At 40.4% G+C, this 144,179-nt stretch overlaps 4 protein-coding genes and 1 long non-coding RNA gene across 8 annotated transcripts in view; 2 read left to right on the top strand and 3 right to left on the bottom strand.

The window, feature by feature from the left end:
• Nucleotides 1-33,195: 33,195 nt before the first annotated feature.
• LOC119745898 (ADAMTS-like protein 5) lies at nt 33,196-80,316 on the bottom strand. 3 transcript variants are annotated; one of them, XM_038222571.1, is made up of 13 exons: nt 79,557-80,316; nt 57,710-57,809; nt 45,903-46,045; nt 45,362-45,437; nt 44,247-44,337; nt 42,784-42,914; nt 41,666-41,789; nt 38,460-38,546; nt 37,605-37,768; nt 37,100-37,214; nt 36,347-36,547; nt 35,823-35,888; nt 33,196-35,368 (listed from the first exon to the last, which is right to left on the bottom strand). In XM_038222571.1, exons 2-13 carry the CDS (start codon nt 57,788-57,790, stop codon nt 35,016-35,018), a joined length of 1,632 nt encoding a protein of 543 aa, XP_038078499.1. In that variant the 5' UTR covers nt 57,791-57,809; nt 79,557-80,316; the 3' UTR covers nt 33,196-35,015. The 3 variants fall into 3 exon arrangements, with proteins under 3 accessions (XP_038078499.1, XP_038078500.1, XP_038078501.1); XM_038222572.1 differs by lacking the exon at nt 79,557-80,316 and adding an exon at nt 58,816-58,831; XM_038222573.1 differs by lacking the exon at nt 79,557-80,316 and having other exon boundaries at nt 36,374-36,547; nt 57,710-58,491.
• A 41,239-nt stretch (nt 80,317-121,555) lies between these two features.
• On the top strand, nt 121,556-123,872 carry LOC119718751 (galanin receptor type 1-like). Its single transcript, XM_038188156.1, has one exon. The coding sequence runs from the start codon at nt 121,803-121,805 to the stop codon at nt 122,973-122,975; it is 1,173 nt and encodes a 390-aa protein (XP_038044084.1). The 5' UTR covers nt 121,556-121,802; the 3' UTR covers nt 122,976-123,872.
• Nucleotides 123,873-133,256: 9,384 nt separating this feature from the next.
• Nucleotides 133,257-137,284, bottom strand: LOC119718918. Its single transcript, XR_005269861.1, has 2 exons — nt 136,925-137,284; nt 133,257-134,924 (listed from the first exon to the last, which is right to left on the bottom strand). It is a non-coding gene; the product is annotated as an uncharacterized LOC119718918 (long non-coding RNA).
• A 737-nt stretch (nt 137,285-138,021) lies between these two features.
• Nucleotides 138,022-141,261, top strand: LOC119718750. The gene is made up of 2 exons (XM_038188154.1): nt 138,022-138,636; nt 139,184-141,261. Exon 2 carries the CDS (start codon nt 139,296-139,298, stop codon nt 141,177-141,179), a length of 1,884 nt encoding a protein of 627 aa, XP_038044082.1. The 5' UTR covers nt 138,022-138,636; nt 139,184-139,295; the 3' UTR covers nt 141,180-141,261.
• Nucleotides 141,262-142,868: 1,607 nt separating this feature from the next.
• The window catches only part of LOC119746008, a 13,628-nt gene continuing 12,317 nt past the window's right edge, over nt 142,869-144,179 (bottom strand). For both annotated transcript variants that reach the window (XM_038222761.1, XM_038222758.1), the window contains one exon: nt 142,869-144,179. This exon is cut by the window's right edge and continues 825 nt beyond it. The gene's annotated coding sequence lies outside the window, so the exon portion shown is untranslated.

The raw sequence follows: 144,179 nt of genomic DNA on the forward strand, positions 1-144,179 counted from the left end.
TCAAACGTCTGCCTTTTTAAACGATACATTACCTCAATTTTATAATAAGCCACTTGTTTGAAATGTGGTAACTTGATCAAAAATAGACAACTTTTTTTTTATACAGGTGATGAAAATGTACTCTTATTAAACTATTTTTTTTATTCAAACAACTTTAACGGTGATTTTTATATTGACATATTAATTTCAGAGAATTAATGAGAAATGAATTTTATGGGTTGTCTGGGTTTCTCTTCGTCTTTTTCTTTTTTGGACTCCCTTCACAGTATTGATACAATCTTGCCTGTTACCTCTTTCATAAGAGACTATTCTCCTTTCTTCATATACATGTATTCACGTCTCTCATTGGCAAGAGAATTTTTTTTCACTGAGAAATGACTGGATACTCACGTAAAAATCCTTCACGAAATTACTTTTATCAATTAAATTGATAAAAGTAATTTCGTGAAGGATTTTTACGTGAGTATCCAGTCATTTCTCAGTGAAAAAAAATTCTCTTGCCAATGAGAGACGTGACTTAAGTCTATTGGCAGCCTGGATATAGATGAAGCAGTGGCGTTTGTTTTCATTGTAGGCCCTGTATCACACAGAGTACAGTAACTTGTACATGTACTTGCTTCTGGATGGGAAGTTGCTGTAGAAATAGTCTTTTAGTTTACAATAGACCATGTGCCTTGTGACGTCATGCCGATAGGCAACTGTTCGGCAACCCAAACATTAATTGACCTATTGCCGTAGAATCGCTTGAGAATCGCGCCAACGCAGCTTGTGAAATATTGTCCAATTACATGATAAACAAATGGACGCGGAACGCGCAAAATCTGAGACAAAACAAAAATCGGTTTACAAAAACTCCATAGGGTTGTCTAAGGGGCGTGGCTGACTCGCAAACGGCGATAGGTCAATTGACCTATCGAGGTAGACTCGCGTCAGTGCAGTTTGTGAAATATTGTCCAATTACATGATATACAAATGGACGCGGACCGCGCAAAATCTGAGACAAACAAAACTTAATGTACAAAATTCCATACAGCGATAGGTCAATTGCAGCACCTTTTGCATGTTATTTGGCCCACATTGAGTACCGGGTTGTTTTTGTCAACACCCTTTAAACCATTTATATGTGATATAAATAATAATAATAATTGTGCTTATATAGCGCTTTCCATCGTATCAACGATATCAAAGAGCTTTACAATTATTACCCCGTTCTTCAGGCCATGGGACCACGCGGCAGCCGATATCAGCACTCAATTGGTCCTCGACCCTCACAGATACCCATTTATACTCCTGGGTGGAGAGAGGCAATTGTAGTTAAGTGTCTTGCCCAAGGGCATAAACACCATGTTCCTGGCCGGGTTCGAACCCACGCACCGTCGTACACGAGTCCAACACCGTAACCACTGGACCATGGCGTTCTATACATGCAGTGCAGAGGAGAACCATTTGCCGAAAGTTGGCATCACGTGACACCTCACATCCAAGTTTGTAAACAAATGTCACATGGTCTAAGACAAGTCAATCCTTGGCACACTGTGTAGCGAGAACTTTCTTCACCACTTCATCTGTTCTGTAAAGGTCTGCCAATTTTCTTTTTCTTCTCATTTTTCTTCACTGCTGATCATCATGCCATTGCCAGTTTAATATTATTCACTATTGATCAGGCCGTAAATGACCTTGATTGATCATTTACAAGGGTGTGAAATCTCAGCTTTAAAGCTGATTTCAGTTTTTTTTGTTTTGGATTTCAGCTTTTTTTCCTCACTTGCTGTATACAAAAGTATAGGAGATTTCCAAAGTTCAGCTTTTTTACACCTTTTCCAGCTATTTTTATCAGTGGTCACTCACACCCCTGCATTTAAGAATTGCATTTGTATTTAATAGGTTGCCTCTTTAAATCGAAGCCTTGTACTTTTACTTAGTTTGTGGACGATGCATAAGGGCCTCTTCCCTTGTATGTTATCGGTGAAGGTGATGATGATCTGAACCAGATCTGATAAATAGTCCAGAGAAGATGGAGACATTATTGTTCGTTGTTCTGTTCAAAAAGTGTAGAGACTTTTCAAGATCTATGTTTTGAGTGGGACGGGCATTGTAGTATAAGCTAACAGTTTGTATTCTACAAAATGGGGGAGAAATCCTTGTACCTTACTGCCTGGGGTATATCCCTAAACAGCATTCTATATTTTGCATCCAAAGAACAACTAAAATCCTGCTTTTTGTTCTTTGAATTTCCTGCTGGACTTACACTGGGATCTTTAGCTCCCCCCTTAATATTGGTATGTAAATACAAGATTAAGTGTACATATGAATGATAATAGTGTGCCTAAGACCTTCAGGGTCATTGTGAAATTTGCGTCTCACACTGACGTTTTCATCCAGTTTTTTTTTCTACTTACAGTCCTGTACCTGGGGAGGGCTTAGGATGGGGTAGGCTCACCGTCATTGCCTCTACTGTGACCTGTTTTTTTTTTTTTGGGGGGGGGGTTGCAATGTATTAAGTGGCAGGTGTCGAAATGTACATGTATGCCCAGATCTGCACACCTTAGACAATTGATCTACAGTAAAAAAAAATAATAATAATTCTTTCAATATTTAATTTTTTATTTCCATTTAGCAAAAAATAGATCCATAGTGTGGGCATATTTTAAATACTTGTTAATTTTTTTTTTTATATTATCGAGACTTTATACCCCACTCCAAGGTTCTTGTTATTCTTCTGTTCACTTTATGTTTTTGTATTTTCTTTTTACAAATGTTTTGTATAAATTCTGTAATTGAATTTTGTAAATGCTAATGATTAGTGTTATAGAGTTGTATTCTATTAATATTGTGTACTCCCTAACTGGGGTCTATGGTACTGGAAAAAACACGTGATTTTATTGAAAATTATTTTGATATGCAAAAGTAAACAAAGTAATCATTTACTTATCATAGCTATCTATTAAAGACTAATCGATTAAACAATGTCTATCAACTCACTTTGTATTTTCAGCATCTATATGTATATTCTGGTTATATTTATTTATGTATTTTGAAGACAAATAAAACATTCATGTTAATTAAAAAAATATATTTTGGACAGTGTGTTGATCGTATGCGTCTACAAAGTTAGAGGTGCCTGATTCGAATTTCTTTTCTGTAGGTGCAGTTTGTGGCGTAGCACGGTCAGTCTTATTTTTTGGGAGGTAACAATTTCGTGAAAAGGGCATTTGCACATCCGTGGTGAAATGTAGACACTTTTTTTTCTCCGGACACTTGGCCTCCGTAGAATAAAAAGGGGAAGGGGGGGGGGGGGGGCGCTGTTCAAAACCGACGATTGTGCACATAACGGGACAATATATGGTGCTTTTTAGGGCGATACATGCGTGAAATTCACTAAAAGGAAACTAGAACGACCAGTGGCACAAAAAAGACCACCACTTCTTTTTTTAAAAAGGGCACTTGTTAAGAAAAAGGGCTCTTGTTAAAAAAGGGCACTCTTTACCAATTATTAGGGCGGAAAGGGGGGGGGGGAGTGCTGATGAAAAAAGGGCACTGAAAATAGGTCAAAACATTCAAACTATGCTCGTTTGAATATTGAATTATGGTTGTCAAGCATCGCAAAGCATTTCTGAGCATTTTAGAGAAAAGTCATTTTTTGGCTAAAATTCATCAAAAATGTAAGGCTAACCCCTTGCATTTTTTTTCAATTTTGGCCGAAAAATGAAATTTCTTGAAACTTGCTGTGAAGACGTATGAGGGTTCCTAGAACATGTTTTAAACTCGACAGATGTGCCTTCAATGGGAAATATTGCGTCAGAAATTTGAGGGAAAACGGGTCAAAAATATTATTTTCCCCAATAATTTTAGCAATTTTAGCCCAAAACATTCAAATTATGCTTGTTTGAATATTGAATTATGGTTGTCATGCACTGCAAATCGTTTCTGAGCATTTTGGAGACAAGTAAATTTTTGGCCGAAATTCACGAAAATGTAAGGCTAACCCCTTGCATTTTTTAAACTTCGGGCTTAAAACTTGAAACTTGTTGTGAAGACGTCTTAGGGTCCCTAGAACACGTTTTATACTTGTATGCTCGACAGGAGTGCCTTGGCCAAAATTCATCAAAAAAGTAAGGCTAACCCCTTGCATTTTTTTCAAATTTGGCCGAAAAATGAAATTTCTTAAAACTTGTTGTGAAGATGTCTAAGGGTCCCTAGAACACGTTTTACACTTGTATGCTCCACAGGTGTGCCTTCAAGGGGAAATATTGCGTCGGAAACTTGATGGAAAATCGGTCAAAAATATTATTTTTCCCCAATAATTTAACAATGTTATCCAAAAACATCAAAATTATGCTTGTTTGAATATTGAATTATGGTTGTCATGCATCGCAAAGCATTTCTGAGCATTTGGGAGAAAAGTAAATTTTTGGCCAAAATTCACCAAAAAAGTAAGGCTAACCCCTTGCATTTTTTTCAACTTTGGCCGAAAAATGAAATTTCTTGAAACTTGCTACGAAGACGTCTGAGGGTCCCTAGAACACGTTTTACACTTGTATGCTCCACAGGTGTGCCTTCAAGGGGAAATATTGCGTCGGAAACTTGATGGAAAATCGGTCAAAAATATTATTTTTCCCCAATAATTTAACAATGTTATCTAAAAACATCAAAATTATGCTTGTTTGAATATTGAATTATGGTTGTCATGCATCGCAAAGCATTTCTGAGCATTTGGGAGAAAAGTAAATTTTTGGCCAAAATTCAACAAAAAAGTAAGGCTAACCCCTTGCATTTTTTTTCAACTTTGGCCGAAAAATGAAATTTCTCAAAAGTTGTTGTGAAGACGTCTGAGGGTCCCTAGAACACGGTTCACGCCTGTATGGTCGACAGATATGTCTTCAAGGGGAAATATTGCGTCGGAAACTTGATGGGAAAATAGGTCAAAAATATTATTTTACCCAATAATTGAACAATTTTAGCCGAAAAAAATCCAAATTATGCTTGTTTGAATATTGAATTATGGTTGTCATGCATCCCAAGTCATTTCTACGCATTTTGGAGAAAAGTGATTTTTTTGGCCAAAATACACCAAAAAAGTAAGGCTAACCCCTTGAATTTTTTTCAACTTTTGCCGAAAAATGAAATTTCTTAAAACTTGTTATGAAGACGTCTGAGTGTCCCCAGAACACGTTTTACACTTGAAATGCTTGACAGATGTGCCTTCAATGGGAAATATTGCGTCAGAAATTTGAGGGAAAACGGGTCAAAAATATTATTTTCCCCAATACTTTAGCAACTTTAGCCCAAAACATTCAAATTATGCTTGTTTGAATATTGAATTATGGTTGTCATGCACTGTAAATCATTGATGAGCATTTTGGAGAAAAGTGAATTTTTGTCCAAAATTCACCAAAAAAGTAAGGCTAACCCCTTGCATTTTTTTCAACTTTGGCCGAAAAATGAAATTTCTTAAAACTTGTTATGAAGACGTCTGAGTGTCCCCAGAACACGTTTTACACTTGAAATGCTTGACAGATGTGCCTTCAATGGGAAATATTGCGTCAGAAATTTGAGGGAAAACGGGTCAAAAATATTATTTTCCCCAATAATTTAACACTTTTAGCCCAAACATCCAAATTATGCTTGTTCGAATATTGAATTATGGTTGTCATGCATCCAAGGCATTTCTGAGCCTTTTGGAGATAAGTCAATTTTTGGCCAAAATTCATCAAAAATGTAAGGCTAACCCCTTGCATTTTTTTTCAATTTTGGCCGAAAAATGAAATTTCTTGAAACTTGCTACGAAGACGTCTGAGGGTCCCTAGAACACGGTTCACACCTGTATGGTCGACAGATATGTCTTCAAGGGGAAATTTTGCGTCGGAAACTTGATGGGAAAATAGGTCAAAAATATTATTTTATCCAATAATTGAACAATTTTAGCCGAAAAAAAATCCAAATTATGCTTGTTTGAATATTGAATTATGGTTGTAATGCATCCCAAGTCATTTCTACGCATTTTGGAGAAAAGTGATTTTTTGGCCAAAATACACCAAAAAAGTAAGGCTAACCCCTTGCATTTTTTTCAACTTTTGCCGAAAAATGAAATTTTTTAAAACTTGTTATGAAGACGTCTGAGTGTCCCCAGAACACGTTTTACACTTGAAATGCTTGACAGCTGTGCCTTCAATGGGAAATATTGCGTCAGAAATTTGAGGGAAAATCGGTCAAAAATATTATTTTCCCCAATACTTTAGCAACTTTAGCCCAAAACATTCAAATTATGCTTGTTTGAATATTGAATTATGGTTGTCATGCACTGCAAATCATTTATGAGCATTTTGGAGAAAAGTGAATTTTTGTCCAAAATTCACCAAAAAAGTAAGGCTAACCCCTTGCATTTTTTTCAACTTTGGCCGAAAAATGAAATTTCTTAAAACTTGTTATGAAGACGTCTGAGTGTCCCCAGAACACGTTTTACACTTGAAATGCTTGACAGATGTGCCTTCAATGGGAAATATTGCGTCAGAAATTTGATGGAAAACGGGTCAAAAATATTATTTTCCCCAATAATTTAACAATTTTAGCCCAAAACATCCAAATTATGCTTGTTTGAATATTGAATTATGGTTGTCATGCATCCCAAGGCATTTCTGAGCCTTTTGGAGATAAGTCAATTTTTGGCCAAAATTCATCAAAAATGTAAGGCTAACCCCTTGCATTTTTTTCAATTTTGGCCGAAAAATGAAATTTCTTGAAACTTGCTACGAAGACGTCTGAGGGTCCCTAGAACACGTTTTACACTTGTATGCTCCACAGGTGTGCCTTCAAGGGGAAATATTGCGTCGGAAACTTGATGGAAAATCGGTCAAAAATATTATTTTTCCCCAATAATTTAACAATGTTATCCAAAAACATCAAAATTATGCTTGTTTGAATATTGAATTATGGTTGTCATGCATCGCAAAGCATTTCTGAGCATTTGGGAGAAAAGTAAATTTTTGGCCAAAATTCACCAAAAAAGTAAGGCTAACCCCTTGCATTTTTTTTTCAAATTTGGTCGAAAAATGAAATTTCTCAAAAGTTGTTGTGAAGACGTCTGAGGGTCTCTAAAACACAGTTCACACCTCTATGCTCGACAGATATGTCTTCAAGGGGAAATATTGCGTCGGAAACGTGATGGGAAAATAGGTCAAAAATATTATGTTACCCAATAATTGAACAATTTTAGCCCAAAAAAATCCAAATTATGCTTGTTTGAATATTGAATTATGGTTGTCATGCATCCCAAGTCATTTCTACCCATTTTGGAGAAAGGTGAATTTTTGGCCAAAATACACCAAAAAAGTAAGGCTAAGGCCAAAAAAAAAAGGCCCCGGTTTCTGGTATGCGCGCGCGTCGCCGTAGCCATGCGCGTCGGCAAAATGAAAAAGTTTTTTTTTCAATGAAAGATGATGTCTCAAAACCGCCAAAGTCACTGGTTTGACTGGAATTCTGCTGCTGCGCAATTTCAACGTGTTTTTAGATGGGGTTATGATCGAGAATAAGCTTTATGTGGCCTCTCTGGACTCCCATATATTTGTACTAAATTTAGTCGGGCACCATTTGCAGTCATCAGCCGACATTTGAAGCAAAAAAGTCGGGTAAAAAAAAAAAAAAAGCCGCGTCGCCGCACCACTTTTTGGACAAGCTCCATACCAGAAACCCCTTGCATTTTTTTCAACTTTTGCCGAAAAATGAAATTTCTTAAAACATGTTATGAAGACGACTGAGGGTCCCTAGAACAAGTTTTACACTTGTATGCTTGACAGATGTGCCTTCAAGGGGAAATATTGCGTCAGAAATTTGAGGGAAAATCGGTCAAAAATATTATTTTCCCGAATACTTTAGCAACTTTAGCCCAAAACATTCAATTATGCTTGTTTGAATATTGAATTATGGTTGTCATCCACTGCAAATCGTTTCTGAGCATTTTGGAGAAAAGTGAATTTTTGTCCAAAATTCACCAAAAAAGTAAAGCTAACCCTTGCATTTTTTTCAACTTTGGCCGACAAATGAATTTTTTAAAAACTTGTTATGAAGACGTTTGAGTGTCCCCAGGACACGTTTTACACTTGAAATGCTTGACAGATTTGCCTTCAATGGGAAATATTGCGTCAGAAATTTGAGGGAAAACGGGTCAAAAATATTATTTTCCCCAATAAATTAGCAATTTTAGCCCAAAACATTCAAATTATGCTTGTTTGAATATTGAATTATGGATGTCATGCACTGCAAATCATTTCTGAGCCTTTTGGAGAAAAGTAAATTTTTGGCCAAAATTCACGAAAAATGTAAGGCTAACCCCTTGCATTTTTCAAATTTGGCCAAAAATGAAATTTCTTAAAACTTGTTGTGAAGATGTCTAAGGGTCCCTAGAACACGTTTAACACTTGTATGCTCGACATGTGTGCCTTTAAAGGGGAAATATTGCGTCGGAAACTTGATGGGAAAATAGGTCTTAAATATTATTTTCCCCAATAATTTAACAATTTTAGCCCAAAACATCGAAATTATGCTGGTTTGAATATTGAATTATGGTTGTCATGCATCCCAAGGCATTTCTGAGCCATTTGGAGATAAGTCAATTTTTGGCCAAAATTCATCAAAAATGTAAGGCTAACCCCTTGCATTTTTTTTCAACTTTGGCCGAAAAATGAAATTTCTCAAAAGTTGTTGTGAAGACGTCTGAGGGTCCCTAGAACACCGTCCACACCTGTATGGTCGACAGATATGTCTTCAAGGGGAAATATTGCGTCGGAAACTTGATGGGAAAATAGGTCAAAAATATTATTTTACCCAATAATTGAACAATTTTAGCCAAAAAAAAATCCAAATTATGCTTGTTTGAATATTGAATTATGGTTGTCATGCATCCCAAGTCATTTCTACGCATTTTGGAGAAAAGTGATTTTTTGGCCAAAATACACCAAAAAAGTAAGGCTAACCCCTTGCATTTTTTTCAACTTTTGCCGAAAAATGAAATTTCTTGAAACTTGTTATGAAGACGACTGAGGGTCCCTAGAACAAGTATTACACTTGTATGCTTGACAGATGTGCCTTCAAGGGGAAATATTGCGTCAGAAATTTGAGGGAAAATCGGTCAAAAATATTATTTTCCCGAATACTTTAGCAACTTCAGCCCAAAACATTCAAATTATGCTTGTTTGAATATTGAATTATGGTTGTCATGCACTGCATATCATTTATGAGCATTTTGGAGAAAAGTGAATTTTTGTCCAAAATTCACCAAAAAAGTAAGGCTAACCCCTTGCATTTTTTTCAACTTTGGCCGAAAAATGAAATTTCTTAAAACTTGTTATGAAGACGTTTGAGTGTCCCCAGAACACGTTTTACACTTGAAATGCTTGACAGATGTGCCTTCAATGGGAAATATTGCGTCAGAAATTTGAGGGAAAACGGGTCAAAAATATTATTTTCCCCAATAATTTAACACTTTTAGCCTAAAACATCCAAATTATGCTTGTTTGAATATTGAATTATGGTTGTCATGCATCCCAAGTCATTTCTACGCATTTTGGAGAAAAGTGATTTTTTGGCCAAAATACACCAAAAAAGTAAGGCTAACCCCTTGCATTTTTTTCAACTTTTGCCGAAAAATGAAATTTCTTGAAACTTGTTATGAAGACGACTGAGGGTCCCTAGAACAAGTATTACACTTGTATGCTTGACAGATGTGCCTTCAAGGGGAAATATTGCGTCAGAAATTTGAGGGAAAATCGGTCAAAAATATTATTTTCCCCAATACTTTAGCAACTTTAGCCCAAAACATTCAAATTATGCTTGTATGAATATTGAATTATGGTTGTCATGCACTGCAAATCATTTTTGAGCATTTTGGAGAAAAGTCAATTTTTGGCCAAAATTCATCAAAAATGTAAGGCTAACCCCTTGCATTTTTTTCAATTTTGGCCGAAAAATGAAATTTCTTGAAACTTGCTACGAAGACGTCTGAGGGTCCCTAGAACACGTTTTACACTTGTATGCTCCACAGGTGTGCCTTCAAGGGGAAATATTGCGTCGGAAACTTGATGGAAAATCGGTCAAAAATATTATTTTTCCCCAATAATTTAACAATGTTATCCAAAAACATCAAAATTATGCTTGTTTGAATATTGAATTATGGTTGTCATGCATCGCAAAGCATTTCTGAGCATTTGGGAGAAAAGTAAATTTTTGGCCAAAATTCACCAAAAAAGTAAGGCTAACCCCTTGCATTTTTTTTTCAAATTTGGTCGAAAAATGAAATTTCTCAAAAGTTGTTGTGAAGACGTCTGAGGGTCTCTAAAACACAGTTCACACCTCTATGCTCGACAGATATGTCTTCAAGGGGAAATATTGCGTCGGAAACGTGATGGGAAAATAGGTCAAAAATATTATGTTACCCAATAATTGAACAATTTTAGCCCAAAAAAAATCCAATTATGCTTGTTTGAATATTGAATTATGGTTGTCATGCATCCCAAGTCATTTCTACCCATTTTGGAGAAAGGTGAATTTTTGGCCAAAATACACCAAAAAAGTAAGGCTAAGGCCAAAAAAAAAAAAGGCCCCGGTTTCTGGTATGCGCGCGCGTCGCCGTAGCCATGCGCGTCGGCAAAATGAAAAAGTTTTTTTTTCAATGAAAGATGATGTCTCAAAACCGCCAAAGTCACTGGTTTGACTGGAATTCTGCTGCTGCGCAATTTCAACGTGTTTTTAGATGGGGTTATGATCGAGAATAAGCTTTATGTGGCCTCTCTGGACTCCCATATATTTGTACTAAGTTTAGTCGGGCACCATTTGCAGTCATCAGCCGACATTTGAAGCAAAAAAGTCGGGTAAAAAAAAAAAAAAAGCCGCGTCGCCGCATCACTTTTTGGACAAGCTCCATACCAGAAACCGGAGACTTTTTTTTGTTGGCCTAACCCCTTGCATTTTTTTCAACTTTTGCCGAAAAATGAAATTTCTTAAAACATGTTATGAAGACGACTGAGGGTCCCTAGAACAAGTTTTACACTTGTATGCTTGACAGATGTGCCTTCAAGGGGAAATATTGCGTCAGAAATTTGAGGGAAAATCGGTCAAAAATATTATTTTCCCGAATACTTTAGCAACTTTAGCCTAAAACATTCAAATTATGCTTGTTTGAATATTGAATTATGGTTGTCATCCACTGCAAATCGTTTCTGAGCATTTTGGAGAAAAGTGAATTTTTGTCCAAAATTCACCAAAAAAGTAAAGCTAACCCTTGCATTTTTTTCAACTTTGGCCGACAAATGAATTTTTTAAAACTTGTTATGAAGACGTTTGAGTGTCCCCAGGACACGTTTTACACTTGAAATGCTTGACAGATTTGCCTTCAATGGGAAATATTGCGTCAGAAATTTGAGGGAAAACGGGTCAAAAATATTATTTTCCCCAATAAATTAGCAATTTTAGCCCAAAACATTCAAATTATGCTTGTTTGAATATTGAATTATGGATGTCATGCACTGCAAATCATTTCTGAGCCTTTTGGAGAAAAGTAAATTTTTGGCCAAAATTCACGAAAAATGTAAGGCTAACCCCTTGCATTTTTCAAATTTGGCCGAAAAATGAAATTTCTTAAAACTTGTTGTGAAGATGTCTAAGGGTCCCTAGAACACGTTTAACACTTGTATGCTCGACATGTGTGCCTTTAAAGGGGAAATATTGCGTCGGAAACTTGATGGGAAAATAGGTCTTAAATATTATTTTCCCCAATAATTTAACAATTTTAGCCCAAAACATCGAAATTATGCTGGTTTGAATATTGAATTATGGTTGTCATGCATCCCAAGGCATTTCTGAGCCATTTGGAGATAAGTCAATTTTTGGCCAAAATTCATCAAAAAAGTAAGGCTAACCCTTGCATTTTTTTTCAACTTTGGCCGAAAAATGAAATTTCTCAAAAGTTGTTGTGAAGACGTCTGAGGGTCCCTAGAACACGGTCCACACCTGTATGGTCGACAGATATGTCCTCAAGGGAAATATTGCGTCGGAAACTTGATGGAAAATAGGTCAAAAATATTATTTTACCCAATAATTGAACAATTTTAGCCAAAAAAAAATCCAAATTATGCTTGTTTGAATATTGAATTATGGTTGTCATGCATCCCAAGTCATTTCTACCCATTTTGGAGAAAAGTGATTTTTTGGCCAAAATACACCAAAAAAGTAAGGCTAACCCCTTGCATTTTTTTCAACTTTTGCCGAAAAATGAAATTTCTTGAAAATTGTTATGAAGACGACTGAGGGTCCCTAGAACAAGTATTACACTTGTATGCTTGACAGATGTGCCTTCAAGGGGAAATATTGCGTCAGAAATTTGAGGAAAATCGGTCAAAAATATTATTTTCCCCAATACTTTAGCAACTTTAGCCCAAAACATTCAAATTATGCTTGTTTGAATATTGAATTATGGTTGTCATGCACTGCATATCATTGATGAGCATTTTGGAGAAAAGTGAATTTTTGTCCAAAATTCACCAAAAAGTAAGGCTAACCCCTTGCATTTTTTTCAACTTTGGCCGAAAAATGAAATTTCTTAAAACTTGTTATGAAGACGTTTGAGTGTCCCCAGAACACGTTTTACACTTGAAATGCTTGACAGATGTGCCTTCAATGGGAAATATTGCGTCAGAAATTTGAGGGAAAACGGGTCAAAAATATTATTTTCCCCAATAATTTAACACTTTTAGCCCAAAACATCCAAATTATGCTTGTTTGAATATTGAATTATGGTTGTCATGCATCCCAAGTCATTTCTACGCATTTTGGAGAAAAGTGATTTTTTGGCCAAAATACACCAAAAAAGTAAGGCTAACCCCTTGCATTTTTTTCAACCTTTGCCGAAAAATGAAATTTCTTGAAACTTGTTATGAAGACGACTGAGGGTCCCTAGAACAAGTATTACACTTGTATGCTTGACAGATGTGCCTTCAAGGGGAAATATTGCGTCAGAAATTTGAGGGAAAATCGGTCAAAAATATTATTTTTCCCAATATTTTAGCAACTTTAGCCCAAAACATTCAAATTATGCTTGTTTGAATATTGAATTATGGTTGTCATGCACTGCAAATCATTTATGAGCATTTTGGAGAAAAGTGAATTTTTGTCCAAAATTCACCAAAAAAGTAAGGCTAACCCCTTGCATTTTTTTCAACTTTGGCCGAAAAATGAAATTTCTTAAAACTTGTTATGAAGACGTCTGAGTGTCCCCAGAACACGTTTTACACTTGAAATGCTTGACAGGTGTGCCTTCAAGGGGAAATATTGCGTCGGAAACTTGATGGAAAATCGGTCAAAAATATTATTTTTCCCCAATAATTTAACAATGTTATCTAAAAACATCAAAATTATGCTTGTTTGAATATTGAATTATGGTTGTCATGCATCGCAAAGCATTTCTGAGCATTTGGGAGAAAAGTAAATTTTTGGCCAAAATTCAACAAAAAAGAAAGGCTAACCCCTTGCATTTGTTTTCAACTTTGGCCGAAAAATGAAATTTCTCAAAAGTTGTTGTGAAGACGTCTGAGGGTCCCTAGAACACGGTTCACACCTGTATGGTCGACAGATATGTCTTCAAGGGAAATATTGCGTCGGAAACTTGATGGGAAAATAGGTCAAAATATTAATTTACCCAATAATTGAACAATTTTAGCCGAAAAAATCCAAATTATGCTTGTTTGAATATTGAATTATGGTTGTCATGCATCCCAGTCATTTCTACGCATTTTGGAGAAAAGTGATTTTTTGGCCAAAATACACCAAAAAAGTAAGGCTAACCCCTTGCATTTTTTTCAACTTTTGCCGAAAAATGAAATTTCTTAAAACTTGTTATGAAGACGTCTGAGTGTCCCCAGAAAACGTTTTACACTTGAAATGCTTGACAGATGTGCCTTCAATGGAAAATATTGCGTCAGAAATTTGAGGGAAAACGGGTCAAAAATATTATTTTCCCCAATAATTTAACAATTTTAGCCCAAAACATCCAAATTATGCTTGTTTGAATATTGAATTATTGTTGTCATGCATCCCAAGGCATTTCTGAGCCTTTTGGAGATAAGTCAATTTTTGGCCAAAATTCAACAAAAAGTAAGGCTAACCCCTTGCATTTTTTAAAATTTGGTCGAAAAATGAAATTTCTCAAAAGTTGTTGTGAAGACGTCTGAGGGTCTCTAAAACACGGTTCACACCTCTATGCTCGACAGATATGTCTTCAAGGGAAATATTGCGTCGGAAACGTGATGGGAAAATAGGTCAAAAATATTATGTTACCCAATAATTGAACAATTTTAGCCCAAAAAAACCCCAAATTATGCTTGTTTGAATATTGAATTATGGTTGTCATGCATCCCAAGTCATTTCTACCCATTTTGGAGAAAGGTGAATTTTTGGCCAAAATACACCAAAAAGTAAGGCTAAGGCCAAAAAAAAAAAGGCCCCGGTTTCTGGTATGCGCGCGCGTCGCCGTAGCCATGCGCGTCGGCAAAATGAAAAAGTTTTTTTTTCAATGAAAGATGATGTCTCAAAACCGCCAAAGTCACTGGTTTGACTGGAATTCTGCTGCTGCGCAATTTCAACGTGTTTTTAGATGGGGTTATGATCGAGAATAAGCTTTATGTGGCCTCTCTGGACTCCCATATATTTGTACTAAGTTTAGTCGGGCACCATTTGCAGTCATCAGCCGACATTTGAAGCAAAAAAGTCGGGTAAAAAAAAAAAAAAGCCGCGTCGCCGCACCACTTTTTGGGCAAGCTCCATACCAGAAACCGGAGACTTTTTTTGGTTGGCCTAACCCCTTGCATTTTTTTCAACTTTTGCCGAAAAATGAAATTTCTTAAAACTTGTTATGAAGACGACTGAGGGTCCCTAGAACAAGTTTTACACTTGTATGCTTGACAGATGTGCCTTCAATGGAAATATTGCGTCAGAAATTTGAGGGAAAATCGGTCAAAATATTATTTTCCCCAATACTTTAGCAACTTTAGCCCAAAACATTCAAATTATGCTTGTTTGAATATTGAATTATGGTTGTCATCCACTGCAAATCGTTTCTGAGCATTTTGGAGAAAAGTGAATTTTGTCCAAAATTCACCAAAAAAGTAAGGCTAACACTTGCATTTTTTTCAACTTTGGCCGACAAATGAATTTTTTTAAAACTTGTTATGAAGACGTCTGAGTGTCCCCAGAAAACGTTTTACACTTGAAATGCTTGACAGATGTGCCTTCAATGGAAAATATTGCGTCAGAAATTTGAGGGAAAACGGGTCAAAAATATTATTTTCCCCAATAATTTAACAATTTTAGCCCAAAACATCCAAATTATGCTTGTTTGAATATTGAATTATTGTTGTCATGCATCCCAAGGCATTTCTGAGCCTTTTGGAGATAAGTCAATTTTTGGCCAAAATTCATCAAAAAAGTAAGGCTAACCCCTTGCATTTTTTTCAACTTTGGCCGAAAAATGAAATTTCTTAAAACTTGTTATGAAGACGTCTGAGTGTCCCCAGAACACGTTTTACACTTGTATGCTCCACAGGTGTGCCTTCAAGAGGAAATATTGCGTCGGAAACTTGATGGAAAATCGGTCAAAATATTATTTTTCCCCAATAATTTAACAATGTTATCCAAAAACATCAAAATTATGCTTGTTTGAATATTGAATCATGGTTGTCATGCATCGCAAAGCATTTCTGAGTATTTGGGAGAAAAGTAAATTTTTGGCCAAAATTCAACAAAAAAGTAAGGCTAACCCCTTGCATTTTTTAAAATTTGGTCGAAAAATGAAATTTCTCAAAAGTTGTTGTGAAGACGTCTGAGGGTCTCTAAAACACGGTTCACACCTCTATGCTCGACAGATATGTCTTCAAGGGGAAATATTGCGTCGGAAACGTGATGGGAAAATAGGTCAAAATATTATGTTACCCAATAATTGAACAATTTTAGCCCAAAAAAAACCCAAATTATGCTTGTTTGAATATTGAATTATGGTTGTCATGCATCCCAAGTCATTTCTACCCATTTTGGAGAAAGGTGAATTTTTGGCCAAAATACACCAAAAAAGTAAGGCTAAGGCCAAAAAAAAAAAGTCCCCGGTTTCTGGTATGCGCGCGCGTCGCCGTAGCCATGCGCGTCGGCAAAATGAAAAAGTTTTTTTTTCAATGAAAGATGATGTCTCAAAACCGCCAAAGTCACTGGTTTGACTGGAATTCTGCTGCTGCGCAATTTCAACGTGTTTTTAGATGGGGTTATGATCGAGAATAAGCTTTATGTGGCCTCTCTGGACTCCCATATATTTGTACTAAGTTTAGTCGGGCACCATTTGCAGTCATCAGCCGACATTTGAAGCAAAAAAGTCGGGTAAAAAAAAAAAAAGCCGCGTCGCCGCACCACTTTTTGGGCAAGCTCCATACCAGAAACCGGAGACTTTTTTTGGTTGGCCTAACCCCTTGCATTTTTTTCAACTTTTGCCGAAAAATGAAATTTCTTAAAACTTGTTATGAAGACGACTGAGGGTCCCTAGAACAAGTTTTACACTTGTATGCTTGACAGATGTGCCTTCAAGGGGAAATATTGCGTCAGAAATTTGAGGGAAAATCGGTCAAAAATATTATTTTCCCCAATACTTTAGCAACTTTAGCCCAAAACATTCAAATTATGCTTGTTTGAATATTGAATTATGGTTGTCATCCACTGCAAATCGTTTCTGAGCATTTTGGAGAAAAGTGAATTTTTGTCCAAAATTCACCAAAAAAGTAAGGCTAACCCTTGCATTTTTTTCAACTTTGGCCGACAAATGAATTTTTTTAAAACTTGTTATGAAGACGTTTGAGTGTCCCCAGGACACGTTTTACACTTGAAATGCTTGACAGATGTGCCTTCAATGGAAAATATTGCGTCAGAAATTTGAGGGAAAACGGGTCAAAAATATTATTTTCCCCAATAAATTAGCAATTTTAGCCCAAAACATTCAAATTATGCTTGTTTGAATATTGAATTATGGATGTCATGCACTGCAAATCATTTCTGAGCCTTTTGGAGAAAAGTAAATTTTTGGCCAAAATTCACGAAAATGTAAGGCTAACCCCTTGCATTTTTCAAATTTGGCCGAAAAATGAAATTTCTTAAAACTTGTTGTGAAGATGTCTAAGGGTCCCTAGAACACGTTTAACACTTGTATGCTCGACATGTGTGCCTTCAAGGGGAAATATTGCGTCGGAAACTTGATGGGAAAATAGGTCTTAAATATTATTTTCCCCAATAATTTAACAATTTTAGCCCAAAACATCGAAATTATGCTTGTTTGAATATTGAATTATGGTTGTCATGCATCCCAAGGCATTTCTGAGCCATTTGGAGATAAGTCAATTTTTGGCCAAAATTCATCAAAAATGTAAGGCTAACCCCTTGCATTTTTCAAATTTGGCCGAAAAATGAAATTTCTTAAAACTTGTTGTGAAGATGTCTAAGGGTCCCTAGAACACGTTTTACACTTGTATGCTCCACAGGTGTGCCTTCAAGGGGAAATATTGCGTCGGAAACTTGATGGAAAATCGGTCAAAAATATTATTTTTCCCCAATAATTTAACAATGTTATCCAAAAACATCAAAATTATGCTTGTTTGAATATTGAATTATGGCTGTCATGCATCGCAAAGCATTTCTGAGCATTTGGGAGAAAAGTAAATTTTTGGCCAAAATTCACCAAAAAAGTAAGGCTAACCCCTTGCATTTTTTCAACTTTGGCCGAAAAATGAAATTTCTTAAAACTTGTTATGAAGACGTCTGAGTGTCCCCAGAAAACGTTTTACACTTGAAATGCTTGACAGATGTGCCTTCAATGGAAAATATTGCGTCAGAAATTTGAGGGAAAACGGGTCAAAAATATTATTTTCCCCAATAATTTAACAATTTTAGCCCAAAACATCCAAATTATGCTTGTTTGAATATTGAATTATTGTTGTCATGCATCCCAAGGCATTTCTGAGCCTTTTGGAGATAAGTCAATTTTTGGCCAAAATTCATCAAAAAAGTAAGGCTAACCCCTTGCATTTTTTTCAACTTTGGCCGAAAAATGAAATTTCTTAAAACTTGTTATGAAGACGTCTGAGTGTCCCCAGAACACGTTTTACACTTGTATGCTCCACAGGTGTGCCTTCAAGAGGAAATATTGCGTCGGAAACTTGATGGAAAATCGGTCAAAAATATTATTTTTCCCCAATAATTTAACAATGTTATCCAAAAACATCAAAATTATGCTTGTTTGAATATTGAATCATGGTTGTCATGCATCGCAAAGCATTTCTGAGTATTTGGGAGAAAAGTAAATTTTTGGCCAAAATTCAACAAAAAAGTAAGGCTAACCCCTTGCATTTTTTAAAATTTGGTCGAAAAATGAAATTTCTCAAAAGTTGTTGTGAAGACGTCTGAGGGTCTCTAAAACACGGTTCACACCTCTATGCTCGACAGATATGTCTTCAAGGGGAAATATTGCGTCGGAAACGTGATGGGAAAATAGGTCAAAAATATTATGTTACCCAATAATTGAACAATTTTAGCCCAAAAAAAACCCAAATTATGCTTGTTTGAATATTGAATTATGGTTGTCATGCATCCCAAGTCATTTCTACCCATTTTGGAGAAAGGTGAATTTTTGGCCAAAATACACCAAAAAAGTAAGGCTAAGGCCAAAAAAAAAAAGGCCCCGGTTTCTGGTATGCGCGCGCGTCGCCGTAGCCATGCGCGTCGGCAAAATGAAAAAGTTTTTTTTTCAATGAAAGATGATGTCTCAAAACCGCCAAAGTCACTGGTTTGACTGGAATTCTGCTGCTGCGCAATTTCAACGTGTTTTTAGATGGGGTTATGATCGAGAATAAGCTTTATGTGGCCTCTCTGGACTCCCATATATTTGTACTAAGTTTAGTCGGGCACCATTTGCAGTCATCAGCCGACATTTGAAGCAAAAAAGTCGGGTAAAAAAAAAAAAAGCCGCGTCGCCGCACCACTTTTTGGGCAAGCTCCATACCAGAAACCGGAGACTTTTTTTGGTTGGCCTAACCCCTTGCATTTTTTTCAACTTTTGCCGAAAAATGAAATTTCTTAAAACTTGTTATGAAGACGAGGGGTCCCTAGAACAAGTTTTACACTTGTATGCTTGACAGATGTGCCTTCAAGGGGAAATATTGCGTCAGAAATTTGAGGGAAAATCGGTCAAAAATATTATTTTCCCCAATACTTTAGCAACTTTAGCCCAAAACATTCAAATTATGCTTGTTTGAATATTGAATTATGGTTGTCATCCACTGCAAATCGTTTCTGAGCATTTTGGAGAAAAGTGAATTTTTGTCCAAAATTCACCAAAAAAGTAAGGCTAACCCTTGCATTTTTTTCAACTTTGGCCGACAAATGAATTTTTTTAAAACTTGTTATGAAGACGTTTGAGTGTCCCCAGGACACGTTTTACACTTGAAATGCTTGACAGATGTGCCTTCAATGGAAAATATTGCGTCAGAAATTTGAGGGAAAACGGGTCAAAAATATTATTTTCCCCAATAAATTAGCAATTTTAGCCCAAAACATTCAAATTATGCTTGTTTGAATATTGAATTATGGATGTCATGCACTGCAAATCATTTCTGAGCCTTTTGGAGAAAAGTAAATTTTTGGCCAAAATTCACGAAAAATGTAAGGCTAACCCCTTGCATTTTTCAAATTTGGCCGAAAAATGAAATTTCTTAAAACTTGTTGTGAAGATGTCTAAGGGTCCCTAGAACACGTTTAACACTTGTATGCTCGACATGTGTGCCTTCAAGGGAAATATTGCGTCGGAAACTTGATGGGAAAATAGGTCTTAAATATTATTTTCCCCATAATTTAACAATTTTAGCCCAAAACATCGAAATTATGCTTGTTTGAATATTGAATTATGGTTGTCATGCATCCCAAGGCATTTCTGAGCCATTTGGAGATAAGTCAATTTTTGGCCAAAATTCATCAAAAATGTAAGGCTAACCCCTTGCATTTTTCAAATTTGGCCGAAAAATGAAATTTCTTAAAACTTGTTGTGAAGATGTCTAAGGGTCCCTAGAACACGTTTTACACTTGTATGCTCCACAGGTGTGCCTTCAAGGGGAATATTGCGTCGGAAACTTGATGGAAAATCGGTCAAAAATATTATTTTTCCCCAATAATTTAACAATGTTATCCAAAAACATCAAAATTATGCTTGTTTGAATATTGAATTATGGCTGTCATGCATCGCAAAGCATTTCTGAGCATTTGGGAGAAAAGTAAATTTTTGGCCAAAATTCACCAAAAAAGTAAGGCTAACCCCTTGCATTTTTTTCAACTTTGGCCGAAAAATGAAATTTCTTAAAACTTGTTATGAAGACGTCTGAGTGTCCCCAGAAAACGTTTTACACTTGAAATGCTTGACAGATGTGCCTTCAATGGAAAATATTGCGTCAGAAATTTGAGGGAAAACGGGTCAAAAATATTATTTTCCCCAATAATTTAACAATTTTAGCCCAAAACATCCAAATTATGCTTGTTTGAATATTGAATTATTGTTGTCATGCATCCCAAGGCATTTCTGAGCCTTTTGGAGATAAGTCAATTTTTGGCCAAAATTCATCAAAAATGTAAGGCTAACCCCTTGCATTTTTTTTCAATTTTGGCCGAAAAATGAAATTTCTTGAAACTTGCTACGAAGACGTCTGAGGGTCCCTAGAACACGTTTTACACTTGTATGCTCCACAGGTGTGCCTTCAAGAGGAAATATTGCGTCGGAAACTTGATGGAAAATCGGTCAAAAATATTATTTTTCCCCAATAATTTAACAATGTTATCCAAAAACATCAAAATTATGCTTGTTTGAATATTGAATCATGGTTGTCATGCATCGCAAAGCATTTCTGAGTATTTGGGAGAAAAGTAAATTTTTGGCCAAAATTCAACAAAAAAGTAAGGCTAACCCCTTGCATTTTTTAAAATTTGGTCGAAAAATGAAATTTCTCAAAAGTTGTTGTGAAGACGTCTGAGGGTCTCTAAAACACGGTTCACACCTCTATGCTCGACAGATATGTCTTCAAGGGGAAATATTGCGTCGGAAACGTGATGGGAAAATAGGTCAAAAATATTATGTTACCCAATAATTGAACAATTTTAGCCCAAAAAAAACCCAAATTATGCTTGTTTGAATATTGAATTATGGTTGTCATGCATCCCAAGTCATTTCTACCCATTTTGGAGAAAGGTGAATTTTTGGGCCAAAATACACCAAAAAAGTAAGGCTAAGGCCAAAAAAAAAAAGTCCCCGGTTTCTGGTATGCGCGCGCGTCGCCGTAGCCATGCGCGTCGGCAAAATGAAAAAGTTTTTTTTTCAATGAAAGATGATGTCTCAAAACCGCCAAAGTCACTGGTTTGACTGGAATTCTGCTGCTGCGCAATTTCAACGTGTTTTTAGATGGGGTTATGATCGAGAATAAGCTTTATGTGGCCTCTCTGGACTCCCATATATTTGTACTAAGTTTAGTCGGGCACCATTTGCAGTCATCAGCCGACATTTGAAGCAAAAAAGTCGGGTAAAAAAAAAAAAAAGCCGCGTCGCCGCACCACTTTTTGGGCAAGCTCCATACCAGAAACCGGAGACTTTTTTTGGTTGGCCTAACCCCTTGCATTTTTTTCAACTTTTGCCGAAAAATGAAATTTCTTAAAACTTGTTATGAAGACGACTGAGGGTCCCTAGAACAAGTTTTACACTTGTATGCTTGACAGATGTGCCTTCAAGGGGAAATATTGCGTCAGAAATTTGAGGGAAAATCGGTCAAAAATATTATTTTCCCCAATACTTTAGCAACTTTAGCCCAAAACATTCAAATTATGCTTGTTTGAATATTGAATTATGGTTGTCATCCACTGCAAATCGTTTCTGAGCATTTTGGAGAAAAGTGAATTTTTGTCCAAAATTCACCAAAAAAGTAAGGCTAACCCTTGCATTTTTTTCAACTTTGGCCGACAAATGAATTTTTTAAAACTTGTTATGAAGACGTTTGAGTGTCCCCAGGACACGTTTTACACTTGAAATGCTTGACAGATGTGCCTTCAATGGAAAATATTGCGTCAGAAATTTGAGGGAAAACGGGTCAAAAATATTATTTTCCCCAATAAATTAGCAATTTTAGCCCAAAACATTCAAATTATGCTTGTTTGAATATTGAATTATGGATGTCATGCACTGCAAATCATTTCTGAGCCTTTTGGAGAAAAGTAAATTTTTGGCCAAAATTCACGAAAAATGTAAGGCTAACCCCTTGCATTTTTCAAATTTGGCCGAAAAATGAAATTTCTTAAAACTTGTTGTGAAGATGTCTAAGGGTCCCTAGAACACGTTTAACACTTGTATGCTCGACATGTGTGCCTTCAAGGGGAAATATTGCGTCGGAAACTTGATGGGAAAATAGGTCTTAAATATTATTTTCCCAATAATTTAACAATTTTAGCCCAAAACATCGAAATTATGCTTGTTTGAATATTGAATTATGGTTGTCATGCATCCCAAGGCATTTCTGAGCCATTTGGAGATAAGTCAATTTTTGGCCAAAATTCATCAAAAATGTAAGGCTAACCCCTTGCATTTTTCAAATTTGGCCGAAAAATGAAATTTCTTAAAACTTGTTGTGAAGATGTCTAAGGGTCCCTAGAACACGTTTTACACTTGTATGCTCCACAGGTGTGCCTTCAAGGGGAAATATTGCGTCGGAAACTTGATGGAAAATCGGTCAAAAATATTATTTTTTCCCCAATAATTTAACAATGTTATCCAAAAACATCAAAATTATGCTTGTTTGAATATTGAATTATGGCTGTCATGCATCGCAAAGCATTTCTGAGCATTTGGGAGAAAAGTAAATTTTTGGCCAAAATTCACCAAAAAAGTAAGGCTAACCCCTTGCATTTTTTTCAACTTTGGCCGAAAAATGAAATTTCTCAAAAGTTGTTGTGAAGACGTCTGAGGGTCCCTAGAACACGGTCCACACCTGTATGGTCGACAGATATGTCTTCAAGGGGAAATATTGCGTCGGAAACTTGATGGGAAAATAGGTCAAAAATATTATTTTACCCAATAATTGAACAATTTTAGCCAAAAAAAATCCAAATTATGCTTATTTGAATATTGAATTATGGTTGTCATGCATCCCAAGTCATTTCTACGCATTTTGGAGAAAAGTGATTTTTTGGCCAAAATACACCAAAAAAGTAAGGCTAACCCCTTGCATTTTTTTCAACTTTTGCCGAAAAATGAAATTTCTTGAAACTTGTTATGAAGACGACTGAGGGTCCCTAGAACAAGTATTACACTTGTATGCTTGACAGATGTGCCTTCAAGGGAAATATTGCGTCAGAAATTTGAGGGAAAATCGGTCAAAAATATTATTTTCCCCAATACTTTAGCAACTTTAGCCCAAAACATTCAAATTATGCTTGTTTGAATATTGAATTATGGTTGTCATCCACTGCAAATCGTTTCTGAGCATTTTGGAGAAAAGTGAATTTTTGTCCAAAATTCACCAAAAAAGTAAGGCTAACCCTTGCATTTTTTTCAACTTTGGCCGACAAATGAATTTTTTTAAAACTTGTTATGAAGACGTTTGAGTGTCCCCAGGACACGTTTTACACTTGAAATGCTTGACAGATGTGCCTTCAATGGGAAATATTGCGTCAGAAATTTGAGGGAAAACGGGTCAAAAATATTATTTTCCCCAATAAATTAGCAATTTTAGCCCAAAACATTCAAATTATGCTTGTTTGAATATTGAATTATGGAAGTCATGCACTGCAAATCATTTCTGAGCCTTTTGGAGAAAAGTAAATTTTTGGCCAAAATTCACGAAAAATGTAAGGCCTTGCATTTTTCAAATTTGGCCGAAAATGAAATTTCTTAAAACTTGTTGTGAAGATGTCTAAGGGTCCCTAGAACACGTTTAACACTTGTATGCTCGACATGTGTGCCTTCAAGGGGAAATATTGCGTCGGAAACTTGATGGGAAAATAGGTCTTAAATATTATTTTCCCCAATAATTTAACAATTTTAGCCCAAAACATCGAAATTATGCTTGTTTGAATATTGAATTATGGTTGTCATGCATCCCAAGGCATTTCTGAGCCATTTGGAGATAAGTCAATTTTTGGCCAAAATTCATCAAAAATGTAAGGCTAACCCCTTGCATTTTTCAAATTTGGCCGAAAAATGAAATTTCTTAAAACTTGTTGTGAAGATGTCTAAGGGTCCCTAGAACACGTTTTACACTTGTATGCTCCACAGGTGTGCCTTCAAGGGGAAATATTGCGTCGGAAACTTGATGGAAAATCGGTCAAAAATATTATTTTTCCCCAATAATTTAACAATGTTATCCAAAAACATCAAAATTATGCTTGTTTGAATATTGAATTATGGCTGTCATGCATCGCAAAGCATTTCTGAGCATTTGGGAGAAAAGTAAATTTTTGGCCAAAATTCACCAAAAAAGTAAGGCTAACCCCTTGCATTTTTTTCAACTTTGGCCGAAAAATGAAATTTCTCAAAAGTTGTTGTGAAGACGTCTGAGGGTCCCTAGAACACGGTCCACACCTGTATGGTCGACAGATATGTCTTCAAGGGGAAATATTGCGTTGGAAACTTGATGGGAAAATAGGTCAAAAATATTATTTTACCCAATAATTGAACAATTTTAGCCAAAAAAAAATCCAAATTATGCTTGTTTGAATATTGAATTATGGTTGTCATGCATCCCAAGTCATTTCTACGCATTTTGGAGAAAAGTGATTTTTTGGCCAAAATACACCAAAAAAGTAAGGCTAACCCCTTGCATTTTTTTCAACTTTTGCCGAAAAATGAAATTTCTTGAAAATTGTTATGAAGACGACTGAGGGTCCCTAGAACAAGTATTACACTTGTATGCTTGAGAGATGTGCCTTCAAGGGGAAATATTGCGTCAGAAATTTGAGGGAAAATCGGTCAAAAATATTATTTTCCCCAAAACATTAGCAACTTTAGCCCAAAACATTCAAATTATGCTTGTTTGAATATTGAATGATGGTTGTCATGCACTGCAAATCATTTATGAGCATTTTGGAGAAAAGTAAATTTTTGTCCAAAATTCACCAAAAAAGTAAGGCTAACCCCTTGCATTTTTTTCAACTTTGGCCGAAAAATGAAATTTCTTAAAACTTGTTATGAAGACGTTTGAGTGTCCCCAGAACACGTTTTACACTTGAAATGCTTGACAGATGTGCCTTCAATGGGAAATATTGCGTCAGAAATTTGAGGGAAAACGGGTCAAAAATATTATTTTCCCCAATAATTTAACAATTTTAGCCTAAAACATCCAAATTATGCTTGTTTGAATATTGAATTATGGTTGTCATGCATCCCAAGGCATTTCTGAGCCTTTTGGAGATAAGTCAATTTTTGGCCAAAATTCATCAAAAATGTAAGGCTAACCCCTTGCATTTTTTTTAAATTTTGGCCGAAAAATGAAATTTCTTGAAACTTGCTACGAAGACGTCTGAGGGTCCCTAGAACACGTTTTACACTTGTATGCTCCACAGGTGTGCCTTCAAGGGGAAATATTGCGTCGGAAACTTGATGGAAAATCGGTCAAAAATATTATTTTTCCCCAATAATTTAACAATGTTATCTAAAAACATCAAAATTATGCTTGTTTGAATATTGAATTATGGTTGTCATGCATCGCAAAGCATTTCTGAGCATTTGGGAGAAAAGTAAATTTTTGGCCAAAATTCAACAAAAAAGAAAGGCGTTACCCTTGCATTTTTTTTCAACTTTGGCCGAAAAATGAAATTTCTCAAAAGTTGTTGTGAAGACGTCTGAGGGTCCCTAGAACAAGGTTCACACCTGTATGGTCGACAGATATGTCTTCAAGGGGAAATATTGCGTCGGAAACTTGATGGGAAAATAGGTCAAAATATTAATTTACCCAATAATTGAACAATTTTAGCCGAAAAAAAAATCCAAATTATGCTTGTTTGAATATTGAATTATGGTTGTCATGCATCCCACGTCATTTCTACGCATTTTGGAGAAAAGTGATTTTTTGGCCAAAATACACCAAAAAAGTAAGGCTAACCCCTTGCATTTTTTTTCAATTTTGGCCGAAAATTGAAATTTCTTGAAACTTGCTACGAAGACGTCTGAGGGTCCCTAGAACACGTTTTACACTTGTATGCTCCACAGGTGTGCCTTCAAGGGGAAATATTGCGTCGGAAACTTGATGGAAAATCGGTCAAAAATATTATATTTCCCCAATAATTTAACAATGTTATCCAAAAACATCAAAATTATGCTTGTTTGAATATTGAATTATGGTTGTCATGCATCGCAAAGCATTCCTGAGCATTTGGGAGAAAAGTAAATTTTTGGCCAAAATTCACCAAAAAAGTAAGGCTAACCCCTTGCATTTTTTTTCAAATTTGGCCGAAAAATGAAATTTCTCAAAAGTTGTTGTGAAGACGTCTGAGGGTCTCTAAAACACGGTTCACACCTCTATGCTCGACAGATATGTCTTCAAGGGGAAATATTGCGTCGGAAACGTGATGGGAAAATAGGTCAAAAATATTATGTTACCCAATAATTTAACAATTTTAGCCCCCAAAAAATCCAAATTATGCTTGTTTGAATATTGAATTATGGTTGTCATGCATCCCAAGTCACTTCTACCCATTTTGGAGAAAGGTGAATTTTTGGCCAAAATACACCAAAAAAGTAAGGCTAAGGCCAAAAAAAAAAAGTCCCCGGTTTCTGGTATGCGCGCGCGTCGCCGTAGCCATGCGCGTCGGCAAAATGAAAAAGTTTTTTTTTCAATGAAATATGATGTCTCAAAACCGCCAAAGTCACTGGTTTGACTGGAATTCTGCTGCTGCGCAATTTCAACGTGTTTTTAGATGGGGTTATGATCGAGAATAAGCTTTATGTGGCCTCTCTGGACTCCCATATATTTGTACTAAGTTTAGTCGGGCACCATTTGCAGTCATCAGCCGGCATTTGAAGCAAAAAAGTCGGGTAAAAAAAAAAAAAAGCCGCATCGCCGCACCACTTTTTGGACAAGCTCCATACCAGAAACCGGAGACTTTGTTTTGTTGGCCTAACCCCTTGCATTTTTTTCAACTTTTGCCGAAAAATGAAATTTCTTAAAACTTGTTATGAAGACGACTGAGGGTCCCTAGAACAAGTTTTACACTTGTATGCTTGACAGATGTGCCTTCAAGGGGAAATATTGCGTCAGAAATTTGAGGGAAAATCGGTCAAAAATATTATTTTCCCCAATACTTTAGCAACTTTAGCCCAAAACATTCAAATTATGCTTGTTTGAATATTGAATTATGGTTGTCATCCACTGCAAATCGTTTCTGAGCATTTTGGAGAAAAGTGAATTTTTGTCCAAAATTCACCGAAAAAGTAAGGCTAACCCTTGCATTTTTCAACTTTGTGCCGAAAAATGAAATTTCTTAAAACTTGTTGTGAAGACGTCTAAGGGTCCCTAGAACACGTTTTACACTTGTATGCTCGACAGGTGTGCCTTCAAGGGGAAATATTGCGTCGGGAAAATAGGTCAAAAATATTATTTTCCCCAATAATTTAACAATTTTAGCCCAAAACATCCAAATTATGCTTGTTTAAATATTGAGTTATGGTTGTCATGCATCCCAAGGCATTTCTGAGCCTTTTGGAGATAAGTCAGTTTTTGGCCAAAATTCATCAAAAATGTAAGGCTAATATTTCCCCTTGCACTTTTTTTCAATTTTGGCCGAAAAATGAAATTTCTTGAAAGTTGCTACGAAGACGTCTGAGTGTCCCTATAACACGGTTTACACTTGTATGCTCCACAGGTGTGCCTTCAAGGGGAAATATTGCGTCGGAAACTTGATGGAAAATCGGTCAAAAATATTATTTTTCCCCAATAATTTAACAATGTTATCCAAAAACATCAAAATTATGCTTGTTCGAATATTGAATTATGGTTGTCATGCATCGCAAAGCATTTCTGAGCATTTGGGAGAAAAGTAAATTTTTGGCCAAAATTCACGAAAAATGTAAGGCTAACCCCTTGCATTTTTCAACTTTGGGCCGAAAAATGAAATTTCTTAAAACTTGTTGTGAAGACGTCTAAGGGTCCCTAGAACACGTTTTACACTTGTATGCTCGACAGGTGTGCCTTCAAGGGGAAATATTGCGTCGGGAAAATAGGTCAAAAATATTATTTTCCCCAATAATTTAACAATTTTAGCCCAAAATATCCAAATTATGCTTGTTTAAATATTGAATTATGGTTGTCATGCATCCCAAGGCATTTCTGAGCCTTTTGGAGATAAGTCAGTTTTTGGCCAAAATTCATCAAAAATGTAAGGCTAATATTTCCCCTTGCACTTTTTTTCAATTTTGGCCGAAAAATGAAATTTCTTGAAACTTGCTACGAAGACGTCTGAGTGTCCCTAGAACACGGTTTACACCTGCATGCCCAACAGGTGTGCCTTCAAGGGGAAATATTGCGTCGGAAACTTGATGGAAAATCGGTCAAAAATATTATTTTTCCCCAATAATTTAACAATGTTATCCAAAAACATCAAAATTATGCTTGTTCGAATATTGAATTATGGTTGTCATGCATCGCAAAGCATTTCTGAGCATTTGGGAGAAAAGTAAATTTTTGGCCAAAATTCACGAAAAATGTAAGGCTAACCCCTTGCATTTTTCAACTTTGGGCCGAAAAATGAAATTTCTTAAAACTTGTTGTGAAGACGTCTAAGGGTCCCTAGAACACGTTTTACACTTGTATGCTCGACAGGTATGCCTTCAAGGGGAAATATTGCGTCGGAAACTTGATGGGAAAATAGGTCAAAAATATTATTTTACCCAATAGTTGAACAATTTTAGCCAAAAAAAAATCCAAATTATGCTTGTTTGAATATTGAATTATGGTTGTCATTTCTATGCATTTTGGAGATTTGTTTTGCAATTTTGGCCGAAAAGGGAAATTCCTTAAAATTCGTTATGAAGACGTCTGAGGGTCCCTGGAGCACGTTTTACACCTGTATGCTCGACAGATGTGCCTTCAAGGGGAAATATTGCGTAGGAAACCTGATGAAAAATACGTCAATAATATTATTTTCCGCAATAATTTAACATTTTTAGCCCAAAACTCCAAATTATGCTTGTTTTAGTGTTGAATCATGGTTGTCATGCATCCCAAGGCATTTCTAAGCATTTTGGAGAATAGTCAATTTTGGGCCAAAATTCATCAAAAATGTAAGGCTAACCACTTGCATTTATTTTACAATTTTGGCCGAAAAATGAAATTTCTTGAAACTTGCTGTGAAGACGTCTGAAGGTTCCTAGAACATGTTTTAAACTTGTACTACGCTCGACAGATGTGCCTTCAATGGAAAATATTGCGTCAGAAATTTGAGGGAAAACTGGTCAAAAATAATATTTTCCCCAATAATTTAGCAACTTTAACCCAAAACATTCAAATTATGCTTGTTTGAATATTGAATTATGGTTGTCATCCGCTGCAAGTCATTTCTGAGCATTTTGGAGAACAGTAAATTTTTGTCCAAAATTCACGTTCCATTAAAAGTGACTCGAATTCGAATTTAATTTTTCGCGATTAGTACACTGTATTTCCTTAAATCATATTAAATTTATTCTTTAATGTTTCCCGTCGATTTTCAAACCATTTGTGGCCTTTATTCCGAACAATTTATGAATGAAATTTCAATTCAGTGCACTGTGTTGTTCTTGAGTTATCGTCACCACAAAGTGTGTTTTATTTGTGTTTACTTAATGCCGACTTCGTTTGGGCACGTCGTGATCCACGACAGAAGTCTTTACGGTGGTGACCAGTTAATGTGTAGCGCGCCCTCTGTTGGAAGAAATTGATGTTGGTAAAATGTACGTGTGTGCTCTTAAAAATGTCGACTTTGTTTTTGTTGTATTAATTTTTTTCTCCATCGGTTTCTGTCGAATTTCAAATTTATTGTCTTGTATATCACAGTCAATTATGTGACGCAATATCAAATCAGTGCAATGTGTTTTTCTGCAGTTATCGTCACTACAAAAAGTGCCTTTTTTTGTTCCATTAAAAGCGACTCTAATTCGAATTGAAATTTTCGCGATTAGTACACTTTATTTCCTTAAATCAAATTAAATTTATTCTTTAATGGTTCCTGTCGATTTTCAAACCATTTTTGTCTTATTTCCCAAGCAATTATTAACCGAAATTTCATTTTAGTGCACTGTGTTGTTTTTGAGTTATCGTCTCCACAAAGAGGGCTTTGTTTTTGTTCCATTAAAAGTGACTCGAATTCGAATTGAATTTTTCGCGATAAGTACACTGTATTTCCTTATATCATATTAAATTTATTCTTTAATGTCTCCCGTCGATTTTCAAACCATTTGTGGCCTTTATTCCGAACAATTGTTGAATGAAATTTCAATTGAGTGCACTGTGTTGTTCTTGAGTTATCGTCTCCACAAAGAGTGCTTTATTTTTGTTCCATTAAAAGTGACTCGGATTCGAATTGAATTTTTCGCGATTAGTACACTGTATTTCCTTATATCATATTAAATATATTCTTCAATGGTTCCCGTCGATTTTCAAACCATGGGTGTCCTATATCCCAGACAATTATTGAACGAAATTTCAATTCAGTGCACTGTGTTGTTCTTGAGTTATCATCTCCACAAAGTGTGTTTTATTTTTGTTCTTCGTTTGGGCAGATCCTGATCCACGTTGAAAGAAGTCTTTACGGTGGTGACCAGTACTTGTGTAGCGCGCCCTCTTTTGGAAGAAATTTATGTTGGTGCACAGTGTAGTTTTTGTTTTTGTTGTATCAATTTTTTCAACGGTTTCTGCCGAATTTGAAATTTATTGTGTTGTATATCATAGTCCATTATGGGACGCAATTTCAAATCAGTGCAATGTGTTGTGAGTTGCACCAATGTCATGAATAATTCAATAGTTTCGATTGGTCTAGAATGTTTATTCATGAAGCAGAACAATGATATCAAGAGCGTTGTTGTTATTTATTCAACCATTACCTAAAACAAGCATTTTAAAATACAAATGTCGTCGAGCTACCACGCAGTAGCCTAGTGGATAGCGACATGAGCTATGGACACAAAGATCCTGCTTCGAATCCACGTCGTCGCTGTTCATCTTCGTAGACCATTTTTCTTCTCTGAATTTATCGTTGAGATTTTTATTTTTTATTTTAAGGGAAACAAGGAAGTCTTGCATGAAATTATACAATTACTCACTTGGTAGTGATTGTCAACTGAAATAAGAATTTCCTGTTTTGTTGAAAGTCACAATGCAAAATATCAGTGACGTTCATAATGCAACTGTATCCTCACTCGCACGCCCTGAGACTCGTAAAAATGACACAGGGCCAGAGGCAGGGGTCATCGTCGCCGCGTCGTTCGTATAACTCGTTCCTGGCGGTATCACACCGGAACGTCAGGTCTCAACCACTCACATGTGGTGTGGTCAAGGTCGATCAGGCCAGCAGGTCCGTTGGGAGGGCCGAATATAGACCATTATCATGTGGCGGTCATTTTTATTTTTCTCCATTCAAATCAACGTAACCAAAGCGAGACTGGAAGGAAAATTGTCTGGTTGTGTTTTGCACAAAACACATTATCATTCAGTACCGATATTGGATACAGGGAACATGACTGAAATGGCAGCACCAAAAGGTCTATTGGACACTCATATGATGTGCGGCAGGTGTCATCGGCTCTGGCGCCAACTAGGTGGAGGAGAGAGTTCGTTTTTCCGCACCCCGTCCGTAGTCGGTTGAGCCTAACCACGGACCATTGGCTTGCGCTCGAGGTTGTGCTCTGCGTAGCATGGCCGAAGTATAGTCACAGGTATATGGAAACCCTCTTACTTCCTAAGTTCGTGGCGCAAAAAAAAAAAAACACCACCACGTGACGACACATTATCACATGATTATCTTGCCTCTTTTCAAAACAAGTTCAATGTCACGAATTGTTACACCCAATATTTTGTCAATTATTGTGTTTGCTATTTTTGACAGTTACAATTTGGTACTTACAGTTTTATGGGTGAGTTGGGGGGTTCGTTTTAGGTCATTGTTTTTTTTTTGGAGGGGGGGGGAGAGGGAGACCGAACGACACCAAAGTGATTAAGAGAAATTGTCAAACAATTGTCAAACAATAAAAGTAACCAGAACAATCCAGTGTGTTCACCGAGAAAATACAATCCGAATGAAAGTCAAGTTTTATAGGGAGAAAAACAATACACTCGTTTTCCGCATGATAACTCGAGAAAATGTTGATGTAGTGAGTTAAAATTCGGTCTGGTTATTTGTTTATGATGTATAACACAAGTCTGTTGATTGTTCGAGTTTGAAGGTATGTTAATTATGCATCCTAAAATGTTTCTGAGTTGTTCCCAGAGAAGTCCATTTCTGACCCAAATTTGCTCAAAAAAGGAAAGGCCTTTGCAATTTTTTCAATTTCTATTCAATTTTGGCCAAGGAGTGAAATTGCTTGACAAATGCATGGAAGATGTCTTAGGGCCCTTAGAACACATTCCCAAAATTTCTTGCGCATATACAACTCAACGATCCAGTGTGTTTACTGCGAAACATACAATCCGAATGAAAGTCAACTTGTATGGAAACAAAACCCAACATACTCGGTTTCCGCACGATAACTTGAAAAAAAATTGATGTGTTGAGTTGAATTTTGATCTGGTTATTTGTTTGTGATATATTACACAAGTCTGTTGATTGTTGAGAGAAATTGTCAAACAATAAGAGTATTATAACCCGAACAATCCAGTGTGTTTACCGCGAAAAATACAATCAGTGAAACTAAGGAACTTATAATTCAGTATAAAAAAGCCTTTTCTTCGGTTCTCTTCCTTTGCAAGATTAAGAGTCATTTCGTGTAAATGCCTCATAATAAGTGTCCCCGCTCAAACATTTTGGGCCAATTTTGAGGATGCAAAAAATAATTTCTTCGCAGTTTGGCTTGATGACCATTGCAAAATAACTGCAACTCTAAAGAAATAGTCAATGAATGAAAACAAGGACACACAATTGGTCTTCTTTTTTTACTAAGACCTTTAATGAGGTATAAGCACTGTAGTCTGTTCAACTGTACAGCTGGTAGTGATTATATGAAACAAAATGGGCGTTCCTTATGAAAGGATAAAACGCTTCACATGACTTGTACTATAGTCAGAAAACGGACTTTATACACCATCGTCTACAAACGTCCATTCAAAACCAGTTTTTATGTGAGATCGCCCTTCGATTACAAACGCAAATGATGTAGAATGAAGATTAAACAATTGTGAGATAATGAACAAAGCATTTCAAGTTGATAGAAAGAAGAATCGGAATCAATATAGGAAATCGATGTCTTACAATTTTTGTACCAAAACGCAGTGCCTCCAACCAACAAGGGAAGTCAATTTTTACCCTTGTAATTTAGCGCAGGCCCCGTGCATATCTGTTCCATTTATCCTGTTGAGGCGTGACCCCTCGGAAGCCTTACAAATGTTATGCAATGACCAACTGAAGATAAAATTTGTAGCCTCCCTTTAGCCGTTAACTAAGTCTTGTATTCCCAATGCATCCTTCACAGTAAATCGATACAAGTATTAGTTGACATATTAAATCTATGTGACATGAAAGAAGACTAGTTATTGCTTTAATAACGAAATGATAATTATAGACTATTCAGAATATTATAGACTATTCAGAATATTATGCTTACCTCAATTAAACTCAACGTGAAACAAGTTCTAATCACATTGTGAATACTCCGTGGATTCCATTTGGCTATGCTTTCACCACCTCTTAAATAATATCGACAATGGTTAAATATCAGAATTTTCCAGCAAAGCAAACTAATCTAATCCTTGCTTACTATAAACAAACCGTTTTCAACGCTGAACATTTTTACATGCAATGTTATGTACACATCGGCTATTGAGCCCGCCATTATAGCGTGTATAGAATAAAAACAAAACAAGGTATTATAGTCAAAGCTCAAGTGAGTATTTAAACGCCTATTTACACAGCTTGAAGGTATAGAGAATGTTTCTAACCCGAAAGCACATTCTTTTAGTTTACAGAATAAAAATACTTTAGTATTAAAATAGCAAAACCTCACCAGAGTACACCATCATACATTATTATTTCCAACAGTATCGCAAACAATATTACATAAAAACTTGTTTTGCCTTCCATTTTGAAAAATATCGACTGATCTCACAGTTTGTTCGGCAAGTGCACAATGTCAACAAGGCCCCAGTTTCCGTTAATACAATTCAAATACCTGTACAAGTTAAGCAAAGCCATGCGTCAGATAATTCATCTCACTATAGCAAGCAACAGTTTGTTATATCTCGTACAAAAATATCTCCATGTCTCATTCAAAATACCGACGCGTGAAAGTCTTACGCGCCTAATACTGTACAGAATATAAATAAGTTGCGTTGTGTATTGGTTCTGTAATTTTGAAATAAATATGTCAAAAACTTGATTTATTAGCTACGCGTGGAGACCGATCGACAGAGGCAGCTTTGGAAGTGAAACGGTTTGCGAGATTGAAAAATGGCGCGACTTGAGTGTCGATAGTGTCATTCTTCAATGAAATGAGTAAAGACATCTCACCGTTGTGTTTCAGTGTAAATGTCGAGTCTTGTTTTGATGTTTGTTGTGTTTGGTTTTTCCTTCACATTTATGAATGTCACTTGTGAACTCTGAGAAGCGCGGAGAAAGTCACTATTGTACCCCTTGAGCGGTAACTGGTCAGTAAAAGATGCCCTCTCATGTCTTCTTAAGTTAAACCCATCCAGTCATTTCATCTTGAATTGGAACCGTTGCACGTCGGCCGTTACGAACACCCCCTAAAATCTTCCCGTTGGCCCCTCTGTTTCCTCCTCTTCCCCTTGGGAGCAGACCAGCGACTCCCTCGCCTGGATCTTATCCCATTTCTTGTGGTAGCCATCCTTCCAGGCCGACACCAGGTTGTCCCGGTCAACCACCAGCCGCGTCTCGCCGGTCTCCGTGTCGAACCTCCGGTTGCCCGTCACCAGGTACTGGCCGCCCGTCTTCAGCCGGGGACACTTGCAGACGTTGGGCACCCAGATGTACTCGCGGCGCCCCAGGTGCACCGTGTTCTTGTACGTCTGCAGGATGGTGGTGTCGAAGCGGGTCTGTCCGTTCTCGATGGCCTTGCTGAGAATTTCCACGTGGAGAACTAAGATGGAAAAAGCACGGTTGAAATCAGTGAACGAAGTAAGGTTTCTGCAAATTCGATCCGATTTTGAAAAGCAGCAAGAGTCATTGCCATTATGTTCTTTTGTCAACAAGTCCGATTTATTAAGTCGGCATAAAAAAAGACTTATTTAAGTTGATGAAGTAACTGAAAGCAGTTTCTCCTCATCCAAAAATTACCTTTCACTGCGAAAAGACTTTGAAGGAGGTCTACTTCCAAGAGAGAAAGCATGTCTACATTACGATCGAATAATCAAAGACTAGTTTTTCAAGAGATACCTGATATTTTTTTTCAAATTAAACCAGGCTCTTGGCATTTTTTAAATCAGTTTTAAATTTCACAATAATAAAAAGTACCCATGAAAATCTCGTCATTTTTAGTGACCTGGTTAGTATGGACGCCATCGTACCAATAATTACAAAGCGCTGGAACTCACCGAAATCATTCTCACAGAAGTGGCTAGTCCGTGAACCGCGCACCTTCCTACACTTGGGGCATTTTTCTGAAGCGATAAAAAGACAGAAGGAAAGAATCGAAGTCAATTTCCGTATATAATTAAAGTTTGTAAATGAATTCTACAAGATCTGTTGTTCCTTTTCGACTGCGCCATAAAAGGACGCATGGTTTAAATTTGATCATTATTCCCCCCCCCCAAAAAAAGTTATTACACAATCCTTGTTCTAGTCGAATGCGGCCACAAGTCCACCGCATTAGAAAATCACAAGCCCCTGCAGTCCAGTCACAAGTTACAAGGGGTGAACAATAATAACGAAATGCCTTTGTTACAATTTAGTTTGCATAGCTTGTGACTTGAATTAAGACTAGATAGAGGACTTTGTGACAGACTTGTGAGGGCTTGTGATGGACTCCACATAGTACAATCATAGAGCTATATTAAATTACTATAGCTCTATGAGTACAACACTGCTATTGCATTTACTGATGTATATTAAAACGTACTCGTGGTCTCTTTTCCTCTTCCCTTGCCTTTCTTCTTTCCCTTGTCCTTCTTTCCTCTCCTCCTGGATCCGCGTCCCGCCTCCACCTCTGCTTCAGTCTCCTCTCCCTCCTCCTCCTCGTCAGCCTGGGTGACGTTTGAGGAGGAACTGGATTCGGGTTTGGTCTCCGACTCGCTCAGCTCCGAGGGTTGGGCTTCTCCATCTATTTTGAAAGTGAAAGGAAACAGATGCTACTTTTACGGACTCATTCGCGAACAAGTGCAATTAATCTTGACTGGTTTTGAAAACCTTTCAGTCTCGGCATCCGATTATCGAGGACATTTAAAAAGTACGCACTGGGAAAAGACCGTCAGAGACCTCTTGTGGAAACTACCTGTCAATATTGGAGCACAAACAAGTTTCAAAGCACCAAAGTCTATTTACATGTATTCTGCATTTTCTTGTCACGTTGTATGAAATAAACCTACAACTTTTCAACTTCATTGATACATTTCGGAGGATTATTGGTTAAACTACCCACCTGGCTTCATTTTAATTGCCAGAACAGGGGCAGCCCTTAAGATCTTTTTCTAGTGGATAAAAGTGAATTTTCTTTGTGCAGATCTTGAACTTTGAACAGTTTTTAAATTTGAAAAAGGGAGGGCCGGAGGAGTACAATTTGTGTCCCTCCCTTTAATAAGGCTATAGCGAACAGAAAACAAAATATTTTCTTGAGTGTATTTTTTTTTCATGAGACAAACCAAGTCCTGCATACCAGCTATGATATCATCTGACAGTAACTGATCCTGAACTTCGGGTGGTCCAGCGGCCTTCCTGGGAGGCATCCAGTATTCGTACTCTACTCCTGGATTCCGCTCCCGGAAGATGATCTGCGAGGGAGAAAGAAAGGGGACGAAGTAGAAGATAACAAGAGACAGGGCCAAGTAATCATCTGGAAGAGACATGATCGCACGGAGGGCTATTGCGTGGTATGCTTGGGCGTTACCATCCGCTCACTGTTGGTTTTAAAAGTGCATTAACGAAACCAAACCCTTAACTGGAGAAAGGCACAGAATACCAAAATATTTGTCAGATGATATTTTAAACCTTTTCAGTGTTCACCGTTACGGTATATTTTTGCGAGAACTCTGATGTGAAAACTGCAGTCACGAAATGCATAAACATCTGTAATTATTTTAGTTTAATCTTTTTTAACTTATTGAACATAGCCTGTTCATAACTGGTATAGCTTTTCCTCACACGAAGTTCTTTGTCCATACCATGACTTCCAGGATTTTATCCGTTGGTCCCGTGAGCCTGACTTCCTCCGATCCATTGCGATGCCGCTGGTACACGATTTTGGTACCCACGCCTTTGTACTCCCCCGGCCAGTCGATCGTCCAGTCCCCATTCAGCAGGAACTGACCGGTTTCGTCTTTCAGAGCTGGTTGAAGACACAGAAAGTAAATAACAACTTGACTAACATAACATCCAATGGCGAAGCATATAGGCATTCATCTCAAGGCATGAGTTTGGTGGTTGCAATCAATGTGGAGACTGCTCCCATTAAAACGACATCTATTATTGATACTTTGTATTGCAGCAACTTTGGCTCCACAATGATTCGCATATTTTAAGTAAACATTTTTGTGCCTTGCATTCATTGTTTACTGGGTTAAAAATGTGTTATTTTTAAATAGCTCCTCAAGATGGCTTCTGAATTCTATATGATGGAGTACAAATCGTAATTTTTGACATTCTTTTAAAATTTCAATCCTCAACGAATTTCAACTAGGTCGAATCAGGCCTATCCGATATCCCACACCATCTCGTTTGAGCTTGATTCCCGCATTCGGTGAAGGGCAAAAAATAAAAATTGCCATCAATAGCTTTTTCCTGGGGCTGCATCTCTTTGGAATTCCTTGCCTAGTGCTTGTTTCCTCTAACCAATGATCTGTCTTGTTTCAAAGAGAATGTCAACCACCTTCAGTTTTCCTGAGTGAACGTACTCTTCTTTTTATTCTCTTGTAGCCCTGTACCTTGAGTGGCTTGAAGCTTTGTTAAAGGCAAAAATTACACCAACACAAAAGATTCCATCAAAAAAGGTCACGAATAAACTAAATTGATGTTCTTACCAACGAAGTTCAAAGTGCTCTTGTCTTTGATTTTGATGTTGGTCGCTCCGGCTGGGATCATGATGATGCGATTGTATGTGTAGAATCCTGTAAAGACGATAGACAATTGCAAATTAAGTTAAAATTTATTTTTACGATAATATCGCCAAAACGGTGAACTCCACATGCTCTTCAACACGTTCGATTTTTTTGTTTGAACTGTCAACTTGTTTGTTTTATTTTAATGAAAAATTTCAATTTTTCTAGTTTTTCAACCTTTGAAAGAGGCTTTTAGTTTCGTTTGATTTTACTTTTACTTTTCGCAATTTCGGGTAAAACTCGAAAAATCTTTAACTTTTAGCTATTAATATAATGTTCCTACGGCCTCAAATGGCCCCTGATATGTCTGAGTAAAGACGAGACATCAAATTTCCGAGCAGACACACCCTTGGTCGGCAGGTGCAAGAACAACAGAAATTCCAAAGATGTCAACCGCGCATGGAATCATGTACAGACACGGGCCTTCACAATGCAACCGTTACGTACGGGCGCCACTTTCTTCACTACAGACTATAGGCCATTGTAGTCCAGACTCCAACAAAGTCAAGGAAATCGGGGAAATTAAGTTTACTAACTGTATTTGGGAGGTCTCGTCCTGCCTTTTCCCCATGGACATTAAGGAGCACGGGTATAGTGAACTCGGGCTAAATGAGTACGGCTATTACAACCTCTTTAGTGTAATTTTCTGTCGCAATGGAACGGAATAAGTCATTAATTGTGAACGATAATGGGGTGGCTACCGGAAACAGGTACGCGCACCGATATCGATAAGAATATGCCACGTGACTTTCGTGTGTGTAGCAATGTCATCCTACATTTCCAATGAACTCTTGACGAGGATGAAATGTGACAACTGTAAGTGAAATGTTTAAAGAGATGTAAGTGCACATGAGTTTGTTTCTGCATTCAATAGGGGACGTTGAACAATGGAGGACAATAGGGTCCCCAATTCCCGAGAGATCCCCAATTTGGATTCGTGCACAAAGCATATGGGAGGTCTTCCTAAAAAGTCATAGTACAAACAAAAGAGGGACAATAGGGGGCTTCCCGATTGCAGGCAAATACACACTTACATGGGTTTGGTTTGTGTATTTTTATTGTACTGCAACCATGCTCAGACTGACGTTGCCATAATTATTTTCACGGTTTGGGCCTAATGAGCATTGGGAAAACATATAATTACTATAGTTCAAACAAAACTTTCGGTCCAACAGAAGGGTGCATACCTATGTTCTCCAATACCTATGTTCCCCAATACCCATGTTCCCCTACCCTAACCCTAATCCTAACCATCTAACCCTTACCCTCACCCTAACCCTAAGCCTAAGGATTTTTGGGAACATAGGTATTGGGGAACATATAGGTATTGGAGAACGTATAGGTATTGGAGAACATAGGTATTGGGGAACATCGGGTAGACCCCCAACAGAAGCTAACTTCCTTCTAAGTTCCCTCCTCAAAGTGCACAGCTTTTTGTTTGCCTGCCTATGAAAGCACTACATGACTGTGTCCTAACTCTGGTCAGGGCCGCTAAGGTCAAGTTTGTCCTATACTTGCGTGTATATCACCAATGATTGGTTGATTTTGCTTTCTTAGTTTGCCCTCTTGAAATATGAAGGCTGTTGTGACCTCGTGTTTGTAATCAATTTGGAGGAGGGAAATTGTACACCCGTGTAGAGTCATTCTTCCTTTGGCTGCTTACCCCTGGTAGTCCCGGTTCGATTCCTGTCTCGACTGGAATTTAAGGATAATTACTTCCTGTGTACGTGTATGTTTTTTTTTATCAAAATGTGTGTGTTAAATTTTCTTTTGCTTTCCCCTTAGGGCCTATGCCTTAAAACAAAACTTTTAACAGCTTGGTCGTAAGTGATAACAAAATGCCGACTCCACTATGTGCAGGGTTGACATCACAACTGATGTTTCCAAAGTAATTAAGCCGCTAAAGCGATGAAATTATGTTCATCAACAAATTTTCCCTAAACAATCAACAGAAAATCTCCTAGACTATTTTTTGCGCAAAAGCTATAGTCTAAGGATTGATTGAACGCCTCCCGGCTCTGATCGTCAGGGCGTGTACTAGTGCATGAAAACACGGACTGTTTCTGGTCCGGCAAAATGCAAGTGGGATTTCACGGGAACTGGTTTTTCACGGCAGCATTGTATTCATACCATGATGCAGATACCTAGGGATAACGCTTTTAGATCGGTAGGGCAATCGAGGTTCCTCTAACAAACCTGTCCTCTGACACCTTCTACACCGTCCTAGCCTGCGAACCGTCAGATCTTTACAGATCCGCCCAGGATAATGTCACAGCATGACATGTACGAGCAACGCCTTCCATCAACCCCCTGAGTAAAGCCCCGCACCAGGCGGGAAAAGACCGCAATGGTATAATAATTTTCGGATGGTTTTTACTTTGAGAGGAGCCGAGTTTAGTTTTGATCCACGTCAAAGTGGGCTGGCCGAGTAATTTCACGTCAAGGTGTAAACATGTTGCCGGTTACCGGGTTGCTGGTTGTTAATGGGTAATTTGTTTGCTGGGTGGGGCGCTGGACTGCAGTGTCAGAGCTAAAGCTTGAACGTCTTTTCTGAGTCGTGATTTTTGTCAACCGTTGGCTAAAAATGTGGTTACATTTTTTTGAGAAAACAAATGGCTGTCTATCTTCGATCGGCTGGCTGTCTGACGGACTTGTCCATTGCTTCCTGTTTCGTAATTCGTCTCGTGGTTCTGATTGCAAAGTTATCTTTTCTCCAGCTGAAGAAGATAAAATATGAGGGGGGCTGATGGTTGTCGAGGAAGAAGCTTTCCCTCGAAACCCGTCTGTACCGCGTAGTGATCTTAATTAGGAATGTCATGTCAATTTCACTTCATAAAGTAAAGGCAAGAGCCAAATAAAGTTGCAGCCTTGTAAGTCCAAATCAAACTTGTACTTTGAGTAAGCTTCTACATGAGTATAGACTGGTTTCACTGTGGCATTGGCTGAATGAAGACACCGAAATTCAGACGCTAGCCTCCTGATTGGATTTTTTGACACCCTGACTGGCAAACTGCAAACACTGATCGATATCACGTCAACACAATTAACAGTTGGTGCTTCGGACGATTTGTCTTTGGCCCTTTTGGGCGATTTGCCAGGGAAATAAAACAAGAACAAAGAATGCTAACCGGTTGATGGATATTCTTCCGAGTAGGTCTTGTGCACCTGACCACAGGTCTGGTTTCCGCCGCCGCAGACCCCGCACACATCGTAGCCCGATGTCGAGTTTAAAACTCCGTCACAACCGACAGTCTGCAGAAACGTAAAAGAAAAAAAACCACCAAAATATGGCTGTCAGATGTATTTACAATGAGAACGACAAAAACAGGAGACGTCTTAAGGTCAACTTTGTCTTTGGCAGACCCAGCTGCAGAGTTACTCATCTCCTTTGCCAAACAGCTCCGGGCAATGTTTGATCCAGGCTAGCCTAGAAAAGTGCTGCTGGGACTTTGGTAACCGCTGATGCATCTCACACTTGAAATGCAGTTGTAGCTTTGGTGAAATAACAGAAACCTATAACTTTAAAATGCTGCTTGTTAGACCATAAAGCAAGGTTCCTTGCTCTATATGGATAGACTTGGTATACCTATAACATATTGTTGGATGTGGAGGGATCATTAAACAATGACGATAATGTAAATCAGTCATCTCCCAACGACGTCCCGTTTAGGGTAGGTCGGCGGAAATTGTGACAGCATTGTGTAAGCTCCGGTTATCCTCTGGGTCAAGATTGATACTACACCTTTGATCGACATGGTTTCTGTCCCTTAGAATCAAGCATCTAGGCATCGACAAGACAAAGGACGTGACGAGTCTGCCTGGACTACCTGCACCAGTTTTAGAGATGTTAATAAAAGCACGATGCTTTTGTGCTACCCTGGGAGCCGAGGCACGTGTGATTCATGTGTCCGCAACGTCAAACTTAATCGCCTGTCAAATTTGAAGGTGAGTACTCAAGAATGGTGAAGGGTCTCATCGCTTTAATCCAATAAGTATGATCTTAACTTTAATCGATGAATTTCGAAATTCGCTCTTGAAATCGAGAAAACCTGCCTAGCATTTGAGCCATTTTCGAAATCTTTTGGGAAAAATCTCCCGTACCATTGGGATTATAATTATCTGGACAAAGAGAGCCAAATCTGACCACCTTTTGACACAGCGATAAAGTGATATGCGTTGACAGTCTTTTCCAGTGTATTTGGCACCTTATCTCAAGTACCAAGAGTTTTAAAGTGCTAGATCTCACCTGGCACTTGCCGTTGATGCACATGTCCATTGAATGTCGGCGGCATCGGGTGCCATCCACGACGTGGCGGAAGTTCAATTCGTACGCTCCGTTAGTTGTCTTGCACACCAGATCGCACTCGTTTCTATTATCTGAAGTAAGAGGAGACATAATACAAAAATAATTCATGTCTCCAGAACACTCGTACTATAAAAACTTTGGAATACATTCAGATTAGAATTAAATTACGCGATGAGCAAAACAACTTCATTATACACTTAATCTACCGGGTAGCAATGGTCTACGATTGTGTTTGAGCATTTTCTGTGCTAAAAATTAGCCGAGCGCTGCCAATGAGTGCTATTGTAATTTCCCCAATGCATACAAAACTGCATTACGACGACTCAAAAAGTTTCTGACCTAAGATTCTGACGAAAGTTTCTGACAATAGGCTTTATTGACGAGTCGGCCATATTAAATTGAAAGCGAGGTAAAATCTTCTTTCTTGGAACTTGCGAATAGAAATGAAAGGAGTCTGCTCTGATGTGATTAAACATACCATAATGTTTTAAGACACATTTTAAACGAAAAATGAAAGTGAGGCTTGGAACGCATAAATAGTCTGGCACAATCCCATTCAACAGTTTACAATGTATAAAATGCAGTCAGGGAACACGATCAAAAATGGCTCCCTCATGAATAAGGTACTTATTGTTCAGTAAACTGAAGTCGCACATAACAGACAGGGAGCTTAAGCATATCGCTTCCCCTTTGAGCTATAGTGATGACTTCGCGCATTTTGTTTGATTTAAGATATCTGTCAAATATCCCTCGATTTCATAATGCTCCGTCCACGACAGAATGCAGTAATTTGGTTATGTTTAGTTGGAACGTTGGAACTTTGCTTAAACCATTTGACGAGTACGCTCAGATTTCTTCATTTCGTATTTTAACTATTTCCCCCCCCCTTCTATAGTTGCCCTATATTAGGCCAAAAAAATAAATAAGTCGGTCTCTGGTCAGCGCGCGCGTCGATTTTAAGCATGCGCGTCGATCTTTTTTTTTTCCAAAATGTTCCGCGGTAGCTCCAACAGCGCCCTCTATTTCCGCACCTCCCCATTTTTTTTTTACCAAAGAGCACCAAGGAATGGGAACTGCACCAAGGCAAATGATCAAAAGCACCAAGGCAAATTATGGAGGCCACCAATGTACATGAGGACACCAAAAAAGCAAAATAGTACCCACCTTGTCTGTACAATCCAAGCTGAAGAAAAAAAAAAAAAAAGGAAAAAAAAAAAAAAAAAGCCGCGTGGCCGCGTCAATTCCGGAACTTTGGTCTGACCAGAGACCGAATATTTTTTTTTTTTGGCCTTAGTTGCCAAAGGTAATCGATCTTCCCTGCCCCACCCTGCCGATAATTCCCTGATCGCTACTCTGTCTGACATTGCTCAAAGAAGTACATTTGGCACGGGTCCAAAACTTACCTTCTTCGACTGGTACCCACTCCACCAGCGGTTTCTCGTTGTAGATGGCACACTGCATGGCTCTGTAGTCTTGCGAACCAGGTGGGCAGGGCTGCGACCGGCGGCATTAGGGGCAATAATAAAAAGGGGAAACTGAATCACTGCCCAACGTAATATCACTAATTGCCTTCAACATTCTACGCATTGATCCACTCCGTTACCAATAGCTCCGCCATACCTGGCCAAGGTAAGGACAGACGTCTTTGACAGATGTCACAGTTAATTACAAGTCACCAATGCTCGCGAAGGAAGCATCAGTCAAAAAGCGAAATTATTGGTTTAATTGCAGGGAAATTGCCTCTGTGTATCTACACAAGGAAATATCTGATTGACATCATACCAGAGACCGGGCTTTTTAACATTTTGATCGAATTTGAACCGACCGCGTAGTCTCGAGGGTCAGTTGGCGTTGGGCACTGACCATCGATTTGCGATCGCCTACGATTCCACTGGGTATAGGCCTGAATAAGGTTTGTCGCCGAAGATTATACAAACACTCGACATAAATTAGCTGGCATACACATAGACATGCACCTATCGATCATGAGGCATCCCTTCTCTGTCATCATTACGTTAGGTTGGAGTCTTGACAAATATCTTCCCAGACTTAGACATAACATTGACAGCTTGAGGATGCCAACGAAACCAAAAGAGATTTGGTTCGTACTGTGACTAGTTCTAAATTGGGCGCATTCAAAGGGCGGTAACCGGGGGGGGGGGGGGGGGCAGGTCGGGGGGGGGGGGAAGACCCGCCCCTTAATTGACATGGGTCAACTTTTCATTTGCACTCAAGAATATAAGTTCAATTGTACTGTAACTTTCTGGACTAAATTTGAAATTTTAGCATTTCATTTTACAGAATCCACTCTTTCGGTGGGAACCCAGATATTCGTAGCCTCTTGATGTCTTAGTCGACGATTAGCTGCAATTTTACAAAATGAGAACACGTGCCTCTCTGGTATACTTGGATCAGTCGCGGTGCAAATGTCACACATTGCAATCATTAGCCCATGGTTTCCACTTTCCCTCGTGAACAGTTTTTTGGCGCCAAACCTTTTTTGGTCTGCAAATCTCACCTTGGTGTTACAGGAGCGATACTGTTTGCTCTCCTCCTCGCACACCTGGAGACCTGCCCTGTCATTTGCTGGTTTTCTGTAAAAAAAATAAATAAATAAAAATAAACAAACGAACCCCCAAAATGTAAAGCTTTCTTTTACGCATTTTCTTAGCTTTTATGCATTCCCTCCCCCCTCGGCCTTAGGACTATCATTTTGGTTTTACCCTCCCATAAGAGGCTGGGGTCGCATCCACGTATAAAGATGCGTGTGTCATCCGGGCTGAGCCTCTAGACTACTCGGTTTACTTCATGCAGGTATTAGATACTTTTGAAGATTTGAACTTGTTTCTCAGTTATTTTGGAACAACCCACAGTTGATATCATCACTTAAAGAAGTGTCCCTCGGATGTCGATCAGTGGAACAACTATGTTGCACTTATCGTTGACATTTTGGGATGGGCTAAACCTTGTTTCATTCCCATTTGAACTTGTTGACATTTCCTTTTCATTAAGAAAAGGCATGTCATTGTGACATGCAGTTTTGACAGGTGATTGAGTACCTGCTCATGCAGTGTCTTGTCCTGTACTTGGCACCACCGCCGCACGTCCGCGAACACTCTGACCAATCGCTCCACCGGGACCAGACGATGGAGTTCTTATCCCTGTCACTTCCCTTGAAGCCTCGTCGCCCGCGCCGCGCATCCTGGTAAACACAGAGGGAAAAGATTACATCTCGTTCATGTCAAATCCAAAGCACATTGATCTCAAATTAAGAGTACCGAGCTGTATTCACTGGAGTGGAGATTTCTTGTTCCGCGAATGTGGTTCCTTCCCGTGCGAGCGTTCTCCCACCGGGTACCAGAAATTTGCCACCCTTCCTCATTAGAATTAAAGCAAGCCATCTCGTTTGGAATTACATCCTGAATAATTGCTCCTTATATACAAACCTATCCTCCTGAGAAATGAGAATCAATTTCTCCTTAGATATCTAATAACCGCGCCCTTAATGGCGAGGGTTCAGTACACAGGCGTGACCTTTCCATCAATTTAAGATTGATTGACAAACTGTCTATAATTGAGCACATCAGTAACACAACGTCAGGCTCAAAGTTGGTAAAGGCTCATGTGGTTTTGAACAAGTATTTCAGACCCTATGGGGTAAAGCCTATTATGAAACTTGAATCGTCAGTAGACTATAAATACAATTACAGAATGAGTCGACGGGCGGATGCTTCCGTCCCTCGTGATCACGTGACTTAAGTTTGGGCAACCCTGGACGTTTTGCCAGCAATTCGTTACAATGATACAACTTTTCCCACCATGCATGGCTAAAACCAATATTTTCACACACAAAACACAGCTCTAAGTCCATTCGTTTCAAGCGGTTCTATTTTCAAACCTCCCAACACGGGTTTCGACCAATGAAAACTGAGAAACATAAATCAAAAGCTTAATTCCGCTGAAGAAAACGCGCTATATTTTGTTGCCATATTTTGATGAACTTCCAACTTCCAAAACTACCGCCGTTGTAAGAGTTACAGTGTTAACTGTCTCTGTTTGCGACAGTCGCGTTTTCGATTTACCCACCACGACTGTTTTGTTAGACACGTAATGCACTGAATTCATGAATGTTGTTCTCATTTTCCTTTGCGTTTGCGCGAAGTTCAGTGCAGTGAGCGACAACTCTAGTTTATGCACCGACCTGTTGCTTCTATATCCAGGAGGAAAAATAGGATAGCTGAATTTGCTGAGTTCCGAACAAATGTCAAGTGACATCTCTGATTTGACTCATCCCCTCATTCCACAGGGTCTGGGCCAAACGTCAATTTTCGACTTATCATTCGTTTGTTCAATCCATCATAATCAAAGCTTTGTACCGCTGAGCATATCAGCTTAATTTCCCCCACGTGTCACACTGCCTCGCCCAGTCAATTACAGGTCAGCCGCCCCCTTTTTTTTACCACAATCTGCCCAACTTCATAAATATTTACAAAAATATGTATTTATTTATTCTTTTGTAATCGTAGCCCAAAGGACGCGTACAGCCGCGTTATATGATAGATTAAGATATCGAAAGGCAATGGAAGGGACGTTTGTTTATGTTGGTTATTGGACCGCTGAATATTTTTTCTTTAGCCCACCCGGAGCATAAATATTTGGATATGAGGACTTTGTAAGCCTACGTTTCACCCCTAACCACAAACGCACAATGCGTGAGTGGCCGACAGTTATTCCAGACGTTCAAACCAAATGTATTGCTAAATAGAGTGGCCAACTCTTTCTTAATTAATAACAACTATGAAGGGCTTAACTTAAAAAAAAAATCGGTATACTAGAACATCGCATACAGCCTAGTTGTCGTAAGTACATGTACATATCCAACGAGAAAGTGTGTGCATTTCGTTATTTCTTTGTTACTCCGAGTTCCTTTTCCTGACAGGGAACCCTACCGCTAAGCTTTGCCAGGGGGCAACCCCCAGCCCCCCTCGTTCCTCGATGAAAACCCTTGGATCAAAGGTCCAGGAACCTGTCTCAGTAAGGGACAAGAGTTGACAGGCCTCCTCCTCTGGTTCTACAAGGTGGTCAGGACAAGAACACTATTTCGTCACACCATTTTGAAATCGCTTCTGGCAGCGGAGATTTAATAGCTAATTACATTCTTGGGAGTTGCGGCTGATCCCTAGCCCATTTACAAGATATAAGGAGAAATCTACTTTATTATATCAAGCTGAACTCTTTACGAGCCACTCAACAGTTCTTTTTTTTCTAACACGGGTGCAAAAACCCGGCAGCGACGATTTGGTGCGGCGCGGCAATTCACTAATAATATGGCCCCTTGATTATCCCCCGTAAATTGGAATGGGAATAAAAGTGCAGCTACACAAGCCCGGTAGTTGACCCCAAGCCCTCAAGGGGTGATCTTGAATTGAACCTCCCCCCCCCCCCTCCTCAAAATGATATATTGGTTTATATGAAACCCCTAAATAGGCTGCGAATCATATAGTCGTGTGAGAAGTAAATAAGACCAAAGAAATTTTACTGTTGACTGATGGTATCATTCAGCGGTTGAGGGCGTCCCATATACCGCCGGCTAGACGACTACACCGTGACCGATATGCAAAGTGGAAGTAGGTCTGTACGCTTTAGATTTCAACCCAGATCCTGTTACCTTTCTCGTCTTGCAGAAGTCCACTCAAGACTTCCAAACTTCAAACACATGCAGAACATTGCACAAGGATTGGAGTCATACATGGGTACTACAAAACTGTCACTCATTGGCTACACGTCTCACTTACACGACCATTCAGAGAGCTTTCTTGTTTCCCACTTAATACAGATGTTTAGGAAAGGTATAGGCAGGGTTTCCAGCACTTAATGAAAACAAACTACCCTGAGTTTCCGTGATATTTCCCTGAAAACAAATGTCTAAAAATCCATGAGAAATATTTTCACTTGAAAGAGGTTGCTGGGAAGTCAAGAGGTTGTATAGCACAGCCAATTGTTAGTGTCTGGAGAGGTGTGTAATATTCACACTGCATAAACACACACAAACCGCCATAACCAGTCAGTCCATGGACACAACTTGGACACGTGGCACAAAACGCACATACGCCAAACTGGCGAAAACCTTTCCCTTTGGGTCATGTTCAATTCCCTGAGTTTTCCCTGATTTGTGATTTATTTTTCCAAATTCCTTTTATAGTTTTCATTACTGAAAAAAAAACCCCGGAAATTCGTTTTCAAGGTTTTCCCTGATTTCCAGCGTGGCTGGGAACCCTGGATGTGAACTGTCTTTGTAGGGTTTAGTATTTTACATGCAATGACGACTATACCCTGAATAACCAGTACAGTAGCATTCTTCTCATTTGTTCCATTTGCTTTTCAAAATTTAAAAGTAATGGCCAGATAGTGTGGATCTGACATGTAAGCTGTCTTGCTGGTATTTCTCGGTGCTTACTCGCATTGTCCAAACTGTGTTGTGACTGACTGACTTGCGGTTTTCTATGATCACAAAGCAAACCTTGGTATGCAGAGCGCCTAACTGCGTCTATAAAACCTAAAAATCACATTTGTCATTGCCTTTTATGTAGATTCTTTACCAAATTCAAAGCTTATATATACTTGATTTATATGGTATGTTTGAGAATCTATTGTACGAGACAGAGCATGGATTCATTTTTTCATTCCATGCCAAATCTTTTAATAACATCCCAAAACTGACGAAAACTATAACGAAAGGTTTTTTCTGTATGAGTAATTGCAAATATCACCGAATTTGAAGGCAAAGTTGCCATTTCATTGTCTGTGTGGCAGAAAACTGTTCTCAACAAAAACTATCCCATCAGCGGACACGGACTTTGCTTTTATAGTCGTTTGGCCTGTTGCGCTTTACACGTCCTGCGTAGATATATACTGTAGTCTTGATAATAGACAGTGGCATTCTTGTGAAAGGTTGCGAGATTTGATTGAACAGAAGTGTTGACGGGCTGCATTGTCGCACTCTCCATTTTTGGCATTGATTTTTCTTTTGATGCCAATTCTTTGGAAAAACTTCAAAGCTGGAAGCCGACACAGCGAAACCCTTTCACATTGGTTCCGACTGGTTTGTTGTATAGCTTCGCAGCAGGTGACGCGGTCGGTCTAGACGCAGCATACAGTCTAGCGTGGACGAGTAGTGCTCTATCGTCAGGCCAATTATCCCAACATCCCTGTTAACACCGTGCTAACAATGAGCATAAAAAGTCGGGATATGCTGAAAACGAGGACAAACTTTTTGTATGACCATCAAAGAAACTTAAATTATCCCAAGTGGTTGTCCCTCTTGATAAAATATGTCGAGGATCTGTACAGCCATGTCGAGTATTGTCCAACTGTTGCCCTCAAGCCCTCTATCGAAAATATGGAACATTATTCTCATCACTAATTTAGCATTCTTGTGCTGTGATGTGTTGGATAAAGATAATCTAAACCCGGTGTTAACAAAGTGGGAGAAATTAAGGGCAAACTCTGGGATAATTGGGCAAAAAGGATTGGTGATATAGCCTCCAGAATCAAGCAGATCTCTCAATAGACCCCGTCACCTTTTGACGTCGTGCCTGATGGTTGCCGACAGGCGAAATGGCCTCCAAACGTTTCTGAACTCATGTCCCAATGATTGTTCAGTAAACGTCAATACATTTAAGCCACCCATACTGGAAATGTTAAACATGCCGTGGAGAAAAGAACAAAATTGGAAAGTCGGTATCACAATGACTACAACATCCAATTTTGAAAACAAGTGTGGCATGTCGTCACATAGTTTGACTGAATCTAGATACATGTAGTCAAACTATAGTCTTGAGTAATACATGGTACACTGTAGAAGGTACTAAAGTCGACCTGCGTGAGACGATGACCTTATACATAATAGATAATATTTTGCTAAATAAGTGATGATACCCCTGGCGAAGGAAATCTGAGATAAAGGATACTTTCCGAATTAGGAGGTTATTAATAGCAATAGGTCAATAAGATGTTACTATTTATATAAGGAATCCTGATTAGTGTAAGACTAGCTAGTCGCAATACTTTTGGCAGTCAACACAATGTCCTTGCTTTCAGAACCGTGCATGACATTTTTCTTTTTTAGTGAGTGCCGAATAATGTGGTTTTTTTCACATTATTCGCAATCTTAGGAAGTTGTCAAGTCTGTTGTTGTGAAGTTTATGCTACTTTCTTGAATTTTCGATTACCCTAAAATTTGAAAATTTAGCCTCTATCTTAAAACGTCTTAAACAAATAAGTCGATTTATTTCATTTTGTTTATGTATGCGTCACTTGTTCATTAGTACAAAAGTGCACTGATAATTCAGGTCAATGGGAGACATACACATGTTTTGGTGAGTCTTTGAACTTGATTTCATTTTATAGTGAACACACTTTCAAATGAAATATCTTGTATACCTTTAAAGTTCAAGTAAGTGGATGTAGATTTGGGAATGGTTGACCCAATTAAGAACTCCCTTCAAGTGATCTGGTATAGCTACCAGTAACAGTGCCGAGTTATCTGCATGACCTATAAAGTGTCTAGTGGGACAGCGTGCGATGGTGGGAGATCACATCCGCTGACGGATGGGTTCGTGGTACTAACTACCTCTACGGGATTGATTCTAACCTTGTTATCGAATGTTTCTTTCTCGATGTACGATGATAGAGTGTAGAGAAGACTAAACCAGACAGTTTGCATGAAAGAGGACCAACGGCAAGGACAACATCTTTTCCTCAGGAGGAAGTGAGTTTGTCCGTCCAATCTGTCGTTTCGAACTGCCGAGGCTTAAGGATATTATGAGGATGGAAGGAACCATTTGATTATGGATTCTTGCAAATACGACCTATTGAATATGTTGATTTCACTTCAAGTTAATTGATTATGTGTCAGGTACACAGTGGCGGATCTACGGGGGTGGGGCGGGGGTGGCGGGTAGGGTAGGGGTCACCCCCGGGCCGCAAAAATATGAAAATCATGCAGAAAATACAGCAACCGCCCGCAGGTACACGTCAAACACCTCTTTACTAAGTTTTACTTTTTGAGGCGTATTGTTTAATAGATGGGACTTGCACTTTAAAAGTTTGGTCTTTTCTAAGCATTAAGTGAAAGGATGATACTTGGACGTGCACTTCTTAAGAACTTCTTTGCGCCTAAAAATCGAGATTATTGGGGGGCACAATTGGAATTAGTAAACCCAACAGGATATTTTCAATTACAATTCTCTCACGCCAGAATGGCTCCTGAGAGTTCATCTTCACCTTAGAGAGAAGAATCAGGTCAGTCACTGCCCTCTTCTTTTCTCTCTTAGGACACTAGCCTGTGAAAAGTATCCTTGGGAAGAATAAGAAATACTCTTGCTTTCTTAAACTTATTCTACTTTCATGGGAAATCAAATTATATTCCTTAATAATCGTCTTAATTATAATGACGAATCAGTCGCATCGGAAAGGGAAACGGGGAATTTACTTATGCGCCTGGGGAAACAGGGGCAAATTAATTAAAGAATTAACACTAATTTCCTCCGGACACATTCGTGCTTGCATATCATAGCATCCATTTCTTTCCTGATTTGCGATATTTCAAGGGGGGAAAACCTCTCTTTTTCAGATTGAGGGCAACTTTGATAGTATGCATGTCGAACCCGTTAAGCTTACAAAGAATCAGGAGAGCGACCCTATCCGTACAGAAATGAACCATCTGATCATAGAGCTATATAGGTCCTAGCTCTGTGATCTGATGACAAACTTCCGTTTAGATACACGCGTCAACACTCGCACTTTGGTAAAAAAAAATGTATTGATATATAAACATGTAACGGTCACAGCAATCTCTCCTGAGATGTAGGAAGTCATCAAACACCAACTGATTCCTGAATTGGCAGAAACAAGCCCGCTTTGAACTATTTTGTAAACAACGTGGCATGAATGCAGTCGACAGCAACGCTGGTCCGACTTGCGCGCCTTGGTTGCTTGCATAGCGCCCTCCGTTGAATTTCGCCACAGCACCAGTCGGGAACTAGGTCTTGACATGAGTTTGTAGGATCGACAGATTTCCCCTTCCGTGGGTTTCCTCTCAGTGAAATGCACTTTGTCCCAAGAAACCCACATCAAAGACTGTTACTTCATACCATGCGATTTCACGCCCTCATTGTGGTGTGTTGCCGCTTTGCACAGTGTTAGGGGGGAAAAAACCCAAGCTCTTTAACATTGGCTGAACCTTGTAAAATCACACCTCGAACGCCCCAGGCAAACTTCAATCGCGTTCTACGAGGCTGGGCAAACATAGACAATAATAGAAAACACTTCTTTGACAGATCAGAGAGTGTTGCACAACCTCTGAGTAGGTCAAAATATCAAATCTTAACAAGGGACGCGTGCTTCTAGGTTTTTTCCCCCTCTAAAACCTGACGAGGTTTCACCCTCTTCCGAGTTCTCCACTTTCAACCTGCCCCGAGCGGGTCCTAGTAGAGGTATGTCTCTGTCAACGGGTGATCGATGCAATTGTAACTGTTAGAAGGAAGCAGCATCAAAAGGCCACACGCTTGGAAAAATAAAAGTTATCAGTTTTTTTTCGTGTGGGTGGCAAGAATAAAAGCTGTTCGTAAAAGCACTTGTGGAGTTTTGAACATAATGGGATGATCAAGCAGGCATGCGTAATCGTGGTGTGTGAACACCGCGGTTGGTTAGAGGTGTGGGCAGAGGGGTAAATAGTCAGGAGCGGATCCTGAATGCATCAAGTGTTTTTGTTGAGAATTTCCCAGCCCCCGAAGTTGCGAGTGGGGAAGGTGGCAAGGCAGAACCCTTGGCAGAGAAGGGAAAAAATGATATGTGTTGGTTGGGGAAGGCGATCTACACTGATTTTGTTGTTCAAGGTGTCATGGAGATATAAAGGTGTACTAACAGGACAGGTTTGAGATAGTTGGTACACCCCGCGCAGCTCGCCGACTCCCCGTGGTGAAACAACAATAACCATCGCCGTTATCAAAACTTCTTCTTGTCCTCATATTTTTCCAAAAAACGAGTAGACCTTGTCAAGTTGTTTTGTTACACCATGCGAGAGGTGAAAGGTTTTGTGTACAATTTTCAGTCATTCAGCAATGATCCTCTGTTGCCGCAAAGTCGCATCGCCTCCGAAAAAATAAGCTGGGGGAAAAAAGTGCTGCAGAAAAGAATTTAATGATCACCTTGTCATTGTCAAAGAGAAGGGATGGTGTGATGGGAATGGATTGGAGGTGGACTCGGGGCGTGAGCGGGGGACAGGTACAATTGTTGTAATTATCCCTATGTTTGCCAGCCAGCCTATAGCTCCGGCTTCTGTCTTCTTTTCACAGCCGGAATTGTCGGCTTCTTCCCAGGATTGTCCCCCCCCCCCCACGCATCCCTTCATTGTCTGTTCGAGTGTTGGGAAGCATCTTCCAGGCTGTGAATGTCCTCACCCTAATACCACCCGACGGCAGAAAATATTATCGCGGTGAGTGGCGGTGTCATCACGTCATCAAAATGCCCACTCTTCCTGAAAAAAAATCCCTGCCAGTTTTCCCCCAGTCCCGTTCAATGCCGATTTCGGAGCGCTTCTTCCTTAGGTCGCACAAAAGTTAGTGATGCTGAAAAGTACTGTCTACTGAAACCTTGACGCAAGGAAGACGTATCAACATCTTTTAATAAGTCATCTGTTGGCAATCAGCCCCTGGAATGTCTTACAGTAGACAGCTATCAACATTTTAATGAAATAGGAAAAGGACGGCAAGCTGATTGTGTACAACGGAAGCGAGAAGTCACAAGGAGGGTCCAAAATGTTTCAGAAGAGTCTATAACTGATAAGATTGTGGCTTTAAAACCGCGTTGTTTGGCTAGATAGTGGTTTAATATCATTTGGGAAAAAGGTCAGAGTTTTTTTTCCGAAATGTAAAGTTGGCCAAGAGCCACTCTTGATGTCTCAGACTAATCAAAATTTGTCTTGATTTCCAACACGGTCCATTTTTTTTGTATATGAATAATTATAAATAAAGAAGTAACATCTGTTTTCCGTAAGTTGTAAAATGTAACTTAAAGTTAACAGAAAGACGGTTCCAGTGCGCTTTGCTTTTGTAAAATGTAAATTAAAAGTTACAGCGAGACAGTTTCAGGACGTTTACTTTTCGGCAGGCTGATATTTGTTAAACTCTTTGTGTATGCAGAGTCAACATGTAGTTCGCAACCAATTGGTAGGTAAATGGGCTATTTGTGAGTACGTGGTGGGTGGTTTGGACTGATTATTCAAACTAGTCTCAATTCCTTTTTTTTCAGACCAATTCTTCTTCCACTGAACCTATATACCCAAGTCATCGCCTACCAAATGCTTACACAGTTATCATGATAGAGAAGGTAATTAATAAACGGAAAATGATGCAAACAATTATTTCGTTGTAGTTAAAAACAATGTGTTCAATAAAGCAAAATTACAAAATGTTAAAAAAAGAAAGAAAACGATTTTTTGGCCAAAAAAAGTTCCCTAAGGCCAAAAAAAAAAAGTCTCCGGTTTCTGGTATGGAGCTTGCCCCAAAAGTGGTGCGGCGACGCGGCTTTTTTTTTTTTTTTTACATGTTTTTTTTTTTTTTTGGCTTCAAATGTCGGCTGATGACTGCAAATGGTGCCCGACTAAACTTAGTGCAAATATATGGGAGTCCAGAGAGGCCACATAAAGCTTATTCTCGATCATAACCCCATCTAAAAACACGTTAAAATTGTGCAGCAGCAGGATTCCAGTCAAACCAGTGAGTTTGGCGGTTTTGAGACATCATCTTGTATTGAATAAAAAAACTGTTTCATTTTGCCGACGCGCATGGCTACGGCGACGCGCGCGCATACCAGAAACCGGAGACTTTTTTTTTTTGACCTAAGAACGTTTAAGGTAACAAATTGTATTCATCAAATAAGTCCTTACTTAAAGTCAAACAAACGTCTGGAATATACAAACTCACAAGTTTTTTAAAAATGCAAAAATAATTCACATGAAGGATTTTAAGCGGAGAAACAAATTTCCAAGAAATTAATATTTTTTATAAGTACATGATGCAGACGCATACACCTGTCACAAGCAGAGTAATTAACTTGGCTAATCGAATTATCAAAAGGAAGTCATTTCCCCACCGCTTGTTTTCCTCAAGGTGCCACATTATTTGGGTAACCTCTCGGAAACATGTCAAATGTCTAGCAGCGGATACCGCACCATTTCGACCAATTTGCAGCGGTATCATCCCTGCGCCATGGTTTGCGCGCCAATTGATTGTACGTGCCGCCGGGTAAAGGGCTATTTTACCTTGAAGGGGCGGGCAAGTGCCCCAAGCTTGCATATAAGGCCTATACACCCCACCCCGGTTAATGAATGCACAAGGATATAAGCTATTACAAGTCTCTGACGTTTCGTTATACACTCAAACTATAAGTAATTTCTATTCTCGTTTGAGCACTATATTAGTTGTTTTGAATTTTTTTTTTTTGAGCAGCAAGTTTACTGCACTTTCTTATTGAGAAAAATCTTCAAATGACCCACAAAGGCAAAAATCAGTACGGAAGGTCTTGAACATAATTCCCCGGATCATTTTTATTCAACTAGTAAAAATGACATGGTATTTTTTTTTCAATCGTGTCAGTGACAATGTTTTACTCTCATAACGGCTGGACACTCATTGGACACAGCTTTGACTTGAGACCCACAGCTTTATCAAGACTTCGCATCTACCTAACTATATCTAACTGACCCAACCAGTGAGGTGTTTGATACGTCATAGTGATCATATGTATAGTGACTGTATCTTAAAATTAATACGAGAGCCACAAGTGTTAACGACGTTTCAGTCACTACCAGCTCTGACCGTCATCTGGAGAATTGTCTAGGTGAACAGCTAACAAAACCAGTTCAAGTTTTAGGCAGTTCCTTCGAAGTGTGTATCCACACACACAAACCTTCCTACACTCTCAACCATACAAAGCCCCCAGTCCCATTTATCTTAACTCATCCGAACTTTACCGATAACCCTTTAAAGTGTAATGTCACCCCCTAAAAGCATCATTTGACCGGGTGAATGCCAGCAGCAGTCCTTCGCCTCAACTCTGCGTATTGTTGCAGTGGTTCACGGAACTGCCACGAAAAGTTCAACTTGTTGAACCTACAGACGTGCCTGGCTTAAGGTTCCCTCCATCTGTCATTTCTCGTTTTGTCCCAGTCCTCTTTGTTCGGGACAAAACATCAAAAAGACAGGAAAGTACGCTTGGCATTTAGTGACAGGTACGCGCCGACTGAAATGGAGCAATAAATCTACAAGCCCAGCGAAAATATTGATATGGTCTTGCAACTAAAAATATGTCCAGAAATCCCATGTGGCAAATAATTCATATTGAGTGTTGACACATCTGAGTTCCGTAATCATGTGTGTACTATTGGTGCCAGAAAATATATGGCTTCAACCGAGCTGAAGTGCAAGTGGAATTAAAACATATCTTTGTGAGGGAAGGCGCGGTGTGAAGACAAATATAGGATATAGGCCTACACTGGTTGATGCCTCAATTCAGATTTCAGTATTTTTTGTTTACCTTTCCCAATGAATCACTTCTATGAAATAATGAACAGTACACATAGGACACGTTAAATAATTAGGGCTTTCGAAATACCAAGTTTCGTTGTGACTAACCAAACTTAACCTAATGTAACCTCAGGAACAATAAACTGCTAATGGTATAAATTGAGTCAATTGTGTATAGATAAATATACATGTATAATGACAATATGTACACAAACGTACTTCTGAGGATGACAATATTCTATCAAAAACAACTGTAACAGAAACTAAGTTCGACGTACCTTTTTGGCTGATGCTGCAGCAGAAAAGACCAAACAGGCAGCTATGACAAGCAGCACGACGCGAAAACTCCCCTGCCTCATTGTGCAATGTTACTCCGCTCTGCAATGTGCGAAGGGATAAAAACAGACTTGCTGTCAAGTCAAAAAATCAAGTTCTCCCTCAACACCAATCTTGAGGGGTTTGGTGTGCTTCCTAAAGCTGCCGCTATCTGCCTGGCCAGTTGTATGATTTCATTAATTAGGCCCTACTCCACTGAGACCAAGGACGTATGCTCGTCTTCACTTGACGGGCAAAAAATGATGTACAGATTTAGCCACACGCAAGTTTACGCGCCACAAGATAGGCCTACTAGTTTTACTTCGGACGCGAAGTTCTCCCACACAAATGAAGCTCCTGTTCACAATTATTTCACACAAAGAAGTTAAGACTGTAGGTCCAGGTTGGTATTCGCTATAACATTGTCTCCATCAAGAAATGTTAAGCTTCAGTGTAGAGTATCTAAAGTTCCACCAGCGCACGATAGTAGTTACGAGATGGACGATTACTGGCGAGTCACAGATGCCTGTTACAAGTTCGCTGTCAAAACGTGTGCGTGCTCCAGCTGCAAATTTACATCTGTGTTAGAAGGGGCGGCACAGAGCAGTCATATACTAAGAGCAGTGCGCCGTCAGTCAGTGCAGTGTGCACACATGTGATTAGTCAGCCGGTTGGTGCCCAGTGATTTCTGTCCTCCTATCCTGTCTGGCATTGCAGTGGGCTATGCTTGCTTGTGTGCCTTATACAAGTTGAACACTGTTGCCGCTATATCACTCGATCTACTCATCCGTGACTCACAACAAAACGCCCCGCGCAGCGTGACAAAAGTTCGGCCCAGCTACTCACGGACGGACACACCGTAATAAGTAATCATGAGCGGTTCAGGCCAAAGCAAGAGGGTTATTTTTTTTCAGGAAAAGGGGAAAAAAGAAATATGGATATCTTTTGTGGGTTTTCCCCCCATAGATCTTTGGAGTATTAATACTACTTCTTTGTTGAAAGTCGTCAGTGAGTCTTGGTGGGTATTGTTGTTGATTTTATGTGCCGTGAAAATTGTAACAAAGCTTACATTTGAATGTTTGCTCTGTACACAGTGGTTGACGCATTCGAACATTCACCAAAAATGACGGGGATTTTAAACGTGACAATGGATGCATTGAGTGAGCGATGTTCACGTAAAGGCATAAAAAAGTGCTGTCCCGTAAATAGTCCATACACATCCGCCGAAGTAGTGTCGCCACTGAAACCGGATTACCATGAAATTTTAATGAGTCTCATTAATAGTAATTTTGTCATTACTAATGAGAGTCGATAGTAAATCGCCAGGAATGATTCTTTGCCTATCGATTGACTTAATCCTTATTGGATGCTTCTTTCGAGTACCCGTGACATAACGATCCATTCGGGGCTAATGATTGGTCGATGGCCATCAATGGCGGGTAGAATAAACACTTGTCAATATTTAATGTTCGCGTGAAGGTGCTGCATTCCTTCGGCTGTCAATAAGTCGATAGTAGACTAATCCCTTATGGCTCTACCACATCATTCATCATATTATCATTGGCTTGACGGGATGGATATTGGTGAAGTTTTGGTAGGTCAACATTGGTAATCAAGACAATATTCTGCACATTATGCGACCTGCCTTGGGCCCTCCGTCCTTGTCCCCAGATCGGCAAATTCACACGTTCACTTGGAAAGGAAATTAACGTATACACTCTATCAAATTAATTGAATTAATTGAATTAATTCGATTGATACATTCTGAGGCCAAGGCCAAGGAAATTTGTTGTTATCACATGGGGAATATGCTACAAATTAAGTCCCGTGATACAAAATTGTAGCAGCCACTTCCAGAAATATGTGCTGGTGAATAAATGTAAAATTTAGTCTGCATGTTAGCATTGACGAGTGTTCCGTTGTATAGGCCTAAATGTTCAGAAATTGATGTTACATTTTTTTTTAAAAGACGTCCAAAGGTTCGTGTGCTGACAAGAACCGCAAGCATAAGCTACGGCCCAAACCTTGCTCACAAATTTCAAAAGCCGGGACGAATTTGTGTTGTTTCACCTTTCGCTCAGTATATAACATTATACGTTATATTGATACAGCCGACTGTATGGCCCCTTAATCCCAAGCTTATCGATTACCAGCAATCCGGATATCCTCTGATCACTGACTGAGCCTTGCAAATACATCATACCAAACAATCCCATCCACCACGAACGGTTACGCATGTGCGTTCCCTAATTGGGTACTTCTCTGGATTAGCTACACTGTCATCTTGTTGCTCATTTTTTGTAAGACTGCTAAGTCCTTTATTGTGGAGATGACATTGGGTTAAAGGCTTACTCCTAATTACTGGCCTATCAAGAGTTTCTTAGCTAATTAATTTGACATGGTCGGCATTTTGTTGTCGCTTTGAGTGACGGGAGTGCGATGGACGTTGAAGATCACAGGTGGATCAGCTCGTCCTCAGATGGAACTAAGCAATTACTGAGCTTTAAATTGGGTATTAGTAGAAATGTCATGCTCACCTTGGACCTTAGGAATCTATCGTGAAATTAATTCGAAAACAAAGGTAAAGTGTTGGAATGCTGCATTGTTTTTCGGCTTTGAAGTATTTGTCCAAGTAGTTTTCCTCTAGGGCAAAAACTAAGGACCTTCCGTTTCAACAACCAATTATGAGGCTTCCAGAATAGCTTTATGCGGGAAAACTGATTTTATTGCAGGACGGTGGAATAAATGCGGGGAAATTTTCATTGTCCGTTTTCGAAGGTCTGCGGTTCGTCATTTGTCACAAATACGTTTGTCGCTCGAGGGTAGGAGAGGCCTTCGCACGCTGGAAGCAACGCCCCAAGATCCAGGGAAAGATAATGCCGCAACTCAAAATTAGTCATGTTATATTACCGGAAATAATTGAAGTTTGTTACGGACTCCCAACGATCTGCGCTAGATCGCTGCACTGTGGAGAAGAGGGCACTCGCACATCTCGCACAAGATTCACGAGGGGGTCAAATAATTAGCAAATAGATTTCGGAAGTTTGTTTATCTGAGATAACCGAGTATTGGTCCTCGGAGGACTGAATCGGTCACGGAAGGGTATGGGCTCCAGTGCCATCAAAGTACCGAAGCCTTTATGTTTTGATGCAGTTGGGATTTCTGGGAAATCTGAAACCTTCGACAAATTCGTGCATGAACAACTTAATTGCGATCTGTTGTATTTGCATAAGTTTCTATACACTCGTTTGTACGGTCATTTGGGACAGGCCGTATAGTAGTTGATATTGAGATACCGTTTGAAGAAACTGCAATTTTCAGCATTAATTTTCCCACCAAGAATTCGTGTGGCTTTAATTTAGGCATTGTTTTTTGGGGGGAAAGTTATTGAAAGAAAGAATGAAAAAATATATGAATTTGAAGAAATCACTGTGTCGTGTTAATCAAAACGAAAGTAGATCTAGATAACGCAAAGAAAAAAACCTTAGAAACGCTGTAAGGTGGTCATTTTTTCCATATCTTGAAATGGATTTCCCACACAGGATATTTTGAATTATTATCTTGTCACGCAAAACAGCTCTTGGGAGTGACTTCTTTGGCAGCTGTCAGCCTTTGTGGTTAACCGCTGGTGGCCCGAGACTAATCCAGAGCAACACAATCACCGATTAAGTGATTATCATCGTTAATATTAGATTACCCGGAATCTTTACGGACAAACTAGATGTTGGAGTTAAATGTATAAATGAACCCGAGACATACGATATTGGTTCATTTATTCTCTTTATTCGTGCTATTCCTGAGTTTGCAGATCAGATCTTCTTGTATAATGGATTGGTAGAAAAACCCGAAAGAACAAAGGAGGAACGTCTGTTAACGTTCATCATAAACGCACCTTACTAAAAATATCGTTTTGATTCTCACAAAACAGCAGAGGTATGTATGAACTGGAGCTTTTGATTATACTTCGCAAGAATGATGTTTTGCATCAGGAACAAGTTACTGTTCCACAACGATCGTGAAATTTGAAGTTGGTAGTAGATTTCCAAAGGATTATCGTTGGATTTGGTATAAGAAGGGAACATTAATCTCTATTTTGGTTATTTCGTTCTCTCATCATCAACTTAGAATCAGTTAGTCTTGATTGTGAGTATAATTTGAATCCCGATTGATTTATGTGAAGAGGTGATGTCAATTGACATGCCAACGAGTTGTTAATGGGCTACCTTGAATGCATGGCAACAAGAGAGAAAAAAATGGGCCACAAAACCCTCATGAAATTCACAATGCAAAGTGGAGCGGCTGTCGACTTTTGATCCATTTTTTCTGCTGTTCCCAGCTGCAAAGAAGGAAAAAAGGACATCGTGCCTTGGGACAAGAAAGACTGCAGCTGCAACACTAACGCTCCCATTTTCACAAAACGTGTTACATGTAATAAGATTTGCAACATTCACGAAGCCGACTCTTATCCGACAAAGAACTGTTATTCTTGCGGAGCTCATTAGTCATATTTTCTCACTGCCAATCAAACCCCCCAAAAACCCTTCCCTCAATCGTTTTTTTTAATAGGTACTGGCTTTCTGCTACAGCTAATTAGAGACCCAGTTTCAAGGCCTTATACTTATAGTTGGACAAGGGCGTGGCTTCAGGGGGTTGGTTAAGGCGGTCGTGGTAAACCCTCCAAAGTATTGAAAATCGATGGACAGGTTTGTTGGTGGTACAAGATGAAATGAGCATTCGCGACTACACTAGCCTGGGAAACAAATTCAAGAAAAATAGCTATGGGTTATCACTTTTAGAATAATAATGCAACTTTTGTGGGGTTTAGTCCGTACTAGAGAGCATCAACCTCCTTTGATTGTTCGCTTGAAAAAAAGTAGTACGTGCTTTGGGAGTAAAGTTAGGGATTTGGTTTGTATATTTTTGCCGGTAAGGGTGGTTGTGGAGCTCTGTTCAGGTTGAACTATATCCTTGGAGTGTGGCACCAGTCCCGAAATGGCGCCTTGGGGAAACATTTGTTCAGCGTTTTCTCTGCGGATTTAGTTGTCATTAAGGCCGGGGAGGATGAACGGTAAGCCGTCGGGTGTAAATGCTCATTGTGCTTTGCCAATTTACTGTAAAGTCTGGCTTTCCTGCAAGGTGACAATCATCTGGAATGCGTGTGAAGAGGTGTTTCTTCTTGTCATCTTTTTAGAATATAAACTGTACACGCTGACTAGTGCACATCTCAAATGTGCGTAGATATCGTACATTTAGGCCTCTTCCTTCTACAAAATAAAAAAAAACTTTACTTTAATCGTTCCAGAGAAAGTAAGCACATTATGACTGTACTTTCTATCATGCTGTATATATAGCATTTAGAATTGGAATGCTGGTTGATTTGAATGAACAACCCGAAAAAGTTGTATCTGCCGGGCAATGTCATTTGCCTCACAATATAACACAATTGCCTCAACTGTTTGTTAGTTTCGTAAAAATTGACCACATTATAGCGTAGAGGCTAGGCAGTTCGTATCGTCTTCATCACCTTCCTATACTACTGCAGTATACTCCAACATGGGCATGTTTTATTGGGCAAAAGATCAACTCATTGCCTCATATTTTTTGAGCGCAACATGCAGTCTAAATCTCGATCGTCTCAGTGGAAGAGAAATATTTCATTTTCACGAAAAGACCATCCAAAAGGCAACCGACATGTTTTGCCAACAAACAACTAATTCGTTTCCAGCGGTGCATCGATCAAACTTCGCAGAAGGGTTTTGCATGACAGTGTAAAGAACAAGACCCCACGTGTGTCGCAATCGATAGCAAAGTCGCGAGCACCTGCACAGCTCTTGTGCAAAAAACTTTCCTGAAGACATGTTTAGCCGGGCCGGGCACCGCACCTTTCATCCGTTATCACCACAGTTTGGATTTGCGCGCGACTCTTCCCAAATATTGTGACCCTCTTTATCTTTTCACAAATTAGCAATACTTCCGAACCGAAATACATTTTTTACCGCACGTGTTAAAAAGTCATGGCTCCATCCAGACTGACTAGTGTAATTTGTTGGTGAAATCTTTCCCCCGTTTTACAGCGAACAGGTCCACTGACTCAGTGGTCCCCTGAGAGCAATTAAATGCTTGGTATAACTTTGAGTTCAACTTAAGGTGGAGCCACTGAGTGACCGTGAAATTTCGAACTTGTTCTCTGGAGAGATCTTTTTAAAATTTATATCACTTTTAGTGATAGCATCTCGTGTGCGCGTGTGAATCTCACTTGTACCTATAGATTTAGAAAGCCTACAACATTATAAGGTTTGAGGCTTTGCATGGTGGAGTATCGGTATCGTTTCGGTTTGCGGTAACACCATGTGGTAATAACTACTGCTTAGATGATATTTAGTTCTGAAAAGAACTTAATTGTCCTGCTTATTATCAACTTTCGCAACATTGTTGCGAAATATACACTCTACTAGTCGCGCCGTCATGAATTTAATAACTGACTGTGTTTTATACTTTATTCAAACTGCATTGCGAAATTAGGCCTATACAGAAACAAAAACTTAAGAAAAAAGGAGATTTACCCCCTTAAAATAAAGCTGTATAAGCGCCTATTAATGGTGAATTTTCAGCGTAATTAAAACTGGCTGCTGTCTGGTATTTGCAAATTTTGCATAATATTAAACCCATCGTGCCTCTGGTCCGTTGAGCAGCCACATGATTCACGGAACAAGTCTCCCTACCAATAATTACTCAATTAACTCTCCGGGCTAAAGATGGGAGCTCTTTCAAATATCGGTAACCCGAGCAATGGTCAGTGGTTTTACATAATTCGTAATCATGAGAGCCTACTGGTCTTCTCGTGTTAATGATCACGGTGATCAGTGCTGCTCTTCGTATCCTTGACCTAAAACCGGAGACCTCGTCACCAATTATCTCTCTCTTCATCAGACTAACGCCTTTTGCCTAGCAGCTCTTCAAATTGATAAGTTCCTCCGTCAGAGCTCCGCGAGAAGGGGTGGCAGTGCAGAGGAGAGAGTGCAGTTTGATTGACAAGTTTCCTGAGACTAATCCGTTGGAATTATTGGGGATTAACCCAATAAAGCCAGTCGGAATCAAAGGAGGGTTAAGTTGGTGTTCACATGCAGGAAAAAAAATGAAGACCTTGCATGACCGGTGTAGTTGTTGGGAGATAGGGGAAACATGGGCACATCCATGTGTGTTGATGAGACAAGCAGGGCGCATGGCCAAAGAAACTAAGCCTCATAACCAAGTGCCATACGGCGATGAGCAGTTCACCTTCAAACATCACACGATCTGTCACTTTCTGTGATCAGTGCACGCGACAGAGTGATGTTGGAGGCGTTGACATGGTAGGCCTACTGATTTAGATCGGGCGGGGCATGTTTCTGAGTTGATGAGAAGAGTCAAGGATTGCGGTTAATGTCACTGCAGTGACAACTAAGGATGCCTCTTATCTGATCTTCCGTCAAGCATTACACTCTTGGTAAAGAAGAGGCGATTGCAGTGACGAGGTATTAGAGATCGGGCACAGGGGCAGGGGCGAAACGCATCTGTGACGGTCGTGCAATCGCACTCGTTGCTTAACACATTAAAATAAACTTCAGGTCGATTGAAAGTAGAGCTGCTGAAATGCATACTTTCAGAAGCATCTTATAACGCAATTTATTTTTAATAACGATTTAACAAATAAACACAGCTCACGCATAATGCACCTAATACTTAACGTTTGCGGCAGGTAAGGCAAAGTTTTCTTGTAATATAGACTGTAATACATGATGATGCAGGTGAACCGAATTAGTTTTCGTTTTGATATTTATTATGTTGAAATAAAAGAAATGAAATGAAATGAAATTCATTACATTTTAAACATTTGAAAAGAAAAAAATCCAGTGTGGTTGAATAGCCGTAGAAACAACCAAAAATACCGCTTGGTTCAGCAGAGAACAATTTAAGTAAACTTACAACGTGTACTTGAAACCAAACTGTAGTCGGGCTTCAAAAAATCAAGTAAAACGGAGTAGAATTAACTCAGACGTTGGCGAATGCAATTCCCTTGCCGTTGCGTGTATGACCGGTATTGCTACATGAGGGATCCTTCTATTACCGTTTCCGAATTTCATTAACTGATCCTTGTCAGAATTTGAGGGCAAGGCCCCCTCTCCTAACCCTATGCCTATCGCGGTGACCATCTCGTTTCCAATTTGTTAAACGATTTTTTGTGCAAAGAGAAAGCACCCGTTTTCTGGGTTAGATTTTTCGAGGTTTCCCAAACTTCGCCTTCGTTGCCAGTTCGGCTTTTGGAGAATTTAAATTACCCTGATTTGAAGGATTCTGGCGAGATATAAGTGGATGTTATGACTCTTGAACATCGAATGTCATACAACGATTACAGTTATTCTAATAAACGTTGCCATAGAAGGTTTTAAAACGACACTAGCCATAAATGAGCCACAGCCAGAGAAAAGCCGACGTTTTGAAATAAAATACTTGATGTGCCACTGTGTGGGCTTAGCTTATGCCATCAAAACAGCGTAGTACCAACTTGTCACCCAAACGTAGATGGAATGGATTATACAGAGAAGTTGAGTATTAATTATGTTAGATTTGCCAAGAGGGATTCGTAAAGGAATTACTGTGATTTGTTACTTCGAAATCTTCACTCTAATGATATATTGATGTTAAAATTCAATATTGGTTGTTTGCCCTTCACCGAAGTACTCAAAATTGTAGGTCTATAAGCAAGGAAACTTTAAACTTCCAATACTGAGAAGGTTTTACAAAGCTCAAGTAGGCCTGTTACTCATTTGGATGTAATGTGGCTTATTAACGCAATGGCAGTTGGCGATAAGACACATATGCTAAATTAAGAGTGGGAGTCAGAAAAGTGAAAGTTATCACTCCCAAATTAGAATAATTATCTAAGGAGCATTCCGATGGAATGATTTGCATAACTCGCGTACAAATATTTGCCAGCGGGCAGCAGCTTTATCAAAATCAAATCACCAAACACACATCAATTAAGGTATGATGCAACGCCCGAAGCAGTGCTGTGCGCTCACATGCCTGATGGGATAGATTCGTGGGTGAAATGGACTTAAGAATGAATGAACTGCGGTATGGTTACATGCACTATGAGGTGATTCATAATTTTTCACTCTTTTGTGTAAAATGAGGTCACCAAGATGAATACTACCACACACGGTGTAACAAAGAGTCTCCCCTTTAAGGTAGTTGTCAAAAGATCGACGCATACACTTTATTGAGTGAAAGGATATATGGGGAGAATACGAAACGTTGCGAGACTTTTATTTCACCATTCTGTGTCAATTAGGCCTATGTTATAAATTCAATGCCTTTCAAGCACGTTATAGGAACTAAGGCAAACAACGTTTCATGATAGGCGGAGATATTTTGGTCACATTTTCTAGCACGTAACGGTAACGTATATTTAAGTAAGTCTACAAGGTTAGGGTTTAAAACAGGTATGGTGGATGGATTTCTTAAAAGCGTACACGGTTGCAACAGGTGAATTATGATTGTCGCCTCCTTTTTTTATGAGCAAGCTGTTGTAAATAGTTTATATAAAGAGAGCACATGACCCGTTGCTTGGCTGGCTGACATGTTGGGGCTTTGAGTAGGCTATATACCAAGAAATGCTATCAAAGATGAAAGTAAATATCTTGAGTTCCGCGTGAACTCTCGTTAACCCCGTGGATGGACTGTCATTTTCTCGTTGGCACTATAAGCCGGCCATTTCTTGTCAAAACAAACTGTATCAAATTCAGTGTCAAGCGTACTATGTTTTTAAGAAAGCGGGATGTCAACTAAAATAGCGCATCTCAACTTCCCGAGAGCATCTTGAGTTTCCTCCCAGAGCTTTGTTTCTCGTATTCCTCGGGCCCGTCCGTATAAGAATCCTGGCTCCCTACCAATGCAGAGTCTGACATTATTGTCCGCGGCAATCGATCCCCGTTGGCCATTTCTTTGCCTATATTCTTTGCCTTTCAGGTCTCTCTCCTCGAGCCTCAGGTCAGTCACGATATGCAACCCAATTCTCTATTTGAAGCCAGCCCGAGAAAGAAAAAAGAAAAAAGAAAACAGGTTGCAAGGGTGTAGAAAAAGCGAACTAAATACACCGCAAATAACGGGCGATCACTTCACTATTATTCTTTTAAACACGGATTTCCAGAAGAAAAAAAAAGTATAAGGACACCGCGAGACCTTTGGGGGACTTTTGAAATTGTACTCTCCCTCGAGCTTTCTACCTGGATATGGGAAAAATTGAAGCCTGCACTAGGTGCGTGTTGAATGAAGAGTCCGGGGTCTTCCAGTCCATTTGGAACCGTGGATCTATCAGAATCGGAAATTACAATAAAAGAGCTGGATCGTCGAGAGAGTTCAGTCACCAGTCCATGAAGTGTCCCGGCCCCGCAATGATCTACTTAAATGTTCACCTACTTCCATATCTTATGAATCTAGACATTAATGTGATGCGGCTTTTGCACTTTTTGACAGTTTTTAAAATTGACAGATTTTATTAAGATTAATGGGCAGGCTCAGGCTCATACGTTTTTCAAGTGATAAAGTTTGACAGTCAATTTGGGACTTTATTTTTTAAACATGTGCGAAGTCTCAGCTATACTGTTGTTCTATCATTAAAACAAGTTTGAGCACGTCCTTATCGCACGGTGCTTGATTCAAATAGATTCCAATTTATTTTGCAGTGAATTGCTTTTTTCCTTTATTACAAGTCCTCTGCGTATATAACAGTATCTTTTTGTATGTTTGTTGTCCTCTTTGGAAAAAAACAATTTGAGCAGACCCTACATTCTCTCGTCCCAGATAAACTCCAAACTAACAAGCAAACTCCAAAGTTAACTAACAAGCTCCTGTACAATTCCCCCTGGGCACCTTGAAAAAGAAAAAAAAGGAAGAATGCACGACAACAGGGAACACATATAGAAAATCTCGTATTTGGTTGTTTAATAGAACCCCCTTTCTCCCTTTCACACGCAAACGCCAAGTCGAAAGTAAATAAGGCAAAGTGTGCGCACTACATCACAGTGGGTATCCCTGAGGCACTACAAGACTGACTTTGAACGGACGGCATACTTGTAATAATAAACCCACCACAGCAAAATCTGTTTACCAACTCCTCCCTGGTTCTTGTCCACCCTATATAGCTTCCATCCTTCTGGTACACGAATTTGTTCCCGCCAAATACTAATGCCCACCCATGACTGGGGATCAGTTAGAACTTACGGGGCTGTGCTTGTTATGCCCTACAGCCGTAGGGGGGATCAATGCATGAAAGCAGTTTGGCCACAACCCCAGTCGAAATGGCAACACAGCAAAAATATCCCAAGGAGTCATCGCATTGCGTATATGTTATCATTCCACAGCCGATTTATGCGTATTTTGTTCCTTAATATATGAAGCTCACTCTAAGTCTAACAGGCATATATGGTTTTGTTAAATTGCTTAATATATATAATTCACTATAATTGCTTATCATGGAAGATTACTGTAAAAGTCACTGGTATATTTTTTCATGAGTCATTCTTTTATCTATACCCTTGAATGTCGGCCTAAATTCTCAACCATCTGAAAAATGCAGTACCTTTACAAAAGTGTGCCAATTAATTTAATCAAATAAACCATCCTATAATAACCCAATATTATAGAATAAGCGACGGCCCAATATATTCAGGAATGCCCATTGGTAATTAAGGAACACTCACGGTCATTAACCATGCAAGCATGTCTATGAAGCACATAGGCCTAATGTTGTCAATGAATGTTGTTATCTTGTTACTCTGAAAACATTATTTCCTCAAGAATGTCCAACCATTCCGGCAATCTCTGGCGGATATCAGCGTGAATTCTTTTAATAACGGCATTCATCATCGCGGAGGTCATTGCGTTTGCGGTCATCGACATTGTTCAGATTAATTGAGCAGAACATCTTCAGCGCCAGTTGCAAACATTCCAAACGAAAGGAACATGTTGGGGTCCAGACTTAAAACCAAACCCTAGTTTTAGCGTTTGCGCCTCCTAACCACATGCACGAATTTCCTAACAAACGACCAGGATATTGCGATTTTGTAACAATGTCAAGTTTAAGACATTGGATATACAGAAAAAAACACCTTCTTTGACATAAGATAACAAAATTAAAGTTTTATAGAATGTCTGAGGGTGACTCAACTGTATTAAGAAATATGTCGTCACATGATAACGCAGTAAGAACAGGAACTGTGAAGATGATCCGAAGCCAGAATCTGTAATGGAAAATGTAACCCCCTAACTTTATGTTTTACAGCTACTTTAAACCCAGACGGTATATAACACCTTTTTTAAGTGCTTCAAGGAGTCAATGTTCGCTCCCTGCCACAATCGTGTCTTAAATCACCGTTACAAATGATATTTGGAAGTACTGAGGTATATACGGACTCCTTCTTCCGACAGAGGACTTCTTGACTGACTGCTGACCCACAACAACTACAACAATCTTTCAATAGTCCAACGAGTACAGGCACTTCTATATCTTGTTTTATTTGGAGGGCGCGGGTACCGCAAGATGCTGCCCCTATTTCATCCCTTTAATTTCAGACGCAAGGGGAGGTCATAGGTCGCCAATCAGTTCATCAAGGGAGCATTTTTCAAGTGGTGGACCCTTGCACGACATCCAGGGAGACACGTTGGTGCCAAAATATAAACCGTGCTCTCCATTTGTTTGATCACTGGAGAAATACAGATGAATTCGAAAAGTTCAACCTGGTGAAAAATAGACTTGTTGTTTACAAGCCAGGATCAGTCTGGCTAAAAATTGTGAAGGCTGTTGATATATTGATTGGAGACCATAAGATAAAAAAAAAAATGACTTGTTGATTTTTCTTGTGATTTATTCATTTTGACAAAATGCTTTATCGGCCTTACCATATAAGAAACATGTTTGATTTAAGATGCAGGACTCAGTTGGACTCATTACTGCTTTCTGAAAGACGTTTTGAAGATGCCGCAATGAAAATATTTTAGCGGTGTAGACGAAAAAGAAGCGATGAATTCCGTTTTGAGTTTATAAGTAGGATATCATGTACTCCATTTATTACGCACACAAATAACCAAGAATCATGTCTGCCATAATATTTCTGTCTGATCTGACCACGATAATATAAAACCGGGATTATATAACCTATTTTATGTTCGAAATTATTTATTTTCAGTCTAATTGCCCTTCACCTGAAAAGAAATTTAAAAACATCAAAGCTATCTATTTCTTAAAAAATGTCTTTTGTCATTTTCCTGAGTCTCAGTTCAATTGTTATAGGAAAGTTGACAAAAAGTTCCGTAATTTCCAAAGCAAGTTTGTTTATGCCTTAAATGATTTGATATCAGTCTATGTGCCTTTCACCTGAAAAGAAATTTAATAATCATCAAAACACATTACTTTTTAAAATTGTATTTTGTCATTTTCCCGAGGCTCGGCTAAGTTATTTAAGTATACAACTTCGCCATAGTTTCCTTACTTCTGAAACAAAACCCTTAATATTCCTTTGAAAATCAGGTATTCTAATAAGGATGGCTTTGCTGACAATTCGATCTAGAAGCGATCAAATCTTTAAAACAAACCTTATAATGGCTATTTTGATCAGCAACTCAACAGAAATGCCTCAAAGTGCAGCTAAACCACCCACAGAGAAATTATAGTTGAGAAAATAATTTGATACCAACACTCTTAAGGGTGAGATGGCGGCACATCGTACAGTCATTTTCGGTGTTTGTCCGTTTCTTGTGATTTATACGTAACAATACGACACCTTGGCGGTTTGGCAACTTCACTTTCCCAGGATTCAATAATTCATTTGAGTTTACATCCCTCCGCCATTGGTAATGATGATTTGTTGCGAGCTCGTTTACAGAAATGTATCGTAATGGACCCTGCCTTTTTTCCTCAAACCATGGTCTATTTATTTGCTCGGTAAATGCTTACCGACACACGTATAAAAATTGATAAAAAATATTAGGCTTGTATAAATACAATTATATTTTTTCCGGTGAGTTTTGGCAAGAAAAGAGATGTCTGTGTTGACAGCAGTCGCGATATATTTCACCAAACCGAAATGTCAGGCAGAACTAGTTCTATTAAATTAGAAGCACAGGCATTCAGAAGTACATGGCATCCAGGCCAGATGTGACTGCATTGGTAAAGTGACGTAGGTCTGCACTCCCTCGTGTATCTATATTCCTTAACCTCCTCTTCTATTTCACACACGCATTTCAGGCGCAGGTGGTACAACTTAGAACATAACACATTCCACATATTTGGATTACAAATATCGGCTGAACCCGATCACTGTGATTGAACATTTTCAACACTTGTCCAGATCAGTCCCAGCAGTGAATCATGCCATTAGACGTTTTGTGTGATGAACACCCCCCATGTTCGAGCAATCGGAATTCGGCAATCACCCTCCCCTTCCCCCAGACTTCCCTCAACTCACACCTTTGCTTTCAGTACCTGATTCAAAGGAGAAAGCTAACAACCCGTTGATTCACATGGTTAAATAGTTCGGTGAGCAAGAGAGAGAGAGAAAAAAAAACATCGTGGGATTTGGAAAGGTTTCCTTTCCTTATATCCATGAATCATTTTAATGTACTTTAAAATTTCGCCGATTTTAATAATCGGTGAATGACAAACGTCGAATAATTTTCAGGTATGAATTCTTTTTAAAACAAGACACAGTAAGCATATAGTTAAGCTCATCCCAGTGCGCCAAAACTACATTCAATTGGTTCAGGATGGCTATTGACGTGTCCAGGTAATGTGCCGGATTAAGCCCATCACTCATTGTCATTACGAGGTAACCCTATAAGATAGTACTGCCCGGTTCACAAGTGACATCAGTGAGTCATGGGTTAGGTATACAGAGAACACTAGGTTGGCCCTCTGTGACCTGGAAAAAAGGTAAAGGGAAATTTCGTTTTGTCTGACATATAAACCGCGCTTGCTATAGTGTTGCCTGCACAAATCTCCCAACTGACAAAAAGTCTATGGACAGTTGCAGTACATCAATTTAGATATTTCCGGTGTTTGGGCGGCGGGGGAGCCGTGACAGCTCGACAGCATTTGTCAGCTATTCTTGGTCAGAGAGAGAGAGACAGAGTTCCCCTCAAGATCAGAACTTGTGATCGTATAACTATAAACAGTATCAAAAGAAATACACGCAGCAGTGACTGTATAATAAGAATCGTGATGTCAAGTCATGACCAAACGGTGAAAAGGCACCCCCTTGTTACCCTCGCATCTATTTTATGAATACCGAAGTAAACAAGACATTAATAATTGGCGATTGATTAACGGTCTTACAAACAACCAAAGATTCGCACCTGGGTTGGAAAAAAAGACCACGGCCTCCCCTGTCGTCGACGATCTTTTCTGACCCTGAATTTACGCGCTTCCATGTCCTATTTTGTTTATTGCGACAGCAGTGGGAAACTGTACAGGCTACGGTGTGAACAAAGTCGTAAATTTAACCAATTTAGGTAAAAAGACAAGTGCTCTTTCACCGACTGCCTATATGAGATTATTGATGCCTTAAGGAGGAAATAGGCCTTTTCTATCACACAAATATATGTGTTCATAAAAAAAGACGACTACTTCTACAAAATGCGTTTTCAATCGGTGGGCATGGGTTTAAATTGAAGTTTTCTTGGTATGCAAGAACGTGTGATTTGAAGTTCAATGGCCACTAATACAAAAACTCTATGAGATTGCATATAGTTGTTGGCCCATCACGAAAGCGTTGAGTCGCTTACGGAGACAGCTTTCTCATTGGTCTGGATATTGCGAAAGCTCGAATGCACTTTTCTTCTGATGTGGTTGATCGAACCATATTCGTTTTATCTCTTCCAATATTTCACCCTTCGCGTCTTATTCCCTAACAATCGCACCTCAAGTTTTCGTCAACGCAATCAGCATTACATTTTGTTTGCTTTAAGTTTCCAGACAATCTACTTCCAAATCAACAAATCTTGAGAAATCAGCGTGTAAACTCATAATACAAAAGTGGTGAGAGAGAATCCACCGGCATCCTCATTTTTGCTAGAAGAAGAACAAACAAGAACGTTTGCCCTGCAAGAGGAATCTTCGAAAGGACAAGGGCAGTCAGACCGCCCACGATGTACGTTGCTCTTTGCAACTGTGAACCGAAAAGAAACTTCTGAAAGTTCAACATGCAGGCCAGAGGTACATGTATATCAGACTTAGGTATAAAGTGAACTGTCTGGTTTCACCCTCGCACATAAAATTGACATGAATGATCGGTGATAAACTGTCTGAGAATAAAACCGTTTATTTTCCCTTTGTTGGGACTTTGCTTGGCCACACGTATAAGCATTTGGTGTTGGTGTAGCACGAATGGCTATCCAATGGGTTATTGGCTAAAAGTTGTGTCGGATGCCAAATTGCGTCAGGTTGAGCCAATGGAAATGCCCGATACACTCGGGAAAGGAGTTGGGTAGAGGTCTCTGAACTCGGTCATGTTATGTTATATATTGACAACTGGGGATTGGTTTGGAGGCTTTCTAGTTTTCTGAGAAAGCTATTTGTTTTTCCACAAAGAGTTGTTGCCATTTGATTTCACAAGTTCATTCATTTTGATTGATCCAATCTGTTGCATGAAAAGAAACCGCACACTCGTGTAACATTCACGGAATATTTCGAACACAAAATACATGTAACAGGCTGACTCAAGAATTGTACTCTTAAAACCAGACGTTTCACATTATCCTCTCTTATCTTCTTTACTTTCTGTGGAGCATTTTAATAATCGCTGTTCACAGTTTCCGTCTTGCTAATACTCCACTATTCTTCAACGCTTAGCAATGCTCCGTCTCAATTACAATGTGCCTGAGCGTTGAACTCGACTAGTTTCCGGACAGATGCGCCATTTACCGTAGAGAAAAGAACTTTTCAGACACGATGTAGTGATATCTGTATTATCTTGACAATCAATCCATGTAAAGAGTCTCACAAAGTGAGAGCCTGTAGTGTTTGAGATAGTTGCGGAGAGACACCTGTGGGTACGGTATATAGGCGTGAACTTGTTCTTCTCTCAACCCTCAAGTCTTTCTCCACACACAACTGGACTCTCTCCCTAGACCGAGTGCCCCAGGCTTTCCGGTTCGAATCAAGATCTCTTTCCTCTCAACGCTGCCAACTGACACCCTTGGGGGTTCCCCCTCACTCGTCGACAGAATCACCCCCCTCACCAAGCCCTTTTCCTCTCGTTAAGGTGTCTCAGACGAATCAAGGGAGCATCTTAAGGTGTTTCGTTTTGGAGAAAAGAGAGAATGACTAATTGGCCTCTCCCGGCCCGGGGAATTTGCAAATGGTGCCAGGAAACACGGCGCATGTTTCTGACGACGACTATCTTCAGTTTTGTACAAAATTATGACATTTTCTTATCGACTAACACGCAAGTTTATACAGTCATCAGCGCCTTGGGATTTAGCCACTTTCCTTAAGATGTAAACAAGTAAAGATCCCATCTAAAAAAATAAAATAAATAAAATAAAACTAGGCGAAGTACTTTTTTCGGAAACATCCATCATTCAAAAAAAGCGAAGGAAAGTTGATGAAAGAGACCTGAGTCCGTACACAGATAATGCAGTAAAATACACCGTGTCAAGATCCCATAATGATAAAGTAATTAAGAAGATGCCACTCATGCCAGGGGAAAATCCTTGAACCTGATTTTGGAGGTGAGACTGAATTTTCCACTTCCACATGGATGCAGTTTTCTCTTGAACTGTCGCCATACCTACTTTAGTCATCGCATCTTGCTTTACACGTTTCTTCTCCTATGCATCTGCATCTTCTTTATGCAAGTCTTCTTTTAGTTCCTCACGGGGGAAAACGCCGACAAAAATAAAAGGGAGCACATTGATAAATTAAAGTCAAGTTACTCAAGAGGTAAGGATTATTTTAAAGTGATTTAAAGTTTAATCATTGCTACTTAAAATACACGATTCAAGTCTTAACTGTTTGTGCGACTGCGAAACTTCTTCAGGTACGCTAACCACACTTGTTTGGTTGTCGAAGTGATGCTCCGTGAGGAAACCTCACAACATCGCACCTAGCTAAGCCATTTAAGTACCCCTCCACACCAGCCTGAGAGCTGCTGGCCTAATCGTGTCATTGTATTACCTAAGGTGTGAGGAACTAAACGGATTTGGATTCGGTAAGTGTTAAATAAGGAACATGATTCATCTAATGGGAACTACTTTACTCCAGGCAATCCCGCAGTGCACACACCACGTGTGCTTGCTCTGTGAATCTGTGATACAATATTGAGCAAGGCTTTCGCTCTTGGCTCCTGTAATGTGCTCGCCAAATGTGCAGTGCATCACAACCTTGGATGACCGTGCAGATCTTCGGAAGAGCCTGCTGCATTCCCGAATTCCCCCATCCAAGGTGATGAGGAACTAGATTCGTGTTCAAGACAATCTGGCACTCTAAAGTGAAGACACAGCTGTGATCGCCCGGTTACTACTTGTTCAAGTTAATATCGTTGATGCTTTCATTAGCTAAATGTGGAATGTGGCGTGGAATGTGAGATGGTGATAAGGTGCCTTCTGAGGCCTCTAAATAATAGAGGAGCTGTTTTTACACAGCACTTCCTATGTAGCCTTTTATCTCTACAGCTTTTCTTTCGTCATCTGATTACTCATTTTTTCCCTTTCATTTCTGTATCCGGATGAATCACATACACACACCCTGAAAGTGAGAATTGGCCAGATATTTCAATTTTGTTTCTGCTCCGCGTGCAACTGAGTACGATTTCATTCCCACCTCTTAAACAAATTGATAAATCCCCTTTCCTGTGTAACTTGAGCAATCGAAGAAAGTTCTGCTCACTCTCTGACACATTTCGTCACGGCGGAGATATCAGGTCAGAAAATCGCAAAACTCCGAGGAGTGACAGTTCTCTATACAAGACTTAGCAGGTTGGTTTTCATCGTCTTCAAGAGAGCGAACCCTAGCCTTCTCGCCGATGATTGACAATCATCGTGAACTCCCGTTGTTGTTCGCTCTCATTATTGCATATCATCCCACTAAAAAATTCAAGTTGATTCATCACGTCAAACGAACCGGCAAATCGAAAAAGCCCGCTGAGTCATCTGACTTGTCAGAACATCACGGGCAGTATGAGGCCAGTGCAGTTATGAAATGGTATGAAACATGACATTATGATGGAAGCAGGTGTCTATCCAATCAAGAAAAAGAAAACAAACCCAAAAAGGAACCAACTATCTTACTAGTCTGAGTGTCAACTGATGTTCAACGAACCCCGCACGCTTCACAACAACGTCTGATATTTTGTGTGTGCATGCAAGTTTTGTGCGACCGTCCAGCCAATCGGAGTCGACTTCAGAAAATATGACGTCATTTTGAGCAGACGTTCGGCCTAAGCTGTTGATTGGTCAATTTGCTGCCATGTTTTTTGTAACACAACAACAGGTTATCGAAGACCCGATAGAAGGCTCCCGTTGAATGGTCAGAATCTGAAGGTCAACACGCAGTGTTGTTTGGAAGATTCTGCACGCATTATCATAGACGTTTGCTGTGCCAGCGGCTATTCTTTTCCATAGACTACTATCTTACACCGATCACTTGGAAAACAAGTGTCCACGTCTACCACTTGCTGTCCAATCAACAACGAGCTATCCAACCAATCAAACACTAGCAAAACAACCAACTCTTGAACTTGCAAAGTGACACACCACCTACCTAGCAATCGACGAATACGAAATGCCTTAGAAGCCTTCCAAGTAGCGATGCACAGAAAGCGTACAGTTTTTGCCCTCCAAGAGTTACAATTGCTATCAAGCTAGCACGTGCATTAACGAACCAACAAATCAACAAACCAACAAACCAACCATCCAACAAACAAATTATCACTGACGTATAAGCTGTTTGTACTAATCTTCCAACCAATTGAATGCGGACATAATAGTGGTAATGGTAACTTGATTTTATAGCATTCATCAGCACGACTATCTGGTTATCTCAACAAACGACCCCGATACAATTCACTGGCAAATTGGAATAATTACTTTCAGTATTTTCATACGTCATTAATTAAACTAAGGAGAAAGTAGATCTTAACCTGTACAGGATACTTACTATTTTGCCCACCCATGTGTAAGAAGGCCTTTTTGTTACATTTACCATGAGATACTTCAACCTTGTTTTTGTTTTCCCCGAGACTTTGGAGTATATGCATTGCGGCAAACGTGTAAAGTTGGGGGATTCCGCTGAGTATCCTTTGTCAACATTAAGGGATGAAGTCGCACTTAAGGAAGATCTCAACCCGGAGGCATTGTGGACCGACATTACGTCTTTGAAACGACAGCTGTAAAAATCTGTTTAAAAATCTGTAGTGTTGTGAGTGCAGCCCATGGGTCAATGTAACGACCTACGCCATAATAAAACGAGTTTTAAATTTAGACTTGCGGGAGATCTTTTGGTATCGTCGGAGTCTTCAATAAAAGAAAGTACAAGTAAACCAAATCTTCTTTTCCCCAGATCCCGCCGTTGATTGTATCAATTCTAATTACTGCCATGGAAATGAAACTTTCAAAAAAATGCTTGTCTCTCAACGCCCATTCCGTTTTGGCTCTATTCAGTTTGATTGATAAAGAAAAGATCATTCCCACGAGGCGTGTGCATTAGTGGAGTCTACGTGCAATCTAGAGCATTGGGATGAAAGATGATTTTGCAAGTCTAGTTCTGAAGCATGTCCGCGCCGTGCCGTCAATCCAAACAGTACCGCCTCTGTTTCGGCCGTGATCTACTTCTCAGAGCGAAGTCGGATTCAATTTGTATCAACAGCAAATTGTATTTCATTTATTGGTCTCCATAAATTAAATCATAAAACAACACCGAGGTTCCGAATCGGAGACAGTCTTGAGCAAATAAAGGCATTAATTTAGAATTTATGGCTATCCGTGAATTGAAATCAAATCAAATAAACCTTGGACATTTAGTAGCCACGGAGTAGTTTCTGCTTTTGTCAAGGCGCAACGCCTGGGGCAATTTGTTTTTTTCTGATGAGTAAATTCGACAAGTGCATGGGTTTCCGCCAGGTATTTAAATCATGATGTTTTGTTTTAAAGTAAAACTAAAACGGGGTTAATATCCGTCCCTGTGATTTGTTTTGGTATGGAAATAATCCACATTTAAGCTCAGTGCAGCCATTCAGTACAACCAGCGATTAAAAACGATGCCAAAGATAGGGAAAACACAAGCCAAGAATACTACACATACTTATATCTCTTATATACCTCTCTATACCATACCATTTAAGCTTGCAGCCATTCAGTACAACCAACGATTAAAAAAGATGCCAAAGATAAGGAAAACACAAGCCAAGAATACTACACATACTTATATCTCTTCTATACCATTCTCTAATTGTAAGAGGTGCACTATACGTATTTCTTTTTTCATTATTTTGCTGCAATCCAGTTAAACTTTTCGAGCGTCGGGATGTTATATTTAATAAGCATTTTAGTATTTTGTGTGCGATAAAATGAAAGCCAAATGCGTGTTTCGCTTGAGAGAAACATCTGCATTCAAACGATATAGTTGTCAAGACCGTAGGGTTTCCCGTGATATGGAACACCTTTCGGATCAGCTTACCTCCCATCGAATTTATAGCTTTCTGACCCTCATAATAAATGACTTCCCGACTTCTGGGTGGGTTTGTGTATAGAAATAAATTAATGTTCAAGTCCTACCGCTCTCTTCTCAAAGCTGACGTGGTGATGTTCCTGGATTCACGGATTCCCAAGAGTTCTTCCGGCTTCTCCTGTCAATGATCAAATCTATCTTGATCACGTCGGCCGCAGCTGTTGTCAACTTTCTTCGATCGGTGGGGACCCCGGGAAAATTGCACTTCACACCTTTTGCAGCGGGCCTTTCTTTGCAAGATCGATATCTGATTGTTCGCTAAATGGCGAGAAGAGAGCCGCCCTTTTCTTTTTCGGAACTTAATCCGACGAAGAGAGAAGATCTGGTGCGCTCGGCACTCCGACGAGATGATGTTTACCGGAGGTTAAGTCTATTATCTGCGACAAGGAGATAACCTCAAGTCGGTGTTGACACTGGTAAAAAGCCGTGGATATACCTTCAGGACCTATCAGTTAACGCACCAACTGCCTTGAGGGGCTGTCATCTTCCTGGAGACAAAATATAGCCTCACCTTTGCTCCTTGACGGGAAGCGTGCATCCAGGTCATGTGGAGATACAATGGCCTCTCTGACATTCGACACCGAGAGAATTAAAGACAATCTTATCCTCTTGAAAAGTAGCAGCATGATAAATCCTCTTGATGCAACACTCCTCTTGTCATATTCGATTCTGACATGAACGCACAAGATGGTGCATTATGGATCGTTTCCTGGGTTCTGTTACTGAAGAGGAAGGACAGATTGTTGACTGACCATTATTAATAGTTGACCCCCTTCCCTGAGGGTTTGCGGCGGTATCACTTGACTTTTGGTGCGATCAGCCCCACCCTTTGAGTCATGAATTTGAAAACAAAAAAAAGTATTATTCTTTTGAATTACTATCTTAAACAGATACTTCAATTGAAATCTGTTTTGCAGAGCATCTGAAATCGTCTCACGACATAGTCAAGCCTTCATGGTTCCAACGTGTCCATTCCTTAAAAGAGGCAGATTCGGGCTTGCCACTGAATTGAAAGGAAAAGTAAAAGTTTTGATGCTACTGTATTTAAACAGATGTGTTAATGTTGGGTTTTAGGCCTGGTGTCTGGATAATGTCAGATGCTTGGTTTTTAAGAGCCCTCTCCCCTTTCACACAGTGTATTTAGTCTACGACAATGGGCCTTTTGAAAGGCTTCCGGTGACATGTTGTCGTGGTGTGAAAATCCGCGGTGCTGAAGAGACATCACTCGCAGCCATCAATTTCTTTCCGCTATAGTTCACGACATCGCGGGGGAAAAAATCGTAGACAGAATAACTTTATATTCAAGATATAGACCATGTGACATTGGTTTACAAAATGGATGTTCTGGTCACGTGATGTCAACTTTCAGTAAAACGGGTCTCTTCTACACTGCTGCACAGGCGCGGTTCTAGAACCAATATTTTTTTTTTGGGGGGGGGGGCTAGCAGGGTGGATCCAGAATTTTTTTTCAGGGAGGCGTGCTGAAATGTAGACTGGTTATTTTCTCCAGACACTTAGGCCTCCGAAAATCAATGGGGGGGGGGGGGGGGGGGGGCATGCCATTTTTTCAATGGGGAGCGCCAATAAAATCCTAAAATCATTCACACTATATTAACTAATGCACCCTTGTCACGGCTATTTCTTTAGGGGGAGACCGTTCGCATGTACTTCACAATCCTTCTTTTTGCTAATGCAATTTCTTTTTACGGAATTTATTTTGGGGGGCTAGACAAAATTTGGGGGGGGGCTAAAGCCCCCTCTAGCCCCCCCCCCCGTAGAACCGCGCCTGCTGCTGCATATCTCTTGAAATATGAATGGTTGACATAATTGTTAATGTGGGCCAACTATAATGTGTACAATGATTTGGTTGTGCGATGGTTGCCCGTAGGCATGACGTCACGGGTAACACGGTAAAGCCCTCGCGACTATACGATATGAGAAACTCGCGTAATAGAAATTCGCAACACCGAAAGAATTCCACTGTTGTCTTGTCCTTTCAGGACCCTTCAGAACCCAGGACAACAAATTCACATCAAGGGGTTATCCTGTCTAAGAATCTGGATGGATGGAGCAATTGGCCTGTGGTCTAACAAAAGAGTATTCTCCATTGAGCCTATAGTAGATGTTGACAATAATACCGCCTAAGAAAAACCATCCTATGTTGCCTCGTCAAAGACGGAAGTAATTGATCTTAATTTGTTGTCGGTTCAGAAAATTAGCTCAATTACCGGAGAATGTCTCTGTGGCTAATGGACCTCTTGACTGTGCGTTTGTGTGTACGCACAAATCATTTGGCAGTCCATTGAGTATAGCCACACAAAAAATGGATGATCGTCTTATTTCAAACTGACTGTCCGCCCACTATCATCCTGTTACTCCGGAATTCAGAGCAACAGTCACCATGATTCCAGATCAACTTGAACAGCCACTGACTGCTTGCTTCCATTGGAGCCACGAATAGAAAATGTATCCGAAGATGTTGCTGTTATCCGAATTACTTAATCTTGGAACTGAAGATACCACCAATTTCAGCTGGATAACTACACAAATCTAAATTCTTGTGCAGTGATGAAACGTGATTCATATAAAATTCTTTCTTAACATCGGTGAAATGCAAAAAAAAAATCATCCTGAGAAAATATTGTTCATATCGCCACGTTGATGTATTCAACGCAGAGTAGGCCTATACGATTATCTGACAAGCATTTGAAATGTCCAAGTGATGTTATTATTAAACCTGAAAGCGATCTCCCTGGTTTGAACAATAAAACAAAATGCGTAAAATTATGAATACATGTACATGTACATGCTTTCAGACATCATCAGCCGTTGCTTCAGTCTTTGCTTCAGTCTTTGCTTCAGTCTTCAGAGAGATTCATCTGCGAGGGCGTGACGTTCATGCCGCTCCATCCGGTACAAGGGGAGCGGGACGTCCCGCCAAAAATAAGTCTGCGATGTAATGAAGACCACTTGCTTTAGTGAAAACACTGACAAATCCGCGGTATCCGGGATACAATCACCACGGATACGATGAAAGCTGTCGAGCCAGTATCTAAGGAATCATCGGATGATCTTATGTACTCTTCTATTTTTGAGGTTGCGTACAAGAAGTGAACGCTTGTCACCTTTGTAGCTATTGTCTTTGGAGGGACTTTGCAGGTTCGTTGCCTGCTCACCTGACGAAACACTTTTTGTCCGGTTTTGAGAGTATTTGGCCATTTACTTTTCTTTATAGACAAATTAGAAGTTTCTTCTTGAAATGTTTTGTAATTGTGCATCGTGATGATCATCTTCAGTCTGGGCTAAACTGTACAATACGTTTGACAATTAATGATCGTGAATCTAACGAGATCAAGAAGACCAAACCCTCTCAAAAAATGCACAAAACAGTTGCCCATACCAGCGGCCTATATATAGGAAAGATAAAAGATTTGTTTAAAAATACCGTGCTTTACTCTCAGCTGACAATGTTGGAAGATCCTATTCAACAAAGTGTTCAGAACCAACACAATACCTTGCGACTTATTTTTTTTCTTCAGTACCGGTTTGTTAAAACCATTTTAACTCAGCCCAGCTTTTTGATAACCCTTTCCGATGCATGTAACTGCTTTCCAAAACTTAACCCAGAAATGTTAAAAACGTATTCAAAACCGCTTCAGCAAGCCAACTCCACGCGGTATGCTAAAATCTTCACAGCTTTCCATAATAAACCAATATGTCAAAAATCTCCCGTAATTTAGATCGAAACTTTTAGGTAATAAGTGGTACACTAACGGCCAGTGACCCACTGCACTAACTATCTGTCGCCACCCGGCACTTCTGCTTCTTAAGGCCGCGGTTCTGGCTCCCTTGAGACCTTTCATCACTTATCTTCAGCTGACGTGAATATGATTACGCCGAACAAAACGCTCACTTGGCACAATCGTGCTTATGGAAACCTCTGTTGTCAAGGAGTCAACTGGTTTTCCGACCGGACGATGGGGTTCATGCCTCCGTAAGCGTGGACTCTGTCATACCAAGCACGAAGAATGGCACCCCAGGCGGATGACAGGTTAGGTATTATCTTCTGCTGAGTACCATAAGTGCATTTTCAAGAGGTTTCTCCAGAAAGCGGCTCTAACTCTGGACCCGGTAACTGGTTTCTAATTGATTCGGTTGGCTATGCGAAGAGGAAGTAAACTTTAAAGTAGTCTGTGCGGAGCCATTTCGATAACCTGGTCCTTTGGTACTGATATAGGCCTGTATTCTTTTGAAACAAAATCGTTATTTTCATCTTAAAACATTAGCTTTGTAAAACACAACTCAGAATTTCGCATTTGTGTTACGTGCATGCTCAACACCGAATATTTCATGATAAACAGGCAATTATTAAGACCGTATAAAGACGTTACAACACGAAAACAGTGCAATTGGCGTGAAGAAATTCGGCAACTTAAAAAGCTTTAAAAACACACATAAGGTAGCAACCATAATGCATAATGGCAAATCGGCATACTCTCTACTTGAAATGCAGGAATGCTCGGAAAGTGTTCGCCGATCCGCCTTGCACATTTCCCGAGAGTATAGCCTACTTGTTCATAATTGCAACAGAATGTAACAAAGAATAAATCATTGCAAATGCGCTGCTAGCTACACCGCAAGGCGGTAAACAGATCGTCTGCGTATTTGGAGATGTTGATATCATTTGGCGGGAATCCGAACCACGCGGTTCGCATTCGCGTCTCTTGCGCTTCCTGGTTTTGAAAGTATTTTAACTACGGGAATTCCTCGCTTTCCTAAAAGGAATGTTCACGACCCTGGGGCCGATCTATCTCTTGCCCTGATATTTATGCAGTTCCCTCGTTAACAAGTTGTCATCGTTCCAATACGATCCCATAACCGACAAACACATTATTATCTGTATTTGGCACACGGCATTTTAATGGTTGGTGTAAATAGTAACCTGAAGAAGCTTAGCCACGGGGACGATATGAGCAATATGTGTGAATGGATCGAAAGCCATTTTACTTTTCATCGATAAATGCGAATTAGGCAAATCTTTAATCTAAAATTACCATTTTTTCAAGTTCCCTGTGATGTGGCTAAAAATTGCATACGCTAAATTAAGGCTGGCACTCGGTTTAGGGAACTAACGTCGTTTGTTTTGTTCCCCAACTTGAAATACCAATTGATTAGGAAACAATTTAGGGAGTTTCTAAGGGGCATGGTACTATACCATAACGGCTAATAGAACTTGCGATTTCAAGCTGGAAGTATGGGTTGCGTGCGCTAATGAAAAACTGACGTCCAACCTCCAACAGGATAAAAGATGACCTTTTCTATTACAAACATGTGTTCTGGGTGGAAACTACAAATTCTCGGATTAAGAAGCGACGACCCTCCCCCTTGTATCTGCCAAAGATCCGAAGGGATCCGCAATTAGAAATAATTGGGACTATTATTAGATAGTCATATCAGAATCCCAATTACTTCCTGGACCGCAGCGATCCCGACAGCTGAGTGGCAACTTTATACTCGGTCCACAAGTCTGCCACCCAGGGGGAGGACAGGTATTAACGTGCCCCCCTGTGGAATTTGAGGAGGTAACTGGGAGATTAACCTTGTCTGGTTCTCAAGCTGTTTATAACGAGGGAAAACCAGTGGTCGTCATCTAGTTCACTGAGTTAATATGAAAATGGATCGTCGATATATTCTGGTCGAAGACACAGCGCTGTGCCATTTTCTACGACCAGGTATACATGTAGTTGAAACACCACTATAAAACTGTAGGGAGGGGTGTAGAAGATCCACAGATACGACTAGTGTATTGACTACGTCTTTATTCTCAGTCGAACTCCTTTATAAGTTCATGAATATGACAAATAGGAGTGGAGAGAATATAATGTTTTAAACAGATGAACAAATAAATATTATTTTGTTTCTTTTTATCTTTTCAACTTTAATGTTATTATTCATAGTCTGTACAAGTCCCCGCACAGAATGGACAAATTTCAACTGTGTTGACTGAGGACAGGAAGACAAGGAGAGGTCACGATCTCGTTCACCATCTTTCCTTTTCCTTCGGCCTGATAGTGAGGTTATGACTTAATTTATTAAGGAAACCACATCATAGTAACGAAATTCCTCATGGGTCAAGTTCACAAATTCTCTGCTACTTGTCGGTGATATATTTTTCTAACCACGGCCATCCGTCCTGGACCGTGAAGTACAAACAGCAAGCCTCGTTACCTCCAAAAAAAAAGAGATGTCCCCACCTCTGTTCTTTGTTTCTCTCTCCGTTGGGGGTTCCTCTATTCTCACCTCCAAAGGTTCGATAACTCTGTGGATTTATTTTCTCAGGTAAGAAAACCAACAAAATGTGCAGTGATTTATGTGATTCGCAAGCCTTTCGACACAACGGGCGTCCGGGCCATTTTTGTAACACTTAACTCACGCAAGCATTGTGTTCTGCCTTGAAAAGCTAACAATATTCCTCGCGGATTTAATATGCTTATCGAACCGAACGAAATTCCGCTGCGATTCTGATTAAGCGTTCAGGCGAAAAACTGCTGCAAAGAGAGGAAAAAAATCAACATGCCCTTGAAACGCTTCACGAGTGACAAAGAAACTGCAAAAAAACAAGAACCTTGTTGAAAAAGGTTTCGCACATCGTGCTGTGAGAATTCTTGCTCGAAAGTGGACGCTCCCGCACTCAAAATGGTGTCAATCATCGGGAGCAAAAACGCCCTCATGCGGTGAGGTGAGAAATCAAAATTAATTCCTGACCCTGGATCTCGAGCCCTCCAGCTGGTCTTTTCACACCTGTTGTTACAAGCCCAATTGTTCCGAGTGTTGTCCCTTTCAATTTCCTTCGACAGCACACTCACTGCATGTCCCCTTGAACGTGAGGGCATGGCCGTGATGTTATCAGCGTACATCATGGATGGGCTTCAAAGGGAGAAACTTGGTGTGGCCGCGCAGTGCACGTACACCATGAGTTTATGGGAAGTATAAAAAAGGCAAATTGTCTAAACAAACTACATGTATATGTATACTATTACCAATGATACCGAGATCCTAAATTGACGAGGCTTGACAACAGCGGCATTCAAATACACTTAATGTTTCGCAGTCAATCGTTTAACTAACAGGAACTGCATTTAAAAGTGAGATTCAGATTGTGATGTATACAAAGTAACGTAAAGTAGGAAATAGATCATCAAAATTCTATTTGTATGCATGTTTTTAACCTTCACCGTGGAGGTGCTTGACGTTTGGATAAAACTGCAAAACGTTTAGATTGGATCAAATGAGGAAATGAAGTATTCGTATATTAAGATTTAAGATGTCATTAAAATAATTATCTCGTTTTCTTAGATTTTTTTTTAAAATAAAAGTAAATCCCGTGTCTCATTTAAATTGGCACAATGCCAAGCTGTAATACAATAGTGCGCCAACCGTCTCAAGACGTGGTTCTTTAAGGATTATGATATTTTTTTTGTGAACGGCATCAAAAGACCTCTTGGGTTATTTTGCTTGTCGACCAGTTATGATAAATTTGACCCTAACTTAAGAATCAAAAGATTTACGATGAAATATTATCGTATCTGCTTTCTAGCTTGATAACTTAAGGGGGTAAAATAAGGGGAAAATATTTATCAGATTATCCCCAGCTCTTTAACATAAGAAACCTCAATCTATCGCCATATAATGAGACCGAAGTAGGATAGTCCACGTGTTCACGTACACACATCTATCACAGCCTTTCACCTGCTCTGATATTCTTGAGCGATTTACTTTGTTAACCTTTTGGTGAATCAACCTCAATCAACAAAGCCGTACGTCAGTTACTGTTGTCTCCATTTTACACAATGTCCGGCATTTCTCCGACCAAGGGCTTGGCTCCAGCCCACCTCCTAAATTACGAATTTCGTCCGGGTTACCCAGTCCGAGCAATTTTAATAACCCGGCCTTACAGCAACTGGCAGCTGAGGTAGGATATTGTCCACGCCAGCCTCCTTTCCTCTCCCGTGTTTTGCCCGGACGATCTCGTCATCATTTCAAGCCCCTTAGCGACAAGGTTAATAAGCCCCACCGGAGGTCACGTGGCCACTCGGTAAAATTTACTACTTTTCAGGGGTTCAGAAAGTGGTCCTGACGGGTCTGGGGGATGTTTATGGGCCTAGGGGAGCACTAAGTTCACTGTTATTGTTTCAGATTTCAGCGGATGCCTGTTTTGTAATATTTTGGGTTAAGACAACCCAGTGAGTCTTAATCTAGGGAAACAAGCTTAAATTCGGTTCCACAGCACAATCCCACATATAATGCAAACAGCTACAAAAACCACTGAAAGCTTAGTCTACTCTTAAACAAGCAAAATGTATTCAACACAATTTCGCTCTTAACAATAATTCCCACATTTTATAGTAGCAAAAAAAAATGTAAATTATTGATGTAATTGGCTTTTGCATGTAATCGGCTTTTTTTGTTCACATGAAGCCCTCCCCGTTAAGTAATTAACACGATTCATTTACCCACTTTATAGCGAAGCATCAGAAAAATACCGATTAACGTCTATTTTAGTATACTCGTTAATTTTTTTCCAAATTCCTGTTTCTCCCTCTTTTACCGCCGCTTTGCTTCTTTCCAATGCCTTCATTAAAAAAGGGCAGTTCAGACAAAATACGAACAATTATAGGCCTAATGTAAACAATAAATATAACCGAAATACCATCGAACTTAAAACGCTTCATACCTTTTTTTAACAGATATTATCACCATCTCTGCAGCCAAGTACAGAGTTCGGCGTTAAGGTCCTAAGATCCCGAGCTGCTGTCATTGTGGCACCTTTGTTCAACCTCTCGAAATAATTCTAAAATAAATCGGCCTAAACTGCGGTGAGAAAGACCAGTTGCTTGCCGCGAGCAATGTTTGTGTTTTTCTATCTTGGATGTAATTCGTGTAATTATACAGTAATTATTTTTCAAATGCCGTAAGGGAGCAAACACCTTGTCGCCTGAAGTTCAAGGCTTTTTTGTCAGTGAGAACAGTTGCAAGTTGACCCAAGCTATTGTTTGGGCGGTGCTACAGAACGCCCCCGGGTGGTCAGAATAACCGCCCAATATTTTAACTTTATTGGCAGAGAGGGGTGAGTGACCAATCAAGATGTGAACTCCCACAACTTGCCCAACCTTTGGTAGTATTTTGAGTTATTTTTCTTTAAACTTATGTACGATGCGGACTTATGGGAACAACAAGACCAATTCTAGGGTTCCCAGAGGCGGTGTTGCACTTGACGTGAAGCCAATTAGTTCATTGTCGCATGAATTATGGCGCAAGTGAAAAAAATGAATTGAAAATTGAAGACAGTAATCTTATTAATACTGAGACAAAACATAAGCGTATGCCAACATGGTGCTCTCAAAATAGAAACAGTACACAGGAACACACAATGAATCGATAAAATGCCTCAATGAAACTAGTTCCTGAATTTATGTACACTTCAGTGGCCTTTATTGTATACTAGGGAATCGGTTGGCTAAGCGGTACTTCCCCCGCCTTCCATCTGTGTGACCCTGGCCCGAATCCCGCCCCGGACAACATGTGGATTGTGTTTACAGTAACTATCTGATTCAGTTGGTTGTCTCCAGAAATTGTTCTCTAGAGGTTTTCCTCCAGAATCGTCAATTGTAATTTCCTTCCTCATCTTGCACCTAAAGGAACCCACTGGTGAATAAGTCGACAAAACACCCAAAGCCTGTTCTCGGCCGAATGCCAAATAAATTAATAATTAAACGAGAGTATTTTGTTAATCTTACCTGTTATTCAGCTCCCTGAAAATTTTCTGCTTTATTTGTGAACAGACACTCCTCTGTTGTCGCACAAAATAGGCTGCAGTCACCTATAGTTAAGAGATGAAATCCAATTATTCCAAAGTAAGGTGTTATTGTATTCATTCGTGCCCTGTGCTCTTCCGGCAATTTTCGAGATTAAAAAGGAAGGCAGTGTTTCTGTGTACGTAGTGGGCAAAGTTTACCTATATACATGTACATGTACCATCAATAGCCGAGTGCTCTAAACGCAAAACAGCTTGGTTGTTCCAACATCAAACCATCCAGCACACTTGACATTAGCCTTCAACTGCAACAAGTGCATGGAATTCGACGGCTTGCACCATGTTGTGACTCCTTGACTTTCCAGGGACATCGTAACATGCCTTGTCTTGTACAAGCACTCAGGTACTATAAACTGAGTTGGAATAGCTACGGGCAGGTGTCACAGATATTTGTATTAAATACGATATGAGGGAATCTTGACTGCTCCGGGTTGGGTTATGTTTGGAATCTGGTAAGTAAAGTTGTAGCCCTGACGTAAGGAATGCTCTTGTTTATGTATATTGTCTGATGTCGTATTCTATTTCTTACCGATTGGAACAAACGCAAACGACCATGGGCGTCGCGAGGGGGAAGGGCAAGGGGACACTTGTCCACGAAAAGCCTCCAAAAAAGAGGAATAGTCGGAAAGAAGAAAAAAGGGGTGGAAGGGGCGAAGTTACTAATATATTATTAATTTAATCAGCACCTCACAACTTCTATACTAGTTACCCGCCCCTAGATTTTAATCAATATTATACGAAGCAAACGAAATTGAGAAGTGTGCGGTTTGAAGAGCGCCCATTAGTCAGATGCTATCCACCCACTTTTTGATATTTCGGCGGCCGCGAGACTCTGGCTAGCTTCCAGCAAGGAGTGGCCTGCTGGCATATTTTGCCCGACCGTGATTTTGCCCCCTCTGGAACAAAATCCTAGCGACGCCTATGCACGACCCTGATCGAGAGATTATACAAGTCAATTAAAAGATGAGATTGCGTGAGAGAAGGTGACAAGTTTGTGATTAATGAGCATGAACTCGTGAGACAGGCCATGATTGATATACCAGATCAGAATATTACGTAGTTTTTACCGACGTCAGGTTCAACTTCTTACACAGTGTGCAAAGAATCATACAGTGTTATACTCTGATATCGTTATGCGTGTATAGTTGACATTGAACCCTTGATACGACACCGTATACTTAGTGCTTTCATATACAGTTTGCCTGAAGTAACAATGCAAGTCAAAAATGTGCTCGAGTTGGACTCGAATCTATGCCTCCCGCAACACTAGGCAGACGTCTGGTGCGGCACTTGGCTTTAATACTGACAGGCGGTTGGCCGGCTGGTTTGAATCAGATTCGGACTTTGATATGGGAGAAATGCTATTCTATTTATATAAAAGATTTTATTTTAGAATAACATTAATTTAGATGGTTTTTCATGAAAATCCCCCCCCCGCCTCCCAAGCGTAATGGCATGAACCACCCGTCATTTCCATCCAGAGACGAGAATTTTCCGTAAAGGATTGAATCAAGAATGGTTTGATTTTTAGGCGTGTAGGCCCAAGTCTGATTCACCCTCTTTTTCTAAGCACATACAAGGAAGGCACGTCCGCATCACCAAATCCCTCGTCGATCTGGGAATACTGGGCTGAACCACTCTGTATATTGAATTTGTCCAACCGTAATTGAAGAATTTGAAACATAATCATGATTCATATACAAACGACTCTAGGGAGGCATTCAAGGACACGACGACGCATCTTCTCGTTATATCAACATTGTGGATCATTACTATACTAGCCACAAACGCAAACGTCTGTGGCATTGCCCTTGGAATTATGTTTCTATGACTAAAGTGGAACCGGGTCAAATTTGTCCTATAATTTTCCTGTTTTTATGTTGATAGCACCCCAATGGCCATATGATTCGTCATATGAGACTTGTAGGTTTGCATGGTGGACATGAACAAAGAATGTAAGGTTTGCGGTGGCACCATGTGAATTTATCTTTTGAATTGTGTGGTTCTGAGAAGAACCAGTTGTTTTAACCCGACGTTTCGAACAGTGCGCTCTGCTCGTCATCATGATTCGTCATGTTGTGGGCTGAAATAGAAGGTTAAAATGAAGAAGAATTATAAGGAGACAAGACATCTCGACGATAGCAAGGAGGATTTATCGGTGACTGCTCTATGTTCCGACACCCCTATGTTCCGACAACCTAGATTGTGTTACTCCCGGTTAGGGTTAGGGTTAGGGTTAGGGTTAGGAATAGGAATATGTGCAGTCGGAACATAGGGGTGTCGGAACATAGAGGTGTAACCGATTTATCATACACTTAGAAAGTAGATGAATACATTGCACTGCTGCCCCTTACAAGAAGTGTGGAGAGACGTTCCTAACCCTTAACTTGATGTTATGTTTTCAGAAAGAGAAAGCAGGAACAACATCATCATTTAACAAAGTTTCTTGTTAAAAGATGTTGAAAAAAAAAGCTCTTCAAACCACTTGCCGGTAAATTTTATTGTAAAGTTTGGGCCACAGGCAGACAAGCATCTCTGCTCACCAACACGGGAAAGTATACACATGTTATTGTTAGAAACATCGAAAGCCCTGGTCCGCGTTGAGGCCCGCCTAGTTTGTTGATCAAGTAACACAAAGTGAAACAGGTTCACTTTCAATCAATATATGAGCTTGAAAATAGAAGTGAGCACTGGCACAGTGCTCCGGGGTCGCTGGTCCAAATTCAACCAAATTCAATGTCTTAGTTCCACCATTTGTTAAATGTATGTCCGTACATGAGAGAAACCCGTGGAGGTAACTCTTACTATACTGTAATATCTCGGATTCGATTTTCTGAAGAAGAAACCATAATTCAACACAGGTTTCCTGTGGGGTTCCCTGTCCTTTTCCCCCAGTTTGGGAGGATTACATGTGCTCAGCAGACTGGTTTGATGAAAAACCTTGACTCACTGATACATTTCAGTGACGAGCACAGATCAGCAATGACTGTACGGCCGTCTAGTGCCTGAATTAGTTTGCCAATTGCCGTCCAGAATGCTACCTTGTTCCACCTCCGGAGCGGCAGGGACCAAAGAGATCCCGGAAAAACTGGGCCAGGCCTCGGCGCCGGTTCTCTTAATACAAGACAATCTCGGGGTTTAATTCACTCAGAGAGTTCAGCTGATTGAAAACATAACTCCTGCTTCATAAGGAACATCTCTGTGATAGATGGGGTGCATGGCGGAGTAAAACCCACAGCAGATAGCTGCGATGCCGATGTCGCGCCGGATGATATTTTCAATTCGTCAAGATGTTGTGCGATGACCTTATAAGTTGCCCAATACAAGGTCTTGGACCTGGCTGTATAAAACAACCAATGCATGAATCATAGGCTACCCACCCGTTTGTTAAGGCTGGTACAGTTGCACTGGACATTCTTACGAAGGATGACTAGATCGTAATCTTAATGAAATAAAAAACACTGGCATTTCAAAGCGTCATATATCATTACAGTTAAATAGGCCTATTTAAAATATCTTGTAGCTGTTGAGTTAGTTCTCCTCCACCTGCTTCCGTATCAACGTGTCGAACAAAATGACTCTGGCACATTTCAAAACAAATTCTCCTGCAAACAAAATGTCTTGGTGATTGAAGTATTGAGTTCTCGATCAGTCGAAGGGCCGATGATATTCTGTGAGTCATTGCATTTAATGGCCGATTCCTTGAAGACATAATTACTTACTCATGCAACAGAGTGCATCCTGTAATTGCGAATTGCTTCAATTTGCTTGTGGGATAAATCGAGAGGCTAATAAAAATTGCAATAGTTCGCTCTTTGCGCGGTATTGCGAAACAAAATCGAGGCTTAAATTTGCAAAACAAAAGTTCCGTCACGTCGATTGCCAGTATCTATGAAGATAATATTTGGCTTGCTTTATGATATCATTTTGGTACTCGTACGTTCATTTCCTTCGGTCGTTTGACATTAATCATTCATGCACTGGTATTTGGTATTCGGCAATAATGCATATTCATTGACTAATTTGCATATTGACTTGCCTTTGAGAAAAATCCTGACAGGGTCGAAGCGTCAGGCCGTCTAACTTTTGTCGATTTGTATATTCTAGGTCAATCCAGTCAGTAAGCAGTTTGCAGCAGTTTCAGTCATTTTGCATAACTTTTATTTCGCTTATTTCCCTAAATCTATTACCCCAACTAAAATGCCATACTACCCCAATCTGTAAATCGAGAACGTCAAACAACATTTCTATCTAGTCGACAAATGCAGTCACTACTTTTTGCTCACCCCCTTTACCAACTGCATACCATTAAACATATCAAGTTTGCCTTAGCGATCTAACATACTTTAATCAGAACAATCTTTAAAACGCCCAACGCAAATGTATATCGGTTCGAGCGATGTTCCCTTAAATTCAATGAGACTTCTGCCAACCGCAATTGTAGCTTCCCATCGAACGCGCCCTCACGATCCCACTTGTAAACATGTGGATTTCCTCGGGAAAGTGTGGATTTCCTCTGACTTATTGAGGGTATTATACGTGTACATATTGGTGATGTACAGGCTAACCCTGAGTTATGGTACGCAGTCCCCCCCCCCCCCCCCCGAGATTTAAGATTGCGGTGTTTAGAGTTGGGAGGTGTTTTGGCTTCTAGGTGCTGATTAATGCAGCTAGAGTCGTGTGAACTCATAAATAAATGACTAGAACTAAACTGGAACTCGTGTATGTCGTGCAACTCGCAGTAGTTCTCGCCGAGAAACAACAAAAAGAACTCAAAGAGGTCACGAGACTTTGCAAGGATGAAAGAAAACTAATACCTCATCTCTCCCTTGAAGCTATTAAAAGGTTATAGCTTTGATTTGAACTCCAGATTAGTACTTGAGAACATTTCCTTTTTCCTTTGTGAAAATTCGACGGACTTTCCGTTTTATCAATCATCACGTTTAGTTCACTGACGATAACTCAGTATTGGGCAGATGGAGGGGTGGAGCATATTTATTTGTTACTCCTCCCCAATTAACGACCAGCTGCATGCAACTTATTCCGAAGTTCTTATCTCATTTTTGTCTTTAAAACCGTGTGCTTCCTCTCATTTCCTAACACGGCTGCACAGCTTCAGCTCTACATGTAGTTCTATTTCAGAGTTAGCAACTACGACCTTGTGTTTAAAAGGTTCAGAGTGGGGGGGGGGGGGGGGGTTGTAGGCGTGTCGGTGCATATATACAAGCAATTAATGTGGTTTTTTTTTCATCTGTTTCAAATTGTCCCGAGTCGTGTCCTATATAGATCCACCAAATCTCTAGAGTACACAGCATGGTGCTCGTTCGAAAGTTGTAATATACATAGCGCACTTTGGTCGGGAAGTGCCAAATTGTTATTAACAAGCTACGCCGTACGATTTGGGATTATGGTGTCTCGTTTGATTAGGTTCTTGACAAAAACTGAAATTGGATCATATAATGGGAAAAGCTATTTTAGGGGGAAAAAGGACGTGACCTTGGATAATTTTATAGAACGGCCCCTTGAAGACCTTAGGGAGAAAATACTTTCTTCGATATTTTTTAATTATTAAAAATATTGACATCAGCGGAAGGGTGATTGATGAAGGGTGTTTGACAGAAGGTGTGCTGTCCAGGGCTGCCAATGGTTCGTTTGTTGTGGTTTGCAAGAATAACATTTAGTTGGACATCGAGGTTTTGTCGAAATCGGTGAGCTCTTAAATTTTGGTAAAGTCCGTAAAATATGCGATGGCAGTTGACCTGCTGGGCGGATTATGAAAACTGGAACGCACGGTAGAGGGACCACGTTCAAAGAAGTTAAATAAGCAGACTAAAACACTTTGAGGATTTATTGGCTTAGCAAAAAAAAATGAGCAATATTTATCACATAACATACCTGTTTTGCTGGACTTGAAGACCGACTGACTGACTGACTGACAGACTGATTGACTGATTGACTGATTGACTGATTGACTGATTGACTGATTGACTGATTGATTTACTTCCCACAGTGAGCCATTCTGGGCGTATTCGAAACCCTGTTCTCGAGTGACACGCGAACAGAGTTTTCGAGCCCAAACAAGTGCACGTGGTGTGCAGCTGGGCGAAAATTCAAGATGACATCCTCCATATTAACGCCGAATGAAAAGATGGGAAAACTAATGATGTTACAAATACAATTTAAATCACAAAACAGCTATCAAGTGGCAAAGACAAGCCAACTCTAGGATCAAGTACAATCATATTTCTTTATTATTTCATAGTATATATACTGCTAGCGCTCCAGCATTAAATGAGTGCTTTCAATTTTAACGCAAGTTGCGGTATAGGGGTGCTAAGTCGGCCATCGTTGTTCTTGACGCTCTTCATCTACTACCCACTTATGAAAATCCTGTTCGCGAACACTGTTCGCATGTTTGTTCTGATCATTCGAAACCCCGTTCTCGTGATCGTGTTCACTCAACATGAGAACGGGGTTTCGAATACGCCCTCTCGTGCATACTTCGTCTAGCCTTTTTGCTCAGCAAATTTGTTCCTGTGCTAAGCACTTTTGTGTGTGTAAAGCAGCTCCTCCTGATACAAATGACTGCTGTGTGCTTAACAGAAATTCACTTGGAGGTATACATGATGGATTAGCCTGCTGGATAATGACAAAGGCACCCTCTCTCATGCCAAGAATATTTAGAGACATTCCCGTCCCCCGGACTCTGAGATGACTGTAAAAAGACAAGATGGGCACTCTTGATGCCCTACGCGCCGCGACTGGCAAGGTCCTATCGCCAACATTATCACGGCTAACGCGATCTGACGCGCATTGAATGAAGACAGAGCGCGTTAATTTGATTTCCCAGGGAGGAAAGGGCGGGCTCAATGCCCTTACCACCCTCGCCATCGGCCCGTACGAATCGTGCATCCATGCCTGTTGCGTGTGTATCTTGCTTTCCCACCCACAATTCACAGGGGACACGCGTGAGAAACTTGACCCTGAGCCGAGGCACCCACACCCGTCTGAACGTCGAGGTATCTTTCAACCAAACTCCGCGAACGAAGTTCAAGCGCCCTGGCTTCGGTACTATAAAAGGGACGTTCCACACGATTTGATGAGTTAGTACTCCAGCTTTTAAGGCGGATCCAGACCCAGCTTCAAGCAAGGTACATTTTCATGGTTTCTTTGCTGGTAAACTTCTTTTAACAGAGCCAACAAGAAACTCTGTTTTGAGCAAATCTGTGCACTTAACAGAGTCACCTGAACGGCCTCAGGTTAGTAATTGTAGCTAAGGATTAACTTCAAGTTTTAATTGTACAAATGAATAAGCCTTCGCGTGCTATTATGATTGATCAAATAATTTTTAAAAGGTCTACATTCTTTCGGATGCCGGTTATACTAGAGGCAAATATAAATGTTGATGAACGAGGGAGTATTGATCAGATACAAGACCAACTCTTTCACTTCCCTATCCTGCTACTCCCAGTAGGTTGGGCTGTTAGACTTACGTAAACATGAGGCAGGCTCTGTCACTTATGGTTTGCGTCAAGATAGCAAAGCTGTCCCATTGGTCCCTCCGATCAGCTTGAAACATGACGTCATCCATAATTGAGGAAAAGTGCAACCTCGTCCACCCCTTCCCTTGCAAAATTGAAGTCAGATATTAGGTGACCTTCAAAATAAATGCTTTTAAAAAGAGTAACTAGGCCTATATCATACGTGCAACACCTGAAATTTATACCTACGAATTTGACGAAGGGACTAAAAGACAGAATAAGGAACTATTAAATGTAAAAATTACTAACAATGGCTTACAAGTATTCAAGAGTAATGAATGTAATGCAATATAATACGACCGTCAGGGAATATACATGTAAATGTAGGGGATGCCACTGTGTTAATTTAATCTGTGGTGTTTCTCTCGTTAAATACAAACGTAATATCTTTGAGCGCGACCGATGTGCCGGTCTTTGACGGTACAGGTTCGAGGCGCACCTGGACCGACTCTGCTCCTGAAGGTTTCAGGCCGCATTTTCGGGCTCCCTCCCTTTTTTGTTACTGGAAACTTTGCCTTCGGGTTTATATTTCAGGAAAGAGAATGGGATGTGCTGCGGCCGGAAGAGTCCAATATCCTTCATCAACGCGATATTACTTTTTTTCAGGGTACATTATTTAACACCCAGCGAAGCGTTCTCTGACCGTTAATTTATTTGATGAACGTTTTCCTTCCGTTTGCCTTTAAAGAGTAGTAAATGTACCAAGAAATGAAAAAGTAAACCGAATGTTAATATTCCTTCTATGTTTCTCCAGAAGTACCAAATCACTTAGAGGTATTTACGTCTAACAACATTCTACATTTTTGGAATTTCTCACTGGCTTCAACAAGACGTTATTGCAGACAGCAGCAACGACCGAGGACATTGGTTTGTTTCTGCCCCAGGGGGTCACTGGCCTGCGCCGTACTCCCACATGTCACTACTGATTGGCCATGAAATCAATCAATTTTATGTCATATCGAGGAAACGTGGCGGATCCGTTACAGACAACTTTACATTTGTTCTCTAAAAGTACAAATGTACATGTGCACGTGCAGCTCTGACGTATGACTACCACTATGCTAGCCCCATGCAAGATACTGATAGATCCAATATCGATCATGATTACGGAGGAAATTGGTTCAAACATCGTCCACTCCTTATCATGTCATCTCATCATTATTAGATTTGTTGAATAAATTCACTTTACCAGCAGAAACTGTTCGAGTGAAACGATGAAAGTTTCATATATTCTGGATGACTTATTTATTGCGTTGGTTGAGTATTTGCAAAGAATCCACGACAACAGCTCAGACAGCAACATTATCGAAACGAGAACTTCTCCGAAGCCGGTGCCTGTGAGTGCTTCGACTTTTCCCAAACTGCTGATCATTTTGAATACATGCAATCGATTATTTTCCCCGAGAGTTTAAATTTAACCTCCTCTACCGTGTCAATAAATAGCAATACCCACAGCGCTCCAAAGGGGCGAAGTACTTGTGTATATGTTCCTATGGGAGGACATGCCCCACCCTCCCCTCCCCACCTGACACAGAGTGTGCACGGGAAATGGGTCGGATTCAGATATTAGGTGTATACCGTGCCTGGCTCCTCCCTAGGTTGTGGTTTAGTGCGAGCAAGGTCAAGAACTCTATAATTGATTAGACATTTGTGGATTTAAACTTAAAGCCCTAGTGATCCAACAGGGTTTGGAACAAGCTGGTGAAAATGGAGCTCAAAATCGCTTGAAATTCTCCAGATGTATACGTCAAAGTCAACATGGAGATGGATGTGTATACAGCACACGCCTGGGGTGGAGTGGGCTGGAGGGTGACATATGCTGCCTTCTCCCGCTGAAGTATGCTCTCTCCGCCCTTGATAACGGACAATGACTCATGGAATCCCTCAAGATTGCCCAATAATTTCCCCCTTCTCGCCGAGCTCGTTACTCCTCCGTGATTTACACAAACTCCCATCAGCTGTGATTGGGAGAGACCCCCGAAAAAGTAGACCAACCCTGAGGTCCGACGACGGACGAATGTCAGTGGCAGTGCAAAACAATGTCGGCGGCCGGATAGGGGGGCAAGGTCATTATTGTACTGCTGTATCCCTCGGGAGGTGTTCCGTAGATGACTGGACAAAGTTCGCGCAAGACAAGGGATTTTTCCTTGTTTCCTTGTCGATAATTCCAATTTCCTGTATTTTCTTACACTGATGGGGAGACATAGTCTATGAAATACATGTAAACGCTTGCACGGTACGGTTTGTAGTGTGGCTCTGCACACATGAACGTCTGATGCTTAGACTAGGGGAGACGCTTGTCGTATGAGGAAAATGCTTCCAAGGACAAGACGAGAACTTTATTCCATTCACAATGCAGTGTGTTAAGATGTAGTGCTTGCAGCCCCAAAACACGGTGAAGTATTTTTGCAAATTGATGCGAGTTAAGCAGCAACCTGTATAACATCATTCCTGTAAATTTTGAAAATAGGATGCGTGACGGCGATTTTATCTGTTATCCTACGTGTCTCGATAAATTTTGCGGTGCATGCCAAGTAAATTAAGACAGCCCCTGAAGACGAGGGCAATTAGGAGGCAATCCATTTTTGATGACAAAACGGTCATTTCCAAAGATTTGGTAAAGACGTAATTTGCTGAAACTATTTTCGAAATACAAGTAGGCCTACTATTTCGTTGAGTGTAGTTTGCACTTTCCACCACGCCCCGTTTTTTCATTTTATATTTTACACTGGCGTGTTTCTACTCTTCGCAAGAACCACCATTTGCTTTTGTAACAATCCGCTTCGAACCAAAACCTGCATGCCTGGCCTCAAAACTTGCGAACTTCACACACAATAAAACATCGCCGACTAATGCACAGTTCACACGGTTGGCATACCACGCCGTGGCGAGCTAAGTGTAAATCCATGTCCATATCCGCAGTCTCCACACTATTAAATGCTCTGACGATGGACAAGAAACGGCAATACGTCCGTGCCGCTCTCAGATATATGACAACAGACAACAATACCACACGGTGCCTCTTTGGGCGCATGCCAACTTGCACTTGAAATACCAATTTTTACACCCAAAGAGAAAAATGTGGGGTGACAGAAAACCAGAGTGGCGATATTCCCAAATTTATCTCATAAACAAGACAACCGCGGGACCAGGTCCCTGATTTTTGTGTTTATACCGCTCGGCACTGATCGGTATGGTTGAAGCATGTTATGAACCTTCTGCTGACGGACACTGACCAGAGTCGGCCTTCGGGTGCTTCCGGAGAAAGCCAAGGAGGAAAGCAGAACGACCCTTATGAGGGAAGATAACAGCCGCAGAAAGCCTCCAAATCAGCAAGCTAAACATTTTCCCAACTTACAGCTTCTCCCCCATCGAAGATCCACGTTACCCTTTCTTTGTTTTATCCTGCCCCTCTCAATATTCTCATCACCATAGCAACACTACCAAATATATAGGTCAGGGTGCTAAAATAAAAGTGGGAGACACCAATCACAGTAGGCATACACTGCACTTTAGATTATTTATTATAACAATTAAAAAAGTTTATTTTAAGACGCTATGGAGCAAATAGACGAATATCTGGGGGAGGGAACCACCAATTTTATTATTAATTCGGCACTTCAATGGTTTCAGTGTAGTTGCGAAAGACTTCAGAGTCACAAGACCCTCTCCACCCCCTGCAGGATACCCGTGTCCCCTGCCCACCTCAAGCCTAAACGCACTTCTTGTGAAGTCCTAACTTCTAACTATACCTCCTAATTCATCAAGAAAAGAGTTCTTTCCAAAGTGATCGAGGGTTGACTGAAACAGGGTGAGAGAGCCAACTCGCAAGAACATGCCTGAGATCTGAGGAGACTCCAACCCTCAGGCAGTCAAGCCCCAAAACGGATCGATATCCAGGACTAACAGCCATTGAAACATACCAAGAAGCCAAAACTCAGTTTTAGGGTAAAATTGGAGCTGTTTTTGTACAAGAATTTACCAACTTTTCACCATTGTATAAATTAGCCTATATCCAAAATTCAAGACTGAAATGGACACCCGAACAACACAATGTGGCCAATTACCTTGATGTCTTCCAGAGATTCCGTTCTGGAAGTATATATAAGGCACCCATTCTACATGACTCACGATCGCTCTTACGTTTTATTGCGCTCGCGGGGGTATTCAACGAATTATTGCATTTAGGCAGAACTTGAGAGAACACAATAATGAAACAACTAGCAAAGAACGTTGATATTTAAAATGCTAAGAAACATATTTTTGCCATTATTGGGAAGCATAGAGAATTTTGAGGTGGGGAAACAGACTTGAATATTTTCGAACTTTAATGTGCCATAACCCTAATCATTATTATCTTTTGGTTAAAGAAGGCTTTCCTTTGTACTATACCCCCCTCTCTTTCCGTGTGAACATTTTACGAGATATGTTTTATTTTTACGGAGGACACATTGTTTGTGCTTACCATAACTTGGGATACACCACTGCGAGTGTGCGTCTATGTTATTTCACGTTATTGACATCCAACAACAAATTTTCTTTTTATCTCTTGAAATAAAAACAAACACATGGTTCTTGTTCTCGCCCACGCACAATTCTGATTCATGTCATAAACGCTTTGCGGCGCTCCTTGCCTGTGTAAAACGGACATTACCGTTTGCGGCTAGACTTCGTGGTCCCAGACCGAACGTTCAAACACATGTGAAAGTCAAATCTTAACGATCAAGGGAAGCCACATGAATTGTTGCCATTTCACCGGAGTCATGCTAATGAATAACCTGGTGGGGGCACAATGCCACACAGGGCACCTTTGCCCCTCCCCCTTCCTGCCAGAAAACAGATGGGAACAAAAATGGAAACGGACAACTGTTGAAGAAAACACTCTCGGCAAACGATGCTGGTCTGTCATCGCGTTAGCCACACCACGTCACATTAAACATTCCACCGTTTACCATAAAAACAGAGTCATGATCTTTGAAAATCTAAACACAAGTTATACGTATGAAATAGTGGCAGATCTACGGCGGGCGGCTTTTAACTTTTAAGGGGGTTTACCCCGCCCCCCGGTCACAAAAACAATCATGCAGAAATAGATAGCACATGCCTTCTAATCCTGTCCCCCCCCCCCTCCCGCCATCTTCCCTCATAGCCAAAACTGGGTCAGCCCCTGCGAAGTTGAAAAGAAAGAAACTGGGATGTTTAATTCACGCGTAAGTCTACTGAACACGTACATATTTGGAGATTGGGTTTTGACATTCACCGACGTAAAGAAGTAGCGGAAGGGTATAACCTAATTCCATCATTCAAGACACGTGAAGATGTATTCTCTTATCATGATGTACTGGGATGAGTGCAATGTGCATTAACTGGTGATGATCGATTGGAGTATAGAAATATAGTTCCTTAATGATTCAGTTAAAGCATTGGCATGGAACGATACTGAAATGCTAACAAAGATCGAGGAGCAAGGAGGGATACAAGCAATAGGAAGACCCACTCTATACCCTACAAATTTCTGATCCTCCTTGATCCTTCCCCAAAAAATTGAGGGCAGAACTGGGAAGGTTAAGGCACTTGGGGCCGATTAATGGTGTGTATTTATGTGCTATACTTGGCAAAGCACGGTGACATAGCGTTACCTTGTCCAGGGTATATGCCTCGGGGGCATAGAAGGGTCACAAGGCGGTACACCTTGATCATGAACTCACGGTGTATGTAGAGCACCTGTGTGAGTTGTGGAGTCTTAAGAGGTATAATGTCTACTGGGGCGGAGTCTCTCGACTTGTCTACCCCATGGGTTTGAATCTCAGGGGTCCTGTTGCGAGATTCCTGTATTAGTTAACCACCCACTTTCCCTTTGATTGCAAAGAGGTATATTAGGGTCACTGTGATCCGGTGACTTGGTTCAATTCAAACTCACCGCTAGCAAGGTGTGGTCGGAGGATGGCAGACATAACCCGGCGCCGCTCAGTGGCGACACGGGTCCCTCCGAGGCCCAATACTCAATGAACCGGAGCTTATCATTAATCACGAAGAGTAAGAACAAAATTCAGCTTGTCTGTTGGTATTATACGCAGCATCGTCAGACGGGTCTAGGCAGAACGGGAAACAATTCGGTCAACTTGATGTCAAGTGCATTAGCAAGCACCCTTAACCTTTATAATTACACCGTTCCTCAATTATAGCTTTATTAATTACTGGTTGTACATGATTTTCCAAGCAGGCCGATGACCTAAAAACCAGTTACACCAGACGTCAAGCTACAGACGTCATTCAAACGCGAAATCGACCACAATGTTTTATAGAAAACTTTACCCCCTCCCTGTATTACCTCAAAAGCCTATCTACACTGACTGAAGTAATAAAGGCGTAACTCGGAGGGGGCGGGCGGGGCATGGGTGGGCACGTAAGACAAAATGAGCTTTTTATTGATAAGTCCATGGGGTAATCTTGTAAAAAGAGGCCCTCAAGTGTAGTTTAAGCCCCGCAAGTATATCCATGAGCAGTTTGCACAGTTGGGTTGAAACACAGACTACAAACTGCAACCTTCAGATCAGTCACTTCAATGGATTTTCATGTAACAGCTGCCCAACTATACATACAACGATGAGGTAGATTCTTTGTATTTGCAGGTGTTGCGCTGCCTCGTTTTGGATCGAATATTCCATTTCACTATGGCGATTCTGCTGTTTCCGCACACAGATGCCTTTCGCTCGATATGTGGAAAGTGTACTTTGATAACCCCCTTTTACTTTTAAATATGTCAATTCAAAGGTAGCAAAACATGAGGACCAAGTGGTTGAAGCCTGCGAAAGACAAAGAGCACATGCCCCTTTTAGCATGACCCCCTTCTCTATTTTGATATAAATCGATGTTGAACAGACAAAAATAATTGGTGCTTGTTAAAATGCGACCCCCAAAAAAGGTATTCCAATGTGCTCCCTCTCTGATCTTTTTGGACTCCCTCTGAAATTCTTTCTGAGTGTCATCACAGGCAGATTGTAATGTCAACACTCAACATCATTTGGATGATGAGGTGTACTATAGTTCTATAATTCCATCATAATACACACCCACTCGAAATCAAGCCGAATCGCTTCAATCATCGAACCTCCAAATAACCGAGACTCGGTGAGAAATTGTGCGAGTAATTGTGGTCGTCCGTGCACCGAAGACAACCAAATACAGCGAATCTCTTTGAAAGAAAAGCATATTACAAAACAAAACAAAACGCATCCATTTGTCATTCCAAATAACTGTGTCTGTGACAGTTTTCGGTCCCGTTTGTTTATTGTCATCCCCCGCCTTTTCTCGTACTTACAAGGAGGACATTTGTGACATTTATAGACGACTTCATCATTCATTATCACAGGAATAGATGAGACGAAAATACCGTTGGGGGCTGCCTTCATGTTTCAGTGTATAAAACATGAAGACAGCCCCCCCTCCCTTTGGATTTTCCAAATGAAGGGGTTGTGGTGGCCGAGTGTCGTATTTGTAATTTGGATTCGAAGCTTGATTATAATAGCCCTATATGAAACGATTCTTTTCACTGACTTGGGGCACTGTGCCGATAATTCCAAAACGCATAGGAAATCATTTTTTTAAAGCCTTGTCCGTTAGTGCTTGACTTATTATATGGATTCTCAAACTAATTTCTCCACATATTTCTCATCGAATAGTTTACCAGTATTTACTGCACCTGGGCATTGCATAAACCAGGACAACCTTTTATAATTTGCTTCCTGGCTCGAAAGGAAACTCAACTTATCACTTATTTTCAAATCTGTTACCACCATCGAAAATAGAAATGCTTTGATAGTTGGTGCGTTGAAATGCCAAAAGTCGTATTCTGTATATCAAGTTACTGGTTCTGGGCGATTGGCAAACGCTGAATGCAGGCAGCTGAACCGAACGAGCTTTCCGGATGATGTTTCCCGTAATGAGAAACATTGCCGGTCCGCCATGCATAAGCCAGTTTATACAATTGAACACAAACCTTCGGGGTGCATAACCTTGTTCGATACCAGAGCTCCAGGGTAGCTGGCATTCACTCGACTTCAATTTGATTTCTCATTATTCGACCCGCATATTATGTACTTGCTTGCATACAATGTCCGCAAGACTTTACAGTGTTTGGGGTCTTTCTTGCACTGAAGTTGCAGCTGTTGAAATGCAGCTTTGCAATTTTGTAGTGGCGTCAATGGACGCAGATTTAATCTTTCTGCTGGGTAACTTAAGGACAGATTTGCAAGTCTTTGCCACTCTGTTCTGTCGTTTTAAAGAATGCGACAGCCTACAGTGCATTTGGAATATGGTAGAAGGATTTTTGACATCTACCATTTTTAGTACAGATGAACTGGGTAATGTCACTTTAAATTAATTTTTTTATATAATATAACCTCCCCAAACCCAGGCCATATTCGAGTCGTTCGTGGTGTTGGTGCTCATTTCGCTTTACTCCTTAAAAACTTTATTCAGCCTTGAATGCTTAGGCCTAATGTCAAACATTCTTTCCAATAGCAATACAGTGTATACCCGATGTCCTTGGAACCTCATAATGATCTTTATAAATAAAACAGCCCATTTTGATATCGTCAGAGAGCCCGATATTGTTACAACATGGTAATAATTCGAAGCACATAAAAAGCCAATGAAAAGCCATTGAACTTGGCTCGGATTGTCGACAGATGTTTCCAAGTAACTCTTTTCTTCCCGGTCCATCTGAGCTGCTCTTGCCCTGGAAATGATGATCATAACAGGCCAACTCGCACTCGCCTCAAAAGAAAGAGGTCATCCAGGAGCCACACTTGGACTTGGAATCATCCATCAGGTAAAGACATCGTGCTAATAGATGCTTTGACAGACGAGCAAGTTGGGTTTCCTTTTCCAGGTTTGTTTTTTTCTTGACAGCGGTTTTCCCAAGTCTGTCTGCACCCGGCAGTTGCGGTGTCTCTCGTTAGCGGGCGTCGCAGACTAAACGATCGGGAGGCAGCCCGTCGCCGTGCCCCAGCGCTCAGGCTCGATCGTCGGCGTTGGTTTCAGTTCTTCTGTCTTCATTCATTCTTCGGTCTTTACTGATTGCGGAATTGGGTCAACAATGCGGACAACTTGACCCGGTCCAATGGGCTACGATACTTTATCTCATTGCTTATCCAGAAGGATCTAGGAACAACTCGGTGCAATTTGAGATGATCTAAAGTTTATTGGGTGGAATTTGAAGCGCCGATGGACTATTAATGAACTTCCAAAATACTGACTAAGCCACACCTACCGATCTTTCAAACTTCTCTCTGCTGACTTCTTCTTTTGTTTGCTTGATTTCAATATCAGTTCTTTAGAGCCAAGAATTTCTCATTCTAAAACAGAGGGTCGTAAAACAGCTCCAGTTGGACTCTGTGTGTCAAAGCACGGTCAAAGAAATGACAAACGCACAAGGAACACCACCCAATATATAAATTAATTTTAATGGGCTCTAATCTGACTTTTTGTTGTGACAAATTTTCTAGTACCTCTCTCCAAACCACAATAAATCTGCAAACTGATATGGAAGCAGCCAAGGTGTGAGATTAAAGATGGTCTCCATGTGTGACCTTTGACCGCACTTAATCCCGATCACCTCCACTGCGCATGAGCAGAAGAACAGCGCCTTGCCGGTAAGAAATTTGGGTTAAACGCCATATTTTACGATCACACCGTGACGGCAGAAAATAAACAATGGTAATGAAGAGGAGTTGGGCCCGGGGCATATCAGTTTCACATCATCTGCACTTTGTGTTACCCCGAGGTCCTATTAGACTCTTTATGGTGTCATACTATCCACCTATACCCTCAGATCACCCGCGAAGAGCACAGTGCTTGACTCACAGGGCATACACCATACACTTGACAGCAATTTTTCAAAACTGTTTTTCGCGCATCTCATGCTGCAACTATCTCAGATAAGTACTAAGTTAAGCGTTCTTTAAGTAGCCTATACTGTGGGGCATCATTTCCAGAGGGACTAATGTAAAGTTCAATTTTACCTTAGGCCTATATCCGAATTCTGAGTTGGTGGGGGAGGGGGATGGGGGCAGGGGAGAGGCATGGTGGGGGGGGGGGGCAGGGGAGGGGCATGGTAGGGGGCAGGAGAGGGGGAGGGGGTGGCTCCAAGCTGGTGGAGCCCCCAATGCCCTTACGCCATTGCACCACAAAAAGGTAATCCAAAAACAATAACTTAATATATAAAAGTTATGAGTCTATACACTGTCAAAGTGGCTCAAGTTTAAAGGGTAGTTCAGCAGCTTTCCAGTACATTTATCACCTTAATTTTGCATCTGAACATTGCAAAGTTCACGATTTTCCTTACTCCTGTAATGTTTACAAAATATTGACATCTTGTGCCCATGTACTGTACTCATCTACATACTTAATATTTGCATTTAAAATACTTCTAATGACACTACATGGATGCCACATGTCTATTTATCTAAGAAATAATACCTGCAAAGCTCCGATTTATGTATTTGTTTTACAATTTTCTTTAAGCTTCCGAGGGAAATCACATAATAGTACATTATCAATCCTTTACACTGCATCATTGCTACAATTCGTAACTTTTTATACACGGTAGACGATAGCTAAACCTGCATCGGTACAGTGGTTTTTTTTTTAAATCACTGCTTGACTTTGCAATTGCATGTTTTGGCAATACATTATTAATCTTCTTACTTGTCACTCTCACAAACGGGCAATGAGCTTTAGCAAAACAGTGTTTTTTTTCTCTCGAAAACTCACTGTTTTATTTTGCAATTGCATATTTTAACAATATCACTCCATGTACGTACGATATACTTCATGTACGTGTAAAAGGGAAAGGTTTCATGTTAATAACATTATGGGTTCAACAAGGTTGACTTTTTAACCGCGACTTCCGATCGAGACAACAGATGTTTTGAAAAAAACTCAGCTATATTTATGTAAAGGTATGAGGTATTTTTAGTGGAATTTTTCCAGTCGGTGAAGAGTTGCAAATAATGAGAGAGCATTTATCCAGATGTGAAATGGTTATTTTCAGCACATGCAAGGGCGGATCCAAGGGGGTAGTTGGGGTGGCTAGCCAGTAGCCACACCCACCACACCCCACCCCCAACCAGCCAATGTTAATCACTTACGAAATGGAAACAAAAAATCCCCCTCCACCAAGAAATTCCAAAGTCTGACCCTGAATAACGTTGATTGATTCCTTCAATTTATAACCACTTGTCTTTTGAATAATCTTGGACTTCAACAAACAACATCCCTGCCCCCTACCCCTTTTGAAAATCCTGATCCCCCAAAGAGTAACCCATAAGGAGAGAGTACTTAATATGGCGATTTTGTCACATGGTTAAAAAAAAAACCCCAAAAATATTGAAGTGGGTTGTGTGGGTTTCAACCATTTCGAATTCTGGCAGTCAGTGGTGACACCCACTTCTTCAACCTAAGCCAGAGTTGATTCTGACTGTTATTCAAAGAGATCGCCTATTTGTTTCGTCTCACCCAGCCAGACAAAGTGACTAAATTCCTCAGTTCAAAAGGCCTAGCATGAAAAATGGAGCTTCGTACGTAGGAGTCAATGTTTATAAAAAGAAAAAAAATGTGTTGAATGAGTTTTTGAAGATGCCTTATTTCCCCCCTTTCTTTCCAAATTCTAAATAATTTCGTGAGCGATCACTCACCCACTGTATCTACGGAGGTTGCACTGTGTCACCCCAAGTGCTATACATGAACAGGGTCAGACACCGCATTTAATAGCATTATGTTCCTTAAGTTAGAATGTCAAAGAAGCCTGAAATGATTTATCCTTTCAGACATACTTTACACGATCGTTGGGGGTGGTAGAGTACATCAACTGCACGCGGTAACATGAAAGACAGGTAAATAATCTGATCTACGAAAGGTGTAGTTGAAACTAGTGTTTTATGATACGTATATGAAGAGCTTTAGGATCACTCCTTAAAAATAGTCATAAATAAAATGTTTGGTGAATTGATAGTTGATAAGGACCTTATTCCACAGCTCATTTATCAAAGTCCATGTTTCCCGACCGGTAACATCACAAGAGTAATTTGTGTTTTCTTTGGCAGACTGAAAAAACAAATGATTTCACATGTTAGCTGAGCAGTTCATGTTGGAGTCTATAACAGGTACTAGACCCTTAGACACAATTTATGACAAAATTAGCACATTTGAAATGTGTACGCATTATCTTTTCTTAGCAACAACTAGTTCTGCTTCATCAGATACCATCACGTATCACAGAAAAAAAGACCACATTTAGTTTATTCCAAGTGCCAATGTGCAGTCCTGGTTTCTTTGCTGCATATTTTCTTCTTCTTCTGTGTTGAGGGTAATTTAGAGCTTAAAACAGCAATAAGTGTCGGGTGTCAAAAAGCCATGGGCTGTTTATCAACCACAGTCGGTAGCTCCATAGATTCTGAATGGAGGGAGAATTCGAAACCACTGTCATGCCTTGATCTTTTGTGGGTCCAAAAACGCGGGTTCTCCTGTCTAGCTGTTTACCCTCTGTCCCTTCGGTCCTTCCCGTGTTTTGGCCAGTTCTCCCGGCACTTGGACAAAAAGAAAGGAGGGCCAGGGGAGGGCTAAATAACAGCGTGAATGGTGATGTGATATGGGGGTAACGCCTGGCTCCAGGCCTGTTCAGAATGAAGGGGAAAAGATCCCTAGTGGATGGAAAGGTTTCTTTGAAACATCGGGCGAAACGGTTGCCTTCTTTGTTTCGGTCCGTTGTATATTCGGGGTGTATATATTCAAGTTGCTCCGATCAATATTGGGTATCGATTTCAGTCTTTTATGTTGTGTATTTGACTCTAAATACCATTCCGGGCTGAAAATAAATTAAAAAGCCACGGGAATATCGCTACATTTCAATGATAGCTTTCAAAAAGCCGCGAATCCAATGACTTGCCGTTTAAGGGCCCTGGGATAAGACATTGTGTATGTTAATGTTAGTCCTGACTGTAAACTGAAATAGCTTTGTGAATTGGGAGGACTAAAAATCATCATGTACCATAATAGTTCTTGAAAAGATCAGCCAGCTGTGCAGTGTAAAAATGTATCCGTTGGCACGTGTACTTGTATTCAAATGGAATGAATTTTGTATGATGTCATGTTTACAAGGATATTTAGCATCCCCCTTCTTTATAGCTTTCTCTCGACTTTTGCACCTATAAACCGGAAGTCGTGGGTTCGAATCCAATCCGAGTTGTCCCGTTAACTTTTTTTCTGACAGACTGTCGAGAGATCTGAGCCCACAAGCAAGGAATGTCTGAATTTCTAAGAGGTTTTATTTGTGTCGAATCCCCACCTAATAAATTCATTGCGATTCCCATTTTCAGTTCGATTGAATTTCTCCAGATCGCCATTTGTCAGCCTTGGATTAGTGGGGGAAAAGAAAATCTACAAGACTGTAATCCTTAATCTGTGGATTTGGTATCATTAATGGATTGGGAACTAGGTTCTTTTGGTCAACTTGTGATAATTACAGCTTAACTGGAGGTCATAAGTGATTGAAGCACAGTCCATTACACTCCTGACAATGGGACGAGGAGGAGCGTTGGCTCCATCATAGCTTTCGTGGCGGTTAGGCCTAAGCTGCGTTGAGTGCTAGGGATTGTCTTGCTATTATTGGAGTAACTGGAAATCGTTTCAGAACTGGCCAGGAAAAGGGTAACACCGATCAGTGAAATACCAATATTTGAGCTCGAACCGAATTATGGGCTGGGGATTGGTTCAAAGAGAGGGATCTAAGAAAATAAAAGTGAGAGCGTAAAACACATAGTTCAATAAGAGGGATATACCACTTAAGTTGTGTCTACGCCTATTTTTTTCTTGGTGTGTATGATTCATGGTTCTAGGATGTCATTTAGATATATTTTCTGATTTCTTTTAAGATAATCGATTCTTGGCAATAAGTCGGACCACTGGAAACAACCTGTGCCAAATATATTAAGAATCTACGGAGAAATACCCCTCTCTTAGAAAAGGGCAGGGGCCGTGGGGCGTGGAATAGACCAAGCCCCGCCCCCCCCCCCCCCCCCTCGCTCATACATTCAAATTTCCACTTTGCAAATTAATTTTGTCTGGTTCACTATTGCAAACATTGCACAAAAAGCCGGTGCCATGTAAAAATTTGGACTCCTCTTAAATATTTACCTTATAGGATTCTGCCCTAGCACGTGCCCTGTCATTGCCCTAATTAACTTCAATTAAGCATGCGCAATACAACCAAGTAGTCCGTATTTCACAAAATCCAAATTTCACACTAGGAACAAACAGAAAATGTACAAAGCAGTTAGGGGATGTAAGTACAAAGTACTCGATGTTGCTATGGCAGCACGGCCGAGATGTCACGTGATGAGTTCCTTGGCGCCATCCCATTGCTAAAGAACCACGCGTAGGGTCTTCTTCAGCGAGAAGTCGAACCGACTGCGCATAGCGCGCTACACGCAACGTTAATCCAGTTGTCATTTTACATTTGGAAAAGAATGTACAATAGATTGGAAGTAATCAATTCGAATTAAACATAATTGGGATTAGCCAGACTTTCTATTCAGTTTCAAATTCATAACATGCGGTATTTAATGAGACACAGTAGGGGTGAATGTAACGGACTACTTTCCCATTAATCTTGCTTTATGCCAATACGATTTGTAGACAAAGATCACAGATGTCATCCAATCATGGACTTCAATGGCATGCCACCCCCCCCCCCCCACCCAAGTTTCTCTTAAGGTCGTGTTCATGTTTTCAATGCATTACCAGTTCGGACATTCCGAAAATTATACCATTTCGAAAGGACATGCATTTTCAAGTATTTGTTGATATCACATGTTGTAAACCTCCGATGCATCTTCGTTGAAAACGTGTTAAGTGGCCACCTTGTCACCCCTTTTGCCGTAAATTTCGTCGAAGGATCATTTATAATATTGTGGAACAAAATAAACACGCGTGTCACTCATCTGAACCGTCGCAACAACTCAGTCGTTTAGGACATGATGGCACGCAGGCACGTTTCTTCAACCATTTTGCCAATTCAGAAAATTGTGTATTGTTCCCTTCATTCAGCACAACAATGCAGTCATCTTTGTTTGTAATCTGCGAAAGTAGGACGTAAATAATGTTTGTACATACAATTCATAAGCACAATGACCTATCAACCAAACATTGCCGACACCTGGAACGAAAGACGTGAAAATCTGTCTTGTTTCAAAATGTAGTTTTCTACCTTCTTTCACCACAACATGTAGTTATAAGACGTAAACAATGTTGGACATGCAATTCACAAGCACATGTCATTAGCCTATCAACCAAACATTGCCAATACGAGAAATGAAAGACGTGAAAACCTGTCGTTTGTTTTAAAATGAAAGTAGTTTCTTACCTTATTTTTTTCTTCTTCTGGGGGAATCAAAATTAGGTTACAACAGATCTGTCAGCCTTGGTATTTTTTGTGGGTCGTTGTACTGGGGTCTCGTCCTCAGACAGTCTGCCGCTGCTCCCTGTTTGTTTGTTGCGGCCGCTCAACCGCGGAAAAAAGTTCACGAACTTCGGTCCCTCGGCTTCGTCTCTTTCTGCCCGAAGAGCACCGATCGACTCGAAGTGCTGTCAGTGCAGGCCCAAGCTGTCCCGAATTTGACCAACCGTGAGCCGTCCGTCAAGCAGTTTGACAACTTCAAACGGTGATTCATAGATTCAAGACAAGCTACTGGTTGCGACAAGTCACTGCCCCCTGAGTTAGCTTCACAATCTGCCGAGCGCCGCGGCCGACTTGTACTGCGTCAATCCAGCGCTAGTGTTTGGTTTAGCCGAAGAGGTCCGACAAATCCACCTCCAAGCCGCTCTCAATCCACCTATCGGTACACCCCGGGCAGTTGGTGAGGATCAGTGCCTTGATTCAGGTACCTTTCTGCCGGCTTAAGTGCTAGTCTGGCTGAGAGCTGACTTTACACCGACACATATGGGTTCCCGTTATGAATAGTTTTGGCTGGGATCACTTATCCTGACTTGGTGTGTTGTATGTGCCCTCATTCATGCCAGTCCATGGTGTATAGGAGGCCCGTTAGGGTTTGACTGACTCGGAAGTTGAGCAGACTGGGGTCCCACTAATCATGTGAATTAAAGATACATAGGATACGGTTCCACCATATACCGCTTACTTTCAAATTGTATAACCCATAACCAAGGGGGTGGGGGCCCAAAACAGGGGAGGTAAAATTTTGACGCGCGTGCGCACATCCCACTTGTCTATTCATCGATTTTTTTTGGGACAGAACTACGGCTGTCGAAGGTTTAGAAAATATTGCACCTTGATTTTGTTTTAAATTTACGGACCTGATAGCCTATGGATAGTACCAGGTCTAGGGATTGTAAATAATTGTCAGTGTTATAGGAGTGTCAGCATATGCCCGCGAATCAATCGTCGTAAAACAGTAAATCAATCATTGATCACCAAATCATTGAGAACCATGTTCATTTCGTGTTATTTCACTGCACGGGTAGGCTTCTTTCTTTTCTAGGCTTACGATAGGCTTCTCTCGGTTTCTGTAAATCCGATTAGTTTTCGTTGTAAAGGGGAAAGACAAACATATACCCCTCTACTCCCTACTGAACTGCATTTGGGTCACTCATCTTGACAGTGAGGTGAACCCGCACTTGGCCCTGCCCCCAGAAGCGCCCCCAACGACCTACAACGTGTCACTCTCTTACGAATGTGTTCCCTTGGGGCGAACTGCATGATTCACTCAGGTGTTTCGAGAGTAAAAATTGCTTCTTTATGCCTTTTACATGTGGGGGAAACTAGCACAAGATGTATCATAATCATCAATTTTAATTATAGGAATTCAGATCAGTCCGATTTCTGCATGAAGGTTAGTCCAGCGCCCTCTTGCGACTACGATTATCGTTTTATGGATCTGAGTGTGACAGGTGGATTTACCCGTGCACTCCGCCTATCCGATCCGAGGGCGCTAGTAACCTCTGATTTCTTTGAGCTCTCATTGGGCAGATTTGTCTTTTAATTTAGTGGCCGGGTCATAATTCTTAATGTGCACAACATCCTTTGTGATGTCTGAATTTCCTTTAAATATTTCGTGAGAGCGATGCGCAGTAACCAGCACCCTTGGAAAGGGCGGTAGGCAAACATGGTGACAGCATGTCCCGTCAAGCTATTTATATTTTTTTGTCATTCCTTAAATGTAACTGGTGTCCTTGAACTTAAAGCATCAAAATTAGCAAGCTTCAGCAGAAATTCTTCCCTTGCTACATTTGTCTTAGTCCTGCAAGAATGTGATGGTGCACGGGGTGGAGGATTCCACTGGGGAGATGCAACCTCGACATCCACACTGGCGCCATTTTGCACTGGGCTTGTTGAGAGACCATAAGTTATTGATTCCGGTTTTTGGATAAAAACAGTCCACAAGGAGACATAGCGGAAACATTATGAACTTCCCTTTGAACGAGGCACAAGTTGTAACTACGGTTAAAATAATAACAATATGATCGAGGATTCTTCAAAGTTTGCGTGTTATGTTTTCCTCTCTCCTGTTTACGCGAAATTTTATTCCATCCTTTTTGTCCCCGACAAAATTTGTCTAACTCGGTTTTTGACCCAATTGCAGCCTTTCGTGGGCTGGGTTACATGAAGTTTATTTCCTCACTATGAAAAAATATATATATACTATGCCGAATCAGGGTGACCGTAAGGTCATGGCAAAATTCTGCTAATAGAAAATCTGTCAGATTTATCAAAAAATCTGCCAAGTTCCCCAGTATTACTTGAAAAACTCTATAAACACTTAAAATCACATGCAGGTGTTGTAGTATTGCCTTAATTAAGGTTCAAATTACATTAATAAACAATCTATAGTCACATAAAGATGTTATGAAATTGCGCAAATTTCAGGCAAAACGCGTTGCGTCACGACGAAGTCCGTTTCCCAGTGAACCTCAGCACCTAGACGTGGCAACCTGTCCCATTATGCAAGGGTTTGTTTGAAAAGATTGAAGCTTTTTTTAAACAAATGTACCCTTTTTTCAAATTTGCTATGTTTTTCTGTCAAATAACCATTTTTGCAGAATTTTGCCTGAAATCTGCCCCCCAAAAAATAAATTCTGTCAAATTTTCTGTCAAACTCGGGTTTTTTTTACAAAAATCTGTCAAATTTAGCCGGAAATCGGCTAAAACGGTCACAATGTGCCGAATGATAAATTTGTAATACCTACCTTTGTACTTTTGTAGTTTCCTATTATGGATTTAGATGTGCATGTATCCCATAAAAAAATATTCTGCAAGTTGACCTAGGCATGTAAGTGGTGTTAGATGACTTGCGGTTGAGCGTTTATTCTTCTCTGTTTAGCAAAATACAACAACCTCCGGGCAGTTCTTTCTAACTGTGGGTTCAGATCTTGGTGGTTTCTACTTTTGATTTTAATTAAAAATCTGCTATATAGTGTTTCCTGACCAAACCTCCACTCCGAGTAAATATTTGTACAAACACTTGCGTTGTGTTTCCGCAGTGGCCGCTTGCGGGTTTAGAACTCCGTTACTAAGTCAGGTTTCTGGTAAGCATTCTTCAAATTTCTCAATCTCGCTTATTAGTTGCGGTTTACACCGTACAAATTCAAGTAGAAGTCACTTGAAATAAACAAAATCAAGCTGGACAAGGTCACTCAGACAATGGTTAAGTTTCTTTTTTTATTGAAATGGCTTGGGTTTACAAAATTGTAAAGGGTTGTATTACATCGACTGACTTAACTTGTTCGGTTAGTTCATTACATGTAGTGCCCAATATTAGTCCTTTTTTGGAATGATTCTATAACTGCTGAAAATTTACATAGACTTTTTGTCTTATGCGTAGTTTAAAAGTTTATACCGGTAACACTAACAAAAATTAACCACAAAGCCTTGGTAATGCGACACGATCGGGTTCCGATGTCGTTGGCAATAAAAAACCAAATGGATAAAATAAACACCAATTTCCTGATTTTGTTGTATGTTGTTTATCTGGAGGAAATTGAAAGTGATTATTTTTTTTGCCGTGTGCTATTAGCTTTTCCGGTGAATGTAACTTTTGATTCTTTTTTCTCTTTTTCACTTTAATCCCATAGGTCAAGAATTTGTACAAAATTTACTTCGTTTGTTCTTTCTTTTTCCCCTTTTTATCAGCCACGCACTTACCCCCCAAAAATTCAGAAACGATCTTGGCCGGTCTCCAGAAAGATCATTGACCCCGAAGTCTTGGGAGTTACAGAATTCCCCAACCAAGTTAGTGGCAAGCTGGGTTTGCCGCGCACTGCATGAGTCACGCCTTGGCTAATTCCAGAAAGAAACATTCCCCCGACGGTCCCGGGCTAAAACAAAAGCGTCTCGAGATGAGGGCGAGATAATGAGGAGAAAATAATGAGGAACAAAAGAGTGTGGTCTGCAGCCGCCCCGGATGCTATGCGTCTGGTTCCCCGCCCGCTGTCAATCGCCGCCCAGTGAAAAAAAAGAAAACATACTGAGCCTTAAAATAGTTTGAGCAAAACCCATGAAGATAATCGTCACACGCCGCTGAAAATCATTGTCAATGATTCTATATATATATATATAAAAAGTTTGCATACCCCAAATGTTAAACCAGAAACATGTTTCACCGCCTCAGGGCTTAGAGCGTTGCTTGGTCTTATTAACTTTGGCAGCGACAACAGAGGTGGATTAAACTCAAACTAACTTTGTTCGCATTGTTCGTCGGGCAGGAAATTTTCCCCCCGCGATTAGATCGAAAAAACCTAGGTTGTTTAAGTCATAATACTCTCGAATCTCCGATAAGAAACAAAAATTAATTCTTCCGAGATTATTGAATATCGACAGTGGCATAATCTGCTACACCAGGGTAGTTCTCTTTGTATTGCAAATACCACCGCCATGGAAATCCATTAGTGCTTGTCGGAAAAATTTCAGCGTGCAAAATTTTGGGAAGGCATTTTGCTGGAAAGAATTTTTAAACACGAGTCAGTTTCGATTATCCTTCAAGTGAATTTCTGATTTTGATTTCTCTCTGGTTCCAAAAAAAAAAAAATACCCGCATAGAAATCTGTTTTTACTCCAAAATACAGTCTTCTGGCATATTCCGGTGCGATATGCCCATTATTATATATCACTGATAAGCGGAATGCCCCATTGCGTTGGTGGTCCCACGCGTTACTTTGCATATAGTTTCTCCATTGGTGCTGGTATACTCCGAGAAGAAATAATAAATTTCCATCCTAAAAACATTTTGTTTGTTACGTGCTTGGACAAGAATGATTTGCACAGACGGTATAATCATATAGCATACAACAAGTTACTTAAGCTGCTGAATGTGAAAATCAAAAACAGATGTAAATCACAGTGTACCCTGGACGAAAACATGACAGTCAAATGGAATATGACAGTTTCTGGGCTACCGGCCAGATAGGCTCGGAGAGGTTTGAAGAAGGAGTGGCAGTGGTGGATCAACCGTTGGGAATGGGAGAGGAGGTTAGGGGGTCTAAAACCCCACCCATTGCACCGAACAAAATAGGAGAGCCATGCAGAAAAGAGCAACTGCCTGTTGACACCCCCTCCCTCCCCGACATAGAAAGCCCCATCTCATGCATCTCGAGCTTAGCCCGCATCCGCCAAGGGGTACTCCAGGGCAAGAGGCTTACAAGTCTCAAGGGCGCGAATGAGTTGAAGAAAGAAGACAGCTTTCCCGCGGTACCCTTACGCAACTGGAAAGCGGAACAAACCTGTTACGAACGAGTCGTCGCGTCTAATGGCGTAAGTTGACGGTTCCTCGTCTCCTCCATGCCTCATATCGCGCAGGTATCTCGGTTCCAAGTTTCACTTATGATTTTTGTCAAGTAGGTGGAAATTACCCAACTCTACAATCACTAAAACTGATTTAGGCAATACAGGACAAACTGCACAGGTGCTCTCAATAGTGACGTGAACCCCCCCCCCGTCCCGAGACCTCTAAAACTCCCCCCCCCCCCCCCACTTCTTGTGCCTGTTCCCCACTCAGAATTTCGAGCCCCGCCCAAGTGCCCCTGCAAATTTGGACCCTAGTTACGCCACTTGCTCTCAACTATATTAAAAGAAGAAAATGCTTTATGTACTTCCAGTTCAGTTAGTCTCCCACAGTAGATGTCATGCATGAAACAGTCGTCCTGGTTCATTTTCAAATGTTACCTTCAAATGGGCTTGTGAACATGCTCTGTAAATAACTCACGATTATGCTTGTTGATCTTAATTAGTGACTGGGACTGGAATATCGATTTGATGTTGAATGATTCCGTCTGGACTTTCAATGTTAAAAATGATTAATTTTGATTGCCATAACATTGAATCCAAAATAGCCCGAGGACCTTCGTTCCGCTTGTCTCGTGCCGTATCGTTGAACCAGCTGCACGGCGAGTTTCCAGAAACAAATGCAAGACCATTTTCTTTTTCCGCCGTGTAGTTTTGGATTTTTATACTTCATTCCCAAGGATACCTTGTTGTTTCTGATCGAAGGAACAGAATATTTGAAACGAAGGAACAATCGACCCAACTTGAGACCTGGGTTCACTTGTGGTTTTTCAACATCACTTCCTGCCAAAAAATAAAGCTCCGGTGACGTCGCAGGAGACCCATTCATTTAATTCTTTCTCCACCAATGATTCCCCCAAGAGAGTACATTACGACACTATATAGGCCCTACAGTTCGCAAGCTCGCTGAAGCCTGTGGAGGGAAATTCTGCAAAGGAGGCCTGAATTGGGGATTAGATTGGGGGTAACCTGGGAATAGGAAAGTCGAAGGCGAGGCCTGAAGAGCAGCCAACGTAAATTCCAGCCTCAGGCGGGATTTGAACCTTGCCCACACATCAGGTGTCAGGCAAGGAAAGTATAGGCTATACCACTGTGCCATATTAACTCTCTCATAGGAGGTGCTCAATTATATATAGCGTGTCAAGAACCGACTACGAAAATCAGAACTTTTGTCTTAGTTTGTAGTGTCACAGCAGTTATCGGATGAATGTTGTTATTTTGGAAATTCCTGAGAAAACCACATGCACTTTGTCTGAAAGACTTGTGACCAGCGCATTGCATTGTGTATCTGTATGAATCGAGAGAGAGGGCGCTAATGAGAATTTGTGTCGCGAGTCTGTGGTGCAATTTACGTCAGTGCTGGAGATTTTTAAGCCCGCCAAATTTGTCCTCATTTCCCGAGTGTCTTACTCCTCCCAAAAACTCGATCTGTTTCCTCAGTATCTGTTGGGCGCATCTTGGTCTGCGTTAAATGTTACTTTTAGTATTCAGTGTCAGTAAATGACTCATTTTCCCTGAATGATGACTCCGGAAATGAACTTAAAGCAAACTGATCACAGAACTGCGACAGTTTTCAAATTGGCGGCAAGTGTATACAGGGGGTGTATGTGATTTGGTGCGTTGGTATCCAGATAATTATCTGAGAAACATACGCAATACGTCACATTACGACAAGTCGTAATAATTCATTCGCACTTTGGGCGTTGAAAAGTCAACAGGATACAGTTAATTATAGTTTACTGATAGGTTTGCCAGGATGTATTTCTTATCCCAAACTATTTTGGCACTTATTCACAGAAAACAAGAAATCGGTCGTTGCACTCTAGACTGGATTCGGATTTTGCTCCCCTTACGCGGCTGGTCCCAGTGCCCGACATGCGCGTTGGTAGAGGGCGCTATCAACAAAATGCTGTTCACATTCCACGGAAATTCATCTTCAAAATTACATATAAAAACACCACCACCCCCTGAATCATTTCCCTCTCCGCTACTGATCTCAACATTTAATTGGCCCGGATTTAGGGCAAGACTAAAGCTTTAATACAGATAAAATACCAAACTGCAAAACCTGTGTTTAGCAATTAAACACTTTCCTAAACACTTTTTTTGTAAACATGTTTAAGGATGGAGTGAGAATGGATAGTGTTTAGTGTGTGAACACTGACGTTTAGGAATTGAACTATGTTGTTTAGCTTCTAAAAATGTTTACAAACTGATAGCAAGATTGTGTTTAATTGCTAAACACAGTTTTTACAGTGTAGCTTATGGTGTGCGTTAAACCTGGCGTGTCATTAACAAGATCACAGGAGTCTCGTATGAATTATGCACGAGTTAATGTTGCTGTAGTTTCTCGAACGGTATATATCAAACGAGCTGAGATTAGTAGATATTCGTTTTCAATGCATTCTTCAATAAATTTCCAGTGTGTTAAGCTTTAATTTAGATCCAAAAAGGCAAATGGTCAAATGGCCTTCAAACTATTAAAAATGAACCTCGACACGTGTCTTACTTTGACTTTGACAAGATGTAATGTAATGGGGGAAAAAAGGATACGACCTAAACAATTTCAAGCCAGATTTTGGGAACATTTGAAATAGTGAGACATATTTCAAATACTGCCAACTAAAGTACTGCATGACTTTTACAAATATTGAATTGATCTAGGTAACAACAAGTCACATTCATGTAATAATTACTATTCAGTTGTCACTTTTCAATCTAAGTGTATTTCGCTTTAAAAGTTGAAAGTATTTCATTAATTTAAGTTATTCTGCTACAAATATTTACGGAGACAGGTGTGATGCCCGTTTCGTGTGATTAATTAGTTCAATGGCGCTCTGCCAATGTGTGGACTCAGCGGAATCGATGACTTTCATCGATTAGCGGCTGTGATAACAAGTCAAAATGGAGGCGGATGTTATTGCAGGATCGATAGCACTAATTATTCAGCTTAAGACTTGAGGGACCTCTGTGAAATGAATTTCGCACTAAAATATTCTCCTGGCAAGTGCTGTAATTCTGCAGGTTGTGGGTTCGAGTCCAGCCTGGGGTCATGTGTGCCCTTGGGCAAGGCACTTTGTCATTCATTGCTTCTCTCCACCCAGGAGTAAATGGGTACCTGTGAGGGCAGAGATGGTTATTGTGGTTGATTTAGCTTCCTTGCACCTAACAGGCAGCATTGAGCTGTATACTCCCCAGGGAGCTGAGATGGTTTCAGGAGTGTTTGCCCGTTGAAACAGGGAAAATAATAACTGTAAAGCGCTTAGATACCCCGTTGCGGCGCAAAAGCGCTACATAAATGCCTACTATTATTATTAATATTAATACCTCCGAACTGTAAAAAACAAAAAAACAAAAACTAAAAAATCGACACATGGGACACATAGTCTTGGGTGTTTATTAAGTAAACGCGCATGCAGTTTCTTTAACTTTGGGGGCGCTGTTGGTGTTGTTGCAGTAATGTCTTGCTGTAAGCGCTTGCTTCACAGTCCAGGGATTTTCTGTGCAACATTCCATGACTCCATGCGATGCAAAAAATATTTCCTCAACTCTATTATGCTCTTGTTTACTGTACTCCTGCAAATAAATACTATATGTCTAATGCAGGCGACCTCCTGTCTCTTAGGGCAGATTATGTGGATTAAATCATTAAGGTAAAAGAAACCTGGTTGGAATATCAGATCAATGCTGACATTTGCATATAGATTTTGTGGTAGGATAAAATAATTGATTGGTTTGGGAGTGGTAGTGTTGCCATTTGACTCATAGGATAATAACAGTTACCACTGGTATGTAGAGTAGTCTACGCTAGGTGTGCAACATATTTGATGTAACACTTGCACATGTGGCATGTTTTCATTCTGACTGAAAAAGAAAGTGTCAACAGATTTATCAACTCGACAAAAGGTTTTTTTATGAAAGGCTCCGCTAAAATGTTATACCCTTCAGAGGGTTGATAAGAAGGCAATTTTGTATCCTGACAATTATTTTGTATTCGTCCAGGAGTTATACGATCCAAAGTGCCATGGAGGAAAATGTTACAAACGACGGGGCAGCATTTCCGACGCCATCACCGACGCTTCCCGTGTTGTACCTCCGGGAGCAACCGCTCCGATACGCGGCACCCAGCGTCATGAGTCTGACGCTGCTCATCGGAGTCTTCGGGAACATGTGCCTCCTCTATGTCAATCTCAGAGGACTATCAAAAAGGGACAAGTCTCGTGTCGTTTTGGATGTCTTCCTTGCGAGCATGGCAGTGATAGATCTACTCCTTCTGATTACTACGGGTCCTTTCTTTGCTATCGAGTTCGTTCTGGAAAATTGGCCGTTCGGGGGTCCGGCTTGCCGGTTCCTGCTCCCCTTTAATCACCTAACGGAGACGGTCGGCGCGTACACGGTCGGCGCCTTGGCCCTGGACGAGTGCCTTGTCATCGGACTGCCCAATTCCTATGCCCCACGACGAGACCTCCGAAAATCCTTCCTTGCCAACCTGACCATCTGGCTTACTGCCATCGTCCTTACGATACCCGTCACCGCTTACACCAAGAGCGCAGAGACTACCTACCAGGAGTTCTTCTGCACAGTGCACATGCCTGGCTCTACCCACGGCGTCCAGCTGTACACGTTCCTCGTCAGTTTCTGCATCCCAGTCGTGCTCACCTTGGGATGCCTCCTTTGGATCTTGTACAAATCCAACGGTAACTTCTGGAGACCTGCCAAGGATGAGAGTCAGCCGCGCAGCAAGCAGACGCGAACCACGGTCCTACTGATCGCCTCCCTCATCGGTGCCCAAGCCCTACTCTGGCTCCCCCATCACATAACCTCGTTTGTCCATCCGGGCATCTACAGTGACGAGACCACTCGCAGTGATTTCTTGTCCTACACCGCCGTCGCTTGTTACGCCTACGCCAACTCCGCCATCAAACCGATACTATACGTCTTTCTCTACGAAGACATTCGGGATCGCTTCGTTGAGGCCATCCCTTACGGGAAGGGTAATGACATCCAAGGGATCGGCCGTGGACGCCGCTTGCCAACCACCCCCGTAAGATACAAGCACGAGAGAGGTAGTAGGGTCGGTAAAGTGCCATCAGTGACTGCCTCAATGCACACTATCCATGGATATCCGTATGTCATTGAGGTGAATGGGGAGGATGAAGTTGGGATAAATGGAATGGACAGAAGATGGAGTATGTAGGACAACTAGCCATTAATGTTTCAAAACATTTCCCTGAACAATTGTTGGTTTGCTGGTAATGTTTCACCTCTGAACATCCATATTCATTCATATTAAACTGTTAGATGAAACATTGTGTTAACACCGGTGTTTAAATTAAGACTCTTTAAATTACATCAGTACATAATGCATAATAATTTTTTGACAGCTTTTGTTTGTTACAATATACTTTTAATGTTTTTCTTATGCCTAGATTGAAACATGAATCGGAAAGGAATTCATTGTAGTGATCTATCAATTATTCATGATCAGAACTTGCAAAATATACGCAAACTTAAAGTGAACTGTCAATCTTTCAAAATTTCTTAGGCTTGTTAAAACTGCATATGTTTATCTCAATGTTTGTAGAGTAATACAATTTTAATCCATTATTAATTATACAGTCAATTATTGCCAGTTTTGTCTTAAAGAGCGACATTACGTTAATATGTGCATAGACCCCTTACGTTTTGCGTCATGGCAGTGGGCAGGTATATGTTTCTGTGTGATACACTTTATTAGGTACTTCGTGCTTTCACTGTAACTGAATTTAAATAACAAAACCTACCCACTGCCATGGCGCACAATGCAAAGGGTCCATATAGAGAAATCTGACGTGCTGTGCTGAAATCTTTCATATGAATAAAAAGCGTCTATACGCGATTGATTTTAAGATTCATGTGACAACGCTTGTCAAAAAAAATGTAACTTAGAACCAGATTTACAGATCTTACAAAACTATTAAACCGTAACGTTTTCGTTTTCATTTCTCGCAAGATTTCGAACAACAACCGCAAACTGGTTAGTCGTTGAAATAAATAAATTGATACGATAAAAACAAAGAAAGTCCTTAGTTTTTAGTTAGGATAAATAGATGCCTACATTTTTTTAAGCTGAATTTGAATGGTAAATCATACAAACTAGGCGGATTCTTTGGCGGTTTGTAGGACACATAAAGTTGCTTGATGTAGCGATTGCTTACCATGAGAAGTTGTACCTCTACTGCGATCCTTTTGCGCCCGAAACCGCCCCCAAATCGGTGCTCACAAGTGAACCCATATGAACAGCGACCTCTATAGTCATATTATTGGCTACGTGTATGCTTGAGTTTGCTTCTGCATTCAATAGGGGACGTTGAACAATAGAGGGCAATAGGGTCCCCAATTCCCGAGCGGTCCCCCATTTGGATTTCGTGTACAAAACATCTGGGAGGTCTTCCTTAAAAGTTGAAGTACAAACAATTAAAAGAGGGACAATTGGGGGTCCCCGACTGCAGGAAAATACTTACTCGTATGTACGTGCGTGAATGTGTGCACGTACACGCACACGTTTGTTTTACAAACGCTATGTGGACATTCATTTGTTATCGTGTAGTAAAGAAAACTAGGTACAAAAAATAACTTTACTTAGACTGTGAAAACTCTTTCAACCCCAAATTTGTTTTTTGATTTCCTTGAATGTTTCTCTTCATTCTGCGATGTGGCATAACGTCAACACAACCTGCATTATGCGGACATATTTTGTTCACATGTGTCCACATAGTGACTGTAAGACGAACTCAGTCGTCTTCACACCGTCGATTGTGGACGTCCTATTGTCCCCCTTTTGTTTGCACTATATACTAACTTTTTAGGAAGACTCCAATATGTTTTGCCCCCGACCCCAATCGCGGACGTATGCTGGGAATCGTGGACGATATTGTTCTCTTTTGTTCTCAGGTATTTTTCGTCCACGGTTTGAATAGATGAACACGCCCACACTGAGCCTACGTACGTACGTACGTATTAGAGAGAGAAACCCGGGGAGGTGCCCAGGGGTCGTAATCGCTTAACTGCTACTTCCGAGAATAAGTCCGGACAAACAAACATCCAAACAACCCAACATACAAACATCGTGACACAGACTTGGGTATTATTATATAGCTAGATGTACATGTAGTTATAATACAAATGCTATTTTATATCATTAACTGGCACAAAAAGTATTTTGTGATACATTAATTTTTTTTTTAAATGTTCGATTTCACCACTTGTTCAGTTTTTGGGGAGAAATGCATATGAAAAACGCGATTTGAAAAATCGACCAACTTCACACGCGATTTTCGCAAAACTCGGATTTGCAGCTATGTATCAAAACAGTGATGATTATGTATAGGCCGTAGTTATATCTGGAATCGTCTGGCGGGATTAACTCCGACCACGTTAATACTGAAGAGCTCTGCCTTTACGCATGCACAATTGAACGAGGTATAGCTTAAATGGGTCAGAAAATGACTTATCAACTAATGTCGACTATACGCAAGTACTATTTTTGTTATTTCTTTGTCATTTAATGACAATGGCGAGTTCGATATCAGAGTAAAAAGCATTAACGATATAAGTCTTGGTTATTTTGATCGATGCAAAGAGTAGAATTTAGAACATGCGTAACGAAAAAATACACTGATCTCTCTGGTTTAGGCCCGGTATGGATCCCGATCAAAATTAAACAAATTACGCCGCAAACAAATCGGATGGAGGTGAGGATTTGTATGGGGGGCCTAAATACAAAAAGTACAAATCTGCTCAGCATCCAGGCCATGGGATTTCTTTGTCATTGTAGTGTGCATTGTGATTTGAAGATCATCAAGACTGAGGTTTGGCAAGACTTCTTGATGATAACTGGAGAAACGATCAATGCGTGTAAGTTTAGGGTATAATGGCAGCCATTTTAGCTGCCATCATACCTTCATAATCATCCAGTCCTCATAATCATCCGGTCACTTAAACTTAAGGCTTCATACAATGTTATTTAAGTATGTGTTAGAAGAATCCCCAAAATAGATTTTTCAAAAAAATTAAAAAATAAAAAATATACCAAAATATAGGAATAAACATATGACACGGTAGCTATTACGATTTATGCAAATAAGGCACCCCTCCCACAATAATTTCAGATGTCACCCCTTCTAAAATAATCTTGTTTAGGGCTGTAAGAATCTATCTTCCAACTGTTGGTGCTTTGGACCAGTCGGTCGCGATCTTGTCAAAAATTTGATCTAAACGACTGGACTAATTCTTTGTGTTCACTTAATTCATTTTTGATGTAGTAAAGCCTGCCAGCGATGTTGCTTCACACTGTACACGACTTGTTGTAATACATAGTTTTACAATATTCCTTGCTTCATTGACATTTAGACTGTTTCTTTTGATTCGTCTTTCATGTTCATGATGTTCTAGGTTTCCTCCATGTCTTTTGGTTGTTGTTGATTTATGATTAATGAATAAAAGACATGAATTAATATAATAGTTGCTTAAATATTATGCATTAATCCCATTTGCTTTTATGTTATTTCATTGTATTGTTTTGTAATACATTGTATTGTGTACATGTGTAGTAATTTGTAATATATACAGGGCCTTTAATGGAAACCAGTTTTAAACCGTTTGTGCAAATAAATGTAATAAATATAAAATAATTAAATTTAAAGTGTATGTTTAGTTTGGTTGTAGCTTGGTGTGTTATCAACTGAAATTTAAGTGACGACATGATGACGTCATCACATGCCGTTAGCTATCGTCGTGTAAGTCTTTTGTCTTGTCTGTCTCGTCCGTGTGTCGTTATCACGTTGTTTTTCTGTTGTTATTGTTGTCTGTAAGGGCTGTTTCCTACAAGCCTCGGCTTACTTAAACAGCCCCATACTCCTTACTTTCTCTTGTACATATTTTGAAATAAGTTTATCATTTCTTCGAAGCGCATTTTACTTTTATTATTTTTTAGACAAAATTTATTGATTTTGTTATTTTGCTATTTACCAGTCTTTCTTTTATTTATGGATGTATTCTCTAAAGGAGTGTGGAATAAATGTCTTCTTGAATTGAATTGAATTGAATTGAATTGAAATGCTACAGACTCATCTCAACCAAACAGTGGACAAACACATTTCTAGTCTTCTTCTGGTTTTCATTCCGCATCAACCTCAGTCCATGTTTTGACAAAAATTGTAGGGTGGGTGGTTTCACGTCTGACGCGCATTGACAGGTAATGACGGAAAGAAACTCTACACGGATCGTTTTTTAACGAGTTCTACGAGCCGATTCACTGATTTCGTAAGTTTTTGTTAATGGCCAACAGGAAATCGGTTAGATCTCACTCGGTCAATTATCATACTCAAGACGTCAAGCATCATGACGCGCACTGTACGACGGCACCCGGAGGCTTTATAAGCAAATACGTTGCTGAGTGGCGCCTTAGTATCAGATCGAGTGTTCTACAATGCAGTTCTAGCAGTCAGTGTCATAGCAAATAAGAAGTCGTCGGTGTTACATGATCGAACAATCTAAAACAGAGATTTCCGACTGACAAGTTCAAGTCACGGTGCTCCTTGCATAATAAGTTCAGAAGTTGTACGTTAACATTTTTTTCAATATAAGACCGGTACAAACTCCGGTGGGCGCATTACCGAAAGGTTAAATCCATGATGTTAGTCATGCGTTTTCCAAGGGACCCACTTGCTCAGCAGTTCAGCAGCATCAGCACCACTGATGGGCGTCACACCAAGCAGCGGAGTCAGGGAAAACGGCAGGCATTGTCCTCTTGGTCCAATCAACAGATGTCTGGTGGGAACACGTTTTCACCGGCCACTGATCAGGGCTCGCCGGTCATCTCGGACCGGTTCACCGGTATCAATCGCACCGATGGGCAAGAATCCGGTAAGAGGTCGGATTGGTTCGCTCAACATTTCATCGATAGTCTACCCGTTGTACCTCACGACCTATCCACTCGATCATTAACACAGAGAGGTGCCAATCATCCTATTTCCGCTACCGACTCGGTAATAACGAGCCCCCAGCGTGACGGTGAAGACAACGTGCCGGGGCGACGCGACCGGCAATCCCAGCGTCAAGCCCGGTCCCCTCTGCCGCAGCCGGCAAACTACAAGACGTTTCTGCATTCTTCGAGCTCGTCCAGCAAACTTCCATTCCTGTCGAACGGACCATCCTACTTGTATGACTCTCAGTTGGGTAGGTTCTCCGGTCCCGACCAGGAGCTGTGTGAGGACAGCACAGTTGGTACAACTCTCATCAACTCCCGTTCACAACACATCCCCGGTTCATCATTAATACTACCGCCCCTGACTACCAGTAGACGGTCCGAGAACAGCAGTTCACACTGCTTACCACCCATCTCCAAGACTGGCTCCATATTTCCTCAGCAGCCGGTAGACAACACGACGACACAAATGCAGACAGTTTCAACAATGACTCCCGATACCCATAAGAATCCATCAACTGTTGTCAACCTACCAGAAAACTCAGTTCCCTCTACAGAATGTTGCACCAAGGACATTAGAGAAGCGAAAATCGAATGTGCATTTGCATTGGAAGACCCTGACTCAACTGGGGACGACTTGAGTACCTCCCAGGTAAAGTACTGGACAGAAAGCCCCGTCGGCGGTTCCAAAAACAGCAGGTCCAGTTGCAAGATCTTAACTCCTTGGGCAGCTGCGGCGACCAGCAAGAAGCGTGTGACGTGGTCCAAGAGCTTACCACGCCGTGCTGGTGACCACACGTGCAACTTCCATCCCTCGGACTTTGCCACTTCAGCCCCGTGTCTCTCCAAACTGGACATAAATATCAGCCGAGAAATAAACTTCAAGAGACGGATGGCGTGTTGTCTCATGAACGATTCAGCACTGGGGCTCGTGCACCTTGCAATGTGCACCAAGAATCAACCCTCATCCCCTTTGGAAAGCAACGCCAGTATTTCAATTTCCATCTTCAACACATCGGAACGGAAGTTGAGCTCACTTCCCAAACTATAATGTCGGCAATTTAAAATGTATCGCTATTAAGATGTATTTAAACGGGAACCTATAGACTTCCATTTTTTTTCACAAGCTAGACAGCACGTCAAAGCATGTTGGTATTGCGTCTTTTGTATTAATTCAGACAAATACAAACACTCACTTCCGTCTGACTGTCTACGGTGTAATTGGTTCCATAGAACCGGAGAGATCACGTTATTTTCCGTTACGCATGTTCTAAATTCTACTCTTTGCATTATCATTCAAAATTACCTAGGCTGATATCGTTGTGCTGTTGAATTTGATATCGAACTCACCAATGTCACTAAATGACAAAGAAGTAAAATAATACTTTTGTAGTCACAACATAACTTAGTTGAGAAGTCATTTTCTGATCCAGTTAAGCTACACATGTACTTCGTAAAATGTGTGCATGCATAAATGCATTGCCCTTCAGTACTGCACCTGAGTCGGAGTTTATCCATCCAGCCGATTCTACTCAAAGAACTATACAAGTCATATTAAATGCAATATATATGTATTACTATAAAGATAAACTGTCGTGTTTTGTCTCCGTTTTTTTATTAAGTTCTCCCCTAAAGAATTTTCAACTTTTATGATATAGGCCTATTTGAACGAAAACAAAACCCTTTTTTTGTCGTCTTTACAACCCTATAAAAGGCCTATAACAGTGAGTTGCTTTTGCGCAAGAACAGATCCCCTGTCCTATCATTACCTATTCTCGTGTCGGAGGCGGAAACAGATGCAACTTATTTGAAAAGATCCTTTGTTACATAATTAAAGGTTGGCCGATTTAAGTCTCAATCGTTAAAAACCGTTATACTCTGGATACAATAGGGTACATGAAATACAAACCCTCCGTCATACAAGGCCGGATCCAGAACACACGTTTTTATTTGGGGGGGGGGGGCACAATATTTTTGTGTTCCCCGAAAAGGTGGATCCAAAAATGTTCCTTCCCAAATTCAATATGAAAAGCAAGGCACTTTGTATTGCTTTTGTTGAGTTTTATGGGTGGTGAACGCAGTGGCTGCCTTTTTTGCGACGTCACTTACCCCCAAAAAATTAAAAACAATTGGGGGGGGGGGGTTGGGGGGGGGGGGGGACATGGCCCCCGTTGCTCTCCCCGGATCTTTGCTATTCTGTGAATGTCCTCTGTTTCCAACTTGTTGGTCCACCCCTAAGTAGAATTGTGTATGAAAGCTACATTTTTAATTATAGTGTAAAATAAATCTGTAAAAATCTTCTAATTATACAAAATAACTCACATTTTTCTTTCTTTAAATACTTTTAAAGGGAAATAAAAGCAGGCTTCGTGGCACCCAATATACACTATTTTAAAACAGCAAAAACCAGAAAACAATCCGAAATACAAACAATGTATCATGCTGGGAATTGTGTAATTCATTTTGAAAAGTCTTCAATACTTAGACAAAAAAAAAAACATCTTGCTGTGTCCCATTTACATAAAACAGAGGCTTAGTCAGGGGGGCGGGGGCGAGGTGTGTATTTACTCTCTCCCCAAAAAAATATTTTGTAAAGACTGCCCTTTTCCATTGAAGTGCCCTTTTGTCACCAGTGTTTACCCCCCCCCCCATAGAATGTATTTAAAATATTTAAAGAGTGTCCTTTTTAAACAAGTGCCATTAAAAAAAATGTCCTTTTTAACCAGCAGCCTTTTACGAGTGCCCTTTTAATTTGAGTCTGAACAGCGCCCCCATTGGAAGATGGTACCGAAGATTTCCAGGCGAAAATGAATTCTGTTCCTGTAGATGTTCAGTTATCCTGTTGTGGGGCCCCGTCCAGATAACGATGCCACCCCCCCCCCCCCCAAGTTCCCCTGCAAACGCGACCCATTCAGTTATCTGGCCTACACACAAACGTCATCCCCATTTTTGGCGGCGCAACGCGTACAGTTTAATTTCAAAGCCATTTTTCTCGAAATACTTTTTCGCGAAGTTCCGCGATACTGTCGTCTTTTTCGTCATTTCATCGAAATAAAATTATACCACATGAACCATTTCGTTTTACTGAAGACAAATGAAATCGGCAATGACAAGCCCACTCTGTGATTACGTACAAGTGTAATTGTTATCATTTAATCTGCTCCTGCAATGGGCGAGTGCTTTCAAATTTATCCACAAGATTAACGCAAGTTGTGGTAGGGGCCTAAGTCCGCCATCTTTGTCATTAACGTTCCTCATCTACTCCCCAATACGTGGGGAGTTAACATCGTGTTTGCGAACACTATAATTCGCGTGTTGGTTCTGTCATTCGAAACCCCGAAACCCCGAGCATGGAAAAGTTACTTTCTGTTTTGTGCAAACGCTTTTGTCAACGCAAATATGCCTATTCAAATTCTCCCCTTTTGTAAAATTTCTTGACTTCGCCATACTTGCGAATGTGGAATTCACAGGTTTACCCGATCAGTCTGTTTTTGGACAGTTTTAGGTTTGTTGTATAGGTAGTGAGATACGGCATCCAAGTCTGTCTGCCTGTCTTCAAACCATGTTTGCACATTAAAAGCGGGTTGCTACGCATGTCTTTAAAGGCCCTGTCACACTGTCACGTCCATGCATGGCGTTCATATTGCGTTGCTGAAATTCTTTTTAAAAAATGTAATAAAACGCCATGGCGCCAGTGGTTTGCAAGCCATCCATAAAAGATATAATGATACGTCTCTGTGAAGTCCACGGGAAGTCTAAGACATCCGTGTGGCATTCTATAGCGTCCTTGCGGCGTTCTCTATGAGTTCCATTGAAGACTATAAGTCTGCGCGGCGTCCTCTTCGTCCTCGCTGCATCCTTATGACGTTCAATAAGTTCGTTTACGACGTTCTAAGAGTCATTATCGCGCGCTTGATGCGACCTTAAAACGTACGTGGGGCCAAAACTGGCAATTGTCACCATGCACTCTACGTCACCATGCACATCCGTGAAGTTCTCACGACGTCGCTCCCGTCTGCCTTCGCGTTGCCAGTACGTCACGGCCGTTCGTGAGGAGTTCGCGTAGAGTCCTTACCGCGTTCTGGTCAAAACGCCAAGGCGCAGCGTTTGTTTTGTGCATGTCCAACACGAACGTGGCAGTTTGGCGTTCAGCAAAGTCCTTGGAGTCCCTCTGAAGTCCTCGACTATCACTGAGTCCCCAGTTTTTTTTCCTCAGGGGAAACTTATTTATTCAGAAGAAACGTTTCTCTTGCGTTTTACAATAAGTATAAACAAATAATATATTAATCATTACATAAAAGAGAGAATGGATCCCATTTCGCATTAAATTTAGCAAGATCACCATTTGTAGTAAATATAAATTTTTCCAATACATAGTATCGTTTTAGCTCATTCTTAAATACTAAGAGAGACGGTTTACTACCATTCATCTTCATTTTGTAAATGTGGTAACGGCATAGGAGAAGACTTAAATTAAGGGCGCTCCAGTTTTTGTTAAGTATGCCAAATAAAATCATCTCGTAATCTACAAACACATTACTATTCAAAGTCTCCTTAATCCAATCACAAATTTGAGTCCAGAACGATAAAGAAATCTCACAAGTGCAAAATAAGTGAGAGTTTCCTTTTCTACATGACAGAAGGAACACAAGTCGTTCTCCCCTTTACCGATCTTTACCAAATAAGAATTGACGCCCAGGATTCTATGGACCAATCTGTATTGAAACCATCGTAATTTTGTATCACAAGTAATCGTAAAAGGCATACTGCAGAAAACCGACCATTTAGTGGCAGGGAAATTGATACTCAATTTTGTTTCCCATTTGTCAATGAACTTACTCGCAACCTTTTTCCCTGAAGTAAAAATATGATAAATACGGGTAGAACCTTTTTTATCTGACAAAAGTATCTCAAAATTAAATGGGATAAAAGGAAAGCAAATATTTGACTTAACCCCTTTAAGTAAATCACGAAAAGAATTTTTGACGGCCTTGACAACTCCACCCATACTCTAGAAAGTTAGTCCTAATACTGAATTTTAACATAAAGCGTTCCAAGCTCAAAAAAGCACCTTTATCGTCAAGTAGGTCAGACACAAAGTTTGCCCCTTTGTTTGCCCAGTGTTTGTAAAAAATGCAATTGTTACCAATCGTAATTCTGTGGTTCTTCCACAAAACATTGCTAAGAGGATCATTCTGATTAACTGGCACATGGCATTGCACAAAAGAACTCCAAGCATTGAGAACGTCAATCCAAAACTGGTTTGGGTGAGCTGTCCTCTTAAGTGAATGTACAATACTAGAATGACCGCCTTCCACAAAAAAACACATTCTCAATTGCAGTAATCTTATAAAACACATTGGGCCAAGCTGAGGCCTTAGTGCTCAGTAATCTACGGATCCAAGTACACTTAAGAGTCAATTTTCTTTCATGCTCCTTCGCTTCGCTCATACGCATAAAAAACAGTTTCACTCTAACGAAGACTTCAATAAATTACACTGAAACAGCATATCAATTCAGATATTTTATTGTAAAGCATGGGGCGTGCCTAGTGTCAGTTGCTGAATACTTACAGGGAAAAATATTGAGGGAAAAAACATATATATCAGGTGTTTTGCATGTGGTAATTATTCTTTACGCGTCACAAAATATACGAATCGTTACATAAAATAGCATCATCATTTCATTTTCGTCTTCACAATACGATGTAATTTAAACATCAAAAACAATCTCGGCTCCACTTTGGAGCCTCAGCCCTTTTGGCTCTTCGGATTATCTGTCCGGAATATTTTTTTTTTTTTTTTTTTTTTTAACCAAAAACAAAACAATTTCTTAAATATATTACATCGTCAATTTAGAATGAAATTTATATAATACATCAATTAATCCCAGCTCCACCTTGGAGCCTCAGCCCTTTTGGCTCTTCGGATTATCTGTCCGGAATCTACTACTGTCTATAATCAAAACTAAACAAAATATTCCATCTTTACAGTTGCGTGAAATGTTTTATATAACACATCAATAATCTCAGCTCCTCGGATTATTTGTCCGGTATCTGAAGATACATATATAATTATACTACATGAAAACTCGCATTAGATCAAGTTGATGTTTATACAAAATTAAGGAGAAGACCCTAGAAAATTGGTTATCCAATTTTAATTACTGTTTACTTAACGTAACTGTAAGACTGAGACGACGATCTATGTCTCGTTTAATGTATCTGGTTTTGGCTTGAGGCGTTTTCCATCGCCCATGCTCCATGATAAGCTCTTCAGATATATCCTTATTTGCCAAATGAGAGGCCCCTCCTGAACGCATGCTATGTAGGCCGTATTTTTTAGGGTTTTCTACGCCAACTTGCTTTAGTGCTTCTAAAAAGAGCTCTCGGCACCTAGAATAACTCAGGGGCTTGTTTTGTAATGGTCTATACGAATTCGAACTGGATAGAAAAGACAAGGCTGTGAATATATAAACATCATCTCCTATCTGAATGTTACATTGTGTCAAATATCGTCTGAGTATCTTTGCTGGGCAATACTGACTATCAATTTGAGATAAGAAGGTGAAATTACCTTCACGATAAACGTCTGTTTTTGATCTGGGAATGTGAATACGCAATCTAAGTTGACCAGGCAGCTCAGTAATGTGGCTTGCCTTTAACTGTACCATCTCGTCGTGCCTGAAGAGAAGCGAAAACTTTAATGATACGTAACAAGCGGTTCGCAACTGCAGCAAACTACAATTCTGATTGCCAAAATGATCAATAATATCATGTACTTGCTGAATTGACAATGGTTCTTTCTGTTGTGGAGGATGATGCAAAGTTCTCCGTAAACTAGTAAATACCTGTTGCACTACTGGCGAATCCACGGGATTCGGACGAATATTGAGTAAGGAATGCAGCCATTTGATGGCAGATGCTAGTGTTATTATGGAGCTATCTGAATTGACGAATTGACCTCTATCAGACAAAAAGGATGCAATAATTGTATCGGTAACTGGAAATTGGAGTGGAATGTTATGCTTTCTCAGCCAGGCGAAAAACACTCTGCACTTTTACAGGTAAGATTGCGTGGTACCTTCTGCTTTGGCCTTTAAAACATCATGAAATATGCGATCTCGATATGCTTGAAGACTGGCGGGAAATTCTGACCAGAATTGCTGGCCGGAAATAACCTAGTAAGTGGAGAAATGGAACATTTAAATATTTTCAGACAAAGTAGTACAATCCATATATATGGCACACATGGGGGTAATGATCGAGTCCGATCCTAATACAGAGTTCTTATTTCTTCCTAACTTTATATTACCGGGGCCATCTACAGTGATAGCATCTACAATCCATTCACTATAACAGGACCACAGTAAAGGCCAGAAGGGGGAAGATGGCCACCAAGGAAACACTAACACACCTTTGGCTTTACACTTGTACAAATGACTTAATACACTTGGTATCAATACAACAGGTGGAACAAGTAAGCACTTCTCATTCGACCAGTCTTGGGCAAAAGCGTCGATTCCAGACGTTCCTGGATTCCAATAACGAGAATAGAAACGGGGTAATTTATTATTGTAAAAGTTCGCAAAACAGTCAACAGAAAGGGGGCCCCAACGATCGTTAATTACGCTTAAGAATTTTGGGGACAGCATCCAATCATCGAGATCTACCAGCCGACTTACATAATCTGCTTGATCGTTCAGACTTCGAGGCAACCATTCTACCTCTAGATGAATGTGATGTTGAAGGCATAAATTGAAAATGGCCATGGCAATATTTTGCAATTCAAGTTTCATGCTTCCTACTTCAACTATTCGCGCTGCAGCCTGATTGTCTGTTAGAACCTTTACACTTGAATGAGAAATAATCGGTAAAAAGGAAGATAACGCAAACATTATCGTGTTTAGTTCGCGCCAAGTAGAACTGGCCTGCGATTCTTCTGGTGTCCAATTCTTATGTGCTGTATGAACTTCATTGCAGACTATCGCACCGGAACCTACTGCACTAGCATCACAACATATAATTCTTTTGACTTTGTTGGACTTGAAAAGAAATCGGATATTACTATGAGAAATATTATCCTTCCAAAAAGAAATTTCCGATAAGCAAGGTTCATCTAAAATAACTAGATTATCTTCGTGCTGAACCTGAGAAATCTTAATCTGTGCATTACGAGTTGATAATCTAGTCAGATTTCCGGCAACTGGACTGAGGGAAATGATCTGTCCTACAAGTGAATGAAGTTTACGAGCTGTTACAATATTAGAAACGGATATCTCTTCAATTGTGTGAAGAATTTTGTTCACCCTCCTTTCCGTGACTTGCAAGGTACCAGCAACAGAATCCCATATCATGCCTAACCATTGAATACGTGTTACAGGGTCCCAATTACTCTTTTCTGGATTGTACACTAGACCTGACCGTATCAAATCTGTTTTGACATGACGAGAAACTTCTTGCGCCGTCTGTAAGTTCTTAACTAATTTGTCCTTTGTACTCGGCACTACACAAAAGCCATCATCTAAATAAAGAGCAATAAGGATGCCGCATGACCTCCAGTGACTCACTAAGGGTTTTAACATCTTAGTAAAGAGCAACGGGGCGGAAGACAAACCAAAAGGAAGTACTGTGAATTCGAAGAATCTTTGTGTATTTTCAATGGTCCATGATAATCCTAAGTATTGCTGATAATCTGATGAAATCTCAATGTGGTGGTAACCTGACTTTAAGTCGAAAGAAAACAAGTATGCATTCTTTGAGAAATACTGAAGGCCAATCTTCCAATCATCCATTTTGAATTTTGTTTTGGGCACATAGTGATTCAAATTGCTGAGATCGAGAATGAGCCGCCTTTTTCCTGAAGCTTGATAAGCTACCGAGAGTGGATTGACTATGTAGGAAGGTTCTTGCTTTCCTTGATACGATCAGAACTTAACAATTCCAAAATTGTGTCGGTTACAAAGGAGTTTTCAAGTCGGGCTGATTTATTGTTTGGAAAATTCATGGGAGGAGGGGGACTGAGAAAGGGTATACGGTAACCTCCATTTATCACTGATAATACCATAGGAGAGGCTCCTATATCAACCCAAAACTGAGAATGGGCTCTTAGCCGCCCTCGAACATTGACATCACAGCACAAATCAAGACAATTCGATTCAGAATCATAGTTACATTTTACCTCTATAACGTCGCTAAATTTGCGAGAGAGATTGAACACTTGTGGTGAAGCCTGCGTATTAGGCTGTAGGGTTGCCAACTGAGGCTCCGGATGGGGTTGCTGCGCTAGTGGAGGCTTGTCCGATGGCAGACGAGGGGAATGCTGTGATGGCTCGGGGTAGCTGTGGAGCTTGCCAGGGGATGAGTGCATTTCGTGAGTGGAAAGTGTGATATCCGACCGGCATAGCCGCTTGGGCTCTTGGTTTGACTCGGGAAGAGGGCGCGAGTCCGACGTTGAAAGGACAGTCTCTGGACCAGTGTCCGACCATTTTGCATGTGAAGCACATATCATTTGGCATGCCTGGAAAGAAAGAAATATAAGGAAAAAATCAAAGCAACTGGAATATAACGTGATACACAGAGATCTAAGCAACGTGTTCAGCAGTGATACGTAGGCCTGAAGTGAAGAAAGGCGTGGCGCTGCGTGCCTTTAAGGGTCTACGGTTGAATGCCTTTTCTCATTCCGATTCATTGAAAGAATTCCTTGCATATCGAATCCAGAAGTCTTCTGGCCCAGGGAATGTTGCAATTGCATTGAATTCAATCGACCGAATAAAACTAAATTTTGTCGCGGTACGAACTCCATGCCAGAACGTCACAGCGTGACAGGGCCATTAATTGGCAGCAGTCGTTGACGACTATTTAAAACTCAACAAGACACGAATCTGATTAAACCGGAAGTATAAAATGGGAGCAACTATGGAAACAGTAATTTATTATCCATGTTTTGAACGTGTTTTGTTAAATGTCTATACTTTTTAAAATTCTGGTCGATTCCTAAAATACATTTTTCCTACTTTCTCAACTTGTATGTTTATATTAACAAAGAAAATGTCTTTTCCCCCTCTTACTTTGGCATCTGAAACCATCTCAAAACAGATCTCCTCATAATGAGACTGGTTCGCAGTCCCTACTGATAACTAATGAGGATAACGTGGAACTGATTTATTACTACTCCCAGATCGGCCAAAATCCTGCGGGACCTGCCAAAATCAGATCACCTCTTAGCACTGTTTCGCTTCTGGTGAAGGAGTGGTCATCTTTGCGAACGGTGTGGGAGGGGGCGCCATTTTCTGTACACAGTGAGGGGCGCGTAGAAGGACATTCCTACCACGGATCACCTCTCGCTGTCCTGTGAAACAATGGCTAATATATTTGCTTCTTACTTTACTTAGAACTGATAAGTTTCCCCATTTCTTTCTTCAAGTGATCTACCAGAAACTTAAGCAACTCCCCTTCTATGCCTCAGGGCATGTCTGCACTGTCTTCGCTACCGGGGAAACGGCTGAATACACTAGTCGGCCTCTCATCTGCATGTAACTGCATAATGCCGAGCCTGGTAGTTTTTGAAAAGATGACATGGATATCGACTGCGCAATGAATGGGCAAAAGTCTAGCAGTGGTAGATGAGATCGATACGTCAATATCTCACAGTACGTACACATCGGGAGACACAATCACCCTAGGTGGCAATGTTGTTAAAAGATGGCAGCATATAATTTGTCTAGGAGGAAAAGTAACGGGTATAAAGTCACCGATGGAAATACGCTATAAGGCTATAAGGCATACAGCAATATATATAGCAGAGAATTTGGTTCCACAAGCATGGCGTCTCTGGTTTACGTGAGGAATGCGCCAAAAAGGAACGCATCTTTACGGGCAGAAGTGCAAATGGTGAGTTTAGTTCATTTGTCTTTGAACACGTATTTTTAGTATTGAAAGAATCTGCAGTACATTAGCAGTGTTACCGCACTGCAGACGGTATACTTTTCTATTAAAAGATGTTTGAACTATAGTATTTCTTGCAAGTAAAAAAAAAGTGACCAGAGATGAAGTATACATGTACCTTCCTTGGAAAAACTGTACAGTAGTTCGATTGGAATACACTATTCCATGCCTTTTGTTTTAGTATTAGGTGGATTTGTTGTTACAACTTTAGTTGTGTTTTAAAAGTCTCTATGGTCAAACACACTTTAGTTGTGTTTGATAAGCGACATTTCCCAATCGTATTGACTTCCGTCTCTCGGCGCATTCATGTAACATTTGTTCCAAGTGAAACGGTGTCACGAGCAGTGCTACATGTATGTATTTAAATTTCTTTATTCGTTAAAGAATAAAGACTGAAAACTATGTGAAACTAAAAAAGAACCTAGGTCTTAACACATGAAATTGTAATGTCAACATTTTTTTACAACTTGGGTATTTCTACTTTTTTATGCAGGTAATTTCTACATAGCAAAGTTGATTGTGATATTTTGGTGGACGAAGTCAAACCCTTCGGATGATGCACCAGAATTAAGACAAATGAAGCATTTCTTTATCTTTGAGCCAACATGCCCGAGCTTTCAGCCATCAGAGATGACGAGGCCAGCCCATACGAGTCTCTTGCGAGGGCCAAGGCGATCCTCCGAAACAGCGCCGAGCGGGCGCTGCTGGAAAAACGACGGAAGGAGAAGCAGCGTGGACTCCAGAGATCCATGCTGGAGTACACGGAACACGCAAGGAGGGTACGCCAGGCTCACCTGGAGCTACAGGCTAAAGGAGGCGGCTTCAGGGAACCCACGGCTGCCGATCGCCTGGGGGCGGCTCTGAGCTACAAACCCCGCAAGGGCCGGTCGCCTCTCCGGGCCAGCGATAACGAGCTGCGGAGGCTCTACGGGACACTGACCCAAGCCGACAAGAAGGCCTTGGAGGATCGATACCTTCCGGAGATACTGAAATCCGGGACGGGGTCAAATTTGACCGGATCGACGGAGAGTCGAACGGGGAATCAACGGGGAGAAGGAACCGACTTCTGGGACATTGTCCAGAAAGACGGTACGGTGAAGAGGGTGGTCATTCTCCGTACAGATGACCAGTTTGTGCACTTGCGAGAATGTAAAACCAAACGCCATACGGATATCGATCGGGATGTTCCTTTGAAGGTTTCCGAACGAAAATCGGGCGGATTTGTGAGTTACAGAAGCGACGGTACTACGTCGAAAAGGCTGGAGGAAGGGAGGCCTACAAATTCTGTAACCAATTCAGAAAAGCCCCAAAAACTAACATCAGTTTTTATCTCTGAAGATGTCAAGAGTGGCACTGGACGCGGCAGCTACCACCCTGGAATACTTCCCAAACCACGACCGGAAGTACCGGATGTACCGGTGGAGGTACGGACGAATATTCCAAAACCGAAAGTGATGATTCAGGTTTCCCTTCCGCGCATGGAACTCGACACGCCGAGTCCGGAGCCCCCGGACTCTGGGGACGAGCAAGAGGTTGAGAAGGAGGACGATCCTTTCCATGAGAAAATGATTTGCCTGAAACATGGATTTCAATCTTGCAAGAGATGTGTAAACACTTCAAGCGATGTATCATCAACAGAAACCGGTGTGTATCATCATCAGAATAATGTCTCTGAACCTGCAACTGAACTCAGGATTTCCACTCACACGTATCCGATTGAACAACCCAGATTGCCCAAAGGGACAGAAAATGTCGAGTCTCAGAAACCAGTTGATCGGCAAGAGGGTAGTACAGTTTCCGTTTCTGAAGTATCGCAGAGTTCCTTGGTGCTCGGTAGCGACCTCGCCTACCACAGAGGTTTCACAGTCAACACCAGCGTGCAATCTTTGCCTTCGCGGATGGATGGAATTCTGAGAAACGCTATGAGCTCCGCTCAGCAGCTTGGGATGGGCCACGGTGGAGTGGTCAGCAAGGGCCCACCGAGAGGAGCCGAGCCTGCGGCGTTACCAGCCTCGACTCGGCACGGTCTGACCTGCTGTAGACACGGTCAGGTTGCGTCCAGCTGCAACACCTGTCGTACCGTGGAAGAGATCCAAAGGCGGCTGAAGACCAACGACTTCAGGCGGGAGATGAGACAGTCCTTCCACTGGGACCTACAAGCGGGGACTGCCCTGAGCAAGTCATCCCACTGGACGGGACAACGGGGGAAATCGAACCTCGTGCCCCATCTGAGAGAAATGTGGGCCCGCAAGAAACAGACCAGGACGGTACACCGCGGAAAATCAACTGCGAAGAAGCAGGCTGTGAAACCAGACGTCGGGTTGGATAGCCAGGTGAGGCGGTCTTGTGCCAGCAGCATTCTGAAGGAGAGTACAGACAGTCTGGGACAGAAGAAATCAGTGCGGTTTTCCGAAGATGACATTTATCATCCAATGATGGGGTACCACCCATCTGCAAGGGACACGGGTAATGTGGTTTCTGCATTGTAATAAACAACATTCTGTTTACCATTGTGATTTGTTTGACGACATGCAAATACGTGTATACAGGAACTTCATTCGGATCCGATGGAGTCATCCCAGTTTCAGAGTCGTGATCCCGCCCTTCAGAAATCCACAAATGTAAACACAAAGATTAAGAATAATGACCGTAAAAGTATAACCATCGCAACAGTAAAATGTTTTCGATAACTGTTCGCACAAAAGAGATCGACATTGTCGGATTTTTTAATACATGATTTTATTTCTTGCATCTGGTTAAGTTTTGCTGCATGCATTTAGCGTTCTTTCCTTAAGAAATTAATGAAATTGGAAAAATTACAGTAACAGGGCAAAATAATGACATGTAGCCCTAAATTTCCCTAAGGAAATTACATGATGCATTTTAAAGCTGCACATAAACACCATGCCGCATAATCTTCTTTGCAAAATTCAGTTATCTTTGAAGAATTATGAACATCGCGTGCTCTATATTATATTTGCATTGTTTGCTGGTTATAAGTAAAAAAGACAATCTGACATAGTCAATGTTTAACCACATGGGCATTATGAGGCAGAATAAAGGATATTTGAATAGGGTTTCAAACATATCACAATTACTGTAGTCACGTCACCCGACAACTCATTACGTACTTAACGTCATAATTACCCCAAGGCTCGTGCTGAGAGTGTATGAATCAATCCGAGGCAAAGAGTGTAGAGTATCGCCTTCACTGACCAGACTTAATACAACACCTGAATAAATCCCCGTCATCTGATTGGTGAATTGTAGATCACGTGACATATTATTATTCGGTATAATGCACGGTGCGACCATGCGTTATTCCCATGCGTTATACCGTTTCACTTTGCGCTTGTTCCATGACGCGGTATTTGCGTGCAAAATGCATGCTAGTGTGCGCGTTCAGCGTAGCGCGTATTGTTCCAAAGAGCCAGCGCTACAGCGTTGGGTTTAAACATTTTCGTGAAGGGGTAGTTCAACATCTTTAAAATCAAAATAAATTGTAGTTTATAATTTACCAATCAAATGACGAGAATTTATTCTGGTGTTGTATAAAACAAATAACGAATGTTTTACGTTCGTGCGATGGAAAGAATAATTTCATTCGGTGACAGATTGAATGTTCTATTCCACTCGGCTTCGCCTCGTGGAATAGAACATTCAATCTGTCACCTTATGAAATTATTCTTACCATTGCACTCACAAACATTCGTTATTTGTATAATAGCGTATATTATACAATACCGGAATAAATCCCAGCCATCTGATTGGTGGATCGTTGATCACATGTCATTGAATTATTCGTACCAACGCACGGCGCGCGCGTGGCACGCAGCGCACAGTGCAATGGAAGTTCTATTGCACTGTGAATAGAACTTCCATTGCACGGTGTCACTGCTGCTGGTGGTAGCGCTGTTTTAAATCGAGATAAATTGAATATGATTGTTCTTAACCTGTCGAACAGTTTGCATTAATATAAATATGATGAACTTGTCGAACTTTTAAACAGTTTTTAACCTGAATAAATTGGCTATTAAAAGTCAACCAATCAGATGACAAGGATTTATTCAGGTGTTATATAAAACAAATAATGAATGTTTCACGTTCGTGCAATGGAAAGAATAATTTCATTCGGTGACTTATGAAATGTTCCATTCCACTCGGCCTCGCCTCGTGGAATGGAACATTTCATCTGTCACCTCATGAAATTATTCTTACCATTGCACTCACAAACATTCATTATTTGTATAATATACATTAAGAGGGTAACTAGTGCTTTGGAGGTCTGGCCCATTCGAATACAACGTTTTACAGATACTGCCATTTTTGTGGTCGCCATGGTAATCTAAGGAGGTATTTCAAAAGAAATATATCCCGTCATGCCATGGGACGTACTTCTATTGAAATGACGCCTGCGAAAACCACGTGACCACAAAGATGGCGGTATTCGTGAAACGGTTCGCTTTGCACACGGCGTTAACCCCAACATTCCTCAATCCTCCAGAGTCCTCCGGGCAGTTTTGGAGGATTTTGGAGGCTGAATGCAACATACAATTTTGGAGGATCGGGATTGAGGGCACATGGCCATTCAGTATTGGTTGATTTTGGAGGGATGAGGCTGAATGCATTTTGAGAGGCTGGGCTTTGGGAGGATTTTGAAGGTTTGAGGCAGTGAGTATCCTTCATTTGAAATACATTTTGTAAGTGCAAAATTTGGAGGATTGAGGTTGGTTCCTATGCAAAAAGGGCCAAGGGGTTTAATGTGCAAGATGAGTTTAGTCGGGTTGACAGTGCGCACATAATGTGGCTTGCAAGCTTCACATAATTTATACAGAGCAAGCTTCGAAACTTTGTCAGCATTTATACAAAATATACAATGAATAAGCTTCTATACCCATACAACCCCTTCGACCTGTTTTGTCTCACCATTAATTATGAAATGACCATCATTATCAGTACAACCACTCCTAGTCTAGCCAACATTTAAGTTACTTCTCTGTTTATAGCCCGATTACACATCTTGTTTTGATAGTCCTAGCTGCAATGATATACATATACATTGAATACAACAATGCTCTGAATACATGATGCGTTATCAAGGGCGGCAAGATATATAATTAAATAGGCCCAAGTTAAAACCTTTTTACGTGTACCAACCTTACTCCGCAGATTGCCGCCCTTGGGTATTATTGCAAGTTATTCGCAAACTATTATAGTCGCCAAAATGCACCACCAAGATACCAGTTTCTTACCTAATAGTCGACATTCTGAGTATAACCTATCCCGCAGGTACGTGCATAAACTTCATTTGTTTGTATTTTCTATCACTCAGAGACAAATTCATCAGGGAACTTCGTCGATATAGCCACTATTTTCATCCCCCACCAAAAGAAAAGAGAAAACTCTTGTCGACTTGTTTCCCATGGTGCGCTGAGATAATGACCTCTCTGTTGTAACCTCCAGGTGGCGCCCTGCTCGTCTACGTATAT

Source organism: Patiria miniata, unplaced genomic scaffold, assembly GCF_015706575.1.
Source record: "Patiria miniata isolate m_02_andy unplaced genomic scaffold, ASM1570657v1 HiC_scaffold_7, whole genome shotgun sequence".
Classification (NCBI taxonomy): domain Eukaryota; kingdom Metazoa; phylum Echinodermata; class Asteroidea; order Valvatida; family Asterinidae; genus Patiria; species Patiria miniata.

Excerpts from the sequence above, each read along its gene's own strand:
- LOC119745898 (XM_038222571.1), bottom strand. The coding sequence starts at position 57,790 with ATGAGGCAGGGGAGTTTTCGCGTCGTGCTGCTTGTCATAGCTGCCTGT. Across the intron at positions 42,915-44,246 it reads GTGGGTACCAGTCGAAGAAG|ATAATAGAAACGAGTGCGAT; the intron begins GTAAGTTTTGGA and ends CTCTTACTTCAG. Across the intron at positions 37,215-37,604 it reads ATAAAATCCTGGAAGTCATG|ATCATCTTCCGGGAGCGGAA; the intron begins GTATGGACAAAG and ends TCTCCCTCGCAG.
- LOC119718751 (XM_038188156.1), top strand. The coding sequence starts at position 121,803 with ATGGAGGAAAATGTTACAAACGACGGGGCAGCATTTCCGACGCCATCA.
- LOC119718750 (XM_038188154.1), top strand. The coding sequence starts at position 139,296 with ATGCCCGAGCTTTCAGCCATCAGAGATGACGAGGCCAGCCCATACGAG.